The following is a 144,179-nucleotide window of genomic DNA, read 5'->3' on the forward strand; positions in this document are numbered from 1 at the left end:
ACTGTATTTTGTTTGAATATATATTGTATAGAACTTTTTCAATATTATGTTGTATAAATATCGTGTAGAACTATTACTATATTCTGTTGTATAAATATTGTAAAGAACTTTTTCAATATTATGTTGTATAAATATCGTGTAGAACTATTACTATATTCTGTTGTATAAATATTGTAAAGAACTTTTTCAATATTATGTTGTATAAATATCGTGTAGAACTATTACTATATTCTGTTGTATAAATATTGTAAAGAACTTTTTCAATATTATGTTGTATAAATATCGTGTAGAACTATTACTATATTCTGTTGTATAAATATCTTTTAGAACTATTAATATATTCTGTTATATAAATATTGTGTATAACTATAGCTATATTCTGTTGTATAAATATCGTGTAGAACTTTTACTAACTGTATTTTGTTTGAATATATATTGTATAGAACTTTTTCAATATTATGTTGTATAAATATCGTGTAGAACTATTACTATATTCTGTTGTATAAATATTGTAAAGAACTTTTTCAATATTATGTTGTATAAATATCCTGTAGAACTATTACTATATCATGTTGTATAAATTTTGTGTAGAGCTATTACTGTATTAGTGTAGAACTACATGTATTACTATATTATGTTGTTTCAAAATTGTGTAGAACTATTACATGTATATGTAATTTATTATTGCTACCACGTATTTCATATTGAGTGGAAGTATTGCTATATTATGTTGTATAAGTCATTGACTTAGCTTTAGATAAGAAAAGAAGACAATTGCATTGTTTGTGTGATTTGTGTCGTTAAATGCAGAAGACCGGGGGTCGTTGGACCCTTAAGTATGGTTGCTTGTCGCATACGTAAGACAGACAGCCCTTTAATACAGAAAGATTTCGTTGGAAAGAATAATTTACATGTAGGTCGTTTAAGACAGAAAGTCATTGAATTCAGAAGGTCGTTAATGCAATTTTGACTGTATTATGTTGTTCAAATATTGTGTAGAACTATATTCCTGACTATATGTCGTTTTAAATTAAATATTATTGAGATGTGATACAAAACCCATACAGAAATGAATCGTTATAATTGATCGATGAAACTTGTCACAGCTTGTCGTAGCTTTCCTGCAACTGTTTGCTGCAAGATTGCTCACAGTTCGTATTAAAATAATTTCATGAAAACGGTTGCCGCAAACTTTCTATGTATTCTGTAAACTAGCTGCAATTCTTTTCTGCAAGCCAAAATATCATATGTGTCCTGTAGCATGTTGCTGCAAATTTCATGCAATTTAGTTTCCTGTATTTGGGTTATACATGTACTTTATCGCATGCAACCTAGGCCGGTAGGCTGTAATACTTCATAACAAAACAAAATGTTTTTTTTTTATTATTCATACCGAATAATAAGGTTTCCATAATTAATTGGTGAACATTCTTTCTCAATTTGATTGTAAGCCTCATATTCCAGCCTCTTTCAAGCTAAAATAGTTGCTCATCACTTAGTATTCGCTGTAGATGTACCAAAACCTGTTTTCATCATTCTATTAATTTTCACTCACAACTTCCCTAAAAATATCCTAATAACGCCAATAAACTAGATGTTCAGAAAAGGCCAAAAAATCCAGAAAAGTATTAATAATGCATCTAAACAATATTCAAACACTTTAGATCTGTTCACAAGAAATGCAAACAAAGTGGGGAAATAGTTGCCGCTAACTGCAAACCGTCTTGTAAAGAAATGTGATTGCAGTACTAACTTGTGCGACAGGTTGTCGTGTCATGACCATTCATGTCTGTAAGGGTACCATAACAGTATGCTATGCAACTATTGTGAGTTGTTATGTTGCTGGTGTAAATGTAGCGCATTCGTTTTTTCATAACAAATAAAACCAAAAGGGCTAAACATTTCAGTTAGAAAAAAGGTTACGCTAAGGCGAATAAGATCATCAACTTATTTACACTATTTCATATTGGAGATAAATTAAATTATATTTAAGCGCAAGATCAAAACCTGAAAAAATGGGAGAGGTATGACTTTGGGCAGTTTTACACCCACTCAGTGATAAGTAAAATCTTTTGCATGAAGATACCTTAGGGTCAGCTGCATAGTGCATGCTATTCAGAACATCCAAGTTTTTTCTGGACTTATTGTAATGTCAGAGGTCAAATGGTGGAAATTTACGTTTTCATTGTTTAAGTCCTCATCAATTAACTATTAAAGTAGAAATGATATGTGTACGGGTATTTTGCAGTGTTTGTCTGCAAATCATAAGCTTGTGAAGTTCCGTTTAGAAAACTGATGAAAAGATGAATAAGTATTATTTTCAGCTACAAAAGTTACTTACTTTACACCATTACCACAATTGAAAAGTTTGAGTTTCCTATTTCAAATTAAGATAAAAATATTTAAAATAATTAATTTGACCCCGAAAAAAACATGGCACAATGTCCTATATGAAATGAAGTACTGATAGTGGTGTACAGAAAGCAAAAAAATATCTTATATGTATTTTTGTGTTAGTTATACGCATGTATACATGATTAACATCAGTTATTGTTCAAATGATAGGTATTGTTTAAATACTCTGTCGGCAGTAGAGTATCTTTAAATTTCGAGGTTTATAATGGTGTCTCTACCTACAATACCGTGTACATTTTAAGCTTGTTTGATTGAGATCATGTTATACAGGGACTAACGTCAGTCTATCTATCCCAGACGTATTCTAAGTTGCGACATGGAAATGTTCACTGTTAACAAGGACGTATATCATTCACTTATAAACCCTTGCTGTTATGTTTTTATTATTTAATTTCTTTAAGTGATATTCGTGTTAAGTTTTATTATTAACTTTGTCAATATTTGTATAGATATTATAAGTTCAACCCCACTTAATATTATGACCTTTGTAACCAATGGTAGTTGGCATTCATGACAATTTATATATAGGAGTCGGCCGATTACTTATATCATCAGTTCCCCACATAATCAGCAACGAAGCGTGAAGTTTAGACACTATGGTTTCCAAGAATGCTCACTTTGGCATATTTTTTTTTACTTAACTGCTGGAAAGAAATCGCATGAAGCAATCAACATGCTTTTTAAATTTCATCATTTTTTGTACCTTTTGACCCTGAAGGTCAAGGTTATTCATTTGAACAAACTTCTAGCTCTTCATGATGCTTGCTGAATATCAGGTCTTAATTATCTTAATTATGACAAGAATTCATTTAATGATTTTAGCCTATTTGATCCATGTGGCCGTGAATGAAGGCCAAGATCATTCTTAATTTTTGAAATTCAAAATTTACTCCACAAACCTTACGTTTTAACTTGAAGCCAACTCCATCAGGTCTCGATTTCTCGAAATAAAAGTATAGACTTAAGTCAAAACTTAAGTTGTTCTCCTTATGTAACTTATGTGAATCAAATTGACTTAAGTCAGTTTTTGACTTAAGTTTGTTTCGAGAAATCGGGGCCTGGTCATAACTTACGAGTAAATCTTAATTGCATGCTATTTTTCAATCTGTAAAAAAGATTTCTGAGAATATATTGAAATTAAAAACAATGTGCAGAGACAGTTTATTTTAGTTTTTTAATAAAAATTTTATTCACTTCATTTTTAATTTCCGTTTTCTTTTCTTTCTATCAGGATTGGGAGGAATTCTTTGCACTGACACATTTTCATATTTCACAGACATTTGGTTTGGATTACTGATACCTTTACCACATGCCATATCTTTGTAGTCTATAATGTCCATTGATGGTTCACTCGAAAATTGAATAAATTCTGGCCATTCGCTTTTTGGTTTTAAAACCTCTGATTTATAGACATAGAAATGTGAATAGTCCACAACTTTAGACTGATGTCCTGGCTTAGCATATGATTTTACAATATCTGTCACATGTTTGTGAGAGCTCTCCTGGATAGGAGATTCAGTCATTTCCCTCAATTCACCTTCACTAGATTTGTTACGTATCACATCTGCACTTCCATTCTTCCCTGACTTGTCAGAAGCTTCTATTTCACACACAGAGGTTTGACACTTTACATCCACACTAGCTGCTGTTTGTGATACACTTGTTTCCATGTCTGACCTAGTTGTTGAACTTTCGTGTAACCATGGCAGCGACGTCTCAGGGACATGTTTTGTAATGAATTCCACCAAGTCATCAAACACATGTGGTTCTCTACCTTCAGGTGTTTTCTAAAATAAACAAAATATAAACAAATATTAGTGTCACACAACTTAGAACCATTCTAGTAAAACATTTTTGAGACCCCAGATTTCTAAATATGTTTATTGATCAATCCAGAAAACAAATTTCCACATATCTCATTCTAGAATTTTTTTTAGGGTCATTCCAGTTAATCATTTTCAAGACCCCAGATTCCAGAATATGACAGGCGATGTTTACCTCAAACTAGGACTTTGAATTTTGTTTTGAAACTTGTTTTAAACTAACTTGTGTAACTGCACACTCTTTCAATTGACTAAGGACAAGCATATACACAACATTCTAATTTGTTTTACTGAAATCTTCAGATATCTCAAAGTTTTAACAATGACTTTTTCAGTGGCACATTTAAAGATATACATTACTCCTATTTGATAAGGACAGACATCACAACATTTTCAAAATAATTTAATCAATATAGTTGTTCATAGGGTCTCAAAAGTAGTACATAAAATAATTCCAATTACTGCAATATGTACAATGTATATGTTTAAAGCTATGCTATATCTTGTTCAACCTATGCTGTACGTGTTTTAATTATACCCTCGAAGATTCATAAGCATGTACTTGTAATAATGATCAGATTATATTCAAACAGCTTGATTAAAATCTTTAACAGTAACGTACAATTATACTCAGAGTCAGAAATGCATTTAAAACATCAGGATTCCAAATGTTATCTATTGTGCACAATTACTCTAATGACTGGTTATCTCCAACAACCATGCAAACTACATTGTTTTCATTAACTTCATGTAGCACCCGATATAATTATGTGTTTAATAAATGAACTAGGTGAGTCATGTAAATGTACTTATATAGCAGTACATGTATAGTTTTATTTTAGCGCTTTTCGTGCTGTCTTTGCAGTACTAATTCATGTACGGCGCTAAATTTTGTAAAAGGGTATTTCCGGTATTGAATCACCAATTTATATTCGTGCTAATAATCATAATTCACAGTTATTCACAGTAACTGTGCTAAAATAAGTATGTTGGTACAGTATTAGTCATATTCTTGCCTTGAATCCAACAGCCACAGCAGATGTCAAGTTCATGGCCTCACAAACAGACTTGTTCAGATCACTAATACAGATCGCTGGACATTTCCTGAGGCTGGCTAAACCAATCAAATGCCTTGTTATGATGACCGGTTGGGCAGACCGACATGTGATGACCAATCGTACATCATCTTTCTCCAAGCCTCTGGTAACCTGATTCACACCAAACAGGAGCTGTTTTCTGCCAATGAAAAAGAAATTAGAACTAAATAATTTATGATACAGTTTTTTCCCATACTGTTTGCAGTATTGAAGTATATACCTGGTATAGCAGGTTTTTCAGCGGGTCAAAAATTTGGCAATATAGAATTAAAACAGGAAAGTAAAATCTAAAAAAAATTAAAATTGCACTTCATGTATATGCATGCAGGCTTTAAGAAAATGCCAATATCCTGCACAATTGCTAAAATATCATCCCTGTGGAAATTATTTTTTTTATAATTATACCAGTTATACAGTATAACTTGTCTAAACCGGATGTGAACGGGACCAGTCTATTTGTTCGGTTTATACAGGTGTCCGGTTTATAGAGGATAGAACCTTATCACTATATTGTCACATGAAAATCATCAGAAGAGAAAGTTTTATTACAGCACAAACATTTATTCTCACATATATGTACATGGTAGAAAATCAGTGAAATGACAACGATCAAAGTCACGTAGCCTGTAAATGACACTTATTTTTTGAAATAGTCAGTCATCTTTTTTTGAGTTTGTTTGGATTGCTCCTCAACTAAGATTTGTTCAGTCAATGTCCTTAACCTTACTATGGGTTGTAGATATCGCTCATCGGTATGAGCAGCAAATGCAAACAGTAACTGTATTTTAGATGTCAATCATACATTTTATAATATAACTATATATATATAAAGATCTATTATGGAGCATTTTGATATTATTTACATACTGACTGTGTTTGATTCAATAAACACCCAGGGTGCTTGAAAGTAAGCAATAAATCATTTTGGAAAAGAAATCAATAAAGAAATCCACTGTTTTCATATTTTCAGCCTGAATTGAATTTAAAGTAAATGAAATTGAGGCCTGGAAAATGAGGAGGGGCTCTTATAGGTATGGGGGCGCTTATTGGGTCGCATATGTTATAAAAATAACCTATAATTTGGTTCAAGTAAATTAAAACTCAAACTAAATATGCATTTTGGTCATATTTTGATAAAAAACATTACTGTTGATATATTAAATTCCCTCCTGAGACTGACCACATTTAGTATGTGTACTATATACTAGTATGAGTCAAGGAAGTAATATTATATCAACAGTTATTTTCCATATAACACTGGATCCTTATAGACATATGTCTGTAGGATACGAATTACTTAAAGTAGTAAATATAGGGTAACCTATATACCAGTACTTATAGAAACTATACCCGAGTTCAATGTAAAATGTACCTGATGGCCTGTTTTCCTTCATCCACTGGCTTTACAGTGTCTGTCTTTGAATCATCTGACATCTTTCTCTTTTTCTTAATGCCTTTTGGTCTTGCAATATCCAGTGACTTCAATGAACTTAAAAGATACAAATAATAAAAATGATTGATAAAATTTGAAACACATTTCTAGGATTGAATAACACCAATGAAGTGATTTTTTTTTAATTGATAACTGAAATATTTGTATTATTCTGTGATCCCCTCCTACAAAACAGGATCATAGCAGCATAACAGCAAACACATTAACAGAAAAAAAACAGCTACATGTACACAACCGTATATAATCAATAACAGTGTTATCTTAGTTATCACATTCATTCTATAAACTACCAGTACATGCATATGATTATCATTATACTGTATATATGACAGGATCGAGCATAAATTACCTGATGAGCTTTTGCAGAATTTCTTTTTGGACATCTTCTTTGATAGTCGGCCTGGAAAAGATCATTAAAATAGAATTCAGAAAGCATCTTCATGACAATACTACTTTGCATGCATATTGGTTGGTTGTCTTCTAGACCAACTATTGGCCAATTTCTAATTACTTGGTACTTCATTCATAATTTCATAATGGACTAGCATTAATACTAAATGTGTCTTCAGGGGTGACAGAGGAGTTAAAGGCCATGCAACTGCTTGCAATGTCAATATTGGCATCTACACAATGTACAATTTATGCTGGCATGAACCCCTGTACCAGAATCCTGTATCACATAATCCTTGACTAATATTTTCAATCAGATCAGTCAAAAACAGAAGGTCTATACCCTTGACCTCCGAAGTAAACACAAGTCGTATGCTACCAGTTGAGCTACTTGTATCAGCAGCTGTTAAGTGATGATAGACTTAGTCACTTCTGCTACATTCCTCCCTCCTTTTCTCCACGTTTTTGCTACACGTTTGCAAATTCCCTGTCAAGCATATACCCATAATGCTTGGATGAGGTTGGCAAGCTTTTGAAACAGAGGAGGAGAAAATGTAGAAGCCAGATCAGGGCTCAAACAGGGACCTCTGAACAGTGAACACCTGACACATACTCTACAGATTGCGCTACCTGGTCACTGATCATCGTCCCAGTCCAGTCAGTACATTGAAATTGCATTTGTACGTGTCTCTCTGTATAAACTCCTTCACGCCTCCTATAATTTCTTGACAAGACACGTGCTTGATAGTTACAGATTCATGGACCTAATTAATATACTTGTAAAACTAACTAGCCTATATATGGGCCAAGCTATTTTGTCATGTACTTTTGTTAATTCAAATACAGTCATTGATCATGACTGTCAATACTGAAACTACATGTATAAAACGTAGGCCGCGTAGAGCACAGCTCTACTTACTACTTACCATAACATGTGTGTGAGCATTTACATTCCAATACATTCCAATACCCCTTGGACTTTTAAATCTTGTCCTGCGGGAAAAGTCTCGCGCCTCCATGTAGGCATGCAGCCATATGCTTTAATTCACGTTATCAGCACGATGAGATTTTAAATTTCTGTACTAGACTAAATGTATTATCGGTTTACACTTTAAAATTACTTTCAGTAGTTTTAATTTACACATACACAAGGACAACGCATTAAATGCACTGGTCCAATATATACTGTGTATGTTCTCCAGACTATATGTTCTCAAGAGCACGGCACCGTCAGCAGTGACGGCACAGATTCGCGCGAATATTTTTGATAGTATGTGCATGTCAATAAAATATATTTTATTGTTAATCTCTTAGAAAATATAGACAATATAAAGTTATTATGTTAAAATCTTTTACATGAAGCTGTGCTCTTCTGAGGCTTTGCCTTAAATTCATATTAAGAGCGCAGCTCTACTAACCATAACACGTGTGTGAGCATATTGATTCCAATACATTCCAGTACCCCTTGGACTTTGAAATTGTGTCCCGCGGGAAAAGTCTCGCGCCTCCATGTAGGCAGCCATGTTTTAATTCTTGTTATCAGCACGACAAGATTTGAAATTTCTGTACTAGACTAAATGTGTTATCAGTATACGTTTTAAAATTACTGTAAGTAGTTTTAATTTACACATATACAAGAACAACGCAATAAATGTACTGGCCCAATACATACTGTGTATGTTCTCAAGCGCACGGCACCGTCAGCAGTGACGTCAAAAAACCTGACGCCAAAGATGACGGCACAGATTCACACATATTTTTCATAGCATCTGCATCTGATGAAAACAAGATTGAATTGTATATTGAACTATTCCATTTAGATTATTTTGAATTCTTTCTAACTATCGATAGCATGTGCATGTCAGTGAAATATTTTATTGTTAATCTCGTAGAAAAATATAGACAATATAAAGTTATGATGTTATAATCTTTTACATGTAGCTGCGCTCTTCTAAGGTTTGCATTAAATTCATATTATTACCACTGTGGCTGGACTTAGTCCGGTGACCAAGTGCATATAGCTCAGTAGGTACAGTTGGTAAATAGTTTTACAACATCAAAAGCATCGAATAAACCACTATAACTGATAAACCACTATAACTGATAAATGTACACCCTCTAACTTGTTAGCTTTGAAGTTGGGCGTACAGGCTAGCTGTTCTTAGATCTCTGCAACCTTCAAAGACCTGTGACAAGATTATCAATCACCCACCAGTGAATATTGTATGGATTAGATAGAACAGCTTTCGTCCCCTGTCTACTATTTCCTTTCTTCATCGTCTGCTGCATTTGCTTATGCGACAACGTGGGCGCAGACATATTGCTTTTTGTCTGCTGCGTCACAGAAACGTTTGGCCTCAAAGGAGTCCACTCGTCAAGCGTTTAACTGGGCCAGATCAAATGATTCCCGCCATTTTGATACTATTGAAATGTCAACAAGACGATCTTCTAGACAAAATTTTAAAAATACCAATGGAGACATGACGCATGAGCATAAAAACAATGGAAACAACAATGACACTGAACAATGGGTGTTTTTAATGAATGGTTTGTATGGGTGTAGCGGTACAACGGTTATATATATATTGACACTTTTGATAATTGTGGATATAGGTCTACAATAAGCTACTGTTGTACTTGTAGCTGAAAAGATACCTTAACTTCTGGCGGACTTTTCAGGCAAGCGGTGATGTATTTTGTGCTACAGTACATGTACATGTACATGTACATGTAGCTAGCTTAATTATTGTGCTTTAGTTTAAGCCTGGTAGTAATCCCTATTGAGATTCCTCCTTGAGACTCTTTTATATTCGGACGTATGATATAGATGTCTCTCGTCAGAGACCTCTATCAAACGTCAAATATAAAAGAGTCTCGAGGAGGAATAGCAATAGGGATAAGCCTGATACATTGTAGCTGATCATGACTGTTTGATCATGTAATGTATATCCATCCTCAATAGTACATATACATGTATATATTATTATCACTGTTGTTATACATGTATATCCACCCCAGGAATTAAAACTGAAGGCTCTATGTGCGACCACAGATAAACCACAGGGGCCCGAAACTACTGTTTATATTATAATATATATTTTCAGTCACTGGGTGCGTTATATCCCAATATTGGATATAACGTACTCAGTGACTGAAAATATATATCATAATATAAACAGTAGTTACGGGCCCCTGTGGATAAACCAAATATTCCAGGGGTGGATCTAACAGGGCTCAAATCTGTTTTGTTATACATGTATATAAAATCTTTTTTTTTGCATGATAATTTACAATGTGAGGTGTAGGTATATCAACAACATTATAGTAAGAAGTGTGTCCCCATATTTTCCATTATAACAATTTTTCATAATCATCATGCCATTTTTACAGGTGTCCCTGAATAAAAACCACTTGCTAAAAGAAGCAAGTGCATATTTTTTTTTCGCTTGCTATTCTGGTGTATCTACTTTAAGCTTGCAAAAAGCAAGTAAAACAGCCTGAAATTTGAGCCCTGATCTAATGACAGTGATAGTAACTCATGGAGTATCGAGATGGTTCTGTTCCATCTTGATTCAATATACAGTATACAGAGGTCTGGACATTAGAGAGTTATGTACATAAAAAAGTCTAAAACAACTTTACCTGTTTTTATTTCACAGAGTCCTGCATTTGGGTAACTAACTGAAACTCTGTCAAATGGATGTCTTATATATTATAATTACTCAGATGCAGGACTGTAATACTGTTCAGTGTTGCATCAAGGACGTATATAAGAAGGATAATTAAAGTCACTCGGGGTTTTGGATGAATATATCGTGAACACTTTTAAACTGACCGTGACGTTGAGCAACGAATGATTTTCCTAAGCAACTAAGGCAGCTGCCAGTATTTGTATTTAGTCTTCATTGTGTTGGTAATAAGTATCCAATAGTTACATGCACATGCTCTGCCCATAGTTCATTGATAAATAGTCTGTATTTTTTGTAGATTCCATACTAGAGGAAAATCCCAATGCAGAAGAGAAACCAACTTTCTGTAAACTGCGTCATCCTAAAACAGGTTTGTTGTTGGTGATAAACCGAAACATCATTATATTCTGACTTCCATAAAATTCTGCATAGAAAAACTATTTGACGATTTATTTTAATAACTTCAATAACAGTTTACATCCTTTCACATTTGATGCAAGTTCTGAAGATCATACAAGTTTTCTATGAACTTTTAGCTGATGAATACATACACCAGCATGCAAAACCAAAGGAAAAATATACATATAAAGTCTTTGTACATTACAACGTTATCTGCACATGCATGCAGCTCTACATAGATTTTGATTGTGACATCATCTGTTTGCAAGCATTACGTCATACTTTTCAGAGAAAACAATATGAATTTCGCTCCCAAAATGATGATATTGCAATAGATACCGACCTGCAGGGGAGGTAACTCTGTAATATGAGGAATAATATATAATGATAGTATTTATATACTCCAATTGATCCCTTGCTGTACATACAAAATATGTTTAATGGCTTTATATAAGGACTTTTTGTGGCATTTTTAAATGGGTTATTTTTATTCATTGCAGATAAAGGTGCATTATATGTGTTTTCCCATGAAGAACAGGATATCCATGAAGTAACCTCCTTTAAAGAAGAATTCAGGTCATGGTTCATTGGGGATCAAGTACAAAGTGGTAACTGATAACGAATACACATTAAAAAAGCGATAGTTGTTACATATTGATGTATTATTATTCACTTTTACTACTGTCAGAGCAAAAAAAGAACATTTTCTTATTAAATGTGCAATGTGAAAAATAGCTCCAAACTTGATAGAATATTACATGGAATTGTAAACTAGATAGGGTATCCAAGTGAAAGATATGTGCTGATCAGCACAAGGCTTGCAAAATGTGGAGTATAACCAGTATTTCTACTTAACAGACCTGTTTTGATAATTATCTCTTCCAAATTGTTTATAAGCATTATATTGATTGCATACAGCTGGTTAATATGCATCAAAATCAATGATGTTATCAAATATTTATGATATGGTTACATCACAAATTTTGATTTTATTTAGCATAATTGGTTAGCATTTGTTTGGAGTTCATCCTCGATAATCTAGGAGTTACTATCACTGTCATCATGTCCACCTCTGTAATATATCTGCAAAATTGAAGGCAGTTCAGAAGAATAAAGCTGACCAGTCACAGGCCTGCAGAGACTTTCTTTGAAAATTTGCTGATAACGATGCTCAACTTCAAAGCTATACTGTGTATCATTACTTGTTATGCACATCAAAGGACCAATCTACCTGGTTATCTGTTTCGTACACAGTGCCTTCAGGTTTGCTGTGACAAGGGGTAGATATTACTAATCCCAGGGATACTGAGGATAGTGCAAGCTGTCTTGCATTCCCTTGTTTACTAGTAAGAGTAACATGTGCACAATCTTTACCTTCTTTGGTATGAATCAGAAGAAACCGAGAGGTTAGATTCTCTTAATTCAGTCGTCAAACACAACCAAGAATCTTATCTCAAGGGTTTATATCTCCAATGGAGATGGTGAACGATTATATTTCTCTTACCCTGTTTACTGATTTGATATGGATATGTTAGTATAATATTGTAAAGGATGTCTAGATGAGATTGAATCGTGAAGAACAATTGACCAATCTGGTATAACTGAGATTGAACATTAGATAATTGTGCGTTAGCAGCTCAGATTTTAAAAAATTGATTCTACCAAGGAAACATAGAAGTTATCTTTTCAAAATAATGATTTATTTTTGTTACTGAGTTTGTTTCTAAAAGTAACAAGATCATTTTACTTTTAATTTTTGTTCTACAGATGGATCCTTAATTCTGACTGCTATTGTAGACCCTCTGTTTTTAGTGCTGCCCTACCTGATCAAAGCTGAAAAGGTATGAAACAAAACAAAACTTCAACAGCACTCTTAGTGAATTTGGTCTTTGCATATTACAGAGTTACTTCCCTTGTAGGTAGCTATCCTTAGTGATGTCATTGTTTTATAAGCAAAACTTGCGTCATTTTCTCCAAAAAGTATGATGTTACGCATTCAAACTCATGACCTCACAATCGATTACTACCCACAGGGACAGATAACTCTGTAATGTGCAAAGATGGAAAACTTAAGCTATGAAGTGATAAGTCTTCTTTCGTGATGAAGATCAGGATTCTGTGCCATAGCCAAGACTTGTAGCAATGGTAGAATATAGATTATATGATATATCATATGAATAGATTTCTTTTCATAACAACATCATTACTATAACATAATTATTCTCTGTTTTTTTTAAAGACTGGAAAGTTCATGACTATTGACCAGATTGTTACAGATGATGATTTCCCAGAATGTCATAGACTGTACAAGACTGCCGGAATATCAGAACTTCATCAGGTGGCAGATACAAAAGGTAAGTTATCACATAACTGGCATGTCCAGTCCTACAAAAATCTTATAAATATCTATCGGACTCAACTCTGTACTTTACTAGTCTCTTACCATAAATGATAAATTATTACATAACTGGCCGGTCTAGACATGTCATAGTCATAAATATGTATCAGACTTGAACTCTGTATTTTACTAGTCTTCTACCATAAATGAAATTTACAAAAATCAATGTTTTGTCTCAAATGCAATAGTGATAGAAATTTTCCTTAAAGCAGAAAGGAACATGGGTTTCATTAAATAATTCATCCATGGTTTTAAGCTTGATTTGCATATTAAACAATAGATGTGCTGAACAAAATGTTGTCATATGCATAAAACAAAAACCCAAATATTTTCATAAGACATTTCAGTTACTTAATGATGAAAAGATCACTACTTGTCAGTAAAAGCAATGCTGTAAGTGTGTGTGTGTGTGTGGTCATTCTTCTATAATAGCTTTAATTCCTTCATAGGTGATGACGATTTACGGGTATACAGATATAATAAGGAAAAGGCGTTGTCATGGTTACAAGGAAAGGTAAGTTCATTGAATTTCGGAATTGAATACTTTACAAATCTGGAAAAAATACTTGATTTTAATCAATAAATATGTGATATGTATTCTGTATATGCGTATCACAGAATTATCTGCCCATGGGGGTAGGAATTTATTGTGACATCATTTGTTTATGAGGGTATCATCATACTTCTCAGGGGAAAAAAACAGATGTTAGTTTAACTTAAAAAAATAATGATGTAACTGGATACCTATCCACAAGGAAGGTAACTCTGCAAAGATGTATTATTTCAAGCAGGTTTACAGTCTAAGCATGTAAACACATGTCTTTTTGAAACTTGAAAAACCCAAAACCCATATTTGGTTCAGCAGAATTTGATTAGGACTAGACATTAAAGATGTCAGTTTCTCCGGCGTTTAATGCAATAAATGCTTTGTTTTTCAACCAAATTTCTTCAAATTTTCCTATCAGGAATTTCCTTAAAACTAAGGAATGTTTGTGAAACTGGGCCCTGGCTATTCAAGGCTTTCTTCTTAGGATTACTGAATAAATTTTGCTCATTCTGTATTTTGTTTGGACAGGTTGACAAGCTAGCAGATGTGCTTTCGTCTAAAAATATATGTGTATCTGGAGCTCAGAGTTCTTCTTTTATCAGAAGTAAACGCTTTTCTACAGCAACAACAGGTAAACTGTTAATATAAAATTCTTATGTCAATTGTTGTTATATGTACATATGCGAAGAATTTTTAATAGACAGTATGGACTTGTACTTTAATAAAGTGACCTTTATTTATTTCCACTATGACTTCAGTCATAGGTGTTAATCATGTTGGTAAGTCCAAGAAATAGACTTTAAAATGAGAATGTACCTAAAGACAAATAAAATTGCACTTTAAGACTGAAACAATGGCAAAATGACCATTGACTTGCCCCCCCCCTCCCTTTTCTTCGAGTGAAATGTAATTAAAAATATTATTTTGACAAAAATATACCTCCACAAAAGCTTGAAAGGGTGTTTATAAGAAGATGAGATGCTAATTCCAGTAAATTTTGTAGTAGATGTGATCTTGTTTATCGACAGATGACTTCCGACGATTTGCCCATGGAATGGTGTGTGATTATTTGCCTGAGGAGCTCGGCCAGGAACTATTAGTACACCTTGGGTGAGTTATTACTGTCATCCTAATATGTTCACTTATCAGTGGTCTCCCTTTAATCAGTGTAAAAAGTTCTTCATTTAAATTGCAAAGTAAATAACCTGAATTGTCCCAAAATTCAAGAGCACTTTACATAGGTCTCGTGACTTTAGCTTATGGTGACCTCTTGAGATAATCTATTTGTTCCTTGTTGTGTAGCATCGATTAACATTTCTACAGTAAGATCTCGAACACGAGTTGAAAGTCAGACCTATTCAATAAAAACTTACTGAGTGATTGTCCTTTGAAATGATATGATTATTTGACATGATAGTTTGAGTAAATATTCACTTAGTATAAATGAGGTATTTTTTGAAATGGAAATATTTTGAATATAAATTACAGATTTACCTAAAAGAAATTGAAGTTGTTAATTTATTTGTTAAGTTCCCCCAACAGAGTGGGGAACTTGTTGTGTTTGATTCGTTTCTTACTTTTCTTCTTCTTCTGGTTCTTCTTTTTCTGCAGCGACTTTTTACCATTTTCTCAAACACTATAAGTTGGATCGCCATGAAAATTTTACGAGGTCATTTCTGGTTACCTGCAGATTTGTCAACCAGTTTTATTTTTTTTCAACCAGCATCCAAGATGGCTGCCAAAGCCTTTCATTGTTCAAAATTTAACTGCTTATAGATATTTAACTACTGGTCCAATTTGCCTGATATAGGTTTTAATATGTAGTTTAAATCAGATTCTAAATTTTTAAAGTAGAAAAAAAAAAAATCTGACTGTTTCAAATTTTCTACCTTGTTCTTAAAGATGCTCCACCGCTGGCAGAGCATAAATGATCTTCATTATTTGAATAAAAATTGATGTTTAATCGTGTATATATTTGTCTAATTAACACAAAAAATAATACAAAATAATTTATTTTGCCTTTGGTACATGCGCAATCAGTACATATAGTCCATATAGGATATAGTGCCAAGGAATTTTTTCGGGATGCAATTAATTATTTTTCATATTTTTACCTTGAAGAAAAATTAGAAGCTCAAGCTTTTCCATGGTGGTAATGGTGTAAAGTAAGAAACTTTTGTAACTGAAGAAAAATACTAAATCGTCTGTTCTTGGTTTTGATGGTGAAAAAAAATACCATTTGTCGGCGGTGGAGCATCTTTAAAGTTCAACTGCCATTTTGGAAAAAAAAAGGCAAATTTTTGTCAACATGTATGTTGAATCTTATTTTAAATGTATTAAGTGCAAATACAATTATAGGCATTGCTGTGCCTACTGCCTAACATATAACTTTAAATGATGTGACTTTGAAAAAGCATTTTTCTTCAGGGAAATAAAATTTATTTACCAGTAATACAAAGTAAAAAAGTCATCATTCAGGGGAGATCACTCTTGTCAAATTAGGCTCTTGTGGAAATTGGGGGAACTTTATGTGACATCACCTGTCACAATTAGATCTTGTTATAAATTGTCTCCATATTCTTTAAATAAGCAGCTGGATTTATTCTTAAAATATCTCCCTTAACAGTTTACCTGACGAACCAGAGAAGTCTGAAGTTTCCGAACCTCCTGCTAAGGTAAGTGTTTTAAGTTCTGTCTAACTTAGTACAGATTTAGTTGCCAGCAGCATGGTATGTTTGTCTCTTTGTGATAGAGGCATTTCTGATCTAATTTGTAGTGCTGTCTTACTGATGTGTACTCCAAAAGACACCCGGCAGGATATCCTACTTGATCATAATTATTATACTGTTGGTGCATTGATTTTGCATTACATTATGCAAAGCAACTTTCCTTTGCCGCTATTAAATTTCGCTATTTCCATTTCAAAACAAGTTCACACAGATTTAAAAACTTAGGGTAGATTAATTTTCACAAGTTTACTTGGGTCATGAAATTTGCGAAAGTAAATCGCATATGAAGGAAAGTTGGTTTACAGTGTAATAGAATTTTACATTAAATATAACAGAAATTACTGAAATATCAAACAGTTTTACAAATTATTGTTATCCATTTCATACTGAAATAAGTAAAAACAAATGCTATGAAATATGTCTATACCCAATGGATGGGGGGGCGGTATAAAAAATTCTTTCTATGATAACATTTCTATGGAATAATCAGGTTATGTAATGGTTAAGCCATTCGTCTTTCACTAATAGCTAGCTGGGGTTTGATCCCTAGCACGGACATAAAAAGGTCCTGGCTCAGCTCACCTGTCCAAACAGGTGGGCTCTCTCTAGGCATTCCGGTCTCCTCCAACAGTTTATGCTCCTCACATACTTAATTCCATGCCATCGAAAGTGATTTGTATAATTTGTTATCACAATCATTGTAATAGGAATCTACAATAATAGTTTTTGCATAAAGATAACTCCCTGTTTTTGTCTTCTTTTTTTTCTAGCGAATGAAAACAGAAAATTCTGGTCCAACAGAGGATTACAGTCAAGGAAAGGCCAACGTCAAGGTCAAGGTGAAAATCAGTTTTGTTCAAGTTTTATCTGTCAGATAACTGTATTCAGTTGTTATTTAATCAGTGATGATACTGAAGATTGGAAAACTCTGGTAAAGTGAAACTGATGATCTACCACTGGTAAAGTGAAACTGATGATCTACCAATAGTGTTCATTCCTTTATATTTTGTTATCAACAGTTTGACAGTTAACACATTTTAAAAACTAAAAAGTTACTAAAAAGCAAAAGATGCAATAATATAACACTAGTACTGTTTCATTACATTGATTTTAGAATCAAGCCACTGTCCATATTCTCGATACTCCAGGGGTTACTATCATTGACATTTGATCCACCCCTGGACTATGTCATAGTAAGACTGAAAGCAGTTCACTGACCAATTACAGGCCTTCAGAGACTTCCCTTGAAGACTACAGAGAGTGACACCCAACTTCAAAACAACACAGTCACCACAGTGTACTTAAACTCAACTTATTTGATGTACATCAAAGGACTTAATTACCTGTTCTGTTCTGTTGCCTCCAGTTGTACTAAGAGATAGTTTAGGGGTTGATATAATGTCAGTGATAGTAGTCCCTGGAGTATTGAGGATGCATTGTCCACAGTCTTTTGGTCTTGTGTCCCTCTCGCACTGAGACACTGTTGACCAACTTATTTTAGTCACAAATTAATTTTGCGTTTCATTTCAAACAACTTTAATGACAATGCAAATTTTGCAATTGAGACTTGATTTTACTTTTAATACCTGGGTTTGAAATATTTTTGCAGCAATTTATATATTTGATAATTCATACTGCCTATGAAAAGTGCAAAATTCAGTTGCATGAAAATAAAGTTTGTCTACAGTGATAGGTAAAGAAATAAATAATTGTTTGAAGTAATCCTATCTTGTTTGTACTGTTTCAGCCTGTGAAGATGAACAAAGCACAGTCTTTACTCAGCAAAGTAGACAAATCCGGTATGAAGAGCATGGCTAGCTTCTTTTCACCAAAAGCCAAAACCTGAGCAATTGAAGACTGATTTCGTCGAAGTCTCAAACAACTACCACTCAAGATACTACAGCATATTCAGCAAGACAAATTCAAGTGTATAGTTGACTACTGTTAACACCATTGTTTTCATATATATCTAGTAATGCATTTGTTTTGAATGGTGCTTTCCTTTTGATTGTTAAATTTTTATACACCAATGCAAAGAGTAATTTAGATATTTAAAATATCGTACTGTATGTCTTTCCAATGATTTAATTTCATAATTAAATAAAAGACATCTTGCCAGTTTCATTTTACAGTTGAATTTGAAGTGCTAAAAATTATGTTGCTTGACATAATTTTTGAAATTTAACGCATGGACCGATTTTGATGATTTTCTTATTCAGAAAATGTGATTTTTTATGCAGGATTATATATTGTATTTGGTTATTTGATATATGCATTATACAATTACACAAATCCACTGAAAATTGTGTTCAGTTTAAGTTGAAGTAAGAGCAAGATGTTTCATTGTTGCATGCTTGTTTGATATAAACCTTTAAGTACATGAAATGTACAGTTTTGTGTTCAAGTGCATGTTTTAAATTTTGTTCATCATACAAACAAAAATATTTTTGTAAATGAAGACACTTGATATCATATGGAACACATCCCTTGTTAGATGAAATTTAAGCTCTTTAAATGTTTATTTTCTAAACTTTTTTGATGTTGATTGTAATTTCATTGCATGGGAATTGTATAACCTAACATTCCTTCATCTGACTTTTATCATAATATAAAATTCTGACGAAAGATCAGCAGTAAACTGGATTTTTAACTTGGAAAAACAGTATTGTGTTCATAAATATTCATTTTGTTTTTTCATCAAACCATTTATCAAGTTTATCAGTCTTTAGATATGCAGTATGAAAAATTGAAAATTATCTCCCTTGGACTGATCTCTGTGCTGAATTATTTCCACCAGTGCTTACAAAATATGAAATTATCCCCTCTTTGACTGTACAGACCTCTCTTTGACAGTCAACATTTACACTTAAAGAATATGCAGGTTTGAAATTGTCTCCCTTTTATTGCAGATTATCAAAAATTGTTCAGTTTACTGATGTAAAATTGTAAAGTGATTCCAAATTTCTCATTTTTAGTGGCAATGTTAATTACAAAAATGTTACGTGAATTTTTAATAGTTTTTGATGTAAAATTGTATAGTGATTCCAAATTTCTCATTTTTAGTGGCAATGTTAATTACAAAAATGTTACGTGAATTTTTGATAGTTTTTGGAGTACATTCTATTCAGAGATGATGAATTTGACTATAGTTTTATATCTAGATAAGAAATATTGAACTATGGATGCAATTAAGATCCATGTGAGTTGTCATCCAGGCTGTCAAAGAAATAAAACATACGATTGAAATCTACTGATTGTGTTTGTAAATGTTTTAATACTTTCTGGGTTTGGCTTTTGTTTGCTTGTCCAGGGGATGTATTATAAGATTCTTTCATATGTACATATGAAGTATAAGGATATTTTACCCGATGGTCAATATTTGTAGCTTTCATATCCACACATAAAAGAGTGTTTTTATCTCATACCATCGTCACATGGAAGGCTTTTCTAAAACGCCTCTCGTCTGTGGTCTGTCATCCGTCTTTTTAGGTACAAAAAGGATCTTTTTCAAATTTCATCTGAAGGTTTCCCTAGTACCTTTATTGTGTATATATCATTTTGGGACTGATCCGTCAAAAAGATGGCCAACAGGCAGCCATCTTGAATTTGATAGTTACACTATTTCTCAGAAAGTACAGAAGGAATCTGGTGCAAATTTAATACATGTATGTATGCTCCTCATGGACCCTAATTGTGCATTTTGCACTTAAGGACCAATTGTTAACAAGATGGCTGATAAGCCGCTATCTTAGATTTTGATAGTTGATGGTTGTTACTGAACCAGTATTTCTAAAAAAAAAAAAACATATGTGATTTATTTCGAATTTCATACATTTTATGTATGCTCCCATTGGTCCCTATAGTTGAACATATTGCATTTTGTGTCTGATTTGTCATCATAATCGGATTGCTTACAAGAATGGTTCTTTTTCTTTTTAGTGTCTTTCACTCTAAAATGATGGCGGGAACCGGAGTCTGAGATCGAAATCCCCTCTTTTTAATTTTTTTTTTCGTAGAAAAGTGGGAAAAAAATTGAGTCGGGGGAAAAAATAGGGTCGGTCGGGTAACCCCAAACAGACAATTTTTTTTTGCCTTATTGTAAAACCGGTATAAATAGCCAAAATAAATCTCAGTGAAAGTCGTTAAGTACGAAAGCGCAAAAATGAAGTCCATGTGATATCTCAGCATCTCTCTGTATGTTGGCGATGTAGCCTTAAGGATTTTCAGAAAATATCGGCTTACAGGGTTCCAGGGATAGGAGAAACTTGATCATTGCACAGGGGGCCAACTCAATGAAAATGGATGTTGTCATACATTTTTTTGTATTTGGAGGATGGACTGATGAGTATATATGACAGTCATGTAATTTTTTTTCAAAAAATACGAGATTTGAAAAATAATTAAAAAATCGGGATATTTACTATAAAACAGTTTATCCCGATTTTTTAATTATTTTTCAAATCTCGTATTTTTTGAAAAAAATTACATGACTGTCATATATACTCATCAGTCCATCCTCCAAATACAAAAAAATGTATGACAACATCCATTTTCATTGAGTTGGCCCCCTGTGGATCATTGTGCAGATTGATAGGGCTAAGTTAATGCTTCATCATTTGTCCACAACTTTTAGCATCTCCTTCGGATACAGCGCAGCTAAAGGTTGAATCCCGAGACTGTCGTGACTAAGTGTTGGCTTAGATTCTAATACTCTCCAAACTCTAAGGTGAATAGCGACAATTGCATTTTTGCAGCTCAAATCGGGCATATTAAGGAATGGGAGAGGAGTTTGCATTGGTTTATATATTTTTTGCATGGAAGAAGATTCTGTCAAAGATTTCCTGTCTCTGACAGAGGATGATATATATAAGGACGTAAGATGGTCAAGACCTATAGCCAATAACATCTAGACGATAAAAGCGACTATCTGATCATGGTTGATGATGACAGAAAATACCGTACATGTGCAAATACAGAGCCGACATAGTGTAACATCATCTTCTATGTGTGCTCTGTTCAGGTTGGAAAAGTTGATTCTCCAAATGACATGCTGTTCTACACGGTGTTTTGTCGTCCTCTATGCTGATCTTTCTACTTCCAGGATGTACATTCATTTTCTTCCAAACCATATGTCGTTTCTCATGAGTCATCATTTTCTCACTTTGATAAAAGTATGGAAATACCAATCTTCCTATTCCTAATGATACTCTCGTACATTTGTATATCTAGCATACTACCAGCTTCCTCTACGTATACAAATATATGAGGAGTTTTCTTCTGCCTAGATATCCAAGCCTCGTCTCAATACAGGTATCGGTAAGGTAGCGACATCACTAGCCTGCACTTTGACACCTCGGACTCTTAAACAGTTCCTGACAATGTCAGTTGTAGTTGTAAAGAGAGATCGTATATCCTTGTGTCTATCACGCTTGGCGGAACACGATATTCAACAGTCCCTTTACGGCTTATTTCCTCATTCTTATGAACCGTTATTCTCTATGTTCATTTACTCCGATGCGCGAAGTATATATTTGGTTTCCAACTGTGCTGGACGTGACTGTATCTTGTAATATAGTCCATGCACCCTCATCCTCGATACTCCAGGGGTTCCAATCACTTACGATCTCTACATCCCTGGACTATCTCATAGTGTAATTGAAGGCAGCTCAGCGGAAAACATTTGACCAATCACAGGCCAGCAAAGATTTCCTTTGAAGACTACGTACAGAGAGAGCGACGCCTAACATCAAAGCCACACATTCAACCACAGTGTACCGTTATACGGCTCTTTTGATGTACATCAAATGACTAAATTACCTGTTCTGTTCTGTTGCCTCCAGTTTTACTATGTGATAGTCCAGGGGTGTAGAGATCGTAAGTGATCAGAACCACTGGAATATCGAGGATGATGCACCCTCTGTTAGCTAGTTGGCAGATACCAGACTCGGTCATCACGTTTCCTTTTCTACTGTTAGATTGATCGTCGTAATGAAGAGAAAGGATCATATTGTGCATACCTTATATCTTCTCATGTTATAGTGCTCTGGTCTGTATCCTTCCGATGCATTTCATGTGAAACATGTACGATGTGAGACAGATCCATATTCGTTGGTAAAACTACACTGCAGTCAGGTTGACTTTTGGGCTTCCACCTCGAGGTCACAACAGTCACTGGTTAGTTTGCTCTCTCTTTTCTTGGGTTTTTTCCAACTACGAATTCTTCAGACGAAGTCTTTCTTAAGTCACTCCTAGCCAGAAGTAGCAAAAGCGTCTTCAAGTAATTGATTTTTTAACCTCCTCACGCATCGCAGCTCCAGTAGTATTTGTGTTATTGCCGCGATGTCCTCTGTTGGTTTGTATGACACAGTTTTCGTCTGCTGTTAAATCCCTTCCCTTCTTGTTAATGTTTTAGATAACGGATATTAAACTTTTCAATATTTGTTTTTGTGTCCTCGCCTTGAGTATAAGCTCCATGTCATGGCTAGTATCAATCTGTGTTGACTCTTAATTGCAACTTCTCAGTTTGGACAGAGCTACCTGCTCCGGAAGCGATCGATATCCTTTGACTACCTGGTCGAGCAGTTGAACAGTATTTTACAACACGATACAAGTATGTACACAGGCCTGGATAGTATCTCGATCTTTATTGCCTACCTAGCCACCCGTCGTACCTACGACCAACGCGTCCTGAAGTATCCGACACTGCCTCAGTGTGGTGTTCTCTAATCCTGGCTTCACAACCAGCCAGTGACTTTACTCTGCCAAGTCTGGACATATACCATACACGACTCTTGTGACTCCGGTGACTAACCCTTGGCACGACTGTCAGCACGAGCTTGGCGAACAGTATCCTGCTCAGAGTAAGAGTGCCTTAGAGAATGGAAGTTCTTCCGAATACAAGTACCAAAAATAGGTTAGGTGTATCAGTGTGGCCTTTTCAGGCGACCGCTTGTGCAGGATCTTCTGGTGTTCTCAGGGCCGTTCACACACCGGCAGTGACATCACTATATCGTATGCCTTTGCTTCGAGTGAAATACACAGCGTACCGATAAGCAGAGAAGCCTTTGCAGCAAACCCCTTATTCAGTGGCTTCTGGCTTTTATAACTTTGTAAAGTGATCGATCTCAATCTCAAAGCATGTAAGAGTTCGCCAACGTCTACTTGAGCAGATACATGTACCTACCCCACACATACCTGTGCGATATATAGTCGTGTTCCCTCATAGTGGTATAGTTCATCTCCATACAATACTTGGAGTTCTAATTAAAACACGTCCAACAGAAACTTGCCCGTCAATAAGAACCTTTACATAGATCCCTGGCTCCGCAGCCTGTCCATTTACCTGGTATTACACGTACCTGATGTTTAACTGGGGTTTCTTGAAGTTTCTTTTTCCTACCTCCAGACCAGCCATTACTCCTTTGTTTAGTGCATTTCTTATAATGCCCATATTCACCGCAGTTAAAGCGGACATCACTGCGACCGTTAGTATAATGACAGTCAGACTGTCGCCATTTATTCTGATGTGCCAACAAATCTATCCGGCTGTGTAAGCTTTCAGTGTCTTCTGTACATCTGGCAGGGCCGCTGTCAGCGCTCACATCGCTTTGTTAGTCAACAACCCCTGCCTGGATGACAAGCCACAGACATTCCAGTGATTCCTCGTGTTCAGTCAAAAATGCTTCCAATTCAACCGAATGAAGAATTCCTTCTTTGTATTGGCTGGCCTTCATGTTGTAGTCCATCATCGCACCTTTCTATAGTATCATAGTATCAGATTGGTCAGTCGGGTACGTATGGTTCTCCAGTCGTCTTATACTTTGACCACGACTCCGGAAAAGACTCCTTTTCAAGGTTTTATGTTTACTTTAAAGACACTCTGCAGGTACCTTGTCGGACTAGTACCTTGTAACTGACATGCTGCATGCTTGGATCAAGGGCTACCAAATCTTTAAAAAAAATTTTTTTGTTATTCCAAAGTCACAAGGCTCGATTAGGCCGAACTATTTAACAATAATTGTAACTTTTAATAAGAGGCATATTGACCTTTAACTCCTGTAAACTATGGGTGTTACTTCCCGTTGGAGCCTAGTAGTTATGCATATTGAATTTTGGACCGGTCCGTTTATCGCAATTTTCAAAAAATACTGAAAGATCCGTCTCATACACTGTTTGTAGATTCCCCTTGAACTCTTTTTATGAATAGTATCTAATGGACCGGTCCATTAACAAGATGACCTACAGACACCAATCTTAAAGTTTGTTAATTACCGCTATATCTCAAAGGATTTCAAATTCTATAATAGACTCCACTTGGCCCTAGTTATGCATATTAGATTTTGGAATCATTTAGCGATGGTCTAAACAGGCCGCCATTTTGGATTTTGATGTTCAGAATAAATAGTACCATTTTGAAAGAGTTCTGTCTCAAATTTCATATGAAAGAACCCCTTGGGCTCTAGTAATACATAATACTTTTGACAAGATAGCCGACAGGCAGTCAGCCATCTTGGATTTGATATTTGAACTTCGTATCACTATTGCTCAGACAGTGCGAAAGTGATCTTTTGAAAGGCAACTTAGGCCCTGGTTATGAATATTGGATTTTGGAACCTATCGGACAAGATGGTCGACAGGCCATTTGTAGACTTTATATTAATTTCCCTATGTGTACTCTTTATTGTCAAATGAGCCGTGTTCTCCCTTAAAGATTTTTTCCTGTTGGTCCTAAGGACCGGTGTAACGTTGAAAATGGACCCCCGTTGAAAACTGACCTCGGGTCATTTTTCAACGTTGAAAAATGACCCCGAAAACCGTTGAAAACTGAACTTCAAGCGCACTTTTTACACCGACCCGTTGAAAATAGACCCCGTTGAAAAGTGACCCCATAAGAACTCGTTTTTACACAACAACACAACACGACACCAAAACACCACGAAACCACACAACATCACACAGCACAGCAACACACCAACAAAAACAACAGCACTACACAGCACAACACCACACAACAACACATCACACCATACAACAAAATAACACAACACAACATCACACAAAATAACATCACGCAACACAACAACGCATCACACAACCACACAACCCGACACAACATCACACAACACAACCACGCAATAACAATACAACAGCATCCAACAACAACACAACAATCGCACAACATAACACAAATACACAACACACAAACACGCAACAACAACACAACAACACCCAACAACAACACAACAACACCCAACAACACCACCACAAAAACACAACACACCTTACAACACAACATAACAACAAAACATCACACAACACAACCACAACACACAACCACGCAACAACAATACAACACCACCCAAAAACAATAACACACAACACACGACAACATCACACAACATAACACATCACAAAATCACACAACAAAACATCACACCACAACACACAACAAAACCACACCACAACACAACAATAATACAACACCACCTAACAACACAACACCCGACAACAACACAACATCACACAACATAACGCAACAACACATCACAAAAACATCACGTAACAACACATTACACAAACACGGAACAACAACACAACACACAACACAAAACACATCCACACAGCATACAACAACACACACACAACAACACACCAATGACACACAACACAATAACATGACACAACCACACATGAATACACAACACAACACACAACAACACAACAAAACAACACCACACAACAAACAACACACAACACAAAAACACACTATCACAAAACAACACAACAACACAACACAACCATACGCATAACACAACTGAACTGATACATACATGTACGCAGATATATGATACATGCATTTTTGTATTGCAGGGAATAAATAAATATTAACAATTACTGAATATCTGACAAACGTTAAATCGTCGAAAATGTTATTATAAAAAATCATTAAGAAACAAATTAATAATATCCATTAATTATAGTTTTGTAACACTATCCACTGGTACTCGGAAGTGAACACCACACAGTACAAACTTTGCATGCAGTTGATAACAACACTCCTTTCTATTTACTACGTTACCTCAGTGTTATATAGCATTTCCTCAGTTTGAGAACAATTAAATTAACATTATCTACACGGACGAACAAAATGACTGTAGAAAAAATGAAAGTTTTATGGTGCCGTATTCTCCATAATTAAACATACAAGCACCTAAAATATTTAAATGAGGTATTTGTTACGATGATAACGATACAAAATTTCAATTCAAATCGAGGAGATTACTTAATTTTAATACAATGGCGATAACAGAATTCGAGAATTATGTTTGTGCAACAGTTATATATGTGAATGTACTAGGGTCATATTTCAACAGACCATCCGTTGATAGTTTGCCAAGGTCATTATGATTTTTCAACGGTCATTTTTCAACAGACCTGCCGTTGAGAATTGACCCTAAACACTGTCAATTTTCAACGGCATGCTCAATTTTCAACGTTGAAGTCAACTTTCAACGGAGGTCCATTTTCAAAGTTACACCGGCTACCCTAAAAGTTATATATCAATTACCGGTCCTGACTGAAAGTTAAAGGTCCTTACGAAGTTAAAATTTATTCTTTAGTTTATATAATTACTAGCAAAGTGATAGTTTTACTAACACAATATATCTGCATATCCGGTTAGTATCGTAGGCCTGAGCAAAGTTGACTGAAAACCAGAATACTAGGGAAATTGGTTTTGTACAGTTTTATCTTCGACCTTTCCACAAATCTACTGCCATTTTTGTTATGTACATGTATATCCTCTATCTGGGCTGAAAGTTACCCGTCAAAGGACCAGCTACATGGTAAACATTATCCGACTATAAAGTTGCCGGTCACGTGCAGACGGACAGGCGTTAATTTCAAAAGCTGCAAAAGAGGAGGGAAAACACAGAGAGAGAAAAACTATTTCCATAGACTGATATAGATCGCTTTTTAGACTCCTGTGACCTTTAACTAAGGTCAAGGTTATTAATTCTAACACAAATTGTAGCCCTTCATCTCAACATGGTACTGACCTGATATCAGGTTTCTATGCCTCTTGGTTAATATTATAACAAAGTTATTTAAATATTTTAGCTTATTTGACTCTTGACCTTGAATGAAGGTCAATGTCATTCATTTGAACAAACTTGGTAGCCCTTCATCTCAGCATTCGGGCAGGTGAGCTAAAAACAAGAGGTTCATGGGCCTTAACGGTCATCTGACTATTAGCACAACACATTGAACACAATGTAGTCGTTTAAAGATTTTAGCATATTTAACCTCTGTGTCCTTGAATGAAGATCAAGGTCATTCATTTGAACAAATTTTGTAGCCCTTCATCCCAGCATGTCACAGGCCCAATATCAGGTCTCTAGGCCTCCTAGTTATTCTCAAGAAGTCGTTTAAAGGATTTTTAGCCTATTTGACCCTGTGACCTTGAATGAAGATCAAGGTCATTCATTTGAACACACTTGATAGCCCTTCATCCCAGCATACTACATGCCCAATATCAGGTCTCTAGACCTCTTAGTTATTCAGAAGAAGTTGTTTAAAGGATTTTTAGCCTATTTGACCCCTGTGACCTTTAATGAAGGTCATTGTAATTTATTTGAACAAACTTGGTAGCACTATCAGTACCCGGGGCCTACTAATTCTTGAGAAGAAGTTGTTAAAAGATATTAGCCTTTTTGACCTCTGTGACCTTGAATGAAGAAAAGGTCATTCATTTTAACAAACTTGATAGCTCTTCATCCAAGCATGTTATGGGCCCAATATCAGGTCTCTAGGCCTCTTAGTTATTCACAAGAAATTGTTTAAAGGATTTTTAGCCTATTTGACCCCTGTGACCTTGAATGACGGTCAAGGTCATTTATTTGAACAAACTTGATAGCCCTTCATCCCAGCATGCTACAGGCCAAATATCAGTACCCTGGGCTTTCTGGGTCTTGAGAAGAAGTTGTTTAAAAGATTTTAGCGTTTTTGACCCCTGTGACCTTGAAAGAAGGTCAAGGTCATTCATTTGAACAAACTTGGTAGCCCTTTGTCCCAGCATGCTGCAGGCCAAATATCAGTACCCTGGGCCTTTCGGTTATTGAGAAGAAGTCGTTTGAATGAAAAGTTTACGCACAGCGCACGAAGACGGACGGTGCATGACAATAGGTCATCCTGACGCTTCGGTTCAGATGACCTAATAAATTGAGCCCAAATAAATGGGAGATCATCTTTAAATACTTAACCTCTTCATTAAATCCAGAAACATCAAATTGGTAGTTGAGCAGGTATTCCACCACTTAAAGTCTTCAATATGTAATGTTTTTATATGACTAGGAAGAAGTAAGTCTTCAATATGGTTTGATCAAATCCAAGGGCTCAGATGAAAATTCTTTCATTTACTTCTCTTTCTTCCTATTGAACTGTATCTTGATTTTCTGTATTTGGATATTACAGAACTGTATGCCCCTTATAGGTCATCCTCGATATTCCAGGTATTCCGATCGCTTAAAATCTCTACACCCCTGGACTATCTCATAGTAAAACTGGAGGCAACAGAATCGAACAGGTAATTTAGTCATTTGATGTACATCAAAAGAGCCGTATAACGGTACACTGTGGTTGACTGTGTGGCTTTGATTTTAGGCGTCACTCTCTCTGTAGTCTTCAAAGGAAATCTTTGCTAGCCTGTGATTGGTCAAATGTTTTCCGCTGAGCTGCCTTCAATTTCACTACGAGATAGTCCAGGGGTGTAGAGATCGAAAGTGACCGGAACTCCAGGGGTATCAAGGATGGTATATAGGTATAAAGATGTAATACTGACACATGTAGTTATAGTATTACATATCTATAGTGAAAATTTGTACAGAGGCCAAACACCTGTGTATGATTCAACATCATTTCATCAGTCCTGTTTTTGTGTGTACCCACAAATATTTTTGGCTTATAACACAACCTCTGAATTGTTAAGTGTTGTATCACTGTATACACATTTGTATTTTACCAGTATCAACCAATAGCATGGCTCTGTGGGGAGTAGGACTCGTCCAAAATGGACCTTTTTCAATCATTTGTCCATATAAAATGGCGATCATTGAAGATGGATGTTCAGTCATTAATGAGAATTACATGATAGGAGAAAAATCTCTTGAGATATTCCTATATGGATCTATATTATAAGTATTAAACTGTTCTCAAATGGCAATTATGGGAGAATGAATGCCAACTAGACAACAGCACAACATGAAGCACTTGCAGGCTTCATTTTGTCATTGTCCATTTGGAATTCTTTCTCCTATAATTGCCAACTGATAACAGTTCATGACTGAAGTGTTGGGGAATCCAGTTCAAGATTTGGTATATGTCAGAAACCACTGACATAAGGGTCAACAGGAACTTCTTCTGGTGTCTGATATAATGTCTAACAAAGTCTAAAATGTTAAACTGTATGACGTTATTTTATAAAGTGGGAAGTTCCTATGATGAAAAGTGATAAAGACAAAGCCCAAATACTGTAATTAAGATTTGTAGAGATATAAAGTAAAAAAAAAAGTATATATATATAGATCCCCCATTGGTACTATAAACAAGAGGCCCATGGGCTTTAACGTAAAGGTCACATGATATTTGATACAAATTAGTTATGTCATTCACTAGCTAACAGATGTCTTTTGTTTACGAATCAGGAACATAGATCTAATCGGTCTACATACAAAGTTTCATTAAGCATGGTTTATATTTACTTGAGTTATAGTGTTCACAAGGTCCAATAATAATTATGAGTGCAAAGGGCAATAACTCCATAAATTACTGTCGAATCAAGCTGATTTTCAAACTAGTCCAAGATCGATGTTAGTCTACATACAAAGTTTCATTAAGCTCAGTTAATATTTACTCCAGTTATCGCTTTCACTAGCCTAAGGTCCAATAATTACTGTTGAATCAAGCTGATTTTCAAATTGGTCCGAGATATTTAGAATGTTAGTCTACATACAAAGTTGCATTAAGCTTGGTTTATATTTACTCAAGTTATCACATCCACAAGGAAATGTTAACGCACAACGGACGATGACGGACAAAAGACTATTGCAATAGGTCACCATGACCTATGGTCAGGTGACCTAAAATGAATTCGAAGCACTGTATTCCATTATTTACTTTTATTATTTTAAATGACAAACATCTTAAATCTTAAAATTATTAATTAAACCTTTTAAATTGAACCCATTGTCAGCTTTTTGTCTTGTTGGACATATCATAGATTTTATTATTAGATACAGTTAATATATACGTGCTTGTGATCTATATTAACATGTTGAGATTTCTCTAGTCTAATGATAAGATATCATAATCTAAAATTTATCTAGCAAATCAAAATTTTGAAATGTGATTGTAACAGTGTATAGATAAATAAAGTCTATATAGGGAAACCCCAACCTTCAATCATTCAAAACATTCTCTGATTTAATGATATAGAAAAGAATATAATATCCATTGATATTTTTAGATCAAATAGCAAAAGAAACTACTGTGTACAACATTAATTATAACAAGAGATCTCAGAAGGATCTTGCCACTCACCAAAGAGGAAACAATAGAAATTTCTCTACTTTTGTCTCACAATAGAAATTTCTCTACGTTTCAAACTTTAGATATCAAAATCTAAGATGGCTACAGCCTGTTGGCCATCTTGTTGACAGATCAATCCCTTTATGATTATGAAAAACCAATCTTATTAAAATACAGATCCCTATTATACACTGCATAGTACATATATATATGTGATGTAATAATAGTTTTATTACCCACGTGTCTTACGACATTTATGACATGGCTGGACGGTCCAGTTATGAGATAAAATAGTGATCTGTACTTTAATCAGATTGATGAACAACTATAGCTAGCTATAGGGCCCTAGGGTACCTGGATATGAAATTTAAGACGGATCCCTTCAGTACTTTCAAACGAAGAAATAGTGGTAACAAACTTCAACTATCAAAATCCATGATGGCTGCCTCATGGCCATCTTGTTGACCAATGCACTCTAGATCTGAAATAGAACAAGAGGCCCAAGGGCCTTAACGGTCATCTGATTACCTTGGCAATAATCATATAGGAAATTAATTAGTTATCGTGTAATGGTAGCCATCTTCGATTTGAGATCAACCAGAGATGTAACAACACTTTGTCAGGACCATGTCAGGATTATTTCATGCAAGTTTCAGCCGAATCGCACCGGCAGATCTTGAGAAGAAGTTCAAAATGTGTTTTCAAGATGGCAGCTGTGGTGGCCATCTTGGATTTTAGATCAACCCGCAAAATAACAACACTTTGTCAGGACCATGTCAGGATCATTTCATGCAAGTTTTAACCAAATCGCACCCGCAGATCTTGAGAAGAAGTTCAAAATGAGTTTTCAAGATGGCGGCTGTGGTGGCCATCTTGGATTTCAGATCAACCTGCAAAATAACAACACTTTGTCAGGACCATGTCAGGATCATTTCATGCAAGTTTTAACCAAATCGCACCGGTAGAACTTGAGAAGAAGTTCAAAATGTGTTTTCAAGATGGCGGCTGTGGCGGCCATCTTGGATTTCGGATTGACCCGAAAAATAACAACACTTTGTCGGGACCATATCAGGATCATTTCATGCAAGTTTCAGCCAAATCACACTGGTAGAACTTGAGAAGAAGTTCAAAATGTATTTTCAAGATGGCGGCTGTGGTGGCCATTTTGGATTTCAGATCGACCCGAAAAATAAGAACACTTTGTCGGGACCATGGCAGGATCATTTCATGCAAGTTTCAGCCAAATCGAACAAGTAGAACTTCAGAAGAAGTTCAAAATGTGTTTTCAAGATGGCGGCTGTGGCGGCCATCTTGGATTTCGGATCGACCCGAAAAATAACAACACTTTGTCGGGACCATGTCAGGATCATTTCATGCAAGTTTCAGCCAAATCACACAGGTAGAACTTGAGAAGAAGTTCAAAATGTATTTTCAAGATGGCGGCTGTGGCGGCCATCTTGGATTTCGGATCGACCCGAAAAATAACAACACTTTGTCGGGACCATGTCAGGATCATTTCATGCAAGTTTCAGCCAAATCACACTGGTAGAACTTGAGAAGAAGTTCAAAATGTATTTTCAAGATGGCGGCTGTGGCGGCCATTTTGGATTTCGGATCGACCCGAAAATAAGAGCACTTTGTCGGGACCATCTCAGGATCATTTCAGGTAAGTTTCAGCTCAATCCCACTGGTCAAACTTGAGAAGAAGATTGAAATGTGAAAAGTTTATGGACGGCGCATTGAGGACGACGACGGACGAAGCATGATGGCTATAGGTCATCCTGACCCTTCGGGTCAGATGACCTAAAAATCAACGTTCCCTAACTTCCCTTCAAAATCTCTCTATGCAAATAACATTATTTATATTATAAATAGGAATTCTAAAACTTCCTCTAAACTGGCTATGTAGACCCAGTTGACATTTCCGCCCAGCTTCAAGCTTGCTTTCAAAGAGTTAGGCAAATTTTATTTTTAGAACTGTGCTAAATTTACACTGGGCTTTTCCATTATTTCAATAGTCAAAACTGGGCAACGTTAGCAGAATTTGACAGTTGTTTTGATGTGGAAGGACTTTTTGAAGGCCAATTAATGCATTTATAATACTGTATTCGACACAATAAGCGCCCAGGGCGCTTGAAAAATTGAAAAAAATGAAAAGGTGCTAATAAGACGAAATTATTGCAAATCTATACAGTTGAGTGTAGTTTTGGTCATTATTTATGCCTGGACAATTGAAATTGAGGCCTCAAAAAGGGGGATGGGCGCTTACAGGGACATGGGCGCTTATTGGGTCAAACTGTACCTGCATGCTGCCTTAATTTAAAGTAAAATCATAAAAGGCAACTTAATTTTGGATCTTATATTTTCACTTCTTTCTACCGGACTTGATTTTTCAAAATGTCTCCCTTGATAACAATAGCTATTAATAATATCAATCTAATAAACCAAATGAATTATTAATAAAAATAAAATGAATATTGTGTAGCTGAAGAGGAAAAATGTAGCAGCCAGACCAGGATTCAAACCAGGGACCCTCCGAACACAAGCCGAGTACTCAACCGACTGAGTTACCTCACCTGGTCACCGATGATCGACCCAGTCCAATCCAAATACAATACGTCTGTTTCGAGATCCCAAAATGATGTGGGTTAAGTACAATTTATCGTCAATTAATCCCACCATTCGGTGATTATGACATCACCATTTGATGTGAGTTTCGTGACATCATAATCACAGGAAGGTGGAACTAATTCACGGTAAATTGCACTTTATCCACGTTGTTTTGGGATCTCAAAACCCCCATATTGTAAACTAATTTTTCACCAAATTTAGCAAAAAGATGCGTTTATATCCTCCCAAAACAATTTTTTGGTGAAATTTCCTTAAAATACCATACAAACGAAAACTTGTTTGTTTGTTTGATTGATTTATCAACTTCCAATTAACAGCCAGGGTCATGTAAGGACAGCGGAATTCCTACAGTACTATAGTGTGTAGTCTGTATGAAGTGTGTGGTGCATGTTTTGGGAGACTGCTTGTTGTGTCTTCTTTTATAGTGGAAGTCTTGTCCTTTTTTAATACTATATGTATATTAGGGCTGGATCAATATATTGATATACCAATACGTATCGGTTTTCGGCAGTGTATCGAATATCAATACACAGACATGCTGTATATCGATGTATCGTTTTAACAACTCGCCCTACTGTTTTCGTCATAAACATAGGAAATTCCAAACAAAATTTATTCTAAAACCTCATTCAAGTAAGAGCATTTCAATCAAAAGGAAGTGTTATGTGTCACCTAGATGGATTAGAAATGCCTTTTCATAACTAAGAATACGAATTGACAGAAATTAATTAACACAGATGATAAACCGAATCAAATGTTTGGTAGATTTTTTTCCTGGTTATAGAATATTTTATCAAAATTGTCTTTTATTGTCACAATATTCCAAATACAATGGTCAACTGAATTTGAAAAAGAGGTCCACTGTATCGTCAATACGAATCGTGTATTGTTTCAGTGTATTATCAATACGTATCGTATCGTTTTAGACCTTCCAATACCCAGCCCTAATGTATATATATCACTGAAGCATGCTAACAAGTTCCATTTATATATATAATCTACAATACTAGAACACTGACACGTCAGAAAGGGCCCCGCTATGTGTCTGACGTGCAAAAGAAAAAAAACGGACAGACGGACGGACGGACAGACAGACGGACGGACGGACGGACAACCTGATTACTATAGGGCACCCCCATCTCGATGCAGGGCCCTAATTAAAGGCCCACTACTTTTCGGAAACGGTTTTTGATTTTTAAAATGGGAATGTAAAACGAGATTGATAATTTTGTAGAGTTGCAAAAGTTATTAACTTAACGTTAATACTACACTTATTATCACCTCCTAAACAATTTAATTAAAATAAATAAAATGTTAATTTTCATAACGCGGGTCGTCCTATGTTTCCCCCCGTCGTCCTAAATACCGCGCGGTAGTTGGCTATCACTGCGGCAGACGGTAAAACAGCGAAATGACTCTCCATTGTTATCATATATTACGCAGGAAATCTTGCATATGTTTGGTGTTGTAACCTCATCTTAGGCCATCGGTATATATTTTCTGAGGTTATTAATGTTTTTAAGAAATCTATATATTTTGCTCCGGAAAGGTAGTGGGCCTTTAAATATACAAAAAGTAAGACTTTTCAGACCTGTAAACATCATTTCCTAAATTCCTATCTTATAACTGTAACAAAGACTATAAAAAAAAACACACAAATTTAATCCCTTTACACCCTTGCACCCCTACAAATCACCGTGACATAATCGTCATTTTTTGACGGCATTCATGTAAAAAAAGGAGAATAACATAGATCTTTACTGTATAATATATATACTCTAACTCCAAGCACAACCAATGCACGCCCTGCCATTCCATTTACCACAAAATATACATTTATCAGATAAAACCGGGATAACGATGTGCATAACCAAATCCCGGTCTGGCCTCTGTACCATTTTCTCCTCTCCTGATACAATACTGCAAAAAGATGACAGACCCTTGGGACCTTTTCTTCATAATACTTACCTCGTCATAAATCAGAACAGTAGGCCTAACGCACAATATCAAGATATTTGGTAAGGAAATAACAGAAATTGAGAAGTGCCAACAAATGGCCAATCAGCTGATTTATGGAGTCATGTGCTTGGACGTCGGGATCGGTGTAGTCCGCTAATATTTTGAAATTCGTTTTAAATTTCGTCTAGTAAGGTTAGTCTTCAATCTTTGAAACATTTTCGAAGAATATATTCACTGATCCAAAAATCAAATTAAACGATGGCGGGAACGTGTTAATGCGTGAGCGAAACGTCGATTTCGTCAAAGTCAGGGAAATGATTTTATAAGGGAGGTAACTCTATTTTACCGGAAGTAGCATTTCAAGGGGAGATTAATCACGTGTTCATTTTAACAAACACTTATGCGATTCCCCTACAGTAAAAGAACAAAATAACCGCACATATTTCAATTTTACAATATAATCAAGAACACAATGAAAAAACAACCGCAAGAAAACATCGAGTGTTTTAGGTGTTTTGCGAGAGAAAATCCACATTTTTTGACAACTGATTCGCAATATATTATAAAGCAACATAAATAAAAAATGTGTAATAAGACTATGTTTTTGCAATAAGACACGAGTAAATGTCCACTATTTTGTCCATTTAAATCATTTGTAAGGAGAAATTATATATTTTGTGTGAAATGTATTTTCTCATTTACAGATGGATGTTCCGATAACAGGGGACGCTTTCTCTTCTGGCACACATGAATCTACTCCATGAAGGATCGTCACAAATCATACTCCAGTACAGTTTTGTGTCGTTAAATGGTTTTCCTACAATCATTGTACATACAACATCATCAAAGTTATTAAATAGGCTTTTAAACCATTAAGCAGACAAATTGAAGTTGAAAATGGTAGTCATATGACTCAATATATAATAAATACAATGTGAACGTCATCCCTATGGTCCCTTACCAAAATTGATTTATCGTTTATGGGAAATGTACTAATAAATGCTTAAGTTTGATCTTTAAAACATGTATTGATTGATTCAAAACAACTTACTATTTAGAAATATAAATATGTTTTGTGTGATAGATGTAGATATTGCCAAAAGAAAGTTGACAGTTTCAATGTTGCTTGACATGTATAAAACTTACATATTGGTAGAAGATATTCATAGGCCTATCCATTTTCGAACTTTTGTATGCAGACGTAAACTTTATTTGAACTCTGCTGTGTCACTATTACACTTCCAGAATGAAAATAAGATAATCGGAATTTAGACGCGTCATTTCAAACTACATGCACAAGCTTATGGAATTACTTATTAATTCACGACTTATTTTAGTGCGTTATATTTAATGTAACAATTCTTTTAGAATGTAAACTTTACTTTCACGTATTTCTAAAATTAAATTAATATTTGAAAAAGCTCACGACTCACTGAAACTGATTATAGATGAAGTCTAATCGCTATTTAAAACATTTGTTATCGTTTTCATTCAGATAAAAATAAAAGATCGCATAATAAAATAAACAATTTATTAAAAAATAGTAAAACACTAAATACACGTAAATCAAGTTAAGCGGGCGGTTAAGTCAAGTTATGCGACATGGCGTTGGATGTATGAGTAAGGCAGTCTGGCGTAGCTATTCGGATGCTTATTTTCCACTTTTCTGGACTTGCTGATCTTGGTATTCGTGGCATAACCTTGTAAGTTCCTCTTCATTGTCTTCATTTGGTGGCTTTGGCACTAAACAAATAAAACGTGCATACTAAGCACTATTGCCATTGATAAGTATTCAAGTTTAATATAACTATTGTATATGTGTATCATAGAATACGACATTTGGTCGAAATTCGTTATCTCAAATATGACCATGCATCTATTTAAAGTATGCAAGATTACAAAGTATAATTTATGAAAAAGAAAATCATAAAAAACTAACTGCCAACTTTAGTTATCAAATGATTTTGTTCCTTTCTTCGAAATTGAGATACAGGATTTCCCCGAAATTGAGGTACAGGATTTTACGTGAACAGTTATTATCTGCAGTGAAAATACCTAGTACATATGATATAACTAAGGAATGTACGCTAGCGAGACTGGGGACCACTTGACACGAACTTAAAACGACATTCACTGCTGGCAATTATTTAGAAATACCAGAACTACTACGTCTGATGACAAAGAGAAATTTAATACGAAAGGTCAAATGTATGTCGATAAGTGTCTTTTCTCACCACAATTTATTTCAGTATATTTCATTACCACTGGCCCCGATAACGTAGAGCTTCCTGGTCTATATTTACATTAAATATTTATCTGTTGACACGCGACAAGTCTAAACAAATACGCAAATTTAAATAACTTCCACACGGTGCAAATTATTTCCATGATCATAGACAAATGACCGATGTCAGAAATTCAATTAATTTAGCATTTTTAAGATACTGTGAAAACTTAGATATTTCATATTTGATGTTTGGGAAATAAACAAGCGCTATTAATGTTTTAATCTTTTCTATAGTATTTTTAAGTCGTATGATAGTAAGCCTTTATTAACAGTCTTTTTATAACATCAAACACTTAGCACTTAAAAAAACACAAACAAACCCGCTATTTTAAAAGTTCTTTCCAAAAACGTCCATTGCTTAAAACACTTTAATAAAATATAAATTGAACGAATGAAGAGAATCGGACTAAACACCCTTGGCTAGCGAAGTTGGCATGTACTATTTTACCGTGAGTAGAGGAAAAAATACATAGAAATGATCTGCTTTATAACCAAATATCTGACTTTAGCGAATGTAATCTGATATGGCAAAAGGACATTTGCTTTCAGTTAACTATGGTGTAAGTGTTATCGAAGTTGAAGAGACCAAACAGTTTGACTGTATATCAAAGGTTACTGAAAATATTGTGGAAGTTTATGAAATGATTGACGTGAATAATGTATAATCTACAGTACATATTAACCATGTCAGTAAATCAATAGACATACATTATGATAATACATATAGTCTTTGTTTGGATCCTGATGTAAAATACCAATCAGCATGTAAGTTTTATTTGACTTACTTTGACCTGGAGACAGCTTATTTATGCTTTTTGACTTTTTACTGGCGTCAAAGATTTGTTGGGCAATCATGGCATTTTGTACTGTCGTGTCGTCATTTCCGGCTGCCTCCATTGTCTCCTGTTGTTGTGTATTCGTTGGGCCTTCTGAGCTTCCAGTCGCAGCCATTGCCTGTGAATACAAATCAATGTTATTAGTCTTGTTTGGTATTTGTACATAGCAACAGATCGATTCATATGAAACAGTACACACGTATACTCTCTTGTTCAACAGCCCACAACGACTGCCTGCATGCTTATAGTCTAGATAACTAGTTCATATATTTTGCATGCATATGATAAAACTGTCCTATTGTACTAAACTATATTACCATGTATATAAGAAACATCGTCTAATTTAAGCTATATGTGCATACATGTATGTGCAGAGAGGAGGGAGAGGGAGGGAGAGAAAGAGAGGAAGGGAGATAAAAAGAGGCAGAGAGATTAATATGTTTTATTGATTAAAAGCTTGTTTTCTCTGAAAAAGAACGTCATCATTATTTGTAGATTTAACATACACAATTCAGATATAATTAGCTATATTCTATCATCTAAAATTGAAGAGTCAGTGTTGTTATATTGTTCTAAGTAACTGATTAAAACAATTATAGATCATGCACAAGGATAAAAAAAATCTTAAATGTGAATTACCTTTGTTTGTACAATGTGATAGAATGACGTAAGTCGACGTGGCAGCCGTAGAAGCACTCCTACCTGACACGGCGGGGATTTTCACAGGTTAATAACACTAACACCTACAGCCAAATATAACTTATCACTAAAGAACACGTACTGGTAATTTCCATCAAGGTCAAAATGAGGTTTTCAGTTATAATGTTGATGCAACATGTATAGAAATTTTGTGTTATGTAGTTGGGTAATACCACAGGAAGACAAAATAGAACAGGATTTCCAGTGAAAATAACCAGTCTGAATCATAGCTAAATATATATGCAGAAGAATATCTATAAACAGGTCACCTCGCACTATTTTAGAGATGACGAACACTTTCTGAAAGCAGCATTGGGTTTCCCGATGGGTGTGTTTCTGGAACTGCCACGTCGACAAAACCTATTAGTGTCACGTGATGTGCGATATCACGCTCGGCAAAACTATTACTCGCATACAAAGACCAATGTAGAGAATAATAATATACCATTTTTGATCTTGATAATAGATTTCTTTTAGATTTCAATAATCTACTGTTTCGCATGATCTACTATATATAATAAATAAGTAAACAACAATTAGGTAAAATCAGTTAACTTGTCAAAGCGTTCAGCGAGTTGTCAATCCTTTATTTGAAATACAGGGATAATTATTGATTTACTCTTCTAATAATTGTAAATATGTTTAGACACAAAGATCTGGATGACTCAAGTTTGAGATATGTAAGCCCATACATTGATTAGCAGGACGGTGTATTATACATTAAACGGCTAACCAAGCTGGCAGGTTGCCCAAGGGTAGCATATAATTCACACACGGATATCCCCGACCTGACCTACTTGAATGTTTACTGGAAACAGATGTAGCTTCTATGCAAGTTGAAACACAACAGTTATCTAATACGTAGATTAGGATACGTTGATCGGTCTATCGACAACATGTTGAAAACGGGATAATAGTACGGATAATGCATTATGACTTTAAAAACAAATACAGTTAAAATAAAAGATACTTATAAAATTAAGGAGTAGACTTTCTTGTTTTAGAGAAACTGGAAATATAGTGTTACTGCAATGATATAAACACATTTTTTCAGACATTAACAGTCATTTAAAGGTTACAATGTGAACAAAATAAGAAATACATGTATATTCATTATTTTGTTAGAAATCATGAGTAACGTTGTGGTAATAGTCACAATTTACACGGGTGTTAAATTTTATGAATGCTACCACAGAGAAGAACTGTTTAGCGTCACTGGTTTGCTTGGCAGCGGGCCAACTAGAACACACGGTTTTCAGAAAACCTTACACAAGCGATTTTAGAAAACGGCCAGGGTTTTTAAATAACTATACTACAGCATGTTACAACAAGTATAGAATGTAATGTACTAGCACGACCAAGATTTACAGAAAACAGAGAGCCGCATATATACATATATATATAAATTCATACAGGCCGTCAAAATAGTATCAATATTATCCAAACTATCTATGATCAACTTAATAACAGTTGAAATAAAATTTATTAATATGAAAATGGTATTTGCCACACTATTTAGGAAATTGGATAAAGCCTCTGATAACTACATAATCTATATTATATACGCACATGTAAACTAGTCCATGGGAAAGATGACATTTCAATAGCAAATGTAGTGAGGTAAAAAATGGTATAAAGCTAGTATATTGATAACCCGAAATAAAAGGCCAAAATAACTTAAAAGTAAAATAAAAAATCATTTCTATGGAATATATATTTATCCACTATAGGGCCTTCTTCATTCCAAAATCCAATAGCAAATGAATCATCAACAATCAAATAGTTTTTGAAGACAAAAGTTATATACTATCACTGTACGAAGAATTATTAAATTAGAGATGATGGCTAGTTGTAAAATCTAGATGAAAATTTAATGAGGTTCAGCAGGTAACAATTATGTCTTTTTCATTCATGCATAATTTTTCATTAACGAACGAAATTATCCAGTATATACAATATGATTACTGACCAATTATGGCAATGTAAATATTTCATAGCATGAAATTGATTTTATGAAAATAAATGGCACCATGCAACTCATATAAACGCTTATAGCAACCAGACAACGAAGGTGTATCTATAAAAATACTAATGAACTCTCAGTAAATATACGATACAGTGTGTGTTGTATTAAACATGAAATTTTACGTAAGATGGATATTTATATGAATTACGCGAATGCTTTTTTTACCGCGAAAATTTCCCCATCGCGGGAGATTTGGTGTCTATATGAAACTATGTTGCAGGAGGTTAACAGTCGCGAAAATAACAGCGTCGTCGTGAAATGTTTATACATATACACTGTGTAATTAAACACTTGCTAATATAGCCACATTAATGTACATTACTGCCATGTTTATAAGTTACAAAATTACATCGCTACAGTTAAGAACAGTTACTTGCAAATAGTCCATATGATTCTGCGTTTATTGAGTGTCACATAAGTATAAATTGTGAAAACAACACAACATCATCATCGCCATTGTCTTAAAATGTTTATCCTTATAGAAAGGAGAAGTTGTTATGCTGTCCCCAAAATTATGAAACAGTCTTTAGTTTAAAACGGTCTAGATTTAGATTTAGTCAACAATAGATGACGTTGCAAAAAATACGTCATTTTTATTTACTCAGCAAAACCTTAAGTCTTAGACAATTTCATGAATCTGCGGCATGAACATCTATTTTATTGATTATTCCATTTGGCCTGATATGTTGGTCGTATTTCACATTAGTTGTTCTATAGAATTGTGGAATGATCTAAATTCTAAAAGTGTGTTGCTTTCCATCATGGTCAAATTTTGGAGTATTGGCTTGCGTAGGGTAATTATATTCTGGAGTTAACAATACATTTTATCATAATAAATTTTTAAACGTTAACACTCTTCTCAGATAATATGTGTTTGGTTCAGTTCGTCGTTCACTACAGAATTATGTAAATGGATTTTCTAAACCCCACCTTTGCTCACAGATATAAAAGTGAAAAATGTTTTGTGCAAGGTGTCCCATTAATTATGTTACTCTTTCAAAGATTAACATTTTAGTTAATACAAAACGTAAAGCACCAGGATTGCATTTACAAACAAACTGCATTCTTAAATTTCAGTGTTCTATCCAGGTGCAAATATCTTAAAAGTGATGACGTCATTATAAAGTCACTGCTTTTCAGCAGAATCAAGTTATTTCATTAGCCTATTTCGTTCATGTTACAAAACTTGCATGCCTTCATAAACCAAAATATCTGTGTTTTGTTGTCCATCTATGTCAAAATTAATAACATTTTGAAAGTATAACACGATTTATGAAACACCTTGCATTTGAGACAAAGACCCTTGTACATGTAACAGAAAAAAGAAAATAGCTTGTCTCTTGAAATTTGAATGACGGGTGATGCGGCTGATGAAGGAAATGGCGCATACTCTTCCGAAAAGCATGGTTTCTCACCATGCAGAGATTTAGGAGTTTCACTCTAATATTTTCGTTAGCAAAATTTGCCTGTATGAAAATCCTGCCTTAGCGACCACCTATTTATAAAGACGACCAACTACTTAATAATACTTTTCTAGGGTCCCATGCAAAGATCACTGTCAACACAATCAACCTAGCAGTACAGCATACATGTCCTCTGTTCCTTGGGGATCTTCATAGATATGTTTCACTGAATTTGATTAAACAATCCGGAAATAGGACATTAACGGATTAATCATGATATCGGTACCGCGACAGTAAGTCAAACTGGTTTTGTAAACGTTGAGAAATAAATATATAATTACAAAATGTATAATCGAAACATACTCAGACTTATGCAAATTTTGTTAGTTACAGTGTGAAATCGCTGTGAAAATCAACAAATCTTGAACGCTAAAATAATATAATACGCATGTACTAAAAATCATGATACTTTACCTCGAAAATAAACAATGCCGCTTCTTTGACTTCGGAGACTATGCAATTTGTTTTGTAGGTTTTGTAGAGATGTAAGGCATACAATCATCTGAACAATTTATACTGACTCACTTAAGTCTACTTCACATTAGTCATACAGACGGTATTAAACATGGCTGTTTACTTTCACTAACTCTGTTCACATGCTTCTAGATACGCATGGTCTCATTTACATAGCAAACAGAAATGGCAAAAATATCTATAAAAAAAATTAAAAAAAAAAAGTAAATATTTAGAAATTGATGGGGGAAAGAAATATTGTTTTGATGATTGAGTTTATGTTTTTCCAGTATAAAATAGGTACTAGAAATATTTAAGATTTAAAACTCGTACATTAACTTCAGTAACGGTAAAAACAATGACTCATCAAAGATGATGAAACAACGCAAAATAAAATCAATCTTAAACCAAAACAACATTTACCTTCATTACAAAATGTAATCTATAATGTATATAACTGACCTATTTGTTATTATACTTAGTTCATATACTACTGTTTACTTACCATATAAACGTGATCATTTACTATCAAATAAACCAAAAAAAGTGTAACAATGACTTTTAACTCGCCATATGATAACAGCAACAACCAGTTATAGTTTTTATTTGGCTCCATGTTCAAGCCACATGTGTATAGAATATAAAATATATTGGAAAAGTTAGAATTTTTGGATAATCGGTCAAGGTCAAAGATACTGTTATTCCAGTTTTAGAATTCCATATTGAAAACTTATTTTCCATTATAAATCATTTGATAATTCCTTAAAGATGCTCCACCGCCGACAGAGCATAAATGATATTCCTTATTTGAATAATAATTGGTGTTTAATCGTGTATATATATGTCTAATCAACACAAAATATAATATAAAATGATTTATTTTGCCTTTGGTGCATGCGCAATCAGTACTTCATTCCATATAGGATATAGTGGCACGGAATTTTTTCGGGATGCAATTAATTATTTTTTATATTTTTAACCTGAAGTAAAATTAGAAGCTCAAACTTTTTAGTGGTGGTAATGGTGTAAAGTAAGTAAATTTTGTAACTGAAGAAAAATACTAAATCGTCTGCTCCTGTTTTTAATAGTGAAAAAATACCATTCGTCAGCGGTGGAGCATCTTTAACCATCATTAAAATTTCTGGGGATAGAAGAATGCATGGTTTGCTTTAGCAAAACTCAGTATGCTTGATTGAAATATAACGTAATTCCTTTAACAATGTTTATAGTATCGCATACATTGCACCAAATTTTATTTAAATATACTAAGATCCTCCAGGATTGACTTGATTACAGATTTATGTGATTTGGATATATACACAAAGCAGAGTATATTCTAAATAAACCGTGAAGAGGTTTATGATGAAAATACATTCTTATTTTCTTTTTCTTATGTGTTATAAATCGATAGCATATACTTTATTCGCATTAACCCATTTCGTTAAACCCAATATTCACAAGTGAACTTCTCTATTGTTACTATGTAATCATAAACCCGTTATATTGACCGGGCAGAAGCGATGTTAACAATTTCGACCAATTTTAAAGCACATTACAAACAATATTTAAAACTCTGACCAGTGTATGGTGTGATATAAGGCTCATTGATTTACTTTATTATTCTTTATTTTGTGATTTAAAATTTTTTCCCCCAAAACCTATCTTTTAATATTAAATTCAATAACGAATTATATAAAGTACAATATAATTGACTGTACGTATTATTATAATACCAATATATTTTATAAACACCCGAGAGATATACAAGTGTAAGGTTTAAGTTGTCTACACATCACAAACATACACACACTTTAAACGTAATGAATTTCACGCCAATTCATAATAAAAATGCTCTCAGCATGATGTGTATATATTTTAGGAGTGGTGAGAGGAATGAACTTTCCAGGCATTCGAGTGTTGTACGATACTTTACATCGTATGCTATCTAAAGCCTACCTGAACAAACGTCACACAAGTCCGGTTTTCCCATACTGTTAATAGAATGGTTCAGGGGCTAGGCATTACTAAAATAGTACAATTTTAGTAATTTTACAATATATTTTAAAATAGTCAGGGAACACCAATATTATTTCTTATATAAAATGCGTCCTGGTCAAAACATAACATATACACATTGCAACGTGATTCCTAAACATGTCTCATAATATTGTCAAGCTTTTCACTCAGCTGAGTGACGGCTCCATGCGAGATGGAGAAACGCATTTTGACAAAAAATGCAAAGTACAACATTTGCCATGCTTGCTCAACGAACGAACATTGGCATTTGCATCTGTAAGAAGGTGTTATTGTGGCAGATACCAAGATAAAAAAGACGCTCTTGTGTACACCGATGTAAATGTTCCTCAAGATGGCATTGACATGCATGTGCACGAAAACTGCAAATACAGAATTACAGAAGAATTTGAGGAGGGAACCGGAAAGAGAATATACATATTTGAGCTGGTCTGTTACTGTCTTAAAAACAGATCTAGACGACACGGAGAAATGAATGAACCATAAAAGATTACAACTTTCAGTACAGTCCAAAATGATCCGCTAAGACGAATGAAGATCAAGAGAGGAACTGATGAAATCGGAATCTTAGTGAAAAAAGCCTTTATGAATCTTATTGGAGCAAGTTTATAGGAATTCTGATATAAACTTGATGGATTTATCAGAGTAGTGAACTAATCAGCATTTGAGTGAACTATGATAACCTCATGAGTCATGTTCCCCTAACAATGCTAGAAAATAACAGGCAGTATGGACTATGGTGGATTCTCAGATGAAATCACATGATTTTAAAAGCAAAATGACAAATGGCTGAAGAACTGTTCAAGAACATTCAACAGTGGTGGTTTGAAACATAGAATAGCCTAGGGTGTGGAACAAGAGAAACTGTTGTGAAATAAGAAATGACTGGAATATTATAATGAACAATATATTCACGCGGTAAGAACATTATCTTAAAAAAAGGATAAAAATTTTACATTGATACATAAAAATGTAATTTCGGTAAAAGCATGTCAGTGGTAATTCTCTTTACATTTTGTGTTAATATATGCATATAGATTATATTTATTGCAAAATACAAAAATTAATGTATTTAGTTGGTGTGCTAACTGATTGATGTGACAACTTAGAAAATGCGAAGAAAATTAGACAAATTTCTGGAAAATGTTTTAAAATGTATGCAATCGTTCTTTAATGATGTGAAGACGTGAGCTACCGTGACATTTTTGCTGTTTATTTTATTAAACAGTAATATTTTCTATTGTCCATTTTTACAAACAATATTGTAATGTGAAAACGTTTTATCGAATTGATTCAAGTAAAACACACTTATATTCTACTTTCCAGTGTTTCTTGTTTTGTTGTATAGCATTGTATAGCAGCTGCTAAAGTCAATAAATCAATAGCTAAATCATTTATCTTGGTTTCATGCCCACCATTCGGTGGATATTTCAATATAGAAAAGTTGAGATTGTAGTCATTTAAATGGTAATATCGTCAACGTAATACTCATTTCGATGACTGCGAAAACACAAAATAGGCAAACTGACAGAAAGGAAAAATCTTCTTTTGACGAGACAAAAACATATATATATTATTTGATGTGATTTCAAACTCTGTTCTGACTTTTAAATCATTTTTCAGTTTTTCACATTCTACCTGTGGTTACGGGTATGTGTATATATGGTTGGATAATTACATATACATTAACGCATGCGCGGTAAAACTATGAAAACCTCTATAAAGGTTTCGCAGATACCATTATCATATATAAGTTGTTAAAAATCGAAAGAAGACTGGTTATCTCAAACCACTTATAACTTGAATACAGAACATTTTGGCGCACCAACGCCTTCAATAATCACATCAGTTTTTGCTATGTCTACTAATGACATTGCTCAGGTGTTCATGGGTGCCAGTGATGTGTCAATGTTGAATAATGAAGAGATTCACGGGATTGATTGTGAAATAGAAAAGAGGGATGGCATTCTCTACAACCAGTACTCATGCTACGTATTTTTTCGTAAATGCAGCTGTACTACATTTACGAATGCTAGTGAGGAGCTTGGAATGTTTGATCACGGCCAAACTGTGTCTGTTCCAAGAAAAGGCATTGGTATTCATTCCGATAAACAATGCCATTATGATATCACAGAACATTTTAACGCGTACGGCCAAAAGTGTAGAAGCTTTAAAGTACGTTGCTATTGTCTTAGAAGCAGAACAACAAGGAAAGTCGAATACAATTAACATGAACCAAAATGTTGGACAATGACAAAAGGAAAATTAAAATACAATAGCGAAAAGTATGTAATGACTTTAAAAATGCCCAAGATGACTTAATTGAGGTTTATTGATTACAAATCTTTGTTTGCGAATTGAGAAGTCAGTTGCTTTGTTATCTGAACATTAGATATGTCAAAGGCAGAATTCTAGAAAAAAAAAATCTAAATACAATATTCAGTATTGTCGAAAGAAGACTTTTTGGAAGAATTTTTAAAATCAATGTATATAAATATCTAAATGATAATTATTTGCCTTTGTTGTTTAATGCAAAGAAATGAAATGTTTTTATCAATATCAAAGCTGATATTATACAAATTTTGGAAATACATGATCTTAATGATACATGTAAGATTATACTTTATGACGATAAAACTTATGCTATCTTTGAATAATAAAACTTAAGCCTCAATGCGACAACGTTATACTGTTTTATGTTAGAAATAATTTATATACAGCCGCAGTAGTTCTTTCACGAGAGGATATTCATGGAATGTTATGATCAACACAATCAACAAAAATATTTTCAAATCGACCGTGTCATTTACTTATACCCGTATAAGGTAAACATTGAAAAGAGCCTTTAACAGACAGCATTACTGTACATGTAAACCGATATAGTGCTAAAATATTAGTCCTCTCTCGCTACAACATCAACATTACCTCAGACATTCCACAGACCGGAAGTACAAAAACGGAAGTCATGTGATTATGTTAATTTAAAAAAGGTAATGTCGCTTCGGAAGCTAATGCATATTTCATCCATACAATAAACCTCATAATTGTCGAAAAGAAGTCTCGAAAACAATAGAGCACAAAAACAATAACAATATATTAAATTAATATTTCAAAATCACACTGAACCATATGTGAAACCTGTATTTTGATATTTGCTTTATCATATTGTGTTCTATTTCTTTTCTATTTTAAGCCTGTTCTTCATTTCTACTTATGTTCGTTGTTCGACAGTTTATAATTATTAATATATTTTTTAACAGAACGCATTTAATTGATTAAAAAAATTTCCTGTAAAATCAATTAGGAAGTTTTACAAATTTTGTTAAATTCCAATGGAATTTGCTGCCAATGATATTAATATTCATCACTTTTATGAATATTAATTTATGAATAAATTTTACTCCATTATGTATTCTGTCTTTCATTTTCATCCAGAGATATTTCAAACTATAAGTATATAATTGATAGATTGTTTAATAATATAGGCATATGCAAATAAAATAATAAATGTTTGATAAATATTTAAATGAATAAATATTTAAAATGTGAGTAAATTAACTGATGAGGAATAAATTAATAAAAGATAAATTTAAAATGATATGCGTGTAGATATATTATGGATATGTGTATATCAAGTAAATAAACACATAACTGATTGTGAAATAAATAAATGAATAGATAGCTAAATAAATATTTGAATAATTGAAATTGTTTTAATTATAAAAAAATCAGTATATTATGAATAATAAAATAAAGGTGTATATTATGAAATAAATAAAAATGAAATAATACAAATTCATAGATTAATGGGAAAATATCCAAATAATAAAAGAAATAATAATAAAGTAAATATTTTAAATATTTTTCAGTCGTGCACATGATTTCCTTTAATCCAATTTTTGACTTGCAAATTCCGTTTTTAATATTCCTTTTATATTTTCTATTCTTAAATTTTACTTCAATAATGATAACAGCCAAATATTTAATTATTTCATCTCCACATATTATTTTGTAATATTTTGGCCTAACGTAAGGCCTACCGGGTTCTTTTTGTTTTATATCAGTTTTATTTAAGGTTATTCTTATTCTTATATATCGCCTTGTAATTATTTAAGATGCTATACCATTGACAAATGCCATTTTAATGATTACGTTTTGCAAAAATATTATGATCTCCTAATTTGTCATAATACTAAAAATAGAACTAATATAGTCACGCGTCTTTTCGAAGATTATAGAAGGTAATCTTCGTTGCGCATGCGCATAAACGGGGGCAGAGTATTGCTTTCCGAAAACAGAAATTTTCAGGAAAGTTTTCAATCAAAAGATAAATATAGACCATAGATAAGAAAACCCATATATCCCCAAAAATATAAGGTGTACATGTTCTCACTCTTTACTTCTATATCAAACATGGCAAACGACACGGTTGTTTTATTTAGATCACTTAGTGATCCTTCAATGAGGAAAGGTGAACTTCACTATAGCGATGTATGCGAGATGTTTAAAGTGTACGCCTACTATATCAATAATGACTTAAAAGCTTATGCATTTGTTCGCAAATGTGAATGTGGCGCATACCAAAATAAACACCAACTGTTAGAAAACTATTTAGTTGAACAAGTACCACAAAACGGGGTTGACGTGCACGCCAACAAAGACTGTCAGTATAGAAGAAATGTTAAACACACAGCCCAAGGAAAACAATATCGGTTCGAATTGATATGTCATTGTCAACACCGAGATAGAACCAGGCGCACGGCAGAATACAATACACCTTAAACGTTTTGATACCAAACGTACAACAAAAAATCTTATGGAGCAATTGTCATAGAAGCAGACTTTTCAGAGGAAGTGAATTCAAGAAAGGATAAAGTGATAAACAAAGCATAAATTAATGAAAGAGAAGTTTCTGAGATGGATTGGCTGAAATTTTATGTTTAAATCGAACAGTTAACATGTTCCTACGTTATGCAGCAACTATCAAGATGCGAACACAATTTGAACGAATATGTCATTATGAACGCCGGAACCGAACCAGAAGCCTTATAGATTATTACACAACGTAAACATCATGCGAGGTGGAAACTGTAGAAAGAGACACAAACCGAATTTTTGATAGACAGCAGTCCAAGAAGGTACATTAACTGTTAATTACGATATACTTGTATTTCTTTGGTAACGGATTCATCGTCAATATTTGTGAACAAAATATTAAGTGAACACTTCAAAAAGTATGGCTCTATGCTCAAAATTAGTAGGACTGAGGAGCAGATTCTGATTCGGAGCGTGTGACAATCTAGCATGTAACATAAGAGAAAATTATAATGAAGTGAAATACAATATTCCACATTAAAGGACAGGAAAATGTGTGATTTTTAACCAGTAAGATTATTTCTAATGGCAAAGTAAGTTATTATTTCCAATTAAGTATCATTTTGATTTGTATATGTGTTGATCTCAGTACTTTTATTGTATCATATCGTTTATAACATCCAAAATAATTGTATTCAAATTGGAAGGAAATTTATATTTTATTATACGAATAAATCCTCTTTAAAGTCCAGTTTATATATCTACCATGTATATAATAATCTGAGTTATAATAAAAGTACCATGTTTATTTATACTTGTTTCATTTTTTTTTAATTTTCCGATGAAGCAATATCTACGATTACCGTGTTTATCAACGTTCATACATTTGTAATATTTACCTTATTTTCAGCATCAAATATCAAATATTAAGTCTCATATTTGCACACTGCACTTTCCAAATTTCTATTCATAACTAAAGTATGATCGGATCGATATTATCATGTACAAAATGTATATCAACTGCGGAAATGCACATTGCGAAATATTGGTGACAGATATTCGATATTTCATTTGTAATTGTATGTTGACATTTAAGGACCATTTAGAAACAACTTGTCATATTTGAATTGCAGTATAAAAATTTTTTATGTTTATAACGTTCCTTGTCAGGTTTATACCGGTTTATTGAACGTTCATAGACTTTGTTTTACGTGAACACGAAAGTGATTCAAAAGAATGGCTTTAACCATATAAGTAATATAAAACGATCTAGTTTATTAGTGAAATAACTTTTGAAACGTTGTATTTATCATAATTACACAACACGTTTCATATAAATGTACTAGTACAAATACTTTGATATATCAAATATCAAATCATACTTCATTTCTGCGCATGGGCAGAACATATTTAATAGCACAACGTCATACGTATATATATATATATAAGAAACACACCTTGAGAACTCGCGAATTTTCAATTATGTATCTTGATTTATCAGAAATAAATGTAGAATTTGAAGACGAGTTTCATGACAGGAAATGTCGATTTGAACCTATGAAAATCAAAGTGGAAGATTCGAATGGATATACATATAGAGCTTTAGCTCTATTCAGACACTGTAAAAAAGGATGCAGACATTACAAACGTAATACTTATGAAGAATACGAGGAAGGTGATACAATAGATATAAGCGATGTTGGTGACGATGACAGTATACAAATACACCAGAGAAAAGAATGTCAGATAAACATGGTGAAAACCGGAAGAAATAAATATATACAAGACAAGCGGTGCTATTGCACACCTGGTCGTACATTACGATCCGATTACTGAGGGTAAGTAGACAGAGTTTACAAATAGTTATGTAACTAGTATAGCAATTTAATTTATATACATCCGAAACGTCATATAATTAAAAAACGACATGTTTTATACAGTGTTGCAATGGAAAACTTATTTTATTGAAACTCACGTGACCAATTCACTTCAGTTATCATATTAAAAATTCATATTAAAAAATATAGATTTTTATAATAAAAAAAGGGGAAAAACAGAAAATAAAAACACTTTTTTTATTTCACGTTAAAACCAGATATTTCATAATCATATATATAACTAATTAGTTCATCGTAAATCTGTACTTCATAACGTATGGAAAAAGTATACATAAAATGGCTCTCAATAAAAACAGATGCAAATATTACATTAGACATTAACTTGGTATTATTTACATAACATAGAAAATCAAACAAACCGTAAATATAGAGAAAGTGGGCGTGGTAAAATTAGTAAGTTTGATCTCTATAAAATTTGTAATTTACAAACATCGTAGCTGACACATGTATACAACAGTATTTTACTACAGACAATACAATGCCATATAGAGTCCGAATGGAACGTTACGAATATATGAATGACCACGAATGACTCGCCAGTTCGAAAGTATTTTAATCATGGTGTGCCATAAAACTTTCTATAGTATGTAATAACTTGAGAACAACGGCTATCATAGAATTAAAATAAAGTCTTATTATAAGCAGAAACTTGTTCAGATCAAAAGGAATATAAAGGTCTTGAACTTGTAGAAGTAAACTTTTTGATCAATACAGAAATCGACAGAATTATATACATCATGTTTTGAGAACAAAAATATGACCGTTGTCAACCGTACTTCAAATTTGTTGCAAATCATTCTGGAACACCAAAGTCCAAATCAGCACTACGATAAAACAGTAAGATAAAAAGAGTGATTATATGAAACATAATTAACCCAAATTAATACTCCGACTATTGACTGTCCTTTTACTATTGGAAAAGCAAAACAAAAAAAGCATTTGACAATTGGAATACTTTGAACAGTGATGTAAAACCTAAACTAAACTTAAAGAATATATAGATTGTATCATACTTCTTTATATTTTTATATTACGTATGACCTACTCAATGAATAAAATTGGATTGATGCAAAATACAGTTCTGCGACCAAACTATTCGTTTAATAAAAGATGAGAGAATTCGGTACTGCTGGTCAACATTGACGCCAGAATGCGTTCAGTATTTATCTGATAGGTCGAAAAAATTATTCGAATGAAAGCCTTAAATATTTCCCAGAAAAAATGTATAGACAATATATAAAACATTAATGCCAAAATTTGAAATTGTTTGAATACATATGCAGCAATAAAGTATTAAGAAAGATAAAAAAAATAACTAAGGTGTGGAATGAAAAATATAGAACATCAAATGGAATTTCAAAGAATTCTATACATATACTATATATATTCATTTTTGCAAAGGACTACAATGCCTATGAAAAGAGCTTTAAATTTAAGGCAGACACATACAACACTTTTATCCGGTTCGATAAACGATACACGTAACCGTACATTACTACCGATTTTTTTTAAAGTCAACATGTAAGAGTTGCACAATTTTTTAATTCGTGGGAAATATTTAGAAAATATCAGGTAAATAAAATTACCATTCTTTAAATGTACAAAATGTTACTTTTTTGTCTTTCTATTTCATATCTAGCCTAAAAGAAGAATCAGTGTATGTTTTGATTGGCTGTTAGGAAAACATGTTTCCATACTGTTAACCAATAGGAAGTGTTATCAGCGTGTTATATAAGCTGTAAATGGTGTTGGTTTGAGCTCAGGTATATGATATTAGTACCATTTTATAATCAATATTCAAATTAAAATACTATGGGTAATACACAACTAAATATCAACAACCCGGAGGCAAGTAGTTGGAATTTGGAGGGAGAAATTCATTATAACGAGAAGTGCGGGAGTAAATATCTAGTATGGCATCACCCGGCAGGAGTTGTCATCTATGTTCTACTCCGTGTGTGTAGATGTGGTTATTATGTGGATATGAGTCAAAAGAGTGTCTCGTTCCTTAATGATATACATACGTTTCCACAAGATGGTATATTTCTTAGCCGAAATCGGGACTTGAGAATTGTCGGAGAAAAACGATATGGATGGTTATCGTCGGACTTCCTATTTGTTGTAAAGCATAATGGAACACAAATGTCCAGATCAACTCAGCGATAAAACGGTAAGATAAAAAGTGTATAAGGCATGCTGAACCAAAGATTAAAACTCCGACTCGTGACTGTCCTAAAGCGAAATAAAATAACATTTGACAATTGGAATACTTTTGACAGTGATGTAAAACCTAAATTAAACTAAAAGAATACATAGATATCAAGTATGACCTGGTTGATATAGATACCAAAAGGTCTATTATGTATCAACTGGTTGATATAGATACCAAAAGGTCTATTATGTATCAACAAATTGGATAATGGTCAATTCCCTTAAGAAATAATTCATAACACCAGTTGAAAAAAATAGTCGAATGAAAGGCTGAAAATGTTTCTCCAAAAATTAAAAAAATCCATTCATGCCAAAATTTTAAATTGTATGAATGAATATGTAGCAACAAAGTATTAAGAAAAATAAACAATATGTATGTTAGATGATAGAATGGAAAAAAAAATAAAAAAAGAATTACAAAATAACACGGGCATAGATTTACAATAAATAATAAACTATGTACAACCAAAAAGGGGCTAATATCAAAAATGCAATTATTAATATATATTACTTTTTAAATAGTATACTAGATAGCTTGAATACAAAAACAAATTAACAATAAGATATAAATTGGAAAACAAATACTAAACAATATAATAAATATTAAGAAAATACAAAAATGATTCAGACAAAAAGGGAAAATAAAATATTTACACGCAAAGCAATCATTAATAAAATTAGAAATGAAAGAAACTGAAATCGTTGTCTGTGAAACGTTGAATGATAATGTTAAACATGAGGTGGGAATGGTAATTTAATTGAACCATAAGATACAAAATTTTATAAAATTACATCAGTGTAAATGTTGAACTCGATAATAGGCTAACCAATCGATATACAACTATTGATCTAACATAGGAACATATTTTGGTAACAAAGATATTATATCTGGAAAAGTGCGTCTGGCTTGCAGTAGCAAGGTTCGTTACACGTTTACCCCACGTAATCTGTAGACAGTAGCACATTATGATAAGTATATGAATTTCCATTGGTTGATATAGATACCGTCCAATGAAAACGTTTTCATCACAATTGACGTCTCTTTTTAGAGTATATAAGGCATCATTGTTTTTACTTTTATCGAGATAAAATGTCGTCATTAAACCTACAGGAAATAAGTCATAACTTTTCTGGTGAAACACATTTAAGCCAATACTGTGGAGCATTGAAACAACATGTGACTATACAAGGTCGAACCGTTACTGTGATGAAGAGAAAATGCGTTTGTAGTAAATATTTTGATAGGACCACCTTGGATGTGACAAATAAATCCTTTAGCAATTTCCCAACAGACGGGATCATTTTTATCATCGATGGAGATATAAAATTAGAAAGACAATACAAATGTTATAACGGGATTTGGCAAAATGTGTATATTTTACGTTTGACTTCCTACGCCCAACGAAGGGCCACAAATCGCCGATGACGGTAGGTATGAATGAAACATCATATGCGTAAATAGCTTTTGCAATATTTAAATAATAATTATTCAAAGTTAAAAATAAATACTTGGTCAGAAATGTTGCATGAACAATTTTATACATATACATGTAATATTTAACCATATATTTATTATTATGAATTAACGTTTAATTTTTAAATACTAAGTTTTGATTGAATAAGTAATCATTCAAACAGTTAAAATTCATCTTTCAAATCAATTGTGTATTTCACAGATTCCAACAGCATAAGAGGGAAGGCAAACACCGCCATGATGTGATGTAAGATGAGGAGGGAGATATCATACTGATGGTGTTATAGAAACCCACATCGAGTATTGCGGAGAACAAGGAAAACCGAATCATACCGGAATGACAAAGAAAATAAAGAACACTCCTTTTCAAATCGAGAGCAAATTATTTTATAAACAAATGCTATTGTGTTTCACAGAAGATGAATGTTCGAGAAAAAAATGTGTAAAAAAGAAGGATTTTGAATGCAAAAACATTGTTAATAAATAAACTAATGTTCTACGAAAGGAAATATTGTCAACTTCGCCCAAATAAATATCTGAAGTTCGAATTCTTTTGTTATGTCATTAAACAATATTGAAAACCAATATAAAAACTTATATATTTCTACTACAAAATGCCAAATGAGCTAATGTCAATATACAAAGAGAATCGAACCATGCGGTCCAGAATAGTGATTGTCTACAGCGTCATTGACGATACCGATGTAATAGTAAGGTGTGAAATGTTGCCGATATATCAATAACGTTTTGTTACATAATGGATAAACACAACACGTTTATGCAATCGTTTCATGGGCCAGAATGTTCAATGTTGAATGTTTTATGGCCGGATTTAAACAGTGACAACATTATAGATGAAATACATTATAACCGCAAGTGCGGCACTAAGCTTTGTTGGCGAAAGAGGTCAGCTGTACATTTTTGCTATATATGTCATCATACGGGAATATAAATGTGACGAATCTGAGGATAAAAATCATATTGGTACCAAATTATCTCAGAGAGGTATGTATAAATCCAAATTATACTATGTATAAATCCAAACTTTTGAATTGTGAGAGAACGTTATCAAATTGAAGAAATATGTTCTACACTTGTTAAAATTCATACTGAAACAGCAATGGCCAGAAGAACAGTTCAAAGACAATAAAGTAAGCTACATAACATTTATCTAGTCTGGGAAGTGATACAACATCAGATTTTTTTTTAAATTGAGTTAATAATTAAAAACATTAAATTTAACAAAAATTAATAATTGAAAATATGAGAAATGATATAAAACACCAGCAAACTTTGTCTACACACATTAAAACTGTTAACTTCCTTGATACCGTTGGGGTACTGTGGTAACCTTTTCTATTGTTAATAAAAGCGTAACATCATACTTATACCTATGATCTATTATAATGTTGTTTATCTGCATGGTCTCCAGCTACACACATAACCAGCGCTCATTGGTCGCTTCACGTATACTTCGTGCTCTGTACACAGTAGCACATTATGATAACGAAATGAGTTTCCCTTTGTAATATAAATAATATCCAATGGAAACGTTTTCTTGAAACATGACGTGTTTAGGAACTATAAAAGGGCATCGTATTTTTCACTTAATATGAAAAGACAAAATGTCGATTTTAAACATTGAAGCAAAACGTCATGACTTTTCTGGGGAAGCCCATTTAAGCGATAAGTGTTGCCCACTGAAGAAAAATATTACCATACAAGGATACAGTGTAACAGTGATGTTACGAAAGTGCGTTTGTGGAGAACATAACGATAGGTCTGGTTTTGACGTGAAAAATAACTACTCTGTTCTCCCAATGGATGGCGTATATTTAAGCAACGATGGGAACATAACAAAAACCAAACAAAAACAAATGGAAATTTACAAGGGACAGTACCGAATGGTGTATAGATTTTATTTCGTTACTTACGCTCAACATCCATCCACATTTCTACGATGATATCCTAAAGGTAGGCATTGATTTGTAATAATATTTACCAGAAATTATGCGATCGGTGTTTTACGTTATACTTAAAAGGGTATGGGCTGACCGTTTTTACCAATAAGACTCCCTGATTTTTATTTCCTTTAAATAATGTATATGTCTTTAATGAAATTATTATCGTATCCCCAGTAAATTATTGCTAAACATTGTGGAAATTATTCAAATATTACTTCAAATGTATGGAAAATTCTAGAAAAGTCCATTGGTGTTGTGGTGAGGACCATGGGACATAACTCCGACATATTTTGCTTACGTTGTAAACATATGTATCGTTAAACTAACCGCTACCGATAAAAATAACACCGCTGACGAATAGTCTTTTTTCTATCAAAAACTGGATAAGTCGATTTTGTATTTTTGTTCAGTTACAAAAGTTATTTACTTAACACCATTAAAAGTTTGAGCTTCTTATTTTACTTCAAAATACAAACATTAAAACAATGAAATGCGTCCCGAAAAGTTCATGGCAATATGCCTTATATGGAATGGAGTAATGATTGTACATCAAAAAAAAAATTAATATATATTATTTTGTGTTAATTAGACATATATTTACATGTGTAAATTCTAATTATTGTTCAAAAAATAAGTATCGTTTATGCACTGTCTGCGGTGAAGCATCTTTAATTATTCTAACCGTAATTAACATTTAGCTTTTCACTAAAGATTGTAATGGAATGTATGTAAATTATAACTTGACTTATGTGTTCGATTGTCCATAGGAAATCAATTGTACAGTTAGCGTTTACGTTTTGCTAAATTCTATATATTGCAGGCTGTCTACCACCTATCCGGAAACATGTGACTGTATGATAAAGGATAAAAGAGAGGGACACTGAAAGGGAACCATTTGGTGAATTTACAACACAAAGAATTTATTATGGAGGAAAGAAAGAAACAATCACATGAATAAGATAAAGAATAATAAAATTAAAAATTTGGTACAGAGAAGACAGAAGAATTTGACTTTCACATATATCAATTGTCTTTATTTTATTATTACTTTTATTGTTGTATTTATTAAACCATGTAAATTGCGATTGAATCAAGAACTAAAAACAGCAATAAAAAGCTTGAGAAATACCTTTTTTATAACTTAAAATAGAAAAAAAGAAATATTCTGTAAAATACAAGTTATTTGTTCGTGGAAACCGTACTTTTTGTATAAGATAACAATAAAATAGAATTAAACTGTTGGAGAGTTCCACCTTCTTTGTCTTGTTGTTTTTATGTGTGTGTTTTGTTATTGATTAATTACAGCCAAACCTGTCTTTAAAGACCACTCATTGGTCAAAAAACGGTCTTTATAGACAGGTTGTCTCATTAAGCAGGTGGTTTAAATACAGAGGTAGTCATTCATCAAACATTTAACTCTTAAAATATAACAAAATGCAACATATTAAGTGATTGCATCTGGTTGAGAAATTGGCAAAAGTGACAGCAAATTATACATAGATTCGAGTAATGTTTTAATGAGAACGACTGCATCAGTGTACTGGGCTGATGCATTGTCATTCAGATACGTTTAATAATATACTACCATTGTCAGCCATGGTGTAGTAAATTTCTCAGGTTACACGATCTTTTACAACGTAATAATTGTCAAAAATCAACAGAAACAAAATCCTATTTCAATTCCAGAAATGGTTTCTTTATTTTAATCCTATGAATTAAATCCTTATCGACATGCTATTTAATTAATATGAAATACGATAGCATTCGTTCAAATTCAAATGAATTATACAGGCAACATATTAGCGGCGATTGAAAAATACAATATATATATACTACTGTTTGTGGTTCTTTGTCTTTGCGCAATTAAAGCGTGGTTATCATAGTAGTGTTGATATTTTTGTATTCTATGTAACATAATAAAAAACTGGTTATGATTTCCAGTATGAACATTACAGGACATATAACTTTAATGCGCATGGCATAACAATGTAAGTTGTGATTGGATGATAAAAACACGTGGTTTACATTAATTGTGAAGTAATTTGATGTCTTATATAGTATTAATGACACATTCTTTGTTTCAAATCATTATAAAGGTTCATTGATATCAGCTTTTGGGTATACACACAATCTAAAATATGGCGAATAACTTAACGCTTGAGAACTTGAAAGAAAACAGTGACAATATTGTAGGTGAGATTCATTATAAGAGAGAATGCGGGAGTAAACCTCTAACGTGGTGTCACAATGGAGTAGTAATCTATGTTCTACTCCGTATTTGTAAATGTAACCAAAAAACAGATAAGAGTAAAACTAGTACCTCTGATCTCGATAATATGAAAACATTTCCACAAGATGGCATTGTACTGAGTAGTGAGAAGGACATGAGAATTGAGGGGGAACAGAAAGTAGGGTGGGTTTGTGGAAAGTACTTCGAATTTGTTGAACTTCATTCTGGAACAGAAACTCCTCATACAGCTCAAAGATAAACATGTAAGTTGCTCTTAGAATACAATCTCATGTAATGGAATATACATGTATTGAATATAGCTCCGATAAACATAAGTCTGACCAAAAATGAAATATAAAATAAAGTTATACACTGAAAAATTGTTTGTACGTGTAACAAAAATTAAAGGACTATATACCGTTTTTTGGTCCCCAATTCATAATTTTTTTACCTAAGTGTTAAGATAGTAAGTGTTGTATTTAAAAAATATTTAGACATCCCGATTCAATCGTTATGCAATTTTACCGCTACAGCTTCCATGAAAATCAACCGAAATATGCAAAAAACAATAAAATGAGTAATACTTTAAAATATATTAACATTAGAGCTTTTCTATAAGAAACAATAGAGCACTATCTTGAACAAACATAATATTTAATGAGAATATGTAAGCACTTCGGATATACATATTTAAAGAAAATATAAAGGTTTTTTTTCATAGATGTGCTTAAACGATTCTATATGAAAAACCTAAAATGACCAAAATTGACAAAATGTTCACCATAGGCCATATATACAAATGCTACAAAGTTAAAATTGTTATTATTCAACTTGTGTTTCGGAAAGGTAGTTGACCTTTGACTTTTATGTATTATTCAGATTATGTCAGCGTTCGAATAAGAGGGAGGGAAATCTTGCCATCCGAAAGAAAAGTGTGATACACCCATGAAGATTAGTCCATGATTGGACGATTGGTTGGAAAATGGCAAATGATAATAGCAAGGACATTTTCTGGAGACTATTTCTTTAAAAAAACACTACAAAAAACATACCATTGTATTTTTTATAATGATATCAAAGAAAATATATACCTTGGAAATTATAAGAAACAAACATGAATCGAATATTTTGACATTACAATTTACTAAACAAAAAAAAACAAACCGCTTTTATTATTAATAACTTTTATGTCCAGAATGATCTTCGAAATAAATGACTTTGATGAATGTCAGCAAAATTCTGTTTATGTAATGGTATAATTTGTTTGTTGTGAAAACCTAAAGATTTCAGTGATGCAAAAAGACTTACGATAATTTCAGCAGCGAGGAGAAGTTTTAGAGGTGAAACAAGACGACAAAACAATGATATTGTAATGGTTTGTGAGATGTTAAATTTTGAAGTCAAAGTTGTTTTCTTGAAATCTAAATTGTTTTACTGCTGTGAAGATAAGAAATACATTTCTTGCAATTTCAAATAAGAGAAAATCTATTGTGGTTTAAGCATGACGGTTACAACAAAATCGAATAATAACATTTTTTTTCAAATTCAGTCAACTAAAGACGGGTCAGCTGAACTAAAATGATAGGAAGATTTAATGCTATCCAAAATGCGTATTGTGTTATAAAACGAATGTCAAATTCAGGTATGATCTCGATAGAACATGGCGGTGGTTATAGTTGTTCTGAATTATCAAGATTCAATGTTCAATTATGACCTTTTATCGCAAAAGTCGTTTTCTCCCAGTGAGTTTGCAACTTATTCGCATGAAAAGTGGTAGTTCGCGATCAAACTGCTTCCCTCGATCCTCCGTTATAAGTGTCTCTATCTTGTGGTGTAAGATACTGGCTTTCAAAACTTAACCATAAATATTTATTCAAATAGTGCATGTACACAATAATATTTATAATTATTTTATAGCGAACTTCAGCAGTTCTAGATTCTTGATCAGGGTACAGAAGTTAAAGGAGTAAGTAAAGCACATATACACCATCACATGTACATGCCTTTAATATGTTATTTTAGTGGTGCATTAGAGGAACAGAAACAAATATTTCGATTCAAAGTTTGTTCGTATATTTATCTTGTATATTCCGTCATTTTATATTACAGAGTTACCCCCCTTGCGGGTAGGTATACATTATGACGTCATTATTTTTTGTGCGAAATTCACGCCATTTTTACTGAAAAGTACGATGTTACGCTCGCAAACACAATCAATACCTACCCAAAAAGGCAGATATCTCTGTAATACACCAAAACAGATAAATTACTCAGAGACAATCGATTAATTAACAGGATTTTTAATATCTATAATTGTCTTCGTCGGCCTTTACAAATATGTATCTGTTGTGGACGCTTTCCAACATCACTTCTGTGACATTTTCAATGAAGAGTTCATGTTGACACTTTCTCTTTAAATCTCTGATACCACAGAGACATCTCTAAAAAGCATCGGGTGCCTTCCATTAACGTGATCAAAGATCAATGTGGAAGCGTGCATTATTCAAAAACAGTTACATCGTAAGCAGTTCTCAATGTCACAATTATGTATGGCGTATATTTAATTGTGAACTTTTAAATTAAGAATGTTTTAGAGTTAAGGTTTCTTTCAATGTGAAATTCAAATTATCTGGAAATTATTCTGTTTTGCACTCACATTAGACACATGATAACACATGACATGGCTCTAATAGGCAAACTGTCAAACGACGATCCGATAACATGAGTCCAAAGACATCAACATGATATCAATTATCTCAACAGGAATTCCCAGGCTATTATTGTATTTATGAGGTCTTGGTTCACCTTGTTTTCATAGATTTCATATCCATTGCACTACGATGAATAGGGTATATAAATACCACTGCGCAATCTGAAAATTTCCAAGTATTCGTGCTATTATTGTCAAGCTGATGAAATTTACGTAATGATGGTGAAATGCTTTAAGACATGTCGCAGTTGTATTTAGAAATAATGAACTCATAAAATAAAACAATTGTCTAAGTCATGAGGAACATAATTATTTTGTTTTAAGTATCTCTAATATTTTCACAGGTATTTATACAATCTTCTACATTTTAATCTTACTTATTTTATAACTTCCAATCAAATATTCATTTAAAACAAACATCAATGAACGAGTAAGCTAAGTAGCAGTGTCGTGTGTTTGTTCATATACTCCTACGACCTTATTTTTGTAAACAGATTGCAAAGTCTCTATAGTAGGGTAAATCATGAGGTCCCAGAAACATACAGACATAACAGTAACATCTGCTATGTTGTATGGACCAGACATTCAGGAACAGAAGATTGGGGTATACTGACGGAATGTCAGACACAACAGCACACTGTCATAATGACCTTAAGATGAGGACTATAGAATAAAGAATATCAACCACTGACCCCGTGATGTTAGAAAGACCCTGAGATTGAAGGCTAGTTTAGAATGTCATATATCAGACCCTGAGATTGAGGGCTAGTTTAGAATGTCATACATTAGATCCTGATATTGAGGGCTAGTTTAGAATGTCATACATCAGACCCTGAGACTGAGGGCAAGATTAGAATGTCATACATCAGACCCTGAGACAGAGGGCAAGATTAGAATGTCATACATCAGACCCTGAGATTGAGGGCTAGTTTAGACTGTCATACACCAGGCACTGAGATTTAGGGCTAGTTTGGAATGTCATACACCAGACCCTGAGATTGAGGGCTAGTTTAGAATTCATAAACCAGACCCTGAGATTGAGAGCTAGTTTAGAATGTCATACATCAGACCCTGAGATTGAGAGCTAGTTTAGAATGTCATACATCAGACCCCGAGATTGAGGGCTAGTTGAGAATGCCATACATCAGATGCTGATATTGATGGCTAGTTTAGAATGTCATACATCAGACCCTGAGATTGAGGGCTAGTTTAGAATGTCATACATCAGACCCTGAGATTGAGGGCTAGTTGAGAATGCCATACATCATATCCTGATATTGATGGCTAGTTTAGAATGTCACACATCATACCCTGAAATTGAGGGCTAGTTTAGAATGTCATACATCAGACCCTGAGATTGAGGGTTAGTTTAGAATGTCATACATCAGACCCTGAGATTGAGGGCTAGTTTAGAATGTCATACATCAGACCCTGAGATTGAGGGCTAGTTTAGAATGCCACACATCATACTCTGAAATTGAGGGCTAGTTTAGAATGTCATACATCAGACCCTGCTGAAATACCTAGACCAGGAACGCTAACAAATGATGCGAAAAACTCGTTTCCTCGAAGCACTTAAGGAAGACCTTAGTAATGTGAAAGTTTAGTAGATAGACCTTAAATACCTTTCATTTTCAGATAGATGTGATACCAACAAGACCAAAGTAAAGCGTCTACATTTTTATTTTTTAGTAAAGTGATGACGATAAAACTGATCAGAATAATTAATAATAGACTAGCCAGTTTACCTCTAATAACCAATGTAGTAGACGGTAAATACGGAAAAATGGAAGAAGGAAAGAAGGACAAGATCAACTCGTTCGTAAATGATATAAAATCATTTTCTAGATATCTGAAAGTATAATTGCTACATTGTAGGGACAGGTGTATGGTTCAAGCGCTCAATGGGACAAAGGTTTCCTAATCTCTACCATGATGTCACGATAATTATTGACAGCAAATTATACACTTCTATATATAATCACCAATAAAGAATTTTCGGGATTGCCAAAAATGTACGTATATAAAGCAAAACATACATACGCTTAAAACAAGGTCGAAATATTTTCAAGATAATGCCAAGGCAAACATTATTTAAATGAGTTCTTTAAAAATAGAAAACTATTTGGAAAGAAAAAGTGACGACGGTTTTGTCGGAGAAATACATGACAGTCGAAAATGTGGTTCAGTTTCAAAAACAAGATACACACTTTTTGACGGAAGGCATTATAAAGTCAACTGCTTACTGCGAAAGTGCGTCTGTGGACTTAAAACTGATCAGAGAAGCCTTATTGTTGAAGATATGGCCATGGCGGATTTTCCGTCTGATGGAGCATTTTTAACTATCGATAGGCAGGCAAAAGTGAAAAGTTATCCACTACCATTAGGAAAAGGACGACGTAGATACAAATTAGAGTTGCGAGCTTATTCTGAAAGAAATTGGACCTTCCAACGTTCAGCATCAAACCATAGCTAAAAGGTAATACTTTTACATAATAAATTGACATAAATAATCACCCAGCATCCTCCAAACGAATGATTATATAATATTATTATTCTTAGAGAAAGAAAAATTGGCACTTGAATTTGATCTATGATATGAATATCATTTTTGACAATGTTTAGAAACTAAATCAATGCAAAAGATAAAAATATCACATTATTGCAAACTGCATTCTTTTTATATCTTTTTTTTAGACTACACAACGTTTAGAAATAGTTTTAGAATATGAGGATGTGTATGATTTTCTATTAATAATGTCACTTGTTAAAGATGCTCCACCGCTGACAAATTGTTATTTTCCTTTATCAAAAACAGAAGCAGACGATCGAGTAAGTGCACGTCAAGATAAAAATACTAAAAATAATTAATTGCATTCCGAAAAAAATTCCATGACACTATGTTCTATATGGAATGGAGTTCTGATAGCGCATATACCAAACAAAATTTATTTTATATTATTTTTTGTGTAAATTAGACATATATGTACACATTAAGACACCAATTAATGTTAAAATGATGAGTATCTTTTATGCTTTGCCGGGGGTGGAGCATCTTTAAGTTTTTGAGTTCAGATGAAATTTCAGTGAAGTTTAAAGTTGTAATTTGTAGTTGTCATTTTGTCAAACAACAAACTAAATCCTAGCAACTGGATATATTAAAAAGAAAAAGCAGTATATTATACAAAACAAAATATGTATAATAATTTATATAGATATAAAAAATATAAGGAAACTTAGTTATTTGCATTCAACAAGCCTAATTCATGTAATTCTTACAGAATGTTTCACAAAAGTGTATATGGAAAGTAAGAAACACATATAGAGGAAAAACCGTGAAAATATTTCAATAATTTTATAGATTGGATTTACTGGACAAAGTGTAACCGGAACTTTGAAATTTGAATAACTCAGAAAACATTTGTTCAAGTTGTAATTATTGTTTTTACAGGTTCATGAAAGACATCCATATAGATCGAGGGGTTTTCAGAAGAAGTGCGGTCTTATTATGCAATTATCATCAACAGCTGAATGTTTGCACAAGACTTTAATTAGACAAGTCATTATCATTTTGGAATTTAGTTCAACAACAATCAATATCAACAGAACAAAAGATGTGGACAATGATATATCTGTAAAGGTATTAACCGCTGAACAACGGTACTGTTCTAAAAGGAAACCATTGCCATGATTTCTGTATCTTGATTTTTCATTCTGTCTTTCTTCATATACTGATAACAAAACGAAAAAAATACACTGCTGTTCACAGCATGGGCGAATGATTACATACCAGCACGCTGTTTTACTTCCTAAACATCTGTCTTCGAATTGTTTAAAGATAAAATAAAATGGACATTCGGGAACAGGAATCGGCTTACAGTTCCATGAAATTAATGTTCAAGGCAATACTATGTTATGGAATAGACTTTTATACCAGACACAGTCGATAGTTTGTTGATCAATATGGCAAAATTAAAGCTTGAATAATGACAAGAAGTTTTGAGATTATTTGAGAAAAATTCATGCCACTTAATTACACTGTTGTTTTTTGGGTTTTTTTGTCGTGAAAAACATCAATTTATTGAGAGTTTGATAATCAATAATCAATAAATACCCAGTAAAAAGAATTGGTTTTGTTTTGTCATAATTAGTGAATATCAACGCTAAGTACATGTACTTAACTCAATTATAGATTGGAAGAGAATGCAGCTTTAGAATAGTACAGCTTATATAACTATCTTATTAATACAATCAAACTTGCTATGATTATTATTACTTCTATTATATTTATTTTCATTATTTGTATTTTATTATTTATTTATTTTGAAAGTGTAATGATTTATTTACAAGTGTTTTTTCTTATACAGATCAATTGTTATGGGCAACAAATATTATATAGCTATACTAATTCGCTGAGAGAAGTGATTTTATCTAAGATATCATCGGCTGCAAATTCAACAGAATAAGACTTGGAATACCTGTGTGAGTTGTTATGTCTGACAATTTATAACAACATATACAGTTAAAACCTATTAAGTTTTAATATGACTGAAGGCAAGACATTAAGGGCTCAGCCAGATGCTTCAGCAACTATAACTATGTAGTGTTAAAAAGTGCAATTTATGGAATAACGTATCGAATTTTCTGTTTATTTTTTATTCATATACATACACTCTATCCTTGACCCTCATTTGAGAAGAAAGACATTTCATTTCCGTAACCGTAAAATATATTCCGTTTTTAGTAAGCTTATTACATTGGAAGGTTGTCCAAATCACGTATACGCTTGCAAATAAAAAGCGATAGCACTGAGCTTCCGACGGATGAAGATCACGTTCGTCGGATTATAATATAGTTATATAATAAGTTTACTATAAAGCATCGCATTTACTCAGGCACATATGGTACAAATGGCGGCCGCAAACTGAAGCTGTCAGTATGCAGGATTGAATTTTGAAGATTGTTTTTCCCTTATATTTCTATGTAATTGTTACCTTAGAGGTGCTTCGCACTTTGGTCTTATTAAAGATACAATCTAAAGTTGATCGTGTTTCCTTCACAACTTCAGAGAGTCCATGGAATTCGAAACACTAGGCCTAATAAGCGAATAAGTCAAAAACTTCAAATCACAGACCAAGACGTTACCATGGACACATATTCTTACAGTGCTGTACAATTTTCTTACTTTAGATGTTATCTGTATTGTAATTATGAATACGTCTCATTCAACATTAAATATGGAACTGAACTGACAATGAAATTCAGAGCGGCCTCCAGTCTTTTACACAGTAAAAACACTCCTTTTGAAGAAAAAGGAATATGGATTTCCGATGAGTAAATAACCTTTTCGAGCAACAAAAGACCAGGTGTCTAATTTAACTCATTTTTTAGCATTCTATTGTAATTTATTATTAAATAGAGTCATAAAACATTACAAAGTACATATAATAGAGATAGTCTCTGCAGTATTTTAAGTAATTAGTCCAGCACAATGTTACTTCTCAGCGACAGAACAACACTTTGGTCGGAGGAACATACAACATATAATTCACAATTCTAACAATATCTAGTTCTTTCGTTTTTACTTTCTATGGGATAAGGTTGTATGTTTATTCCTCTTGATGAAGGAATGGAAATAAATTAATATATAGTTTTATTAAGTGATAATATTTTGTGCATATTGAATCCAAAATCTAAAGAACCTTACAAGCATGTTATTTTTCATCATAGCCATGAAAGAACTAAGTCTCTATTTCAAAATGACGTTTATTTGCTAAAAGGACAAGAACAAAAATATCGTTTAGAACAATTTAAGCTAAATGCGATGGCAGACTTCTGGGTAAACGATCTGTATATGTTAAAGAGGCACATTTGCTTGGTCTTTTGAGCAGATACGGTGCACACTGCATTCATTGACCTGTTGAATCTCTCAAACTAATTTAGCTATTAAAGCCTGCCAACTACAGCCCACAGCTATTGTTATTACCGTATGTATTTCCATTGTTGCAATAATATGACTAATTTAGTGTCAATCCAACTAATTGTTCTAAGTGACCTATCACTAAGGAACATGTTAAAACAATACAAAAAAGGCATTAGAAACGGACTACCCGCTTATACCAATTTATTTGGAACCATCAACGTATCCATCCAATATAATTAAGTCGTTCAAAGCTTAAGGGATACCTTAACCATGGCATTAGGATCAGAAGTTGCAGCTGCAATTGGCGGTGTTGTAGTGTTGATAGTAGTCGTTGGAGTGGCTGTTGCCACTGCAAGTTCTTCCAATAGTGGTCCAAAAAGCGGAAAATCTGGAGACCCGAATTGTAAGTTGCATTTAACTAAGTCCTCAAATGATTCTATGTACATATTGTTGGCAAAACTGATTCATAAATCAAAATTCCTTCGAAAACTGAATATATATAAAAACAAAGAGGGAGACAGGGTATCATATCTGTGTTTTATTTACTACACTGTATTTAAAGGGCAGCATATACCACAATATCATTGGTGCCTATAAAACGAATTGCAACATACGTAACCGTGCTATATATTTAAACAATGCATATTTCAACGCATCAGTAAATCGCTGCATCCCTTTCGATGAATAGAGTTTAACAGATTGTTCTTTTTTTACAGCTAATCAGATTTATAAACGTGAAGTAGACAATTTAACTTTCGTTTTTGTAAGTCAGGAAAGAGAAATAAAAAAGAACTAAAAAAATACCCAACAAGTTACAAAAAAACTGTCTTCGGTCATTGTTTTATTGTTTTGTTTGGAGAAAAGGCTAAAGAAATATCTGGAGTAGTTACTAAGACGATTCAATCCAGAACCATTTCTCAGTTCTTATAACGTTTTAAGTGGTTCCTATATTCTATTGAGTGTTGAGTTCTACTATGATAAAAAGCATACAGATTTCAAACTTTAATAGTATCGAAGGTTAGAAAATGAGATGCATTAACGAAATTCATGTATGCTTATGTTATTGGAAATATCAAGCTACATAGACTAGAACCACATTAATGAGAACTTATGACACAGATCAACGCTAACAACAGGCATGTTTGTCTGACTTATTTAGTGTCAATCAATCTAACTGTTGACGTATCACTAAGGAACATTCTTGTAAAAATAATATACAACGTAAGCAAGAAATACAACCCGCTATACTATTTCATTTTTAAACATTAACGTAAGTGGATACTTATTTTATAACACGCAAATACGTGAATATTAATTACCTACAGCTGAAGTGGCTTCATTTTTGTAAGTACAGCAATGATTGGTCAATCACAATATGCACAGCACGTATAAATTCAATCTTTCGATGTATTTAATTAAGTCATACAAAGTTTGAGGGATACGTTAATCATGGCAACAGGTAAAATTGTAATTGGTAGTGTTGTCGGCGTGATAGTAGTAATCATTGGACTTTGTGGAGGTTTTGACAGTAGACGTTCAAAAAGCGGAAAATCTGGAGACCCGAAATTTACGTTAAATTTATGTAATTCTTTTAATGATTCCATGTAAATATTTTGTAGTTGGCAAAGCTGATTCTTAAATAAAAATTCCTTCGAACCAATAATACTATCAATTTCCTGATTATTGATATTCATTCCCACAAAAAGTATCGGTTCTAGATATGTTGGTTTTCCATTTCTAGACAGGAAAAGACGGAAATGCTTTTTATAAAACAGTGAGTTAATTCACAATGTGTGCAGCTTTACATTAATTTTAACTCTTTTACTCCTATGTAACTTAATTAGACTCTACCATGCATTGATCTTGACGAGTCCATTATGATCTACAGTCGTGAAAGGTTTAAATACGTTTCATTTTCTTCATTTCACATCAATTTAATTGGGAACAAAAAAGTGTTCGCTTCCACACATTTCTGTGGATTTTTTTTATATATATTACACTACCAATTTGGTTACTATTTAAAAAGAAAGGATAGAAAAGACAATATTTAATAGTAAAATGAATTAGAAAACTAAATACACATATATAAACAGTAAGATATGGTATCATATTTGCTTAACTAAATTAAAAAAATGTTTTACAATTACACTGTAGTTCAAAAACAGAACATAATCATTGGTACATGTGGAACGAATTGCAACATACAAGAGAAACATTAAATTTGTAGCTGTGCTATATATAATTAATCAATACATTTTAACGCATCAGTAGAGCGCTGCACGCCTTTCAAAAATTAGAGTTTAACAGGGAGGTCATTCTGTTTTACAACCAATCACATTGCTACACGTGAAATCGGTGCCATGACTTATGAACATATTTCTTCGTATGATGCAAGAACTATAGTCAGCTATTGTGTTTGCTGTATGTCTGAAAATAGATTTAAAAAGAACTAGCAATTGGAATGAAAAACTTTTTGAGAAGTTATTTTTTTTATTAATGTGCATTGATCTCTACGTTTTCCTTTACCTATACAGTTGCAAAAAAATCTGTCTTCGGTAATTATTTTATTTGAAGAAAATGCTAAACTAAAAAATGTTGGATGTATCTAAATGCATCAATGAATCTAGCAAGGCGTTTCGATCCAGAACTATTTCTAAGGTGTTTTCTTTTAATCTTTAAGCTTCTCCTACATGTAGCTTCTATATTTAATTGAGTACTGAGTTCTACTGAGTAAAAAGGTATACAGATTTCCGGTTTTCTGAAGCATTGAACGTTAGAAAATAAAATGTATTTATGAAATTCGCGTATGCTTATGATATTGGAAATACCAGGCTACATAAACAAGAACAACACCATTGAGAACTAATGACACAGATCAACGCCAACAGCGGGCATGGTTGTCTGACTTACTTAGTGTCAATCAATCTAATTGTTAACGTTTTACTAAGGAACATTCTTGAAAAAAATTATATTACAAAAGCAGCAGAAAAACTCCAATTGCTTATACCATTTTATTTTTAACCATGAACGTACATGTTCATAGATACCTATTTATGACACCCAAATATATGAATATTAGTTAGCAGCAAAAAGTTGAGCTTTTAACCAGTTTTGGAAGTACGGCAATGATTGGTCAATCACGATAGGCACAAAAAGTATAAATTGGAATTTTCGATGCGCTAGATTAAGTCATTCAAAGCGAAAGGGATATGATCAAAATGGCATCAGGGACAGAACTTGCAGCTAGTTTAGGCAGTGTTGTTGGATTTATAGTGGTCGTTTGTATTATTTTTGCACTTTATATGTGCTTAAATGGCAATACACGCTATAGACACGGAATATCTTGTGATCCAAATTGTAATATATTTTTTTGTATAATTTTTATGAAAACATTTTGTTGGTATATCAAAATTTAAGCTATCAGTATTCTGATTTATGATTTTATTGCATTCTCGCAAAAATATTCAGTTCTACGTTTGGTCGTATTTCAATTCAAGAAAGAAAGAAAGATGGAAATGTTTTTTAACAGTGTGTTAAATAGTATGTGTGCAGATTTACATAAATTTTAAATACGTTTGATTTTTGTTACATCACACTAGACAAATTTATTGGAAACAAAGTAAAGTGTCTCTTTTCACAAAAGCCTATTTTTTTCAATGTATTATGTTAACAGCTTGATTAACATTTAAAAAGAAAAGAAAGAAAGAATAAGCATTAAAATAAAGTAGAAAACTAAAATATATATACCAGAAGAGGGGAGATGGGATATCATATCTGGTTAACTAATTTTTTTTTTACAGTTACACTTTATTTAATTTAAAAGGCGAAGTACGCAACATACTCATTGGTACATTGTAACACAATGGAGAAGCATTAATTTGTAACAGTGCCATATATTTCAAGGTATCGGTAAAATGCTGTACGCCTTCCAGTAATCTGAGGTTAACAGAAAGGTCATTCTTTCCACAGCTAATCAGATTGATACACGTTAAATAATTGACATAACTGATAAGCATAATCTTGTGAATGATGCAAGAACTATTATAAGCAATTTTGTATGCCTTTTTTCGTAATGCTGGAAATAGATCAATAAGAATTAGTAGTTGGAACGTCTTTTTGACCGATTTCGACTTAACAAAAGTACATATCGCGTCATTTTAGACCTTAATATGCAAATGATATTTAAGTGCATGGGGGAATTACGATATACACCTGACCTGTCTTCATTTAATAGTAGGAGCTCTTTACATTGCCAAAAAAACATATCGTACTGACAGTCCTCTCATATTTTTAAAAGTATGACGTTAAGCAAATAAACAGCGTTTTTTTGCCTTCACAAGTTAGTAGTATGATTAGAAGAGTTGATTCCATATATGTGGCGCACATACTTACATTTGACCGAGCCGAATTGTTATTACGTCATGTAATATTAAAAGTAATCCGATCTATGAGAACAGTGATTGGTTGATTCCTTAATTGATTCCAAGGCATTCCTTATACATTTATATTCATCTTGGTAGGAATTCGCATATCCATACTATCGTTAACAGTACTGTGTGCTAAAATGGCAACTGGATTAATAATTGGAATAAGCGTTGGGGTTGTGACCGGGTGGGGTGTGTTGCTTGGTGTCTTCGGCGGCATGCTTCAGTGATATAGCACTATAAAAAGGGCAACAGTTCCACTATACAAGAAGACACAACACGAACATACCGCAGTCTCCCAGTACACTCACCTCGCACAACATACACGCAACACACCGCATACATGGGAGGCCGTCCTTACATGACCATAGCTGTTAATAGGACGTTAATAAATCAAACAAACAAACAAACAAAAAGCGTTGGGGTACTTGTGGGTTCGTTTGTGACAACATATTTGATATATGCCTTGGATCAATATCTCAATGGTAAACCAATAAGACCTTTCCAAGGCAAATCGAACGACGCGAACTGTAAGTCTATTATTGTAAACCAGTTTATTATTTTAACAAGAAATCAAATGTTACTGAGTAATCGTATACATACGAACGTCCGGTTACCAGTAAGAACCTGGCCTTGGTCGCAAATGTTATTAATGTACTCGCGTGAATGATGAAAAATTGAAGACGTGAAATAGTGTATACGAAAAAAAAAATTTACTGTGTTATAAATATGATATCGTATAAACCCTACTTAAGATATTACCAGTCACTCTTAATTGTCTTTTGTCGAACATCAGAACATGTCAGAGGGGTGTACGGTAACATTCAGAGAGAGATCTACCAAAATGTTGTTATAAGAAAATGTATATTACTTTCAGTGTAGGTATAAATGTGCATTTTGTTAATACCAATGATTGGGAAAAGCTATTACATTACATACATTACTATTGGTCGACGCAGAATATATGAAAATTATAAAAAAAACATATATGAAATAAACCACGGGACACAGAAATAGTAAATATAAAGCTTAACTGGATCAACCAAGCTTAATGCAGTTGCACAGTAGTTCAATGTCGAAATATATCAATAAATCATTTTTATACTTTAACGACTCGATCCATGTATACACGCGTACATGTAGCGTGAAATGTGGACATATCCCATTTTTTTCAAATATGCATTCCTAATGAATTGGTGCGGTTATTTTAGACCAACTAATAATTGTATACACGTAGGTTCCATAGCTAATTAACATAGCATGACGATAGGGTTATATTTAGTAATTCGGGTTTTTTTCTTTTTGTTTTTTTTTTTGTTTTGTTTTGTTTTTGTTTTTTGTTTTTGTAATTCTGAAAAAAAAGTGCAAAAAGACAGGGAAAATATTTCCTAGAACCCCTAAGATAGAAATTTATGAGAAGTTTGATAATACTGATTTCTGAATTTGTTAAGCCTTGCCATATAAAATATACAACATAATTTCTTTCTTCGTTAGATATTGTATTTATACTAGAAGAGAAACATAAAAACAATTTATCCGCAGTTATTTAATTAATCATAAAACATTGTGTGATTTTATCGAAACAAATATATTTCAATGGGTGTCTTTTCTTTTCAGAATGGAGAATTGCATCTGCCAACACACAACAAGACAAAGATTAATGACTTCAGCCGAAAATCATCTCCTGTATTCATCAATTATTAGTACAAGTGATACATTGTGCCTATTTATTTTATACTGTTTTAAAAGAACTTTTAAAAGTATTCAAACTACTACCAGTATGAATACGTCACACCGGAAGTAACAAGTTATCCACTAAGAAACAACTACAGCTACAACCAGTCAAGATAATCAAGGGGAATCACCACAAGCTACTACTAGTTTCCTTTGAAGCGAAGTGCAGCCAAAGTTGAATATGAGGCACGTTACGCCAATTCCACTTTCACAACATACTAAATACACCAAATCAGCAAAGAGCACTATAAATGGACTTGTTGCTCCCTAACAATGACTACAGGACCAACAGAAGAACTTATCAGTCACCCTGGTCCCAGTTTTATGAACTTTCCTTAACTTTAAGGAATTTCTTAAATTAAAATTCTCCATAGGAACGCATTAAAGTGAACAGTCGGGCAAGGATGGCTAAAGTCGGTAAAAATGGTGTGAATGTATCCAGTATAATTTCTTATGAAATAGAAAAATAAAAATCTCTCGCCAAAATCTGTCTGCGTACGAAGAAATTAATTTAAAGTATAGTAATCCTAAAACGTCCTCCCTGCTGACTATGTCCGTGGTTACACTTCCACGCAGCCTCGCTTTCAATGCTTTCAACTTTCCTTTACTTTAATGGTCAGAACTGGGAAACGTAAGCAGAACTTGGCCGTCGTATTAATATGTGAGAACTTTTGGAAGGCCAATGAACGCATTTAGACTGGTTTTCTTTGCCCGACTATTCACTTTAAAAAAATTCAGCAAGGTTCCTTAACTAAACGGGTTCCCCTAAACTTCCATAATGCGTTCCTATCGAGAGTTTTAAGTTAAGCAATTCCTTAAAGTTATGAAATGTTCATGAAACTGGGTCATGGTTATCGCTACAGGCATGGACATGTATAGTGATAGAGGAGCTGATTCTAATCAGTGGGGTCAGCGAACACCAACAGATATGTGGATAACTACGACCATCCATAGCTATCATGAAAAAAGACAAAACATTATCAATTCATTTGTTGATGTATAATTTTGAAAGAACTGGAACACGTTTTTTAAAGGATTTTAAAGTCATTATCTTAGTCTTGTGAATGTGTTGTTTTATAATAATTCTTGAATTTATTTCTGGTTTTGAAAATAAGTTTAAGGACACCAAGAGAAAATAATAAAAATATAACCTTACAAATGTAAATGAAAAAACCGTATTGACCAATGGAATTTTATTTTATCAATTCTATCAAATATATAGACTACCAGATGTGAGATAGTGTAATTGTGTAAAAATGATTCTGTAATAAAAAAAAAACCTGTTAAGTATGTATCCGTGAGTCCATATTCTGCATTTGTGTGTTTTTTTTTTTTTTTTTTTTTTTTAATCATTTTTTTCTCTCTCAATATTTTGCTTGTCTTCTGCAGAAAAGGTTTAAAGGGAGATAACTCAAATTATCATTTTGATATATAGCAATATTAATTCGGTAAAAGGAAGGGAATTCGCACAGCGGACTATTGTACTATTTAAATTTTATTTTATTCTTATTTATAGAGTAAATAATTCTAATAGTGCTCGGTATCTGTTTTTATCCCTTCTTTCCATTTTTTTTTTAAATAGTTAGTATTTATTTCTTAGAATTTAATTTTGAATAGTTTAGTCTGTATTTTAAATAGTTTTTGTTCGGTGAAGCTAACTATATGTCCACTCACGTTGTGAAGAGTATCGGATGTCAGATTATTATTTTTTCTGTTTGTTTTTAAACAAAATATGATAAAAAATAAAATAAAATTTGATATTATAAAAAAGCCAAAATAATCTCTAAAAATAATCAGATATTGATAGGTCGAGGGGACAGGTAATCTGTTCACTTGATCTGTTTAATTTCAACTAAATGATAAGATTTCAAGTTCTGAATTTGTATGTGATAGATTAGTATATGTTCACATTATACATTCAGATTTTGTTTGTGTCATAATAAAATCGTGGTAATTAAAAATTCTGTTTGTTTTTAAACAAAATATGATAAAAAATAAAATAAAATATGATATTATAAAAAAGCCAAAATAATCTCTAAAAATAATCAGATATTGATAGGTCGAGGGGACAGGTAATCTGTTCACTTGATCTGTTTAATTTCAACTAAATGATAAGATTTCAAGTTCTGAATTTGTATGTGATAGATTAGTATATGTTCACATTATACATTCAGATTTTGTTTGTGTCATAATAAAATCGTGGTAATTAAAAGAAAATAGAATCAGCATTAAACAATGTCTATTCTAACTTAACAGGACGGTTTTTTGTTTAACTAAAAATGTTTATATTATTCAACTGTCTTTTTATAAAGAAAATTATAACATATTAGGTCATTTTCCATCGGCTTCTTGTTAGAAGGGAGATAACTCTCGCTCGAAATATAGGAAAGTTACAATAGCTATTCTAATGTAGAAAATAAGATTAGCGTTATCATTTTTAGCGCTAAAAGTCTAACGGGAAGTGCGCTCAAATATCATTACCCCTAAAATTTGTATGTGGTCAATACTTATATATGGTGTTTGTATTCAAAGGAAAATCAGTATTAACACGATGTATTTGTTTCCTAAGATGGCGATAATTTGAACAAAACGATGAATTATTTGACAGTTTGTTGTTTAAGGGGAGACAACTTTCGTTTTAACGTACTTATTTTTGCGCAAACTTGATTATGGACAGGTTAGCGCAGTGGTGAATTACTGCATTCGTAACAATATTACTTATTATCGTGCCTGTATTCAAAGAAAAATCAGTGTTGACACGATGTCTTTTCTCTAGCGATAATTATTTAATCTAAAATGTTTACATTATTTTAAATACAATGTTCATCTATCAAAAATAGAAGTTATCTACTAAGGGACAACCGTATCAACCGCATCTACAACTAGCTATGACAATCAAGAGGCATCTATACAAGCCAAGACAGGCTCCCTTTTGATGCAGATTTCAGCCAAAGTTCAGCCAAAATATATAAAATATTTAATCATTTAAGGATTATCTTGAACGTGTTAACAATGAGAATACACATTTTTGTTATTTATCTCCATTATATAAACCATATTCAATTAATCCTTATCATTTGATCTTTTTACCTACAATCCCACTTTTATCGATGAATTCTTATTCGACATATAATGACGACATCATAATTCCCTAATGCAGCCAAGTAGCGTTAGAATGGTCAAAGGGAGATAACTCTCATTTTATCTATTTTATTACCTTTGTCACATTTGACGCTATTCACTAATTGCGGCGCGTTTTGATTATTCACATTAAGCAATTGTGGTTGCGCAGCGTCATAAAAATACTTACATTAAATATTTACAGGAATTAAGACCGATTACACGATGTCTTTCTTCACTCAAAAAGGCGGTAATTTGTTTAATTTACATTCTAAAATACAATTTCAATTTATGAAGAAAATAATAATTATTTGACAGGTTTGAAGCGACCTTGCTTTAGAGGGCACACAACTCTCGTTTAGAAATTAATCGAAAAGTTATTACTTTTTAAAAACGTGCTTACTTTTGCGCAAACTTGATTTTGGATATATTAGTGCAGTGGTGAATTGCCGCATTTGTAATAATGTCTAACCTAATGTAGAAATTAAGATCAGCGTAAAACTGTCTTAGCGTAAAATGTCTAGCGGAATTTGCGCTAAAATATCACTACCGCTGAAATATGTACGTTTTCAGTAAGTATCTATTTCGTGCTTGTATTCAAAGTGAAATCGGGATTGACACGATGTCTTTTCTTTTTCAAGAAGTCGATAAATTGTGCAATTTAATTGTTTTACCATTATCATAAAAATGCAATGTCCATTTAAAAAAAAATATGTCATTGAGATAGCATACACAACTTTATTCGAATAAACCGTTTATGATCAGAGTACAATCAGAGTTTCGTGTTATTCATGTATGTCTATAACATAAAAAACTATATTCAAATAAGCCTTATACTTTAGTAGTGATCTTTTAACCTGTAGTTCCTCTTTTGTTGTTGGCTATCAGAAACTATTTCGCTGGAGTATCAACCAATTACTTGCGACGTAATAAACAACAACATCACTTTTGACATTATGGACTAATACAAAACAAACTTCAATTATCCGAAAATAATTCTGTTTTGCAGCACACATTACACACTTGATATGGTTCCAACAGCTTTGGCAAATTATCAAAGATCACATAACATGAGTTAACGAAGACACCATTATTATACCAATTATAAACTATTACGTCTTGGTTAACCTTGTTATAGAATTCCGATTCATACCATAACGATGAATGGGATATATTAATACCACTACGAAATCTGAAAATTTCAAAGACCGATCCAGCGATTGAGACCTAGTTAAGGATGTCATATATTAGACCCTTAGATTTTGGGCTAGTTTAGAATGCCATACATAAGACCATGAGATTGGGAGCTAGTTTAGAATTCCATACACCAGACCCTGAGATTAAGGGCTTATTTAGGATGACATACAGCAGATCCCGAGAATGAGGGCTAGTTTAGAATGCCATACATAAGACCATGAGATTGTGAGCTAGTTTAGAATGCTATACACCACACCTTGAGATTGTGAGCTAGTTTAGGATGTACTACACCACGTCTTGAGATGGAGGGCTAGTTTAGAATGTCATACGTCCGACTATGAGATTGTGAGCTAGTTTAGAATGCCATACACCAGACCCTGAGATTTAGGGCTAGGTTAGAATATTACACATCATACCATGACATTGAGAATTAGTTTAGAATGTCATACACCAGACCCTGAGGTTGAGATTTAGTTTAGAATGCCATACACCAGACCCTGAGATTTAGGGCTAGGTTAGAATTTCACACATAATACCATGATATTGAGGGCTAGTTTAGAATGTCATACACCAGACCCTGAGGTTGAGATCTAGATTAGAATGTCAGACATCAGACCCTAAGATTGAGGGCTAGTTTAGAATTGGCATGCATCAGACCCTGAGATTGAGAGCTAGTTTAGAAAGTTATAACCAGACCCTGAGATCGACAGCTAGTTTTGAATGCCCTACACCAGACCCTGAGATTGGGAGCTAGTTTAGAATGCCATACATCACACCTTAGATTCAGGGCTAGATTGGAATGCCATACACCAGACCAAGAGATTGAGATCTAGTTTAGAATGTCATTCATCAGACCCTGAGATTGAGAACTAGATTAGAATACCATACACCACAACATGAGATTAAGGACTAGGTTAGAATACCATACACCACAACACGAGATTAAGGACTAGGTTAGAATGCCATACACCACAACACGAGATTAAGGACTAGGTTAGAATGCCATACACCACAACACGAGATTAAGGACTAGGTTAGAATACCATACACCACAACACGAGATTAAGGACTAGGTTAGAATGCCATACACCACAACACGAGATTAAGGACTAGATTAGAATGCCATACACCACACCATGAGATTAAGGACTAGGTTAGAATACCATACACCACAACACGAGATTAAGGACTAGGTTAGAATGCCATACACCACAACACGAGATTAAGGACTAGATTAGAATGCCATACACCACACCATGAGATTAAGGACTAGGTTAGAATACCATACACCACAACACGAGATTAAGGACTAGGTTAGAATGCCATACACCACAACACGAGATTAAGGACTAGGTTAGAATGCCATACACCACAACACGAGATTAAGGACAGGTTAGAATGCCATACACCACAACACGAGATTAAGAACTAGGTTAGAATGCCATACACCACAACATGAGATTAAGAACTAGGTTAGAATGCCATACACCACAACACGAGATTAAGAACTAGGTTAGAATGCCATACACCACAACACGAGATTAAGAACTAGGTTAGAATGCCATACACCACAACACGAGATAAAGAACTAGGTTAGAATGCCATACACCACAACACGAGATTAAGAACTAGGTTGGAATGTCATACACCACAACACGAGATTAAGAACTAGGTTGGAATGTCATACACCACACCATGAGATTAAGGACTAGGTTAGAATGCCATACACCACAACACGAGATTAAGGACTAGGTTAGAATGCCATACACCACAACACGAGATTAAGGACTAGGTTAGAATGCCATACACCACAACACGAGATTAAGGACTAGGTTAGAATGCCATACACCACAACACGAGATTAAGAACTAGGTTAGAATGCCATACACCACAACACGAGATTAAGAACTAGGTTAGAATACCATACACCACAACACGAGATTAAGAACTAGGTTAGAATGCCATACACCACAACACGAGATTAAGAACTAGGTTAAAATGCTAACACCACACCATGAGATTGAGGGCTAGCTACGAGTTAATATGACTAGAGGCAATGCCTTTATCACCCAGCCAGACGTTTAAGTAACCATTAATTATGCAATTCTAGAAAGTGTAATTTATGGAAATAACGATGTCGAATTTTCTGGATTTTTTTTATTCATATATCTTTGTTCTAAATTCCAATTGGAGAAGAAAGAAATTTTATTTCCGTAACAAATATTCCGTTTTTGGTCAGCTTATTAAATTCAAAGATGGTTCAAATCACTTTAGCGCTTGAACGTTCGTCGGATCATAAGAGCGTTTGAACCGCTCGATTGTAAAATGAACTTACTTCAAAGCATCGCATTAACGCAGATACATAGGGTACAAATGGCGGTCGCAAACTGAAGCTGTCGGTATGCAGTATTGAATTTTGAAGATTGGGTTTTTTTCTTTTATTTTCATGTATATGTTTCCTTAGACGTGCTTCGCAATTCTTGCCTTTCGGATTGCGCTCTTACTAAAGATAAAATAATTTTAGACAAAGCCTATCTGAGAGCGTAGCAGTTAATTCATTCTTCGTTTGTTGGTTTAATTAATTGTTGCTAAATAGAAATGTGCCAGGTAAATAAAGGATTTCAAACGGCGAATGAATAATCTCCCCTGACTCATCACATCGATGATGACATATGTGTTTGGTTCTTAATGCTTATTGTGTGTGCTGACTAACTTTACTGATGGAAACCATTTGTAGAATTATTAATTATTAGAATCATAGCTTTGCTGAATTACTGTCATTGAATTTATAACAAGAAAAACAATATTGAACACAGGATACTTCTACTTGAAAAACACTCTCTGCAAAAATACGTAACTCCGGCTACAATATATATATATATCAACGTCATTCTCAATCTCTCCCAGGGTGCATTGCGGTCCCTTCAATTTCAAAGAAATGAATTAAGGCACATAGTGAATATGGGAACCGCAACGAACTCTTGGAGAGATTGCGTCATTCTCCATTTCCAGGCGGAAATTTCGAAGCAATTGGCCACGTAAAACGGCTTTTAAGTTAATATTCAGGACAAAATGTAAATGTTAGATTCATTTAAGAATCAAAATGTAAGGTTTATCTATCACTGCTGTTTGAATTTGATTTTTTAAAAAGTATGTTGTTTGAAATCACGCGAGAATGTAACTTTGAATACTGTCTTGCGCAACACAGGATCTTGTTTTGACTTCCGGTTTCCGGTTTACGAGAACGTTTTCCAACTAATGATTTACATAGATTAAAGAGACACCTCCATCACAAGAGTTCGCTTCACGAATGGGCCTTTGGCCCGTTCGCTGTGCTCTCTACAAACCAAAGTTGATTTTAAAATTAAATTAATTTTTTTCTCTTTTTTTTTTTTTTTTTTAATCCAGATTCTTTTCAGATTTAGTTCTAATAATAGGTATATATTTTTACCATATTTATTAAATATAACAATATATATGCATTATATCACATATGCTTTTCATGAGCTTACTCCTTTTACGATGGTTTTCATTTTCTGGTGGTGAGGAAGTTTGTTATCCATAGATGAATGTTACCCTGAATGCCGTACTGGTGTAGTTTATTTAATAATTTGTCGTGGGGCACAGTGTCGAATGCTTTTGAGAAGTCTAGTATTGCCACATCTACTTGATTGCCTTAGTCGAAGTCTTCAGTAAGTCATTTAGTGTGGTAATTAGTTGGGTCTCACAAGAATATCCTGTTCTGAAGCCATGGTTTAGGTTCATTAAAATTTTGTTGTCTTCCAGGTGGTTTATGATATGTCTGCAGATGATATGTTCAAGGATTTTGCATGTAACTAATGTGAGTGACACTGGTCTACCATTTTCTTGGGTTTTTTTCGATATGCTGTAGATGTTGGCATTTCTCCAGTCTTCGGGTAGTTCTACTCTGTCTATTGATGTCTGCAGTATAATTTTCAGTATGGGTGGTAATTATCTGGACCTCTATCTGGAGGCTTTAGATGGATTCGCTTTCGATAGATAGTTTTTCGATAGTAGTTTTTTTCAGTCCGTTTTCATCAATGTTATTATGTGGTATATTTTATTTTGCTTTGAGTCTAGATTTTTGTGGTATACTGGTAGATTATTTAGTGAAGGCTGACTTAAATTGCTGTAGTAATATTTTAGCCTTTCCTTTGCTGTCACTTACTTAGTTAGTTCCTTTCTTTAGCGGTGCAATTCCCCCTGAGTCTTGGCGTTTAGATTTTACATATTTCCAGAAGGGTTTTGTATTTTTGTTGTCAAGTCCTTCTATGATGTTTGAGTTGACTTGACATAGTTAGACTCGGCTCTACGAAGGTGTCTTTTGCATTCCTTTTGGTAAGATCTATCGTTGGACCAGTTTTTGGTTTTTCGCGCCTGGTTGTAGAGTCTTTGTTTTTTCTTAGCATTTTCCGTACATTTTTCTTTATCCATGATCCACAGTCTTTGGGTTTAATTTCTTTGCTTTGTATGTTCTTGTTCATAGTGTGGAAGGTATGATGTTTAAATGTGTTCCAGAGTTTGTGTACATTTCCACCTATTTTTTGTTCTGCCTCAACTGTACTTCTTAGTTCTACAAGGTCTTTGTCTATACTGTCCCAGTCTGCTTTGTTGTAAATGTAGCATTTCCTGGTAGTTGTAGGCTGGTGTTTCACTTTTTTCTAGGTCTGTGATAATAATGTCGTGATTCGATATGCCAAAAACGTTTACCGATGACTTTACGGTGGTTGGGTTGGTCACAAATACCAGGTCCAGTAGGTTGTTTTCACGTGTTGGTAATTCATGTGTTTGGGTCAATTTATGGTCTTCCATTAAATTTACTAGTCCTTTTTGTATTTCTTTTTCTGGACCTTCGGATAGTAATTTTTCCCAGGATATGTTTGGATAGTTAAAGTATCCTGTTAGCACTATGTTTGCTTTGCTTTCCTTTTCTATAATTTGTAGGGATCTTTTAAGTTCTTCTATGTGGTTTTTTTCTCTATGTGGCATGTAGAAGGAGCCAATCATTAGGTTTTTTTGTGTTTGAGCCTGATTAACCATTCCAGTTCTCCCTCTGTTATGAACGTTGTTTGTTCTACTGATGTGATAGACTTCTCTACCAGTATAAAGACACCTCCTCCGAGTGTTCCTCTGTCGTTCCTATACACATGGTAGTTTGGAGGGAAAATTTCACTTGATGGTATTGCATCTTTTGATGGTTTTTTTTTGTTTTTTTTTTGTTCCACGCCTTTCAGCCAGGATTCTGTTACACACACCACGTCAGATTTTAAGTAGTGCATATCAGTGTATATCAGAATCATAAGAGAACAAAATTTATATTTGTAAACAACGACGTTTATTTGGCTAACAAATCTAATGTTAAAAATAATGGAAGCTAATTAATTTCGAGGGAAGATCCGCTGGGCAAACGATCTACTTTTTGTACGAATGTACATTTGACTGGTCTGCAGTGAGCAGATACAATGCCTACTCTATTCATTGTTGCCTGTTGCCAGACAACAGACAAACATTGATTAAACTGTTAAGGGGTCTTCAATTTTGGCCGATTGGTGATTGGTCGATCGCAATACACGCCAAATGTATACGTAGAAGATTATTAATTTAATAAGTATACAATTAAGTAATTCAAAGCTTAAAGGATACCTTAATCATGCCATTAGGATCAGAAATTCCAAGAGACAGTGGCTCGAAAGTAGACACAACGTATATTGCTGCTGGAGGTTATGATACTGGAGGTTCTGCCGATGGAGGTTCTGCCGATGGAGGTTCAAAAAACGGAAAAACCGGAGATCCGAATTGTAAGTTAAATTTACCTAATTCTTTAAATGATACTGTATACACATTGTTGGGAAAATGATTTTTAAATAAAAATTCAAATAATACTATCAATTTCCTTATTATTGATATTCATTCCTACAAAATTTATCGGTTCTAAATATGTTGATTTTTCATTTCAAGACACAAAGAGACACGGAATGCTTTCTATGAAACCGTGCGATAATTCACTATGTAAGCAGATTTACACTAATTGTTTTCCTCATTTTACAACAATTTATTTAAAAATAAGGTAAAGTGTCTACAGGCCTATGTTATATATATATATATATATATATTATATTACCAGCATGGTGAGGATTTACGAAGAAAAGATACACTAATAGAAATAAAACCTGAATTAGAAAACTAAATAAATATAAAAAACCCAGCTAAACAGGGTATCATAATTGCTTAACTAAATAAAACGTGTTTTATGATTACAATGTATTTAAAAGACAGGATATACCACATGATCATTGATATATAGAGACCGAAATGAAACATACAAGAGAAACATTAAATTTGTAGCTGTGCTATATATTTTAAGTTATATTTCATGCGAATTTCACTGTAACGATTTGACGCTTAAACATTTGATATTTGAACATGGACATGTAAATTGACGATTAGTGCCCAAAAAGCATATGTCGGCCTACAAGAGAACCGAATATATAAGAATCATATATTGCTGGTTTTGAATAAAGCTCCTTCAATCTCCACCATGTTGCCAATCTCAGATGTAATATTTCCCGAGGGCTTCACACCGTCGGGTAAATAAACCTTCATATCACACTGCCACCGGGACCATAAAATACGGTCGCCTTCGAAAGGGCGGGCCAGTAAGTCCGGGGTCGCGGGTTCGAGCCCGGCTGGCGGCACACTACTCTCGACCTGTTTCAAGTGGTGCCTTTAATCACTCCAAGCGAAAGCTATATACGAGATTGAGAGGCTTCCTTTGAGACAGAACCTAGGTTGGTCTGTGTTCGGGGGCTCACACGTTTGAAAGGGGGAGTAATGTAGCAGGTTTTAATTGTACCTAGTGATAGGTCGCCTTCTAGCTTCGCGCTAGAGGGAATTTCACTTTCACTCAGTCGGTAGAGCGGCGGACAAGTAAGTCCGGAGTCGCGGGTTCGAGCCCGGCTGGTGGCACACTACTCTCGACCTGTTACAGTGTTATAAATGTAAACAGCATATTGTATGAACCCTGCTTAAGGTTAATACCAATGGATTTGGTAAAAACTATTACATTACATACAGAAACTATTGACGCAGAAAAAAGTAATGATAAAAAAAACAATACATGATATCAACCACTGGACACAGAAATGGTAAATAAATAGCTTAATTGGATCACCCAAAATTTAATGCAGTTGCGCAGTAGTTCAAAGCCGAAATATATTAATAAATCATTTTTGTAATTAAACGACTCGATCCATGAATATGCGCGTATATGTAGCATGGAATGTGGACATATCCCATTTATTTCAAATATGCATTCCTAACGCATTGGTGCGGTTATTTTTAGATCAACTAATAATTATATACACGTAGGTCCCATTGCTAATTAACATAGCCTGATGCAAAAGTTGTATTTAATTATTCTTTTTTTAGTAGTTCTGAGAAAAGTTCAAAAAGACCTGAGTATATTTCCTAGAAACCCCAAAATAGAAATTTAGAATAAGTTTGATGATAATCATTTCTTGATTTGTTTAGCCTTTCCATACATATTCAACATAAAATTTAATATACTTGATAGAAACACCTGGGCAGTCTTCGCTAAATATTGTATTTATACTAGAAGAGAAACATTGAATAATTTCTTCGCAGTTATTTAATAAATCATTAAATATTGTGTTATTTTATACAATCGAAATAAGAACCATTTTTTTTCAGAATGATGACCTGAATCTGACAACACACAACAAGACAAAGATTAATGACTTCAGCCGAAAATCATCTTCTGTATTCATCAGTTATTAGTACAAGTGAGACACTGTGCCTATTTATTTTATACTGATTTTAAAAGAACTTTCAAAAGTATTCAAACTACTCCCAGTATGAATACGTCACACAGGAAGTCACAAGTTATCCACTAAGAAACAACCACAGCTACAACCAGTCAAGATAATCAAGGGGAATCACCACAAGCTACTACTAGTTTTCTTTGAAACGAAGTGCTGCCAAAGTTAAATATGAGTCACGTTACACAAATTCCACTTTCATAACATACTAAATACACTAAATCAGCAAAGAGGCTTATTAATGGACTTGTTGCTCCCTAACAATGACTACAGCTCCAACAGAGGAACTTATCAGTCACCCTGGTCCCAGTTTCATGAACTTTTCTTAACTTTAGGGAATTTCTTAACTTAAAATTATCCATAGGAACGCATTTAAAAAAACTTCAGCAAGGTTCCTTAACTAAACGGGTTCCCCTAAACTTCCGTAATGCTTTCCTATGGAGAATTTTAAGTTCAGAAATTCCATAAAGTTAAGAAACGTTCATGAACTAGGCCCTGGTTATCGCTACAGACATGGACACGTGTAGTAATAGAGGAGCTGATTTTAATCAGTGGGGTCAGCGAACACCAACAGATATGTGGAAAACTACGACAAGACATAGCTATCATGAAAAAAAAAATCTTCCAGTCCTTTCAAACAAATGTATTGATATTTTTTTAAGTTATTATCTTTGTCTTGTGAATGTGTTGTTTTAATGTAAATAAAAAAAATTATATTGACCAATGGAATATTATTTTATCCATATTCTGCATTTGTGTGTGTGTGTGTGTGTGTGTGTGTGTGAGTGTGTGTGTGTGTGTGGGTGTGTGTGTGTGTGTGTGTGTGTTTTTTTTTGTTTTTTTTTAATTTTTATTCATTTTTCTTTCAAATTTTTGCTTGTCTTACACAGAAAAGGTTTAAAGGGATATAACTAAAATCATTATTTTGATAAATAGCAATACTGATTCGGTAAAAGGAAGGGTTCTGTATCTGTTTTTATCACTGCTTTCAATTTCTTTATTTATATAGTTAGTATTTATTTCTTAGAATTCTATTTTAAATAGCTTTTGTTCGGTGAAGCTAACTATATGTCCATTCACGTTGTGAAGAGTATCGGATGTGTGATTATTATTTTTATCTGTTTGTTTTTTAAACCAAATTGCTCACATCATTGCAAAAATGATAAAAAATTAAAATATGATTTCATTAAAAAGCCAAAATAATCAGATATTGATAGGTCGAGGGACAGGTAATTTGTTCACTTGATCTGTTTAATTTCAACTAAATGATAAGATTTTAAGTTCTGAATTAGTATGAGATAGATTAGTGTGTGTTCACATTCTACATTCAGATTTTTTTATTGTGTCATAAAAATCATGGTTATTAAAAGAAAATAGAATCCGTTTTAAACAATGTCTATTCATACACTACATCAATTAGATATTATTCTTACCGAAAAAACTTCACTTTGGGGAGATGATAGCTATTCAATTAAAAAAAAAAAACAAAAAACAAAAAAAAAAAAATGAAGAAATGTTTCTAGCTGTCAATACTTATATCAAATTAAGTAATTTTGTTGAAGTGTAATTTCATCAGTGTTGTTATACTGGCTGTTTATTAATAAAACTTTATACCAAATTTTAATAGAACTATGAATCCATTTTCTTACAATGTAATCACCACATGTATCTTCATGGTATGTATTTATCTTGTATTCACCACATGTTAATTTAAACACGTATTTTTCTAAATTTATTATTTTTTGCGTTAAACTTTCTTTATACACATCTTGTAAAAGGTGTTTCCAGTGCCGAACTTTCTTTTGCCTTGATATTTCAGCGAAAGGATTTTATATAACTTTATAGTTTTTTTTTTTATAGTTTTCCGATTACGAAATGTGTTTATGTACTGCATTATATGTATCATTATATAAATAAAACACTGTTTAAATTAATGTCTATCTTACTTCAGAAGATGGTTTTTAATTTAACTGAAAATGTTTATATTATATAAAGAAAATTATAACATATAAGGTCATTTTGTAGCGGCTTTGTGTTAGAAGGGAGACAACTCTCGTTCGATATATTGAATTACCGCATTCATAATAATAGCTATTCTAATGTAGAAAATAAGATAAGCGTTATAATTTTTAGCGCAAAAAGTTAACCGAGAAGTGTGCTCGAATATCACTACCCCTAAAATTTGTATGTTTTCAGTACTTATATACCGTGCTTGTATTCAAAGGAAAATCAGTATTGACATGTTGTTTTCGTTTCCTAAGATGGCGATTATTTGTTTAATCTAATATGTTTACATCATTTTAAAAAAAACATTGTTCATTAAAGAAAATTATAAAATGTTTTACTTTGAAGGAATAACTGGAGTATATGTTATTAAGATATCATACACACTCTCAATAAACACTAAGTCAAAGGTTATTATTTATCTATTTAATGTGTATTCAAAGGAATTATGCCGACAATTTAATCTTACATATTCAGTAGGGAGACACAATGTCTTTCTTCACTCAAGAAGACAATAACTTGTTTAATTTATATTCTTAAATACAATTTTCATTTATGCAGAAAATGATAAATTATTTGACAGTTTTGAAGCGACCTTGCGTTAGAGGGGGGACAACTCTCGTTTATACATTAATCGAAAAGTTATTACTTTAAAGGCCCAATACCTTTCTGAAACGGCGTTTTTAATTTTTAAAATCGGAATGTTAAACGAGATCGATAATTTGGTAGAGTAGCAAAAGTTTTTAACTAACTGTTAATACTACACTAATCATCATCTTCTGAACAATTTAATTAAAATAAATAAAATGTAATTTTCATAACGCGGGTCTGTAGCAAATTTTGTCAAAAAAAATACATTTCTATTCTTAGTAGATTTTTTACACAGCGATTTTAAGAAATCGCCGATTTGGCGGCCATTTTGAAATTGTGTCTTTTTTGGCTTTGAGTAGAGCCACCGTTTTCACATTTTTTACTAAAATTGTTTTTACTTAAGTCATCACCGCGTCAGCTTTTACAGCTGTTTTGCTGTAAATCTTCACTGGGTTCGTGTTAATAAAAATATTGAACATTAATGTGTGAAATAATACCCTTTTGTCACTTTATTTTTTTTTATTTAATGGTAATTTGAGCACTTTTATGTTTTAGTCAAAAATATTAAAAAATAACAAATATTTAAATGGAGCAAAAACGTAAGCACACGGACCCCCCATTTTTCTTTCTTCCCTATTGATATAAAAACTATTGACAAAAGTTTAATACCAGAACCTTTTCTATAAAGGGTTAAATTTGACAAAAATGGCTTAAAATGGTGCATTTTTGAGCAAAACATTAAGGGGTAGGGGTAGCATATGTTGTTATTTTGAGAAAAAAATTGACTCTTATTAATCATAACTGGTATATTTTAATGAAGACTACTTAAAAAATAAATTCTACAAACATCCATACATATCAAACACCTCATTAGGGAATTATGGCTTTAAATTCTAGTGTATGTGGTCAAAACGGCTAAATTCCAATAAAATCCACTATTTTGTCATTTTGGTATCTCTGAGTGACAATAGCTCAAAAACGAGCACACGGACATATGTTTTTTCTTCCATTTTCTTTCATGGTACAATGTATGAACTCCTTTTTCCAAAAATCTATATGAGAAAAAAGTTTAATACAAGAAAATTTGGACTTCTCAGAGGAGTACATCCTTAATATAGTGCTTGTATTCAAAGAGAAATCAGTGTTGACACGATGTCTTTTCTCTAGCGATAATTTGTTAATCAAAAATGTTTCCATTATTTTAAATACAATGTTCATCTATCAAAAATATATGAAACATTTAATCATTTAGGATTACCTTGATCGGGGTTATAATGAGAGTACACATTTTTGTGATTTATCTCCATGATATAAGACACATATTCAAATCAATCCTTTTAATTTCTTTTTACCTGCAATCCCACTTTTATGGATGGACTCTTTTCCCTAAGAAATTATTGACATTATAATGACGACATCATAATTCGCAAAGCTAATGAAAATAATCCAGCAAAGTAGCGTTAGAATGGTCTAAGGGAGATAACTCTAATTTAACACTTTGTCCCAAGTTTATCATTTATTTATTTTATCACCTTTGTCATCTTAACACCATTGTTAGCTGATCGCTAATTGCGGCGCCTTTTGATTATTTACATTTAAATTTTTTTGGTTGCGCAGCGTCATAAAAATGCTTGTTTTAAAGGAATCAAGGCCGATAATTTAATCTTACATAATCAGTATATATAGTGACACAACGTCTTTCTTCACGAATACTTTGTTTAATTTACATTCTAAAAAATCCATTTATGAAGAAAATGATAAATTATTTGAGAGTTTTGAAGCGACCTTGCGTTAGAGGGGAGACAACTCTCGTTTATACATTATCGAAAAGTTATTACCGTAAACGTACTTATTTTTGCGCAAACTTAATTTTGGACAGGTTAGCGAATTGATGAGTTACCTCATTCGTAATAGTAGCTATCATAGTAATCATTTTTAGCGCCAAACGTCTACCAGGAAGCGCGTTAACATATTATTAGGCTAAAATTTGTACGTTTTCAGTATTTATCTATTTCGTGCTTCTTTCAAAGTGAAATCGGGATTGACACGATGTCCATGTAAAGATGGCGACAATTTCTAATGGCGAAAGAGTTATCTCCCCTGACCTGGTGATTGAAATATTATCGTTGTCATTCTTGTTCTTATTGCTTATTGTGTGCATTGTCTTAGTGTACTGCTAGAAACCATTTTTTAAATATTAGAATCATAGCCTTGCTGAATTACTACCTTTATGTTTATAACAAGAAAAACTATATTTAGCATAGAATACTTTTACTTCTCAACATCATTCTCCGTTGCCAGGCGGAAAATCCGAAGCAAATGGCCAAACGGCTTTTAAGTAAAGATTCAGGGCAAAATTTAAATGTTAGATTCAGTTGAGAATTATATTGGACCTTTCACTGATGTAATTTTAAAGTATATTGTTTGTAATCACGCGAGATTGTGCCTTCTGCCTTGCGCAACGCTGGATCTTGTTGTGATTTCCGTTTCCTGTTTACGAGAAGATTGACATAGATTAAGGTAACTTCATACTTTTGGGAAAACCCATATCATTTTTTTTCTAACATGTATTATTTCTTGCATTTTTCATGTAGATTTCAAATCTGTAAAGACCAATTGGTGTTCTTGAGACTCGAACAACTGATTGAGATATTTGAGCTTGAAATATACTATCCGTGCAAATTTGGTGGCCAAACGTAATATTAGAGTGAATGTATATACGTACTACCAATCCTGTTGATATTTTGTCATAAATATCTATCGAATAACAGTACAATTAATTTTTATTTGTTTTCACAGTAAATCTGACTTTCTGATTGGCAGATATTTTTTCTTCAAATACTACGAAGAACCAAATCCGAGAATGGCGCGAAAACTCGACGTTATCATGACGTCACAATAGAGACGTCGATGTTGCGTATTGATTTAGAAAAAAATAATCCATTGGAAAGTCAATGGAATCGTACGTTTAAACGGATTTTATGTTATCAAGTAGTCTGAAAAATTAATTATAAGCGTTGATGTCACTAATTTTTAACTTCATCGGGTTATGAAATAAATTTTGTTTGCAAACCTTTGTGAGAATCCGCTGTGCGGATTCACACAGTTTGTTATGTTTTGATATATTTTCATTAAATTATACAGTATGCTTTTAAGCTTATAAAAACGAATTAAAAGATATTTTCCAGAACAATGAAAAGAAATCGTGTCAGTAAAACTACGTCGACCCACCCGAATCCCTCATTGCGACAGAGAACAAATCGCATTCATTTTGATATCACTACATTTCGTTCTCTTTCCGGTATATTGTCATGCTTTTTGTTAAGAAATAAATTCATCTGAGAGTATAAAAACCTTTGTGGACAAAATAAGAATCTAGTACTGCTGTTCACACCTTGTCATCTCTCAAATCATCTACCGATACCCTGTCATCTCTCTCATCATATAACATTACCCTGTCATCTCTCTCGTCATCTACCGATACCCTGTCATCTCTCTCATCATCTAACATTACCCTGTCATCTCTCTCATCATCTAACAATACCCTGTCATCTCTCTCATCATCTAACAATACCCTGTCATCTCTCTCATCATCTAACAATACCCTGTCATCTCTCTCATCATCTAACAATACCCTGTCATCTCTCTCATCATCTAACAATACCCTGTCATCTCTCTCATCATTTAACAATGCCATGTCATCTCTCTCATCATCTACCGATACCCTGTCAACTCTCTCATCATCTAACAATACCCTGTCATCTCTCTCATTATCTAACAATACCCTGTCATCTCTCTCATCATCTAACAATACCCTGTCATCTCTCTCATCATCTACCGATACCCTGTCATCTCTCTCATCATCTACCGATACCCTGTCATCTCTCTCATCATCTAACAATACTCTGTCATCTCTCTCATCATTTAACAATACCCTGTCATCTCTCTCATCATCTAACAATACCCTGTCATTTCTCTCATTATCTAACAATACCATGTCATCTCTCTCATCATTTACAATGCCATGTCATCTCTCTCATCATCTACCGATACCCTGTCAACTCTCTCATCATCTACCGATACCCTGTCAACTCTCTCATCATCTAACAATACCCTGTCAACTCTCTCATCATCTAACAATACCCTGTCATCTCTCTAATCATCTGCCGATACCCTGTCATCTCTCTCATCATCTACTGTAGCTGCAATATTATAGCTCAAAAGACTTTTTGACAGAAAATGGTGTCGTCATTAGAGCTACAATTGATGCCTATTACTGCTAATGGAGCAAAGTAATGATTATGCATTTTTATCGTACTTGTTTAATATCGCTTACCTACTAGGCAATAAAACTGAACCTTATAAAATATCAAATTCTCATCGAGGCATTATTTCTTTTACATAATACATATGGAGGTCTTTCTGAAGGGAATTTATACGGCAAGTCCACAAATTGTGAATTTGACGTCTTGTGAGCGGTACGGTAGATATTAAGAATGGTAGTTATGTTTGTTTTGGACAAAAATAATATGTAAATGCATGTATACGCATAAAATGATTGGAAACCTACAAAAAAGTATAGAAAACTATGCCCGAGTGATTTTCGGAGGCAGTGCTCCACTACGACACATAGGGACCAATTCGTACCCGGCCGAAAGGTATAGTAGCTATAGAGGCCGGGTATGTATATTCGTTCTACATCTAACGATACCCTGTCATCTCTCTCATCATTTACCGATACCCTGATATCTCTCTCATCATCTACCGATACCCTGTCATCTCTCTCATCATCTAACAATACCCTGTCATCTCTCTCATCATCTAACAATACCCTGTCATCTCTCTCATCATCTACCGATACCCTGTCATCTCTCTCATCATCTAACAATACCCTGTCATCTCTCTCATCATCTAACAATACCCTGTCATCTCTCTCATCATCTAACAATACCCTGTCATCTCTCTCATCATCTAACAATACCCTGTCATCTCTCTCATCATCTAACAATACCCTGACATCTCTCTCATCATTTAACAATACCCTGTCATCTCTCTCATCATCTAACAATACCCTGTCATCTCTCTCATCATCTACCGATACCCTGTCATCTCTCTCATCATCTACCGATACCCTGTCATCTCTCTCATCATCTAACAATACCCTGTCATCTCTCTCATCATCTAACAATACCCTGTCATCTCTCTCATCATCTACCGATACGCTGATATCTCTCATCATCTACCGATACCCTGACATCTCTCTCATCATCTACCGATACCCCGACATCTCTCTCATCATCTAACAATACCCTGTCATCTCTCTCATCATCTACCGATACCCTGCCATCTCTCTCATCATTTAACAATACCCTGTCATCTCTCTCATCATCTAACATTACCCTGTCATCTCTCTCATCATCTACCGATACCCTGACATCTCTCTCATCATCTACCGAAACCCTGTCATCTATCTCATCATCTAACAATACTCTGTCATCTCTCTCATCATCTACCGATACCCTGACATCTCTCTCATCATCTATCGATACCCTGTCATCTCTCTCATCATCTACCGATACCCTGTCATCTCTCTCATCATCTAACGATACCCTGCCATCTCTCTCATCATCTAACAATACTCTGTCATCTCTCTCATCATCTACCGATACCCGGTCATCTATCTCATCATCTAACAATACCCTGTCATCTCTCTCATCATTTAACAAACAATACCCTGCCATCTCTCTCATCATTTAACAATACCCTGTCATCTCTCTCATCATCTAACAATTCCCTGACATCTCTCTCATCATCTAACAATACTCTGTCATCTCTCTCATCATCTACCGATACCCGGTCATCTATCTCATCATCTAACAATACCCTGTCATCTCTCTCATCATCTAACAATACCCTGTCATCTCTCTCATCATCTTACAATTCCCTGACATCTCTCCCATCATCTAACAATACTCTGTCATCTCTCTCATCATTTAACAATACCCTGTCATATCTCTCATCATCTACCGATACCCTGTCATCTCTCTCATCATCTAACAATACTACCGATACCCTGTCATCTCTCTCATCATTTAACAATACCCTGCCATCTCTCTCATCATTTAACAATACCCTGTCATCTCTCTCATCATCTAACAATACCCTGCCATCTCTCTCATCATTTAACAATACCCTGTCATCTCTCTCATCATCTAACAATACCCTGTCATCTCTCTCATTAATTAACAATACCCTGTCATCTCTCTCATTATCTAACAATACCCTGTCATCTCTCTCATCATTTAACAATACCCTGTCATCTCTCTCATCATCTAACAATACCCTGTCATCTCTCTCATCATCTAACATTACCCTGTCATCTCTCTCATCATCTAACAATACCCTGTCATCTCTCTCATCATCTACCGATATCCTGTCATCTCTCTCATCATCTACCGATATCCTGTCATCTCTCTCATCATCTACCGATACCCTGTCATCTCTCTCATCATCTAACAATACCCTGACATCTCTCTCATTATTTAACAATACCCTGTCATCGCTCTCATTATCTAACAATACCCTGACATCTCTCTCATCATCTAACAATACCCTGTCATCTCTCTCATCATCTAACATTACCCTGTCATCTCTTAAAAACAACAGTAGTATATGGTCTAAGAGGATGTTAAAACAGCAACCAAATGCAGGATAAATTGCATAAACTGTAATAACAGTGAAGATTCATGTCGCTGTTTTGCCGTCTGGGGAAGTGGTAATTAACCAACGCGCTGTAATTGGGATTGCGGCGGGAAACATAAAACGACCCGCGTTATGAAAATTTGAATTTGATTTATGTAAATTAAATTTTAAAGAAGATGATGATAAGTATAGTATTAACGGTAAGTTAATAACTTTTGCAACTCTATAAAATGATCACTTTCAATTTTCATTCCAATTTTACAAATTAAAGCCGTTTCGGAAAAGCAGTGACCCTTTAACATAATTTTCATATTAAAGGATCTAAAACCAAAACAAGAAAACAAAATTTTATGAAAAAAACACATTTTCTTTCTTTACAACATTTAGTCGTCCAGCAAAGAATTTTTCGGGTTGAATATCAGGACTTACTTTGCTAATTTGGAATACATGTAAAAAAGTTTAAATATTGATGTTTTCGTAAATGGTTGTTGTGGCAAAAAATGAAGTGCATACGTACTGATATTCTATGATTAAAAAATATCGTGGTGAATAGCTAGATATATAGGGAAACTGAATTTGTTAAACAGGTAGGTCAAGAGCCCAAAAATAGGTCACTCCCCTTTTTAAGATATTTTGAAAATCTACCGTATGTTATGTACATGTATATGTAATCTTGAACGAGTTACTCCCCTTTAACTAAAAAACAGATAAGTCAGTAGACAGGTATTTTACATAATATGTTTCTGGATTCACCAACAGCATATTTATCCAGAGTTGTATTATATATATATGGAACATATCGCTGATCACATTATATACATAGTAAAAGAAACACGCTGTCGATCAGCACGGAATATGGTTATTTATGCATGTGGTCGGTTGTAATCAATTGAAAAAGGTCGTTAAACTGATATTGGATTGATTGATTGATTGATTGATTGATTGATTGATTGATTGATCGACTGATTGATTGATCGATTGATCGATCCAACAATGAGACGACAACACGTGTATGAAAATTCTGTAAATCCCTAAACTAACCCCAACATGGGTTACAATACATTGAACATTCTTGATCTATAAACTTTACGTACTGGGTTATTTTCTCTGTCAACAATATCAGACGTTTCTTGTCATTCCCTGAGAACATCAGATTTAATTGTCGTTCCCTTTATCAAAATTCCATGAAGTTTTGTCTAATGTTTACTGAGAGTAGCCTTTTGTTTGCGTGTCCGCTGGGGTAAAATCAGTCTATGTCCTTTCTTTGATTTTCGATACTATTTTAGTCTATATTTTCATTGTAAGATATTCAATTACAGTTAAGTAGTTAAATAGGCATGGGAACTATCTCCTTATTAGTTTACTTTATAACCCCGACCGGTGTATATAGAGAAACATGACCCTTATTTTCTCACGGGTGTACGTTGAGAACGTGACCCGTAAAATGTTTGAGCGTGCGAACTCATCTTCTCACTAGCAAATATATGTTCTTCAAGCACAAAGACGAGTCATATACCACGATAACATTACAGAAATACGTTGTAAATGACCACCTACAACCATACTACAGTACATATGCTTATAGCGTTCTCCGTGTTACCTTCAAGGGAGGAGAGAGTATTATACTTATCTAGTAGTTTCAGATACCGATTTATTTCTTTGAAATTAAGTGCACATATCATGCCCCATTTATCACACGCTGTGTTTCAAAGATACAGGTATTGAAATACTAATTTTAAGTAGATGTTTTTGGTAATACTTTGATAGGTGATTTTTTAAGAATCACTACAAAAAAGCATACATCTGCTATGCAATTACTTTCACAACAACTATTTTTTGTTGGAAATTTCACTGCATCAATAACAAAATATACCATTTAAAGTTCTATTTACAATATATTGTATGTTCCTCTTATGGTTAATAGAAATCAGCCTATCTATTGTAAGTGTATTCATATTTGTTTTCTCTACGTGTTAAAATCACATGACGATGTAGCATGTTCGATGCCCCTCATCTGGAGACACCACTCAAATTCTGACAATGTCCTACGATAAGAAGCACAATGGAGATAAATCCTAGTGATAAACCTTGATAATAACTTCAACACCGCGATTAATCTGTCAGGCATGTCATAACAAGTATATTAATGTATGTCCATATCGGTTTGCATTTACTATGAAAGGTCACCAACACTAACTTATTATAGTAATATCGTGTTCAGCGATAGATTTCAGAAAATCTTTGCCCTCATTCAACTAATGCCTGTAACTGTAGACTGTGTCAATTTAGGATCGGGTGAAAACGCGTCTCGAATCTAGAAATCACGCTAGATTTCGGGTGGACAGCGATGGCTGAGACTGAGTAGTGAAGGATGATGGGATAGGGGTGTCCAGACACCAAAACCACGTGGATTCTTCTACTTCATTGTTACACCATCCATCAATAATGATGATTATTGGTATTGCGGCGTAGCGGCGTGGGGAGGGGGTTATATAGTTTGTTTTATTTTTTTTTGTGCTGAAATAGATAAAAGTAGATAATGTGTTTACTTGTGAGTGGCGGCTTCAAGGGCTACGTCGTTTATATTTGTCTAGAAGCCCTCTAGTGTAGTGCTTTGTACTGTTGCCACAGGGATGAAATACGATTTAACGTCGATTAATCATCATTATAATGCCTCACGTTTATTACAGTGTCTGCGATAAGTTGAAACACGTCACATGACAAGGGAAATAAAACGTTGTATTTCAACACAAAAACATGACGTCATTTTTGTGCACAGACTAATGACGTAACAACCGAAATTATATTTTCACTGTTAAAGCTGTATTCCAATTGGTCAAAAGCGAGTGAAAATATCACTTTTCACCATAAATCTTATATATTTCACTGCGAAAATTGTAATAAAACGTCACAACCACCAGTAGCTGGGACAAATCGACGGTAAATTGTATTTACCAACGTCGTTTTGGTATTTCGCAATCGAATGATGGATCGAATACAGTGGGCTTGTTAACTGTAGGGCGAAGACGAGCAGGCATGGTCTGAATAAATGAGATACAAATGTATCTGGAAAGAGAAAATAGCTACTTGAATGTAGTAGAAGAATGCTTTAGTTTGAAGGGTTGACATGAGGCAAATGGTCTAACGGTAAAGGTTAAGTGAACTAAAAGTATTATAGAAATATATAGCACCATATGGACCGAAAAAGGTCCTTAATTTTCATATTAGATACTTATGATAATTATTTGAAATGTTTGCTTCGTCCTAAGTAATGGAATCGCACGTTTAAACGTATTTTATAACATCAAGCAGTCTAAAATTGATGTGAATATTTGTTAACTTCATCGGGTTATGAAAAAAAATGTTTCCAAACTGTGTGAATCCGCATGGCGGAATCTCACAAAAGCTTACTTGATAATATAAAATACGTTTTAACGTACGATTTCATTGATTTTCCAATGGGTTATTTTTTTCCAAATCAATACGCAACGTCGACGTTTCTATAGTGACGTCATGATAAAGTGAATATTTGTTAACTTCATCGGGTTATAAAAAAAATATTGTTTCCAATTTGTGTGAATCCTCATGGCGGAATCTCACAAAAGCTTACTTGATAATATAAAATACGTTTTAACGTACGATTTCATTGATTTTCCAACGGATTATTTTTTTCCAAATCAATACGCAACGTCGACGTTTCTATAGTGACGTCATGATAAAGTAAGGTTTTCGCGCCATTCTCGGATCTTTCTCTTCATAGTACATGAAAAAAACAGAATCAGCCAATCATAGAGTCGGATTAAGTATGAAAACAAATAAAGATTAATTATAAATGTATTATAACAAATAAAACACAGATGCGTTTACAGAAACCGCTGGTGTGAGACAGCGGTGGGATGTTACCATCAACATTCTACAAAACCAATCACGAAAGCGGGACATGACTAACATAGTTATTGCTAATGGCTGGTTTATATTTTGTACAGTGCATTCGTCATCTGAAGAGCATTTGGTGATAACTTGATATTCCCTTTTCTCTCTCAAAATTACATGTGTACACTGGCTTATACTTATCTCATACGATACACTAATGGCGTCTGAAGCTGTATTACATGGCTACCCATGCAATTCAACGTCGGGAAGCCACTTCGTCAATAAAATGACTGTTTGTCGGTAATACTTGCACGATATTATCAGAAATTAGGCTGACCCTAATGTAAGAGAGGCAAACATTTTGCTTTTCTTTCGAAAGTCACACAATTTGGATGCATTTCGCAGTTTCCTTTGAATTTGTTACTGCAGAATTTTCAAAATGAAGGGATATTGTAATTGTGAACTTGTAAAATGTAATAAAATGTGAGTGTACGAAGTGAAAATACGTTTCATATGTGGGTAGTCTACCTTCGGGATCACAAAATGTTTGTTTAACATAGGGTAGTATATCCCTTTCCTTCATATCCACATAGGAGAGAGCCAATACCTGTAATACAAGCTGAGTTGTTCATGCAATAGTAATGATGATCATTTCTGTTGCTTTATATCATAACTTAATTCTGTGTTCTTATAGAAATGTATTGTAACTTCAGCAGTTGCCAATGCACATTTCATTTACCTATTAAGAGTTATTTTTTATATTAAGCTTGGATTTACATGATCGGTAGGTTTCTTGCTTGGACAAACTGTTTTTGTTTTGTCATTTTAAGACAGTGACATGTGTAATATGTTGAAACAGTCACAATCGGTAACAGTTACGATGATGTAACAGTCACGATACCGCTAGAATATGATGGCTGATATATGCCATTTCGTTATTTCGCCTCCTAAAAGCGATAGTTGTCGTCTTTACGCAGGCGTAATACGGATGATTATCGTTTTTCACGCATGATTAGATTTATCTGTATTATCAAATTACGACCAATTACGTCAACAGAGTTGTCTTAGCCTAACATTGTTGACAATAGACACCAGTAGTTGTCTGACCATTTCCCTTTTCTTCCCAACACTTACCCAATTATTTATTTCAAATATATGGAGACGGATTAATGCTTTACACACTGAATCCAACCCTCCTATATTATACATATATGCGTTGAAAGTCGTCATCATCTCAAAAGTCACGTGGTTCATTTATCACCATTAAAACGAACTTAAAATGTTCAGATTATCATGTTATCCATACTTGACTGACATATGAATTGACTTAGTAAACACAAAATAAGATTAATAGAATCTTACATGGGTTAGTAAAGTGGACAGGGATATCTCAACCCGAGTGAAAGATTTTGGCATGTCAACCCAAGGCTTGCCGAGGGTTGACGGCCAAAATCTTTCACGACGGTTGAGATATCCCTGTCCACTTGACAGACCCATTTTGATTCTTTTTCTCCCATAATTATTGGAAAAATATGAAATTCCCTTTGCTTTCCAGCTTTTTCATCGCGTTATAATCACAGGAACTTCGAAATGCGTCAAAATTGTTGACGTCATCGACAATGCAAGCCGCGGCTACGCCACATGTATTGATGACTCACATTATTGTCCAGCGCGTGTGAGCTATCTAGACTGGTTCCCTTCCCTTAGTTCTCTAATCTCCGCCAGGCTGCGCTCCGCTCACTAGGGACCGGTAGCGGGTAACCATGATGATTTTTTTGATTGGTCAATCTACATATCCGGTTCGCTGGCATCACTTTTTTTTAGACGTGGGAAACCCCTTTACGCACGAAGCGACGGATCGTAACGTAAAGAATAAATAATTTATTTGAACGATATATAAACAAAAGTAAAATTAGGTTTTCAGTTTTGAAATCATTTCGTGCTAACAGAGTTTAGGGTGCTCATAGGAACGACGTTAATGACGTTATTTCTCTTAACGGAAGTAGCCGTCCCCCTTCATGATGACATATCATGCGCAGAAATGATGCGCACTCTGGAGTAGGAATTCTCACTCAAGATGGCTACTCGCTACCGGTCCTCAGTGAAGCGTACGCAAGGGAGGTAACTGAGGCGGGAACCAGTCTAGTGAGCTATCTTACACCCCCTTGTGTAAGATAGAGTTATCTTTTTCCCAGCGACCATGGGATATCCTTGTGAAGTATGGGAGAAAAATTTCCCTTTTCGAAATCGTTACGAAGGATAAGTATTAGACCGTCTAAACCAATATAAATATTTACTAAAAAAATAATAGTTACATGTAATACCTTAAATTCATTAATTCATATTCAGCTCTTCCGTTTTAAACTAATTACGTAGCTTTGCAAATTGCATTTGTATGAAGCAATTTAGAGTTATGTCCCTCTGTTGAACTCTTTATCAAGTTTGGATTCCCATGGCATAGTTCAACCATATTGACAAGAACGTTACCTCTCTCACATATTGAAATCGCCTAGTATCAGAGTAAGTTACACTAGATCTTATCCAACATGCAGATGTGTTGAGTTGGGTTCCAACATTATGTTAGATTTGAATTACATAGTCATACATGTACATAACGTTATACTCCTGTTTTATCATAGTGAATTATTTTCGCTTTCGTTTTCCATTCGTAGAATCTATGAAGAATTATGCACCAGGCATATGTCTACCTTAACGTTTGAGTTGGCCTAATTTAAATGAAAAATACTACCTGTTTGTCCAATAGCCTAAAACACGACACAGGCAAGACCTATGACTTTGTGCCTTGGTTTGAAAAGCTCGGTTGAATTCGCCCTGCCTTTCACTTTCGCTAACAATGAAGCTTTATTATGTCGTAAATTTGTAAATATGCTCAATGAAATACGTTAGACAATTTTCGAAATGCATCTTTTGGTTTTCCTCAATAATCTATTGTTTCTACTTGCTAGCATTCTATATGACTTGTTGGCAATATCAACATGCATCATTAAACAAACATCAAACCTTGCAAAACAACGTCTGTAGGTTTGGTTATAGGTTTCGTACAAGTTTGTTTTCTACAATCATGATTTTGGGGTCAAGAGTCATTCATAGACGTAAGTGTTTGGTTAGCAAATTAAATATTTATTTATTTATTTTGTAGAGCTTAAGATTACATGACGCTGAGGTCCGATTAGTTGTTGTCCTAACAATATGGCGGCTAGAAGAGGGTAGGTTTCATCGTTTGGTTTATATTTCTAGAAAGACTAATTCTTAATATTTAACAAGAAATATATTATTAATGTTATACATTTACAGCATGCGTTATACAATGTTCTCAAATATGTAATTACATGTTTGTCTATAGAGGTAGAAAAAACCAAGAAGTGTGGACATAAATAATCCGAAAGTCAAACTGATGTCAACTGATGAAAAGAAAAAAAAAATGTTTCGAAGGCTTCAACGACTTTCAGGTAAGTTTTCAATACTTTCAGTCAAAGGCTCGCTGGTCTCGGCACACAAACCAAATGAAAGAAAATCATCTTTTGAACATTTAAATAAGTAGAATGACATTGGTTCAGATAATTCTGGCCAAGATTTAAAAGCTTTTTTTTTATAAAATGGAAAATATCTGGATACCAAATGCCATCTTTCGTATGTCTCCATTAGAACAAAATACTACCCAGTTTCATATCTCACATTCTGCATGTAGTAACTTTTTTTTTTCAAACATTAGACAGACGCCTGCATCAGATGTTCATAGTTACCCGTCATATTTACATTTGTTTATTTTTGCAGATTAAACAGATGATTTCGATTCGTGAGTATCGCCGTGGGAATAATCGTCAAGCGGAATAATATATCAACCGGTTCAGAGGAAATTTTCATTTTACGCATTAAATAAAAATTCTAAAGTTAACTTTTCTAAGTCAATAGTATTGCTATAAATTATTAGTTATACACCCCGATATAGAATATACATTACATAAATGACAAGGTGTTTATTAATAGAATGTTTATAGTGTTGATGAAGTTGTATATTGCAGGAGATCGAGGCCAGCAGAAAGCAATGTTTTCACCTAGAAACCAGGTAACCTAGTCTATTTTAGTACAACCTTTAATTTTATTGTTCATTTTTAAATTACTTTGTACGATTTCAGTATCTATTTATAAATACCGGTATCGCGGCTGTCTGTATTTATGTATTACATTTATCTGCCCTTGTGGGTAGGTATTAGGTATTGATTGTGACGCCATGTGTTTGCGAGCGTTATGTCATACCTTTCAGAGAAAAAGATGTGACTTTTGCTCATAAAATAATGACGTCATGAATACATACCCACAAGGGAGGTAACTCTGTAATACACAAAAACACAATTCGTAAAGTCCTTACGAATCGGAAAGACACTTGACTTAAGTGTGTTTATAAAAAATGTCTGAATAGCACTTTCAGCGTAGACTACATAAAAATGTTGTCAGTTGTATTTCATTTTATATCGTTAAACCATTGTCACAAATTGTTTTATTGCAGAAGAAAAGTGAACAAATTGCAATGGGTAATACCTAGTACGTGTTTTTCGGTATTTGACGTCACGACATAAGGTATATTATAATATGTATTCCAATAAGAGAGAATTGATTTATCTTCTTAAACGCAGGTGAATACACTGTGATTGATTTTAAGCTATAATTATTGATTTTTGTGGTCTCCCATCGCCCACGCTTGTTTGTATATCATTAGAAAACCAAGAAGTCACCACTAACTATTTAACATGTATCTCTAATCAAAGATTATTTTTCCGATATACTGCGGTATCGGCACTGCCGTAAATCCATAGCTTAATATGAGAATATTTTTCTTTTGTAGGTACAGCAAAGGTCGTGATATTCCGAAGCCCTTCGATGTAAATGGAATGTCTAAATATTGCACATATCAAAGTGGTTAAATATCTATCTTCTTTAGTATATATTAACACATAAATACATTGCTGAGGACACACCCTTATCGGCACAAGCAAAATATTACTTTACCTGTACCTATAAGATATACCTAAGTAACTAAGACATTTACTTTTTATCAATCAGGTTTCAATTGCACATAGTTATGCCCTTGGCAAATGTTTAAATACAACTTCAGCTTTTCAATCACTTCACAACGTGTAAATACTTTAACAATAGTCACTTAACAGGGTTTTTAGTCTCCATTTATAAATCTTAAGAATCAGTTTAACCTTTGAACTCTTAGTTACAATTCTTTTTAACAATTACAAAAAAATAATGTACAATTCGCCGAACAAGCGCAGTAGTTTTATAAGTTGGTTGATCAACTTTTAAATCTAATACTCCAGCATTGGGGGCTATTGTTATTTAAAACAAACACACATTGTAGGTATTTACTCGGGATAATAACACGAAGTATTGACCGCAATAAAAGATCATTGTTATTATGGAGGTCAAGCATGTAGATCCAGTCTACTGTAGATAAAGTTGTTCTACGTGTACCACACGATTAGCCAAAGTACCGTTACAATACCATGCCAGTTTGCTCTGTTTTACTGTAATCATACATATTTTAGTGGTAATGATATTTATGCATCGCTTTTCGCGTTAGATATTTAGCGCTAAACCATAATCGCGCTATTCTTATTTTCTAAATAACATACATCTGTAAGTAAAAATACGGTAGTTCATCACTGTGCTAAATTGTTTAAAATCAAGTTTGCGCTAAATAGACGTACGTTTACAGTTCTATCATTGGTTGTGGTTGTGTAGTTTCGAAGTATACATCTCTGCGTGCCATCTTTTGAAAAATATCAAATTGCGTTCATAGTTTCCCAATTTCAAAGGGTTATGATCACTTACGATCTCTACGCCCCTCGGATATGTCAGAGCAAACCTGAAGGCAGTTCAGGAGAAAAAGACTGACCAATCACAGGTCTACAGAGGGTAGTATGTTGCTCAAATTTTGTATTATCACCGAAGTTTTAATCACGTGCAGATGATCGTTTATCTACTGTTATACGTAGAGGAATAAGTCGTGACAATATGATACTCTTATAATAAGATTCTTAGAAGTTGTCAGACACTTGACAAGTTTTACTCCTTGGGTTGAGGTTATCTTTCTCTTACCCCGGGGATAATATAAGCAGCATGTGATTGTATGACGCCGCAACAATAGTACCATGACTGTAGCATGGCGTCACGGCAAAATTGGCTGTGATGTTATCAAAGCAAGGATATTCAGTGAATTGATTGAATATTACCATCCTCGTTACCGGCGTTGTGACTCATTGCATTGTTCTCGTGGCGTAATACCACCGTTATTTCGACGTCATACATTTGTCGGGGCTATCATTGATCACATTCATTAATATTGATTTTTTTATAAGTGAATACGAGTAATTGTTAAACCTGAGAAAAGAGATATTCCCCGAGGCCGAAGGCCGAGGAAAAAATCATCTTTCAAAGGTTTAACAATTCCTCGTATTCACCTTCAAAAAGTCAATGATTGTTTTGTTATATGAAACGAAACAAGCTTTGCAACTTCAGTACATATATTTAAAAGAGTTTTGAAGAACAGCGGAATGATTTTGAAATTGTAAAAATAAAATCAAGAAAATATTCATCCACGTATTCCTCAGTAGGTATTTGTAGTATTTCAGTTATACCTCTTCACAATATAATCATACAGCATGTGTAAAATATCTGTTACCATACTGTTGTCTGCCGTGTCTGATTTGGCTTTTGCCCGATGATCGGCAATGCTCTATTTTGATTGGTCAAGAATGTGGAAGAGAAAGTAAATGCCCTGTGTCTATTTATAGCCAGGTTACCAGATTTGCAATGTCATCCTCTGAACAGGTGTTTATCGGTCTCAAGTTGACATTGCATTTTGTCAAGACCTGTCCAAGCGATCTAGACCAATCAGAAAACGGCCAAACACACATTCATATAACAATAACGCATCTTTTGTTTGATTGATTCTCCAGGAGAAGCACCACTCGCTCACTGTCATTTGTGCACATTTAGATTTTGTTTTGCAATTTAATTTAATTATCTAAGTTATTGTTTAGTGATACGCAATAAAGTACATGATATTAAGATACTTTGGTGGAGTTGCATTTTTTCAGTCATTTATGTCTACAGTCTAATAAGTAGTGCTGTGTGGCAGGGATTTTTACCTTAATTTATTACAAAACATATGCCTTAGGAAATGTCATGCATAGTTGCACTTTGACCCACAACCTATTACTAGTAACAGGTAATTTCTAGTAGCTCCAGAATTAATAATAGTATATACTATAGATATTGTGGTTACCAAGGAAACACTAATTGGAGCCGTAGTTTGAGAACAGTGTATAGTTTGATACCAGATGAGCATGATACAATGTAACATGAAATTGGGAGAGTAAACAGTAAACAAAGGTTAAAACGAACCCCCATAGTCCAACATTATAACTTTTATATAAATTATTAATAGAAGCATATTTAGTTATACACATATATAAGAAACATCGTATAGGAACCTTAACGAAAAATGAAAATTACTACATTATAACAATGAACTCTAGGGTATACAAAGAAAACACTCGTAAGTCGAAGTATGTTTACAAATTACTGTTGTCAGTCATAAGGATGCCTGAGCGAACATTTTCAAAAAAAAACATCAATTTAAATGTACCTGTGCTATTAAGAAAACCTGCGATGTATCACTGAGGTTAAGTGGTGTTATACACGGGTAATTTGGTAATCTAAACTGTACGTATTCATAGACATAAAAGGGCAGCTGAAGCGTAGTATTTTAGCTCGCCTTTGAAAATGAAGAAAGCCGTGAGCCGATATACGTGTTATCAAGTCAGCAATCTTGGATGGTTTAATTAAACAGTCGTCTCGGCAATAGCATATCATAACACGGAATTTGACAAAAATATGAAGCACACACTACCACTGTAGGTCTAATACATTTAAGAGATTAATTAAACAGATTAAGATTATACAAATAAATGGAAGCAGACAGATAAGGAGGTGATTTGTCGGTATAGCGGTTATAGTACTTGTCGTGATAATCTTTCGGGTTTTGCCCGTCTTATTGATTGACATCATTTGGGAACCTTCGGCACTTTCCGTAAACGAGAAAATACTAATTTTGTCGCTTACGGAAAGTGTCTAAGGGCCCCGATTGCGACTGTCATGTAGCTTATAGTCTTCTCTCCGCCAGGCTTCGCTCCGCTCACTCAGTGAAGCGAGCACGAGGGAGGTAACTAAGGTTGGAACCAGTCTCTCATGTAGTGACACTAAAGGGAAGTAACTCTGTTAAATAAAAACAAATTCAATTTCAGCATAAGGTCTTGTTTTTATCACATCTTTGCTAAAATTATATATTGGATAAGTGGCACAAGAGCAGTACCTATCAAGGGGGACATTAGTACGTATGGATAAGGCGTGGGTCAAAATGACATCAACAATATTGGCCATGTGAGGACGAGAGTCGAAGAGACAGCGACATTCAGGATTATTATAGAACGTATGTCCAAGTAACACTATACAGGGTTATATTAGGACAGGTGCCCAGGCAACAAGAGAATATGTTATAGACGACAGGTCAAATAAGAAATGTTGTTGCCTCATGAAAGATTAATATACAGAGTAACAGGAGGAGAATGTGAAACACAAACGTCGATAGTCATATGGGGTTGGGTGTAGAATAAAAAACGTCACAAGATAACGGATATCGAGGTGGAACCAACAGTCATAATTACATGAGGGCGATTGCCAAGAAGACACCTATATTCAGAGTTGTCAAGGAAACACTTTCAATCAGAGTTGTCAAGGAGACACCTTCATTCAGAGTTGTCAAGGAGACACCTTCAGTTATACATTAAATGAGGGCAGTTGTAACGGAGACACCTTCATACAGAGTTGTCAAGGATACACTTCCAGTTATACATTACATGAGGGCAATTGTAACGGAGAAACCTTCATTTAGAGTTGTCAAGGAGACAACTTCAATCTGCGTTGTCAAGAAGACACCTTCATACAGAGTTGTCAAGAAGACACCTTCATACAGAGTTGTCAAGGAGACACCTTCAGTAATACATTATATGACGGCAGTTGTCAAGAAGACACCTTCATACAGAGTTGTCAAGGAGACACCTTCAGTTATACATTATATGAGGGCAGTTGTAACGGTGACACCTTCATGCAGAGTTGTCAAGTAGACACCTTCAGTCATACATTATATGAGGGCAGTTGTCAAGAAGACACCTTCATACAGAGTTGTCAAGGAGACACCTTCAGTTATACATTATATGAGGGCAGCTGTAACGGGGACACATTCATACAGAGATGTCAAGGAGACACCTTCAATCGGAGTTGTCAAGAAGAAACCTTCATACAGAGTTGTCAAGGAGACACCTTCAGTAATACATTATATGAGGGCAATTGTCACGGAGACACCTTCAATCAGAATTGTAAAGAAGAAAACTTCAATCAGAATTGCCATTAAGACACCTTCAGTCAGAGTTGTCAATGAGACACCTTCAGTCAGAGATTGTCAAGGAGACACCTTCAGTCAGAGATTGTCAAGGAGACACCTTCGGTCAGAACAATATGAGGACGAGGAGACAGTTTTAGTCAGTAATACGAGGACGATTGTCAAGGAAACACTTTTCAAGTAATTTGAAGTTATCCATAATGCGGGTAATTAAAACCTATGTAATCCGCGAACCTGGCTATACTATAATGTAGTACTGCATTTAATCTGGCGGTGATAGTAGCCCAGATAAAAAGATCTTCGGTATCTTTGATATTGTACTATATACATGTATATATAATATTATTTTAAAGGAAACATATATTGTTTGAAACACAGTTGAATCATATTGATCAAAGCGTGACCATTGAATTGTTTTTATTCTTCTTAACATTTCCAACTTTACTGACCATAAGGAATGAGTGTGACCACCCAAAAGTAGCAGCGGCGGCTTGACTACTTCTAAACCATGAACTTTGTGGACATAAAGGACCGCATCCAGCTCATAGCAAGGAGCTTATGGCCCTCAACATTCCAAATGATCAGGTCACGAGGCTACTAGGTTGCAGCATCTGAACGTGTTTATAACCTCCTTCGACACGTACAGTCGGGTAATGCTACCATCAGGAGACAACCTAGCGAAGTTTTATAAGAAATCACAGAAAAGAAATAAATCGTCTGATAAAAGGTCACATTTTAACCCGTATTATTCACATATTACTGTATACATCCCCCAGAATAAAGTTCATGTGTTTTTATTTAAAGGACAATTTCTCATATGAAATCAGTGATTAACCATTCGAAATTTGATATCGACTGAGACGCTGGTACTATTTTGATTTAACACCGACACCGTATAAGTAGCTGTACACCTTAAACCTGTTCTCAAGTCCCTCTGACGTAGGTTCAGGAGAGTTTTGATATCAATCAGTCCATTCATTTAAACCATATGTGAGTCAATTTGTAACATATTAAACGCATACAAGTACATCACACACAGTGTATAAGTGGAATATGTTGTTTGACTGGTTGGTTTATTTGATTTTACGGACGGTCACTTTATATGCGGTGTGTATGTTTTGCGTATGTGAAGTGTGTACATGTATTTGATAGGAATGGGATATATTTCTGTTCGAGGAATGTAAGGTATTCGACAAATAGCAGTTCGAGCTATCAGAGGTTTACTTACATAAATAATACATGTATAAGGGTACGGTCGGGACCACCCTATCAGTACGACGAATGGGGTATTCGAGTAATGGGAGTTTGAGTTAGATGGGTTATACTGTATTAGCGTTGCGCGTGTGAAATGTGTATATGTGTTGCGCGTATGAAGTGTGTTTATGTGTTGCGCGTATGAAGTGTGTATATGTGTTGCGCGTATGAAGTGTGTATATGTGTTGCGTGTGTGAAGTGTGTATATGTGTTGCGTGTGTGAAGTGTGTATATGTGTTGCGTGTGTGAAGTGTATATATGTGTTGCGTGTGTGAAGTGTATATATGTGTTGCGTGTGTGAAGTGTGTATATGTGTTGCGTGTGTGAAGTGTGTATATGTGTTGCGCGTATGAAGTGTGTATATGTGTTGCGTGTGTGAAGTGTGTATATGTGTTGCGTGTGTGAAGTGTGTATATGTGTTGCGTGTGTGAAGTGTGTATATGTGTTGCGTGTGTGAAGTGTATATATGTGTTGCGTGTGTGAAGTGTGTATATGTGTTGCGTGTGTGAAGTGTGTATATGTGTTGCATGTGTGAAGTGTGTATATGTGTTGCGTGTGTGAAGTGTATATATGTGTTGCGCGTGTGAAGTGTGTATATGTGTTGCGTGTGTGAAGTGTGTATATGTGTTGCGTGTGTGAAGTGTATATATGTGTTGCGCGTGTGAAGTGTGTATATGTGTTGCGTGTCTGAAGTGTGTATATGTGTTGCATGTGTGAAGTGTGTACATGTGTTGTGTTTGTGAAGTGTGTATATGTGTTGCGTGTGTACATGTGTGGCATGTGTACATGTGTACATATGTTGCGTGTGTACATGTGTTACGTGTGTACATGTGTTACGTGTGTACATGTGTTACGTGTGTACATGTGTTGCATGTGTACATGTGTTACGTGTGTACATGTGTTACGTGTGTACATGTGTTACGTGTGTACATGTGTTGCGTGTGTACATGTGTTACGTGTGTACATGTGTTACGTGTGTACATGTGTTGCGTGTGTACATGTGTTGCGTGTGTACATGTGTTGCATGTGTACATGTGTTACGTGTGTACATATGTTGCGTGTGTACATGTGTTACGTGTGTACATGTGTTGCATGTGTACATGTGTTACGTGTGTACATGTGTTACGTGTGTACATGTGTTACGTGTGTACATGTGTTACGTGTGTATATGTGTTGCGTGTGTACATATGTTGCGTGTGTACATGTGTTACGTGTGTACATGTGTTACGTGTGTTTATGTGTTGCGTGTGTACATGTGTTACGTGTGTACATGTGTTACGTGTGTACATGTGTTACGTGTGTATATGTGTTGCGTGTGTACATGTGTTGCGTGTGTACATGTGTTGCATGTGTACATGTGTTACGTGTGTACATATGTTGCGTGTGTACATGTGTTACGTGTGTACATGTGTTGCATGTGTACATGTGTTACGTGTGTACATGTGTTACGTGTGTACATGTGTTACGTGTGTACATGTGTTACGTGTGTATATGTGTTGCGTGTGTACATGTGTTGCGTGTGTACATGTGTTACGTGTGTACATGTGTTACGTGTGTTTATGTGTTGCGTGTGTACATGTGTTACGTGTGTACATGTGTTACGTGTGTACATGTGTGAAGTGTGTACATATGTTGCGTGTGTACATGTGTTACGTGTGTACATGTGTTACGTGTGTACATGTGTTACGTGTGTACATGTGTGAAGCGTGTACATGTGTTGCATGTGTACATGTGTTACGTGTGTACATATGTTGCGTGTGTACATGTGTTACGTGTGTACATATGTTGCGTGTGTACATGTGATGTGTGTGTACATGTGATGCGTGTGTACATATGTTGCGTGTGTACATGTGTTGCGTGTGTACATGTGTTGTGTGTATGCGTGTTTACGGACCCTGCAGCATGCTATTCGTGTATTGTTATCATTATCATTATTAGACATAGGTTACGTTAGACATTCGATCTATGAACTCAGGTCTCCTTCCTAACTTAACCAGTTCGGCAGCTACAGTCATATCTAATCTTTTTCTGATTTATTGTTTTCTTTATAGATATATATACAGTATCTACACATTAAAATTCACAAATAATGCAATGTTATGGTAAAAACTCTGAAATTAAAATTCAAAAACTCATGCTGAAATAGAATTACATGCATAAGCAAAATCAGGCTCGTTCCAATAGTGGTAATGAAACAATGAAGTACATGTAAAAGAAACACTGTCATATTGGCTTTCTCATTCAATGTTTTCTATATAGAGAGCATATATATATGTACATACACATTGAAAGGAAAAATATATGTATCAATATGCATTGAATAAAACTCTGAAATAAGATTCTTAACTAGCCAACAACTCATGCTGAAATAGAAAAAACGTATAAGGTGTCTAAAATATCTGCTGAAAAATAAATTCTCTAGTGGAAAAAAAATCGATTACGTTCTCGGCAGTTAACCGAAGGTTGCCGAATGGGATCGATTGAGCACTGTCGGCACTTTTCGTAAAGGAGGAATTATGTTTTACGGAAAGTGTCGACGATTTGCGATAGAGAAACTGTCAGTAATAGTCCAATGCAAGTAACAAAGAGTCAATACAAATGTAATAAGTAAGTAATGACAATATATCATGAATTCATGCATTAATAAACAGCTATGTAATATTTTCATTCTGTTCAGTCACAGGCGCTCGCATCATAGATTACTTAGTATATATCGACACAAATAAACCTACAATAAAACAAATCTGAAAATGAAAGTTGCGGAAACATTTCTAGCTAAGATATTTGCTAAGCATGTGGCGTGGTTTTAAGCTGGCTTCGTGCCAACATGAGAGTTATATGTATGCTTTCCAGTACCGTGGTGGTATGGCTAGGGCAGACATATTCACTGAATTAAATAATTCATGAGCACTGCTGCACAGGATCTTGACACAAATCTCAATCATGTTTTCACATACTTCACATGTTTATATGAACAATAAATCCGGAGATTGTTCCAAGTCCCTGTGCTTCTCTGTCTCATGAATAAAATGTCGACTTATGAGACCCAAAGTTCGTTACAAGGGCTTGACACGAATATACTCAGTCAATTTTGTACCTACGATGATACAGTTAGGTTTACTGATGGAGATTCCCGACTGTTGTTTACGTGTAATTTGCAGCCTCTACCAAAGACAATGTATTCTTAATAGTGAGTTTATATTCACAGGAGCTTGGCGCGATTTACCACCGTCTTTAATTGATTCCAGGGGATAGTCAGTAAACTCCTTGCTGTTTGAAATACATCAGTTTAAAGTTAAAAATTAAAAATTGAAATTACTGTTCTGAAAAAAAGCGTTACTAAATGTTCCTTCTTTGTAAATTATAGAGTTATCTCCCCTTCGGTTAGGTATCGATTGTGACGTCATTACTTTAAGGACAAACCTGACGTCGTTTTCATAGAGAAAATATGACGTTACACTCACATAAATGACATAACAATTAATACCTACCCGCAAGGGCGTATAACTCTGTAATATAAATACAGTACTCAGTGCTAGACTTTATGTGATTCTTTATTTTCAAACGAGGTATGTTTTCTCATTCACAATATGTCAACAGTGTTTCATTTAGATTCTTAACGTGTATATCCCGAAACCTCCAATACACACCGATACTGTATAGAGACAGTTTAGTACTCGTGTATAGACATAATTGTATTCGTAAGATAACAATCGGTCCACATATTTATACATTTTCATATGGAAGATGCATTGGTTTTTTTTTAAATTTATCTTTAATATCCTCTCTCTTTCATCATTTCATTTTCGCTTGTTTTATTTCAAAATGGAGTCTTGTGCGAGGATAAATCAAGTTATGTATAAATATATTTTAGCATTTTGTAAAAGTAATATCTGAATTTGGGAATGGTTACGGTAATAAGTGATTTTGCGGTGGATGATGGAGCACGTGCGATGATTTCACGTGCAAAACAAACACATAAGCGTGACTTTGATTTAGTTTTGTCCCAATACCACGCCTATAGTTAAGGAAATCGATTGTCGAGAAGTAGGACTGTGACTGTATGAAAAACTACGTAAAAAGACGACAATATCCGATTGTTCCCGAAGGAAAATCATTACATGTTATGACGTGCTGTTGTGTCTCAGGCATCACTCCACAAAATACAAGGTACAAGGTCGGAGTAATGATGACGTCTGTATGTTAATATTTCATCTTGCACCTAACCGAATCTGGTAATACACGGGAAAATAGTCCATCATATATTAAAATAATTTCTCGTCAAATAAAATTTTAAAATTAAAATAGTTGATATATTTTTCATTGATACTATTGTCTATGTGAAGAGGCTGCAAATACACAGATCGGACACATTTCTAGCATATAAAAGGGGCGTTCATATCGATAAAATATGTGGTTCAAGATGGCTGCATATATTCTGCATTCACAACCCGGGGAATGATTTCATATTTATAAATAGCAACATCGATATTTGTGGGGTTTTCCTGTATACTTATCAGTGTTAACATGTAAAATGATAAATCAAATTTTACTTACCATACATGTCGGCATGTTTGACAGGTAATAATCCAAATAGCTAATGAATTCTGAGGCGATTTTTGCACTACTAACCCCACAAGGCAGGTGTGCACTGACTAGACCTAAATAACGCTTCGACACACTACAGCACAAAATATCGACGAATCGATCACTGAATGACTTCAAAATAAAGGAAAATCACGTTTCCCTTAGCAACCATTATTTTAAAACGAATCTAGTGAAAATTCACAAAAAGGAAGCAGTTAGTAAACCACAATGGCGGCAAAGTTACGTAGCCACCTAAGCTTGTGAAGCTAGCTACAGGGGCGTCTGGTGGGTAAAGGCAAGTCGAGACATGTGGAAAGGCAGCAGTTTCTTCTTGTGTATCTCCTACCTACACATGTAAGTGTAATTTAAAGGACGAACGTTTTAAAAGGACATAATTATGTTTTACTTGTTGAAAATAAAAGAACTATACATAACATATCCTAACAATTTAAACACGTATAAGTACAGTCCATTCAGATAAATCATATCTATAGGTAATTGACTGGACTGATCAAACAAAAATCTTTAAATGTATATAATTGATCGGCAGTATATATTTGGTACGAAACGTAATACGTGTCAGCTATTTAACATTGTATAATATACTTTTAATTTTCTGATTTTATGATTATTTATTATTTTTAAAAAATTAAATTGTGAAGACGATTTCCCCATTTTCACCTCCATAAGATAGGTAATGTTATACTTTCCTATGCTAAATACTTCCCTGCTGGATTGTACACAAATTTCGTCACAAATATTTTTTCCGCATCATACACATTAGGGCATATAATATAAATGCACATATAAAACTGACATCCCCACTCTCATCCAGTGGTTTATTTGTACTGCAAAATGATTCCCCAGACAGAAAGAGTCAATATCTATTCCAGGAATGACCGTCGGTCACTCGACATTGAACCCTGTAAACATTATCGATTTTTCATCTTGCTTCGGATACCATAAACATTGTACATTTATGGAGCTGTCAAATATTGTCAGATATTTATATACGAGTTATTCCCCTTGCATAGTTTCAATTTCCTTATCGTTTTTAAGTACCCACCAAACGAAGCCATTGGACTACTTAACATCAAATTGAAACTGCCCACAATGTATATACCCATAATGACCTATAAATAAATAGCACAGTTAGATAATCAGGCACCACTATCGGAAGCTGTGAGTAGCATTTGTAAGTAACAGTGGGGCCCATTGGGGGTAATTGGAAATACTCGTACATATGTAACTATGTATATCTTACTGTATTAAATGAAAATGTGTAGTGTGTCCCGTTTATGACCCCGCGTATAAGGTTCGTATCATCAATAAGTCCCTTCATTTTAGGGTTATTTCAACATATTGCTATCATAAATATTTGATTCTATTATCATTTAAAACGCAAATTTTACACTTAAGCAGGAAAAAATAACCGGAATATACCGCTTAAATTCGGTTCAAGGAAATAATCGAAGGAAGTGCTTAACTGCTTCATAAAACAATTTTGAAATAATTTTAATTGAAATTATTTTCAGATATATTTGACTTTATGACGTATTGTACTGTATCCAACATATTGTATTAAGAAAGTCATTGAACGTATTGTCTAGCAACTCATTATTTTAATTTAAACTTACCCTTTAGACGGTTATTTTTACGAGACAAACTTTTCGCAATTTGGACTAAAGGTGAGAAGCTTAAATTTTAGCGGGTTTAAGATTTGGCCACATAGATACATGATTATATAATTTATTAAATTCTCTCATTTTTTCGCAGATCAAAATCTTACGACCACAACAATATTCCGCGAAACAATCAACTCCCACGAAAATAATCTTGTACTGACTTGTACACAGGTACAGTGTGCTACGTACAGGATAGTATTCCGAATTAGCATATTACAGAGTTATCTGCATTTGCGGGTAGGTATTGATTGTTACGTCATGTGTTTGGGAGCGTAACGTCATAAGTTTCGGAGAAAACGACGTGAAATGCACTCACGAAATAATGACCAACCAATACCTACAAACAAGAGAGCTAACTCTGTAATATGCAAAGTATCTAATGACACCTATATCTCCGGTACGTTTGTTTGATTGTTTGATTAATTAACGTCCTATTAACAGCTATGGTCATGTAAGGACGGCCTCCCATGTATGCGGTGTGTATGGAGTGCATGATGCGTGTTTTGGGAGACTGCTGTATACAAGTGTTGTGTCTTCTTGTCTCTGATACGATAGAAACATTGGAATCATACTCATCTATTCTAAAAAATATTTTACTTTACGTGTAAATAAATTAAGTACCCTGTCTACTATACTTTTCTAAAGACGACATCATAACCATTACATCTTTTAGAGCTACAATATTGCAGCTATATCCTTCGTATAGAAAAATAAAATATATTGTAGCCTTAAATAGTTTAAAATTGGATCTGAAAAATTATTCCAAAGTCAATGTGTTTATATTCAATGAGGTGTTGCACGCTGCATTGGAAGTACGGAAATTTAAGTATTGCTAATTTCACTTACTGTAAGGTGTTGAACCCTTACACCTAATTAGTTTTCACGCTTTCAGCAATATATGCATGTACACATGTCTGGCACATTTCTGAGGTACGATTATACCAATAAATGTCCCCCGCACAGGGCGATATTGGTACCTTCGATCCACGTACGGCACGAATTACTGACAAAATTTCATATTACAGGTATCTTTATCAGACGATCTTATTAGTATATAGAGTGGTAAGGTGTTATTTATACAATGATCTGTCGTCTTTTATCATTACTTACCGAACATTGACAGCAATCGCACAGCTCGATCGATGTTTTATTCTGTTCACTAATTTATTTAATGTGTATGTGCAACAAAATAATACAATGTAATCAGATTTCATTCATTATCTTATCTCCACAGGCCCGCCTTTCATATGTCATTATAACATTTCACAATAAACTGATTAGAGTGATACAATAATGAATATTATCAGAATATCTGCGAAGTATGAACTCCATTATGATGGCGGTTAATATCGTATTAACTAATGTTTCTACACGAATATGTAGGTTGTGATTTGATTGCTTGATTAAATTAAAGTCCCATTAACAGCCATGGTCAATTAACAGAGGTCTTCCATGTAAGTGTTGTGTTGCGTGTATGAAGCATAGGTGTTTTTGGGAGACTGTGGTATATTCGTATTGTGTCTCCTTGTGATAGAGGATTTTAATTGCCGTTTTTATAGTGCTATATCACTGAAGCGTGTGTTGTGATACTATGTAGACGGGATGCAGCAGGTGTGAAATAAACAATATCGTTGTTCGCTTTCATTGGAGCAAGGTTTTATTTTACAGAGATCTTTTAGTAAACCCTGCAACAAATACAAATCAAACAAACCACCCACTTAATAAATCCATACACGCTTCATCTCAATTAGTTGACACATCTCACAATTTATCTAACACACGTCTCGCATATTGAGATATAAAATACTTATCGTATTTAATTTTACATTTTTCTTAAATTGTACTTGTTTGTTTGATTAATTAACGTCCTATTAGCAGCCAGAGTCATGCAAAGACGGCCTTCCAGGTGTGCGTTGTGTAGCGTGTATGGGGGTGTGGTGCGTCTTTTGGGAGACTGCGGTATATTCGTGTTGTGTCTTCTTGATTAGTGAAACTAGTCGAGAGACACCAAAGTATATAAAAATGGTATTATTTTCTTCTGCTAAGCGCTCAACATACAGGGAGAAGCAGTGGCGTAGCGCCCGTGCATGCAAAAAATAATCTGACTTACATTTTTGAACAGTCAGAAAAAAACACAACATTTGAATACACGTAACGCTGCAGAATATAAATTATGTATAAATACATATGATATGCCCAACTGTATGCCTGACATAACTTTGTGCACATTTGAAAGACTTGAAGATTGGCCATTCTGGAAATTTATTAGAATAGTCTATATATTTCCGGTTACCAAGTTGTTAAATATGTTTGAATTTTGTCGAAGACAATATTAGACTTAAACTAAAGAAGAAGACTTCTTCACCAAAATCCCTCAAGCAATTGTGGATTTTGAATCGGGAAACACTTACAAATACCAAAATAAACAACATCGCATGAAAAGTTAGAAATATTCTAAAAACATAATCATCTTAAAAATGATAGCAAAACAACTTAATTAAAGCTATTGCAACATGTTCTTGGCCTTAGTAACGAAAAAGTAAATTGATCAATTTTGGTTCACTTCCCGCCCCGTTAAAACGCGTGTTAATCCTTGATTTCCGGTAAAAAAAAGTTGACTTTTATTTTTGTCGAATATAAACAGATTTTTTTTATTTAGAAAAGAATTTTTGTTGTTGTAATTGTTAGAAATAGAACAGAATAAGTAGAAAAATAGGTCATTGATACAATATTTATTTTTTTATTGAGGTGGTCGAGGACTGGTCGCTTCTTACGCAATTTCCACCATTTTGACAGTGGTCTTTGACTCGCTGTCATAAAAAAAAAAAACACGTAAACTTAATTTTAATTTTGTTTAAAATATTCTCCATAAGTCTTTCATCAGTTAAAATAACACAAAATTCTCCCATTACTTACTAATTTAATATTTACAGCCAAAATCCACTTGTCACGGGAGTCTAGTATGTATACAATGTATATAGTTTTGCATGGTTATCACCTAAATATCGTGACCTTCATTTAACCATTGGTAAATACGTTAAAAGTTACCAAAGAAGTAAAATGGTTACTACATTGTAACAATTTCCCGTCAGCTTCTACGGGGGGCTTCGCCCCCATACTCCCTACCGGGGCTTCGCCCATGGACCCTGAGCAGGGGGCTGTCGCCCCCTGTACCCCCAGGCAAGCAGGCCTATCCAGACCTAGCTACGTCGCTGAGAAGGACGACTGTTATCGGGTGTGTAGCTAGTTGTCTTCGGCAGCATGCTTCAGCGATATAACACTATAAAAGGCCGCCTTTTACGATCATGCAGTAGTGGCAGCAGGCAAAATTCTTAAGGTCAAGACCGGGTGAACCAGTCTTCTTACTCCCTTAAAGCTGAGCGCTAAGCATGAGCAGAAACTACCACTTTTATAGACTTCGGTGTAACTATATTGTTATGATTATGGGTTATATACTGGTCAGGAGTGGAGTGGTATGGGTATATATATATATTAATCCGGATAATTGTTACCGGCAATTGATTATTTTTTATATGTTACTAAATATCCGGAATCTGGATGTTTCCGGATCTGGCTTATGTTTTAGTTGTGAATAAACACGAGGAACGTCAGATGAAATGATGGAGCGTGTTTGGATTGCGTTTGTAACAAATTCATAACATTTAATCAGCAGTTGCACATCCCCAGCGCTGCTACAATATAATGAGATATTACGAGTGTGTCTAGTGGAAGAAAATATGCATATGTGTAACGATATTGTGTACGTATGCAGAAAATAAAGGTATGTGTGCAGTAAAATGTGGAACGATATTTTGTATATGGGTCAATAACAAAATGTATATTTTACGTTACTCTCACTTCAGCGTCAAATTAAAAAAATAAAACTCTTTCATGCCGTTTTTACGTTCCAATGATAAAATATATAAACACAAACGTACATATAAAACACCAATTATATGATGTTGGTACTATAAAAGAAACCAAAATAATTGTCTGTTTTTCCTCTGAATCTGCTCGTTACTCCTACTACTACAACATCTTATGTAGTTACATGATGTTTAATATAAATAGATATATTGTTTTCCAATCCAAATTTTAAATGTTTTGTATTCCTTTAAACAAATGCAAAAACACCAAATATAATCATTAAACATAAAGAAATAATGTGTGTACATATATATTCTTTTCCGAACAGCCTTCCGGCTTTCCGGGGTTGAGAATAGCACTTTCACTTTACCTTGCACGTTCACGCCTCGCTTCAAAGTTTGTTTGTTTTGTTTGTTTGAGTTTTACGGCCCATCGACAACTAGGGTCATTTAGATCCAAACTACAAGTCATGCATTAATATCAGGATAAAAGTTCAGGGTAAGAAAAAGCAAGTAAGGATTAAAACACAGATTGTAAACGTTAATTTGATAAAAAAAAAGGTTTGCATGGGATAAAATAAATTTGGCTAAAACACATGAGAAAACTCATGCACAATGTTGATGAAACGATGAAATGTTGAGTTGATACGATGTATGATGAGAAAACGTTCATATTTTGCTTAAAATACCGATCTCTTTGAGATAATTAAAAATACGATTATGTCTCACGGCATGAAACAAAGTGTACATGTCGGAGACATCGTAGTATTGATCTCGTATGTGTTTAAAATCAATACAATGCAATAAAATATGCTCCACTGTGAGAGGAGAATCACATGCATGGCATGTAGGAGGATCCTCCCCTCTCAATAGATAGGAATGTGTAAAATATGTGTGTCCAGTTCGGAGCCGAGAGAGAACAACTTCCTCTCTGCGGTCTCTCCGACTGGACAGTTTAGGATTAAGTGTAGGTTGAATTTTAAACAGTTTATTGTTTGTTTCGGTAGACCACCTTTGTTGCCAATGGTGTTTGATGGCTGACTGAATTGAAGGTTTGATGTCGGTGTATGGTAGTTTCAAATCTGTTTGTGCTAGGCGAAGAGCAGTCTTAGCTGCTTTATCAGCCTGTTCATTCCCCTTTATACCCACACGACTGAAAATCCAGAGATAAGTAATTTGAGTTTTAGAAGATAATCGAAATGTTCGGATTAAAAGATTTTGGATTAGAGTATTTCTAGGGCTTCTTGATTTCAAAGCCTGAAGAACCGAAAGAGAGTCTGAACAGATGATTGCCTTTTCAATGCGGTGTTCTTCGATATGGTCAAGCGCCAGACCGATAGCACATGCTTCCGCAGAGAAAATGGAGGCAATATCCGGGAGTCGGATAGAGGAGCAGTGATTAGATGTACAGCATGCTGCCGCAACATTATCACCATCTTTTGATCCGTCAGTGTAGATCTGAACATGGTCAGGGAAAGCCCTAATGCACTCCCGAAAGGAGGATTTGTGTTCTTCGGGTAATGCACTGGATTTTGCCCTCTCATGTAGAGATAAATTGATATCAGGTGTTTGAATGAGCCATGGTGGTACATCCGATACGGTGTACTCGTCAATGGTGTCGAAAGTTATATTAAGTTCCAGCAAAAATTTTGAAATTCTGATGCCAAATGTTGGTATGAGCTTTTGATTTTGTGTAAATATTTCTTGATGTTGTGGATTGAATACAAGGTTAAATGCAGGATTTTTGGGATTGGATTTCAGTTGAGCAGCATACTGTAAGGATAATTTCTTTCGTCGATCGTCTAGAGATGGCTCATTAGCTTCCACATGGAGACTCTTCACAGGTGTTGTTCGAAAAGCTCCAAGTGCGAGACGCAGTCCCTGATTCTGTATAGGGTCAAGCATCTGTAGATAGGAGCTGCGAGCCGATCCATAGACAATAGAGCCGTAGTCAAGTTTTGATCTAATAAGTGCCCGATAGATACGTAGAAGCATTTCACGGTCTGCACCCGAATCAGAATGGGAAAGAACTCGTAGAATGTTCAGCGCCTTCGAGCACTTATCCTTCAGATGTTTGATATGTGGAACATAGGACAGTTTCGAATCAAATATTAGTCCAAGAAATTTAGTTTGTTCAACTACTGGAATTTTAATTCCATTGAGTGTGAGGTCAGGATCAGTGTGTGGTTTTCGTTTTTGACAGAAGTGCATACAGACAGTTTTTGATCTTGAAAATCTAAAGCCATTTTCGTCAGCCCAATTTTGTAATTTGCCTAAACATTGTTGGTGTTGCCGTTCTATAGTGTGCATGTTTTTTGATCTGTAACAGATCAAGAAATCATCCACAAATAGAGACCCTTCCGTAGATTGGCCAAGACATTTGGTTATGCTGTTAATTTTTAGTCCAAAAAGTGTGACGGACAAGATACCACCCTGAGGGACGCCCATCTCCTGTGTTTCTGTTTCTGAATAAGTTGAACCCGTTCGAACTTTGAAATGCCTGTCAGATATAAAATTTGATATAAACTTTGGCAAATTACCACGTATACCGATATCATGGAGATCGTTCATGATTCCATATTGCCAAGTTGTGTCGTATGCCTTTTCAAGGTCAAAGAATACGGCCACAAGATGTTCTTTCTTGGCAAATGCTTCTCGTATAAATGTTTCTTGTCTAACTAAGTGGTCTACCGTTCCCCTGCGGTTTCTAAAGCCGCTTTGCAAAGGACTTAAAATATTGTTTGATTCCAGGAACCAAACTAATCTGGTATTTATCATACGTTCTAGAGTTTTACAAATACAACTCGTCAATGAAATAGGACGATAGTTATTGGCATCAGTAGCATCTTTCCCGGGCTTCGGAAGGGGTATAATAGTAGATTCCTTCCAAGACTCGGGAATTTTGCCAGAAGAGTAAACTTGATTAAATATAGTTAAAAGACATTTTAGTGAAGAGTCTGGTAATTGTTTTAAAAACATATATGGAATTTCGTCTGGTCCAGCTGCCGAGTCCTTTGATTTCTCAAGGGACTCGAGCAATTCTGGTATCTCGAAAGGCCTATTGTAACTTTCACTATTGGAGGATTTAAAATTAAGACGTCTCTTTTCCTTTTTCTTTTTAATTTTTTGAAATTTTTTGGAATGATTTTTGATGGATAAATTTTTAGCAAAATTTTTGGCAAAGGCGTCAGCTATTTCGGATTTTGAAGAAAATATTTTATTGTTGTTAATGAGGTGGGAGGATGGTGTTGCTTTTCTTTTCCCACTGATTTTACCAATCATTTCCAAAACTTTCTTCGAAGATGTATTGGAATTAATTTTCGAGACGTACTCGAAGTGCTTTTCTTGTCGGATTTGATAGACCTTCGAGCTTTTGCTCTCCAAATTTTTAAATTGTTATAGTTTGAGACGGTTAGCGAAGCCAAGTACCGCCTCAGAGCGGAATTTCTACCAGATCTATTGATAAATGAATCATTTGAGAGACGAAACTTTGTAGGTCTTGGCACGGATTTTGGTATGGTTTTTGTAGCGATAGAAGTGAGCGCTTCTGTGAAAATTTTAATGGGGTCATCGAGGTCCAAAAATTTATCCTCGATGAGCTCCTCTGCGCACAAATTTTTAAATTGAACCCAGTCCGCCTTATGTAGATTCCAACGAGGAATAGGCTCCTCAAGTTTTGGTGACCCTATGTTTTTAAGTATAATTGGAAAGTGATCGCTCCCACAGAGATCACCGTTGATCATCCAATCATAATCCAGAAGAATTGATGGATGACACAACGATAGATCAATGTGGGTAAGCGAGCCAGAGGCAGGGTGTAAATATGTTGGGGCATTGGTGTTATAAAGACATAAGCTGTTTTTATTAATAAAATCTTCGATACGTCTACCTCTATCGTCAGTGCCTTGGGAGCCCCAGAGGCTATTATGACCGTTAAAGCCACCCATGATAATATATGGCACTGGTAGTTGTGATACGATGTTACTCAGTTCATCACAACTAAATGGAGTATTTGGAGGTAAATATATAGAACAGACTGTTATTTTTCGGTGAAGAGTTGCGCTTATAGCAACAGCTTGTAAGGTGGTATTTAGCTGAATGTGTCTGTGAGGAACGTTTTTATGCACCGCCACCGCCACACCACCTGATGGGCGGCCACCTGTTGTTGGAGTTTTGGTGTATAGTGTAAATTGTCTGAGATTGATGGTGTCTTTCAGCATTATTTCTTGAAGGCAGAATATGGATGGGTTTTTTGTTTGTATAAGATGTTTTAATTCTTCTATGTTCGCTTTAAATCCGCGTATGTTCCATTGTATGATAGTGTTTGTCTCTATGTTGGTCCCTGAGGATAGTTTCTCGGACCGACAGGACTACTTGAAGTAGGTTGTTTGGTGGCGATAAATGTGTTGTCACCAAACTCGCTGTCGTCCGATAGAACATCATAGATGTTCCGTCCAAGGATAGGGTCATCTGATCCCTTACTGGGTTTGTTGTTTAGTGCAGGGAGCCTCGCCAGCTTTACCTTGGTGGTTTTTGTCTGGCGTTGCTCCTGCGGTGGTGTATTTGCTGGTCGCTTGGCTTTCTCAGGGAGTTTTTTAACGTCAATAGACGGTGAAGATATAGCACGTCTATGACGAGCGGCGGTAACTTTTTTCTAATGTTCGGTGTTTGGTGTTGTGTAAGTCCTGGAGACGCCGGTGGGATTGGCGTTTTAGCTCCAGGTGGTTTTTGTTGTGGTTTGTGTTGTGGCTTAGATGGACCAGACTTGAACCTGTTCGGGTCCCCCATGATTATTTTGCAGGTCTTAGCATCAGCCATATCTGGGACATCATTGTCCCAGTTAGGCTTGTCAACCAAGGCCTGGACCGACGCATGTTTGACGGTGACACTGTCAACAGGCGTCTTTGCGCGGGTGATCTGAGCATAGGTTGCCACATTCAGGTCTGAACGCTCGACTATCCTCCTAGCCTCGGGGAAAGAGACACCTTGGGTATATTTGACCCGTAATATCTCCCTCTCCCGAGTCCAGGCAGGACAGGTGCGAGCAGACGCAGCATGGTCACCCCCGCAATTGACGCAGTGACGGTTGACAATGTCACATTCGTCTTTTTCATCGTGACCTTCACGGCCACAGTACTGACATACCATTTTCCGTCTACAATTGTTCTCATGATGGCCGTACCTCTGGCAGTTACGGCACCTCAATGGATTTGGAATGTAGACGGTAACAGCATAACGCTGGTAACCAACAGTTACGCTCTGCGGTAACGTTGGTGTTGCGAACGTCAATATGAAAGTGTGTGTTGGGACCAAGTTCCCACTCTTTCTGGTCATGATTCTCTTCACGTACGTGACCGGAATGCACTCCTCTTGGAAGTATGACAGTATGTCGGCCTCATTGTCATTGCGCAAGGCTGGGCACCTGATTACCCCCTTGCTGCAATTCAATGATGAGTGTGGTTTTACACACACAGTGAGGCCGGCAAAACTGGTGGTTCCAAGGAGGTTCTCCGCTTGTTGCTTGCGGAAAACCTCTATTAGGAGATCACCCGATCCCAAAGGCTTAACAGATTTGACATCGCCGGCAATGCCTTTGATGCCCTTTCGCAATATTAAGGGTGATAAACCTGTAGTGGTCTTGCCGCTCTGTGTAGAGGACATGACCAGAAACTGTGGGAATGTGTTTGTTGTACCGCTTTTTGTTTGTTGATTTGTGGTTGATTCCTTTTGGGGAGATTTTTGATGTAGTTCATTTTGTTTGTTTTGGGAAGCCATCTTTAAGAGTTTATACTATTCGCTAGCTGTGCCCCCACCCACCTCGGAGCCCAACAGGGGGACACTCATGATGACATGGATATCCAGTGTCAAAGTGCCAGGGTTACACAGATAGTATAATCGGAAGGATATTTCGAACGAACATAATTCAAATCAAGCTTGCGACAGCACGCTCGTAAGACTGTACACCCACAAGCTCGATCAGAATCAAGACAATCCAAATTAAACTCACGATTGACCCTAAGCCACCGCCTTCTTGGAAATCTACGAACCAAGGGCTCGGCATGACCAGCCGATTGATAATACAGGGCCCATATTACCTCTCGTCTAACCGGAGTCTGAAGCCAAAGTAGTGTGTAGCAGTAAAAAAAGAAAGAAAAAAGAGCAAAACCTATTCAACCACCAGGACCTTCTTCCCCCGGATACGAGATGCAGCCCACGGCAAACAGGTTGGCTCAAATTGGAGCTACGGTGAAAGCCTTCAGCTACATTGATATCACGCGGATGCACATCACACCCCCAAAAGTGGTGTGCATCCGCAAGAGACCAGTGCACCCAGTCTCGGGACGTGGACCCAGCTTTCATGGAGACCTCGCTTCAAAGGAGACTTTTATTATGCAAATGAGCCCAGGTATAACCCTACGCGCACCACGAGACTCTCCATCTTTTCACTTTGAGCACGACTGTGCAGACACGTAGTGTCCAATACCTTGAGTTTCAAGGTAATTTTTATGCCTCGGTCCTCAGAATAAGAGCCTATTTATCTGTTTTATTTTACAACTTATCGCTGAAACGCATCGCGTGTTGTCATTTCATTTTTTCGTTTTTTGTTTTATTTTCGATTTGGCTCTAGGTTGTTCGTGGAGCAACATGGCTGAGGTTCTCTCCTGTGAGGACGACTCTGTGTCCGTTTTGTCGGACTCGGAGCATGCAGGCTTGGATTATGACTTTCCTCATTCCCCGGGCATAGCCCGGCATGTGGAGGCCGAAGTTGTGGTAACTTGTCCAGTTGTTAATGAGACAGAATTGGAGCCTCCGGCTTCGAATACTGGGGCCAGAACAGCCAAGTTTGTGAACAAAAAACGGGACCCTACTGCTAACAAACAGACTAGAGATTCTAGTTCTGCTAGTTACAAACCTAAAAAGTCTCGGACAGGTAATGTAGAAACTACAGAAAGTATGAAACTGGATTCTGAATTGGATGCTATCCAAAATTTGATATCTGTTATATCCGGTAATCGCGAGTCTGCGCAGTCGGAGACTTCCCGTCAGCATGGCGAGGACATTTATCGTACTGAGGTGTGTGTTGACGGTAACGACGATGTAGGTTTTCTTTGTTCGGGTCAGAGGACACGCATGCCTCCGAGAGCGAGGATGAGTTTGAGTTTCAACTAGCCGACGTGTTTCACAAACACAAATTCGGTAATGCCTTGAAATATGAGAAGGTGGTTAGCAGTATTTCGACTGCAGTGAAAACGAAAGCTGACATTTCTGGTTTGTGCGACAAATACAGAATTCCACGTAACATGGATGCGTTGGTTCCTCTGAGGTTTGGCATTTGATAGGAGGCCAGGCTAAATCTAGGGACGTTTCTATGCAGGAGTTGCAGAAAATGTTGGGCCATGGTTTGGTACCACTTCTCCACGCAGTGGAAAGTTTGAGGTCTCAGAAAATGGATGTGAAGAGTACCAAAGACTTGTTGTCAGACTCGTTGAGTATGCTTTGCAGGGGGAGGTCCCAGAGGTCGGTCTAGCTCCAGCAGAGGCAGGAGTCATGGTCAAGCTCTAGCAGCATCTCGGACCCAAGGGCAGGCTAAGACAACAGGCCAGTAGAGGTGTGTACATGTGTACCCTCAGGTAAGTTAGCCGAGCATTACGAACAGTGGTGTTGTTTAACATCTGATCAGTGGGTACTTGATGCTATTTTGGAGTATAAAATTGAATTTTCAGAGACCCCTATGCAGGTTGTAGCCCCGAGGCCTATTCTGTTTTCTGACGAAGAGAAAATGTTGATTGTTAGAGAGGTTGATGATCTTCTCGATAAGGGTGCTATAGAAACATGTTTTCATGAGAAACAAGAATTTATTTCTAACATCTTTTTAGTCCAAAAGAAAAACGGTAAATTTCGCCCCGTGATTAACTTGAGGGGATTGAATAAGTGTATAGAATATCAGCATATTAAACAAGAGACTTTGACGATCATTTTGAAATCTGTTCAGAAAAAGGATTTTTTCACTTCTGTAGATTTGAAAGATGCATATTTCAGTGTGCCGATTGCGGTTTCTGACAGAAAGGTTTTGAAATTTGTTTGGCGGGATCGTTTGTATAGGTTTGTTGCGTTACCCTTTGGTATTGAGTGTGCACCGAGAGTGTTTACGAAGATCCTAAAACCTGTCTATAGTTTTCTGCGTAGTCAGGGAATTTTTACATTCTATTATATAGATGATTTTCTTACAAGGGCATCTGATAAAGAGAAATGTGCATCGGATACCGATTGTTTAATGACACTTATAGAGTCTGTTGGATTTCAAGTTAACCGGGAGAAGTCTATAACCATCCCTACTCAGATTATTACTCATTTGGGGTATATTATCAACTCTTTGGAATTCAAGGTCTACCTACCAACAGACAAGATAGAGAAGTTAATGTCAAAGTGTCAAGCAGTGAAAGCTGTAGAGTTTCCCACAATTACAGGAGTGTAGCCTCACTGATTGGATGTTTTACATCGTCATTTACAGCAGTTTTGCTGGGGCCGTTTTATTATAGGTCTTTGGAAGCTGACAAGGTCCGGGCCTTGCAGCAGTCAAATGGTGATATGATGTAGGCATGTCTTTGTCTTAGAGTAGTTTGTTAGAGATATCTCGGTGGGAGGAGAATGTTGTGCCCGTGAATGGTAGACTTATACGTCCGAATGACCCTGTTTGTTGTATTACAACTGACGCATCGTTGCAGGGTTGGGGAACTGTGCTCCATGGTTCTGAGGAAACCATAGGTGGTCAATGGTTAGTTGAAGCGTCGAATTACCACATTAATATGCTCGAGTTGAAAGCTGTTGAGATTGCTCTTTTGTCCTTCTGTAAGGATTTAAGGGATATTCATGTGTCGTTTAAGTGTGATAATACCACAGCAGTCTCCTATATCAATAATTTTGGGGGACCAAAGCGTCAACTTTGTAATTTGGCTATGGTTGTGGTGTCATACTACAGATATTTACATATAAGCTACTCATATTCCTGGGGTGATTAACTGTCAGGCAGATTTTTTATCTAGAAATTCCCAGAGTCAAACAGAAAGGACTTTGAATGTGGACATTTTTGAGAGAATGTGTAGTCATTTGTTCATACCAGATATGGACTTGTTTGCGTCCAGGCTTAACCACAAACTGACAAGATATGTTTCATGGACATTTGATCCAGGTTCAGAGGCTGCTGATGCCTTTTCAATTCCATGGTCAGGGTTATGCCCCTTTGTGTTTCCTCCATTCTGTTTGATTGGGAGAATTCTGAGTAAGATTCAGTCTGATAAAGTTGGAAGAGCTATCACTGTAGTTCCTAATTGGAGTACACAGGTTTGGTTTCCAACTTTACTAGGTTTATTAGTACATTCCAGCTAGATTGCCTGTATCTAATGACTTAGTGATCTCACCACATGATGGTTCTTGTCATCCTCTTTTCAGGAAACTGAATCTGGTCGCATATATCATATCCGGGATGCCCTCAGAGTGCGAGGATTTTCAGCTGAAGCAGCCAAATTGGTACAACAGTCCTGGCGACAGGGGACGAACAAAGCTTATAACCTGGCAAGCAGCCAAATTGGTACAACAGTCCTGGCGACAGGGGACGAACAAAGCTTATAACCTGGCATGGAAAAGGTGGGCAGTTTGGTAAGGTGAACAACAAGTTGATTGTCTCCAACCGACTGAGGCGGAGATTGGTGACTACTTAATCGCTCTTCATCAGGATGGAAAATCCTACAGTGTCTTGAATAAACATCGATCCATGTTGTCAGACTTTTGACATTCTAGGTGTATCGGTGTTGAAAAATAATATGTGAAATGACGGGAAAACAATGAAATTTTCAGCTTTTCCCCGTAAAAAATCGAGTAAATCGAGTAAAACAATTGATGGACAAAACAACTTGTACCAGTCATTTCGAATTGCACTTACGCTTGTGTAAACATAGGTGTATTTTAAACATAACAACAATCAGCCATCCCGGCCCCAATTACAACTGGAACGTGGTTAGAACCGTAATAATCCACTCTTTTAGTGAACAACTGGAAACATAAATTTTCGGCTCGTGCCAGAACCAAACGTACCACTGTGTTCGAATTATTATCCTTGTTTTTTTTTGTCCTGAAGACACGATGGTATAGCACAGCTCATTACCACAAAACTGAATCCTTTCGGTGTCACGACTGTTACTTTGGTTTTCATCAAACTGCTGCAGGTTGGCGTAGGTTTTCATCACTCCAGGAAAATAAATGTACACATCTATTTCGACGATTCACTCATACTCCACCAAGTCTAGGAATCGTTGGAGCGATGACAAATGACAGGTTGGGGAGCTTAAATGTACCTCGACGGCCAATGCCAGTCGGGGAGTGGTCTGGGGATTAGGTCTCCGAGCACATCAACGTGCTGGAGATAAGGCTGTTCGGTTGGCGCTGCAGGCTTTTCGGAAGATTCTACATTCCAAGGTGGTTTGTGTGACTACAGACAACTCTACAGTTGTCGCGTATCTGGAAGGAAAGGGTGAGGGGCAAAGTTCCACGTCCTTTGTGCCCTCGCTCGTCGTGTTCTTCTCTTCTGTCAGGAAATGCGGTTGACTCTCTTAGTCTTCCAGACAGATTGAATGTTCTTGCGGATACTCTTTCCAGGCGCCGCAAGCCGGTTGTGACAGAAAGGCAGCTAAATCTCCCAATCTTCGAGGGCATTTGCTAGGTGTTCAGAACCAATCTCCTTCGCCAACCTCCGTCCCGGAAGATCCATTCAAGGCCTCGCTCAGTCAGGCTTTTCGTAAGACTTGTTAGCTCGCATTGCCCGATCAATAAGTCTTCCTCACCTGGCGTCTAACATTCATGGAAGATCGTCTGTGATTGGTGTATCGACAGGAAGATTGATCAGGTCAAAGCCTCTGCCCAGCTGATTGCGGATTCCCTTCTCTATTTGTTTAGGGAACGCAAACTTGCCTCTAGTACTATTGCAGGCTATCGCATGGCTATTTCCAGTGTACTGTATTCTCATGGTAGACCAGAGTTAGGGTCTTCCAACTCTTTGTCTACCTTGATTAGGTGGTTCAGTCTGGACAGGCCTAGGGTACGGCAGTTAGCTCCACAGTGGAATCTAGCACTTGTGTTACTGAAAGGGGCTCCTTAAGAGCCTTTGGTGTCGGTCTCCATTAAGGTTTTTACTTTTGACTTCCTGCTTGCTTTTGCCTCAGGCCGTAGAAGGAGTGATATCCATCTATTCACTTTTCGTGCTTCGTTGGGCCAGATATAGCTCTGTTACCCTTCTCACTGATCCTGCCTTTTTGGTAAAGATTCACTATCTCTATTGAGTCGAAGGAGAATGATCGGCTGCTTTGTCCCAGTCGGACGCTAGGTTTTCTCTTGATAAAACAAGGGGACGATGTATTATTCTTGTCCATTAAACAGGGTTAGCAGGATTTCTCCTCCCAGTACATCTCCAGATGGATATGTTAGATGATCATGATTGCTTATGAGCAGTCTATTTATCAATCTGGGGCGAAATGCGAGGAGATGGCCCATAAGGTTAGAGCCCTTGCGGCTTCTTTGGCTCTCCATAATGGGTCATGGTTCCAGGAATCATGTCTGCTGCCTTTTGGCGTGATCAGACTACTTTCAATGACTTTTACCTACGGTCCCTTGTTCTCTCATTCTAATTGACTGTTTTCCTAGGATCCCGTTGTGGCGGCCCAGTCTGTGACTGTTCCTCTTCAGCAGATATTATATGTATTCGTAGTTTTTAACTTATGCGAGCAGGAATCACAATGGTACACCTTTTTCATGGGGAGGTATATCCAAAATTGAAGGAGAATAATTCGAACCCAGTTGTTTTCACTAAAAAGAAATAAATTATTACGGTTATTGGGAACTGCCTGAATTATGGATAAAACATGTGAACTAGCCTTTGGATGTTAACTGGATCCGGGAATTTTTTTTTTAATCATTGGGGAGGGGGTTGGAGGTCATCTCGCTTCTTCTGCTAAAAACCATAAATCTATCCTTTTATAATGCACATATGTTTAGACAAGAGTCAGTTTAAATCAGAATAACCGTTACAATGTGTATTGACAGAATATTTGGAGTCTTAATTTATTGATTTTTTTTTCACAAGGGTTAGTGCATTTCGAAATGACTGTTACAAGGTGATTTGTCCATCAATTTTTTTACTTGTGATAAGAATTAAGACATTTATCGATTTTTTAGGGAAAAAAAGCTGAAAATTTCATTGTTTTCGCGTCATTTCACAAAAATGAGAAGACGTAACGTTATTATTATAATTTAATCGTATTCAGCATGATTCAATCATATTTAAAAATGTATTTATTTACCTCTGTGTGTTGTCTGGTTCTCTATCTATGCGCATATATGCGAATGTGTCATTTTGGCAATATTTTGATAATTTTTCAGGGGGGGGGTCTCTCTCTTTTTCCGACCTCATTGATGCGATCTATGTTTTTATAGTACACATGTTTACACAAGGGCTGGTTCAATTCGAAATGACTGTTACAAGGTGATTTGTCCATCATTTATTTACTTGTGATAAAAATTGACATTTATCGATTTAATCGTATTCAGCATGTTTCAATCATATAAAAAAATGTGTTTATTTGTCTTTGAATGCTGTCTGGTTCTCTATCAATGCGCATATATGCGAATGGGTCATTTTGGCCATTTTTGATACCTGAAATCCAAGATGGCCGCCATATGACCCCCATGGGACATTAGTTGTCAATGGCAACAAGCATAAAATGAAACTAGACATCATACCGGTCCTAAAAAACATGTTTCGAAAAACTGCCAGAGGGGTACATGGGAACCTATTTCTCCTCCCCCACTTACATGGCTGGGAATCCAGAGATAAGTGATTTAAGTTTTAGAAGGGTTTCTTGATTTCAAAGCCTGAAAAACCGAAAGAGAGCCGGGTGTGTGTGTTGCCAACGCTGAACGAACTCGAATGTGACTTTTCACAAAGTTCAACCGAAATGGTACAAATGTTTTCGTCACTCATGCTAGAAATTGAAAAGTTAGAAACAGTGTCAGTGAATGCAGTCCAGCACAACAACCATGGAGCGGAAACTGGTCAACAGCCGTACCAGCCACCACGTCATCACCAGCCTCATCATCAGCAACCACACAGACGACCTCAGCAGCAGCACCATTAGCATTTTGTTTGTTTGTTTGTTTGATTAATTAACGTCCTTTGTTTGTTTGTTTGTTTGATTAATTAACGTCCTATTAACAGCTATGGTCATGTAAGGACGGCCTCCCATGTATGTGTAGTGTTGCGTGTATGTTGTGCGAGGTGCGTGTTTTGGGAGACTGCGGTATATTCGTGTTGTGTCTTCTTGTATAGTGGAACTATTGCCCTTTTTATAGTGCTATATCACTGAAGCATGCTGCCGAAGACACCAAGCAACACACCCCACCCGGTCACATTATACTGACAACGGGCGAACCAGTAGCAGAAACTACCACTTTTATAGACTTTGGTGTGTCTCGGCCAGGGGACAGAACCCACCATTAGCATCGGGATCAGAGATACCAACACAAAAATCAACAGAAACGGAGCAGACCTTGCGGTTGTGGTAAGTTCTGTTCTATTAGACAAGAATATCCTGCATTTCACGCAATTTGTAGCATTTGCCAACAGTACAGTCATTATGCTAGGCAATGTCCTCTAAATAAAGGGGTAGAGGCAATATTAACGATAGGTGCTAGGGTTACGCCACCATAACTCAGCTAACAAAGGAACCAATGAACCAAAACTGTCTCCAAAACCTCCTACTTAACCAGTAAAACCACTAATTCCTAGTGCCATTGGTGTCCAGCGGTCAGTTGCTGCAAAAGTGGAGTTAGGACATTTTCAACAATTTCTGGCCTGTTGCTCAAACAGCAAACACTTACGAAGATTTTATTGTGTGTATACAAATCAAACTACATGTATAAACTATACTTGAAAATAGAAATTTTTTACAAAATTAACACTTGATTAAAGGGGTGATTCAGTCTAAGAGTACATTAAAATTGGCATACATATCGGAAACAAACCATTTCCAATAGAAATTAGATTAGCTGGTTTTACTGGGATATGCCAAAAAAAAGCTCACTGTATGTGAAATGTTCAAACTCCCTTGTCTTGTATGCCGAACTCTGGCCCTGTCTAGAACTACTCAAATCGCTCTAACAGTAGTGTGTTCACATTAATAGGTGCATGTTCTTGTTTAAATATAATTTTACGAGCTCCTCAGTGGTTATGTATTGGATTTGTTTAACGTACGTGACTTTGGCTGGGGTATGGGTACAGCATACATGTTATACCTGCTTAATCGCATTAATAAACGATTTGGAAGTCCAACGGTATCGATCAAAATACCTATCAATGTAGTGGAATTTGTCAATATTCCTTGTTATATGTTTCATCAGGATTGTTGAACAATACATTTATGTCATATTTTGGTTATGTAACCAAATAAGCCCTATTTTATTGTCCCTTGTTTGTTTTGTTTGTTTGATTAATTAACAGCTATGGTCATGTAAGGACGGCCTCCCATGTATGCGGTGTGTTGCGTGTATGTTGTGCGAGGTGCGTGTTTTGGGAGACTGCGGTGTATTCATGTTGTGTCTTCTTGTATAGTGGAACTGTTGCCCTTTTTATAGTGCTATATCACTAAAGCATGCCGCCGAAGACACCAAACAACACACCCCACCCAGTCACATTATACTGACAATGGGCGAACCAGTCGTCCCACTCCCTGTATGCTGAGCGTTAAGCAGCAGCAGAAACTACCACTATTATAGACTGTGGTGTGTCTCGGCCAGGGGACAGAACCCAAAGCCTTCCTCGCAGGGGCGAACGCTCAACCCAAGGCCAAAAGTGAGGTGGTGCCAAGGGAGGCATTAGGAAAGATTAAAGTCAGTGAGAAAAGATAAGATCCTAAATTTAGTCGCCTTTTACGATCATGCAATAGGGGCAGCAGGTACAATTCTAACGCCCTACCTGCAGGGACATATTGTCCCTTGGATTTAGTGCTCGATTATAATGATACACTTTTGTTTGTTTGATTAATTAATGTCCTATTAACAGCTATGGTCATGTAAGGACGGCCTCCCATGTATGCGTTGTGTTGTGTGTATGTTGTGCGAGGTGCGTCTTTTGGGAGACTGCTGTATATTCGTGTAGTGTCTTGTATAGTGGAACTGTTGCCCTTTTTATAGTGCTACATCACTGAAGCATCATTATCATAAGTGATACTACTTAATGCTGTAAACAAGGTATTTTTTTTTAAATTTTACATTACTACAGTAAGTACCCTCTCTTATTGGTTGAGCCTTATTTATGTAATACATTTTGCCTTAGATAGTTATGAATCGATAATTGCATGATTGTATGTTTTTTAAGGGATTATGGTCTGGTCTTCTTCATTATGTTGTGTATAAACATTCGTGGCTTATACATTATTCTGACAACTGTCCTGCAGAGTGTTCCCATGAGTCTTTGACAACAGAGGCTAACAATGAGAATTGGCTTGAAAAATGCTACAAGGCGCACCATGTCGTGCGCAAAATTGTTCTGGAAAAACGGTTCCTGAATAAAGTACCTTACTATCTTAATGCAAGGTCAGTGTTCTTTAACGATCTGTATTTATTTACAATTATGAACGTGTTAAGCTATCGCAAAGCTTTTTGTTTGATTTATTAACGTCCTATTAACAGCTATGGTCATGTGAGGACGGCCTCCCATGTATGCGGTGTGTTGCGTGTATGTTGTGCGAGGTGCGTGTTTTGGGAGACTGCGGTATATTCATGTTGTGTCTTCTTGTATAGTGGAACTGTTGCCCTTTTTATAGTGCTATATCACTGAAGCATGCCGCCGAAGACACCAAGCAACACACCCCATCCGGTCACATTATACTGACAACGGGCGAACCAGTCGTCCCACTCCCTGTATGCTGAGCGCTAAGCAGGAGCAGAAACTACCACTTTTATAGACTTTGGTGTGTCTCGGCCAGGGGACAGAACCCAGAGCCTTCCTCACAGGGGCGAACGCTCAACCCAAGGCCAAAAGTGAGGCGGTGCCAAGGGAGGCATTAGGAAAGATAAAAGTCAGTTAGGAAGAAGAGAAAAGATAAGAACCTAAATTTAGTCGTGCAATAGGGGCAGCAGGTACAATTCTAACGCCCTACCTGCAGGGCCAGGCCTTTCCGCAATTGGAGGGATATAATCTAATGTCAACAAATATTTATGATAAATAGTTTACTCTCAAATCTCAATGGTAACAAGTAATTTACAATGTATTTTAATCATAACCTTTTGTATATCAATCCACATTAAATATCTTTAGTTGGTTACAATATAAATATATATATTGATTAAATTTAGACATTAAGGAGTTACTCCCTTTTTGTTTGTTTGAATATTTGTATTAATGTGTACTTGTATATATACTAGTATATTTGTCTATTCTTATTGCCACTTTTCACCTTAAGGAGAAGACCTAGGTAAGCCTTGCCTGTTGTCTAATCCTCTCGACTGCAAATAATGTCAACAGAATTTGTTGAAATTGAAATCACTGAAGACAACAACCAACACGCCCTAACATCGACACACTGCATAAATACGTGCCGTCCTCACATTACTCTGTTTGTTAATGGGACGTTATTCTTATAAATCAAACAATTTATGAATAAAGTTAGTCCCATGCGTACACACTCAACTCTAGTTATGTTCAAGTACACCTTAGTAAAACATAGACATATAAAATATGTTTATACAGCGGGAAGCTAACATATCAACATTCAACAGACAGTTATCACATATTTACCTCGTATACGACATTTCATCTTTTCGTTTTCTAATTTCAAATCCTCCAGATCGTCTTTTTAAATTTAAAAGGTTCAAGTTATATTTGCTGTAATTTTCGTAATCACGAATCAAGGAAAGCTTTTGATATTTTATTTATCACCACAATTTACCAACATGATAATTACAATAATTACAATGCACAGGTTTTGATTTTTCAAGTACAAGGAAGTAGTGTTAGCAGTACTGCCAAAAATCTTATTAGATCTGTAGTACATGGAAATGAGTAGGTAGGACCATGAAGCCAAGTTGTGGTCTACAGATTTATTTAAGATTTTCAAAAGTGTTATTGGTTTCGGAAAGTGATTTCTGCAGGTAGAATTCCATCTATACCTACATAAGACAAAAATACAGTGTTTAAATTCTGTTTTGTAACCTATGTTTATATGGCATCATATATGTTTGTCCATTTGAATGATTTTCACAGCTTAAAATTCATCAAACCAAATGGTTTCCAATATATTACTGAAGAAAAAATAGCATATCAAATAACTAAACCAAACAAAGCAGCATCTAAATTCTGACGCATATTTCTGTCTGATTGTTTAACTACTGTTCATATTTTGCAGCTAATACTCATTCTAAGACGAATTCCATTTCGGGTCAATGCATTCTTTGAATTATATAAGACAAAGTAGATAACAGATAGGGAAAGAAATCTAAATACAGGTAGGGTTGCTTTCTGAAAGCACGAGACCGCGAAAGTGAAAGTATAAAAATGGGGTGAAGAAATTGACCTATTTTTCAATATTGACTTTATTTATCTACATTGCCGGAATTTCAGTTATTTGGGTTGCCATTTCCCATAGATTATGCGTATGCGTATATACACACGATGTTACGGTACATAATCTTCTCAGTAGACAAAGGTGAACTCTGGCGTACTTATCTGGGTTGTTTCAGGTTTAATACCCCGTTTAAACTAGTGATTTTGTATGACTATATATAATTTCGTAAGTGTACTTGAACATAACTTAGTTGGTATAAAATATCTGCATCAGTCGTAACCTTAGATGTGTTGATTGTAAATTTTGGCAAAAGTGCATTTCAACGTATCTGCATGTTTTGCCCCAAATACGGCAGTTGAATATTTTAATTCATTTTCAATAAAGTATATAATAGACGTATTTGAGATGATTTAAATGCCTTCTTGTATGCTACATTTGCCTCATATAATCTACAGCCGCCATTTAAAAGAATATATGCATCCTACTACATTATCAATATTAGTAAACATAAAGGCATGTTTATTTGGGGACAAAAATATATTTATTTGTTTAATTAATTAACTTCCTATTGACAGCCAGGGTCATGTAAGGACGGCCTCTCATGTATGCAGTGTGTTGCGTGTATGAAGTGCGCGTATCTTCATTCGATGTCTTTTTGTGTAGTGGAACTCTTGCCCTTTTTAAAGTGCTACAGTACCTGAACCGTTTAACGTTCCCAAACTTGCGTTTCGTTTGCGTTTGCGTTATTTCCGTTAGCAATCGTTAGCGTTAGAAATCGTTTATCGTTAATCGTTATCGTTTGCGTTAGCAATCGTTAATCGTTAGTTGCGTTTACAATCGTTTGCGTTAATCGTTAGCAGGACCCACTTCCGCTAACGTTAACCACTAAAAATAGAACCAAATGCCGGTGAGATGCTTTGACGATCCGGATATAATGTTCGTTTTTATCTACTAAGATATTACGTTTACCGCTTCGTGTAGAAGAGATTATCACAACATCCATGAAATAAAAAAAATGAATAAAATGTATTGTATTGCATTTTATATCTCTTTTGGATGTAAATATGTTTGTTAGAAGTGGTTGAAATAAAAATATGTACAGTAACAAGATCGCATACATGACGCTCCTATCCGTGAAAACGTTCTGAAATACTCGTATTTAAATGACATTTCAAAACTTAATGTGATTTTCACTTTTTTTATTATTCTTATCAGAAACATATATCTTATATATGTTTGTTGTTACTATGATTTCTGCGAAAGTAATTCAAATATTAACGAAACTGTCTTACAGAAAATGAATGTCAAAAGCATTATTTTAGGAAGAATCCACGACAACTGAAAGATTACACAAGAAAATAGCTAAAACAGATAATAAAAATATAAAGATTATTACAGACACGCTGGGTAATATTGTTCTTGTTATGTTAAATATTTTCGATGTACGAAGAACGCAAAAAAAGACTCGGGAGATTTGTAAATAAATTCGTGAAATTTGAAAATCATTAATATGACGAGTTTGAACACGGGGAATAGGTGAGATTTGGCATTTACATGTACATATTTTTAAACGCAATTAATTAGTACTTATATTTATATGAAAATTGAATAAAATGATGTAAATGTTTGCAACTTCAATTCCTATGAAGCTGAAATGTTGACATGCAGTGGTTTTTGAGCTACCCATTAGAGCCCTGGCGTGTTGATCAGAGGACACCACAGTGTCCGACCAGTTGAAATCTGGCTGTTTTCCGATGTTTCTGGATACCTAGTGACATCTATACGGCATGCTATATATTGTATCATATACCAAATTAAAGATAAATTATCTGGCTGTCGATTGAGAGTATTCCTATTGTTCATATCCTATACGGTTGGTTAATAATCATACTTTTTCTGAAATTGGGTAGTGTTATATGGCCGGCCGAGTTATAGACCTTGACCCTATTATACTTATACTTATATTAGAAACGAACACCTGTGGTCAAATCAGACACGGATATACGTCTAAGCTCATATCAATAAAATCTGAACAGTCACGGGCACCTTCTCACATGTGTTCGTTGTTATTTGTACCTGGAATCTCTTCAATTCCCAGCGTGACGCGCACGGGTATTTCACCTGCGCAGGTATATAGGTCACGACTGGTGTTACCTTGTGTCGACCCCCTGTAGCTGGCCACGGGAGGAGTTCACCTGTAATTAACACCTTCTTGGGAGGGAGATTAACTTTATACCCAACTTACCTGTGCCCCATACACTGTGGCAGTACATTTCACGTACACATATATATGTACTGTCGTATTTCAAAGTTTTGATGTGTGCAATATGCTTTCCTATATATTACGTTGGAATGAATTAGCTTACACTTATACATTGCATGAATAATTAATTTGTTTAAACTGTAAATTGAAGAGTTGCTTGATGTGAAATGTGATCAAATGACTATATTTCTTACACCAGTTACAAATATACGTAGAAAATTGTCGCAATGCAATTTTACAGTAATCTTCAGTGTACATACATGTATGCAAGGACGTATATGACTTATAAATCCTTGATGTATGCATGTGCATCACTATCTTCACCGTCGTTGTCATCAATGATATGCATAAAAGACTTGATTTGAATATAAATAACTGGATGTGAAATATTTTCATTCTTTATATCTTTATTATATGCATGAACTATAAAATGAGAGAACTGCAAATGGCGAAACACGAATTCAAATGTTCAATCTTTATTACAGTACGTAGCTGTGGCGTTTGTATGTGCATTTGTAAATGTACATGTACGACCCTAAAATCGATGCCTAGTCAATTGTAAGCAATGAGTTTTTATGAATACACACCCTAGTAATATACAGCGTGTAATCCGTTATGAAACAAATATTCCGAGAATACAATTTTCCATGGTAAGCGAAAGAGCCTTTCGACAATCTGAAAAAAACCTGAAACTTTGTGATTGATGCGGGAAACACTGTAAGATGTTAATTATTACAATTGTTGAGTTATGAAACATCGATAATAGAAATCAAACATATAGATGGAAATTTGATTTACTGCATTTTAAATGTGTTTGTGTGAAAATGTTTTATTCGTCATTTCAATACCATGATACTATTTAAAGTACCAGTATACGCCTGATCGCTTCACTAAAGTTATGACATTGTGACAGTAATATTATCAATAAAGTGTTGTTGTAACAATTTGTTTGTTATTTCTTAAAATGTCAGACAAATATGACACTTAGAATAATACAATTCTCTCGTAATACATACGGTTGTACACGTAATTTGTAAACGTACATTTTGTACGTGTGAAGTGGAAACTTCGTATCGAGTACAGTCGTGTTTGACTTCATTGTGTTATTATCAGTAAAGAGATATTGTAACAATTTGTTATTTCTTAAAATATCGGGTATATGAGACACTTTAGAAAAATACCATTCTTTCTCCATATACATGTATACAGTTGCACATGTAATTTATTTTGTAAACGTACATTTTGTACATGTTAAGTGGAAACTTTGGATTGAGTACTGTCGTCTTTGACTTCATCGTGTCCATATAATTTTATAGGCAAATGTTTATATGATATACAGAAACTTTAATCCCGAACATACTCCAGTTTTTCTTGTAATTTCGTTTGTATTTCAGAACGTCAAGATCCGTAATTTATTTACCGTCAAGCCGTGTCCGTGATTATAATAATGGTGTTTCCGGTTTATCATAGCCGATCGTTTTGCGTTTTGCGTTAATCGTTAGCCGGTATTGCGTTAATCGTGTATCGTTAATCGTTAGCGTTAGCAATCGTTAGCGTTAGCTAACGGACGATTTTTTTGCGTTGCGTTTGCGTTAGGCTGGGAACGTTAAACGGTTCAGGTACTGTATATAATTGAAGTATGCCGCCGAAGACACCAACACACTCCCGGTCACATTATACCGATAACGGGCGAACCAGTCGTTGCGACTCTTTTTTTTTTATATTTTAAACTGTGCCCCTCTACTGCAGAAACATACTTAATATCTGTACACAGATAATATACAATGAACTTCACTATGGTCCGTTTGATTAATTTATGTCCTATTAATAGCTATGGTCATGTAAGAACGGCCCCCCATGTATGCTGCGTTATGCGAGGTGCGGGTTATGTGAGACTGCGGTATATACATTTGATGTCTTTTTGTATAGTGGAACTCTTGCCCTTTTTTAAGTGCTATATAACTCAAGTATGCCGCCGAAGACACCAACACACCCCACCCGGTCACATTATACCGATAACGGACAAACCAGTCGTTGCCACTCTTTTGACTGTTTTTATTATTATTTTAAACTGTGCCCCTCTATTGCAGAAACATAATTGATATCTGTATATAGATAATATTCAATGAACTTCACTATGGTGGTGTACCTCTTTCTCTCATTTATGAAAATAACATCCATAACCGATTACACCTCAAAACCACCTTTAAAAGTAACGTGTTGACTATACAACGTGGTCACTCTGAATAACCAGACCGCGCACCTTCACGTGGGACACGGACGACATATGCACCCTCTAGCGGCACACATTCAGCATAGGAGAAAATAATTTCATTCTAATTCGTATCCTCAAACGACTCAAGTAATATCGTGGTTGACATGGACGATAGTCTGACTGGAAACGAATATACAAGAAAGATTTGCACGTCAAAGGAGAAAGTTTTTGAACAGGATGTGATGGACATTAGAACAAGCATAAAGATATGAACAGTAATCAGATATCTTGTTGTTTTGTGTCGGCAACGAGCACTCGCGTGACAAATTTCTAATAATTTTCATTAACTATTGATCATTTTCTCACAACTTTATAAGTTACATGTATGGGAAACATTCCAGATCAATTTAAATTTTTCCAACAGTTTTAAGTAAAGTATCTGCATACTTTCTCACAGAATATTTAGATTATAATACTTCCCCACCAAATTAAAAAAAGATTTCGAAAGAAATCCCATGTTCCTTAACTTTTTTTTTTTGTTTTTTAAATTTGCATTAACCTTGTATGTAT

The 144,179-nt window shown here is 34.9% G+C and overlaps 3 protein-coding genes and 3 long non-coding RNA genes across 7 annotated transcripts; 4 read left to right on the forward strand and 2 right to left on the reverse strand.

Annotated features, from left to right (window-relative positions):
* Window positions 1-3,120: 3,120 nt before the first annotated feature.
* On the reverse strand, window positions 3,121-9,539 carry LOC138307252 (ribonuclease P protein subunit p38-like). Its single transcript, XM_069247893.1, has 5 exons — window positions 9,391-9,539; window positions 7,138-7,188; window positions 6,708-6,824; window positions 5,255-5,474; window positions 3,121-4,202 (listed from the first exon to the last, which is right to left on the reverse strand). The coding sequence occupies exons 1-5, from the start codon at window positions 9,495-9,497 to the stop codon at window positions 3,606-3,608; spliced, it is 1,092 nt and encodes a 363-aa protein (XP_069103994.1). The 5' UTR covers window positions 9,498-9,539; the 3' UTR covers window positions 3,121-3,605.
* Window positions 9,540-9,566: 27 nt separating this feature from the next.
* Window positions 9,567-19,962, forward strand: LOC138307253 (ribonuclease H2 subunit B-like). Its single transcript, XM_069247894.1, has 11 exons — window positions 9,567-9,725; window positions 11,166-11,237; window positions 11,767-11,874; window positions 13,034-13,107; window positions 13,506-13,620; window positions 14,114-14,178; window positions 14,740-14,842; window positions 15,240-15,321; window positions 16,838-16,886; window positions 17,711-17,779; window positions 18,688-19,962. Exons 1-11 carry the CDS (start codon window positions 9,608-9,610, stop codon window positions 18,784-18,786), a joined length of 954 nt encoding a protein of 317 aa, XP_069103995.1. The 5' UTR covers window positions 9,567-9,607; the 3' UTR covers window positions 18,787-19,962.
* Window positions 19,963-37,630: 17,668 nt separating this feature from the next.
* On the reverse strand, window positions 37,631-116,241 carry LOC138308295 (uncharacterized). Its single transcript, XM_069249287.1, has 3 exons — window positions 115,942-116,241; window positions 39,186-39,354; window positions 37,631-37,856 (listed from the first exon to the last, which is right to left on the reverse strand). Exons 1-3 carry the CDS (start codon window positions 115,954-115,956, stop codon window positions 37,765-37,767), a joined length of 276 nt encoding a protein of 91 aa, XP_069105388.1. The 5' UTR covers window positions 115,957-116,241; the 3' UTR covers window positions 37,631-37,764.
* LOC138308296 (uncharacterized) lies at window positions 54,802-77,255 on the forward strand. Of its 2 annotated transcripts, none has more exons than XR_011206107.1 (7): window positions 54,802-54,977; window positions 55,017-56,263; window positions 56,512-57,314; window positions 59,094-60,766; window positions 61,383-65,692; window positions 66,665-69,539; window positions 75,178-77,255. It is a non-coding gene; the product is annotated as an uncharacterized lncRNA (long non-coding RNA). The 2 variants fall into 2 exon arrangements; XR_011206108.1 differs by having other exon boundaries at window positions 59,094-60,466.
* On the forward strand, window positions 84,477-89,883 carry LOC138307595 (uncharacterized). Its single transcript, XR_011206013.1, has 2 exons — window positions 84,477-85,430; window positions 87,343-89,883. It is a non-coding gene; the product is annotated as an uncharacterized lncRNA (long non-coding RNA).
* LOC138307972 (uncharacterized) lies at window positions 103,064-107,722 on the forward strand. Its single transcript, XR_011206073.1, has 6 exons — window positions 103,064-103,160; window positions 103,801-103,867; window positions 104,005-104,110; window positions 104,436-104,727; window positions 105,169-105,239; window positions 105,505-107,722. It is a non-coding gene; the product is annotated as an uncharacterized lncRNA (long non-coding RNA).
* Window positions 116,242-144,179: the final 27,938 nt, after the last annotated feature.

This window comes from Argopecten irradians, chromosome 14 (assembly GCF_041381155.1).
Source record: "Argopecten irradians isolate NY chromosome 14, Ai_NY, whole genome shotgun sequence".
Classification (NCBI taxonomy): Eukaryota; Metazoa; Mollusca; class Bivalvia; order Pectinida; family Pectinidae; genus Argopecten; species Argopecten irradians.

Excerpts from the sequence above, each read along its gene's own strand:
- LOC138307253 (XM_069247894.1), top strand. The coding sequence starts at position 9,608 with ATGTCAACAAGACGATCTTCTAGACAAAATTTTAAAAATACCAATGGA. Across the intron at positions 13,621-14,113 it reads TCAGGTGGCAGATACAAAAG|GTGATGACGATTTACGGGTA; the intron begins GTAAGTTATCAC and ends ATTCCTTCATAG. Across the intron at positions 16,887-17,710 it reads TTTCCGAACCTCCTGCTAAG|CGAATGAAAACAGAAAATTC; the intron begins GTAAGTGTTTTA and ends TTTTTTTTCTAG.
- LOC138307252 (XM_069247893.1), bottom strand. The coding sequence starts at position 9,497 with ATGTCTGCGCCCACGTTGTCGCATAAGCAAATGCAGCAGACGATGAAG. Across the intron at positions 7,189-9,390 it reads AATCCATACAATATTCACTG|GCCGACTATCAAAGAAGATG; the intron begins GTGGGTGATTGA and ends GATCTTTTCCAG. Across the intron at positions 4,203-5,254 it reads CTGTGGCTGTTGGATTCAAG|AAAACACCTGAAGGTAGAGA; the intron begins GCAAGAATATGA and ends TGTTTATTTTAG.
- LOC138308295 (XM_069249287.1), bottom strand. Across the intron at positions 37,857-39,185 it reads TAAGCTGTCTCCAGGTCAAA|TGCCAAAGCCACCAAATGAA; the intron begins GTAAGTCAAATA and ends TTATTTGTTTAG.